General features: G+C 47.4%; 5 protein-coding genes and 1 long non-coding RNA gene across 8 annotated transcripts; 4 read left to right on the top strand and 2 right to left on the bottom strand.

Annotated features, from left to right (window-relative positions):
• The first annotated feature begins 11,876 nt into the window (after window positions 1-11,876).
• Window positions 11,877-16,029, top strand: LOC149342379 (domesticated amidase effector 2-like). Its single transcript, XM_089542157.1, has 4 exons — window positions 11,877-12,087; window positions 12,507-12,597; window positions 13,888-14,156; window positions 15,832-16,029. The coding sequence occupies exons 2-4, from the start codon at window positions 12,528-12,530 to the stop codon at window positions 15,934-15,936; spliced, it is 444 nt and encodes a 147-aa protein (XP_089398283.1). The 5' UTR covers window positions 11,877-12,087; window positions 12,507-12,527; the 3' UTR covers window positions 15,937-16,029.
• Window positions 16,030-20,661: 4,632 nt separating this feature from the next.
• Window positions 20,662-25,231, top strand: LOC149342378 (domesticated amidase effector 2-like). The gene is made up of 3 exons (XM_089544656.1): window positions 20,662-20,811; window positions 22,563-22,831; window positions 24,889-25,231. The coding sequence occupies exons 1-3, from the start codon at window positions 20,760-20,762 to the stop codon at window positions 24,991-24,993; spliced, it is 426 nt and encodes a 141-aa protein (XP_089400782.1). The 5' UTR covers window positions 20,662-20,759; the 3' UTR covers window positions 24,994-25,231.
• A 13,333-nt stretch (window positions 25,232-38,564) lies between these two features.
• On the bottom strand, window positions 38,565-75,917 carry LOC149342377 (solute carrier organic anion transporter family member 2A1-like). 3 transcript variants are annotated; one of them, XM_089544652.1, is made up of 9 exons: window positions 74,769-75,917; window positions 60,187-60,273; window positions 56,116-56,307; window positions 54,885-55,067; window positions 53,943-54,144; window positions 51,691-51,823; window positions 50,213-50,439; window positions 43,472-43,536; window positions 38,565-41,169 (listed from the first exon to the last, which is right to left on the bottom strand). In XM_089544652.1, the coding sequence occupies exons 1-9, from the start codon at window positions 75,400-75,402 to the stop codon at window positions 40,721-40,723; spliced, it is 2,172 nt and encodes a 723-aa protein (XP_089400778.1). In that variant the 5' UTR covers window positions 75,403-75,917; the 3' UTR covers window positions 38,565-40,720. The 3 variants fall into 3 exon arrangements, with proteins under 3 accessions (XP_089400778.1, XP_089400779.1, XP_089400780.1); XM_089544653.1 differs by lacking the exon at window positions 60,187-60,273; XM_089544654.1 differs by lacking the exon at window positions 43,472-43,536 and having other exon boundaries at window positions 40,864-41,169.
• A 6,667-nt stretch (window positions 75,918-82,584) lies between these two features.
• On the bottom strand, window positions 82,585-116,498 carry LOC149342376 (disintegrin and metalloproteinase domain-containing protein 10-like). The gene is made up of 15 exons (XM_089546789.1): window positions 116,426-116,498; window positions 115,190-115,334; window positions 113,202-113,323; window positions 111,570-111,835; window positions 109,945-110,430; window positions 107,948-108,140; window positions 106,868-106,870; window positions 98,924-99,111; window positions 93,249-93,429; window positions 92,058-92,214; window positions 89,234-89,332; window positions 88,610-88,800; window positions 86,431-86,642; window positions 85,521-85,682; window positions 82,585-82,641 (listed from the first exon to the last, which is right to left on the bottom strand). Exons 1-15 carry the CDS (start codon window positions 116,496-116,498, stop codon window positions 82,585-82,587), a joined length of 2,535 nt encoding a protein of 844 aa, XP_089402915.1.
• A 13,793-nt stretch (window positions 116,499-130,291) lies between these two features.
• LOC149342375 (uncharacterized) lies at window positions 130,292-131,282 on the top strand. Its single transcript, XR_016282669.1, has 2 exons — window positions 130,292-130,362; window positions 131,165-131,282. It is a non-coding gene; the product is annotated as an uncharacterized LOC149342375 (long non-coding RNA).
• A 1,191-nt stretch (window positions 131,283-132,473) lies between these two features.
• Window positions 132,474-133,565, top strand: LOC149342374 (sulfotransferase ssu-1-like). The gene is made up of 2 exons (XM_089546788.1): window positions 132,474-132,503; window positions 132,588-133,565. The coding sequence occupies exons 1-2, from the start codon at window positions 132,474-132,476 to the stop codon at window positions 133,563-133,565; spliced, it is 1,008 nt and encodes a 335-aa protein (XP_089402914.1).
• The last annotated feature ends 9,337 nt before the right edge of the window (window positions 133,566-142,902 follow it).

Here is a 142,902-nt window from a genome sequence, read left to right as displayed (position 1 = left end):
CCCCCCTGCACAGCAAGGCATTGTCAAACAAGCCCCAACCGGGTATGAGCCTCCCCAACCACGAGCGCAGGAACAACCACCACAACCAATGTCCCCAGTTCAGAAACGACTCGGCCCTCTCGATCCGGGACGCTGGCAGCCATCAACCAGGCCCCCTGCGCGTGGCCAGAACGAGTTGTTGCCCGCCGTGCACGGCGGTGTGCAAGGAGGAGGCAAGGGAACATCGGCTTGGTGGCATCCGATAAACATATTTCCTCGAAGTATTCGGTTGCCACCAGCACCCGCTACATCGCCTCTAGGAACCAGAGCATCGGCGAAGGCAAGGTCACCTCCAGTCATCCCGCCAGGAGCAGCAGCAACAAAAGTGACCCCAGAGGCCCAGTGGCAGCAGTGGACAAACACACAGTCTCACCACCTGGCAAGAGACAATGATATCCTGGAAGGACGGCAGATAGGGCATGGTCGTGGCCTTGGAGCACAAGGGCGAACGCTTCGGGAGGAGCCAAATGCTTTGAACCAGCAAGTACTCCAACATGGGCGCCTGGCTCAGGAAAGAAATGAACACGGTGCTCTTCAATTAAAGCCCACTTCCCACTGGCTGGTAAATCAAGCCACTCACGCTGGCTCACCCCCGCCGTTTAATCCGATTGCACATTCAAGGAGTCAAGTCTTCGCGGACAGTTCCTACCACCCACACCTATCTTCACCACCGGCAGCCGTGGCTATGCTTGGGCAAGAAGATCAGCAGGACTTTCAGCATCATCGTCTCATGGCAGGACCGATGGACGCGTGGGCAGACACCGACCATATACCTCCAGATGCGGTGGACACAGGCGTTGCTCGACGACTCTCGGACTCTCCGCCGCGAGTGTTGATCGACCATTTCTTGGGAAAGCAACGCAGCTCGTACCCCAGTTCGCTGCACACCTCAATGATCGCGTTCATGAATGTGGCCGAGACCGCCTGCGCCATGTTCGCCCTGCTGGTTGTAGTATTTTTGTGCCTGGCGATTTTCTACACGATCAGCGAATATCCCATCCAAGACAGCATCGTAACTGCGGCGAAAACTGAGATCCTTGCTATGCCCACTTTCGTTCTGCCTGAGACGATCGACACTGCTGACTCCACGGACAGCTTCCCGGAGATGAATTTAGTTAATGAGGGCTCGAATGCTGGACTCCACGCCGGACGCGCGCTTAACATGGTGAGCACCGACTTGCCGCCGAGGTCTGACGGCTGGTGTACCGCTTGTCGGACTGGCATAGAGGCCATCGGTCTACCGAATGACATTACGACGCTAGACAACGTTGACGAAAGCACGTTGCGCAGTACACTGGCAAGCGTGCAAACCAGGCGCCAATCTGGCCCTTATGAACGCAACGATAGCGGAGCCAACTGACAGAATGCTTGTCGTGGGAATTACCTGACGGTTCAAGTGTGGTTTCTACGGTACATACTGTGCGTAAGGTTTTATCTTTGAAGGAGCTTTCTTAACTGAAATGGAACCATGTCTGAGAGGCCAACGCATCCCGCGAAGGAAACAGTCCTCGGTTGCGGGGGATGATTTATGTTTTGTCAGTAGTGGCAAGCACTCCCTTCGATATTTTGCTAAATATGTCATAACATTCTAATTTTGCGTTTCAGATTAATATTGCATTATATTGCCGATGCGAAATACATCGACGGATACCGATACATAAAATATTTAAAGTGTGAATACTCTGATTTGTTAATTAAGTCTCAAGTCGCTTGAAAAGTATTAGTAACTTTCCTTAGTAGTAGTAGTAGTAAAAGACTTTTAATCGACCATAATTTACAGGCCGAGCATTTCGACCGCCTGGGCGACCAGAAGCCGCTTTTCTTCTTCCCCTTCAGCGCCAAGCCAGTCGAGCCAGGTGGTGATGGATAGAGAGGGTGGGGGGAAGGAACCCGACTGCTGAGCAGCCGGGCAATAGAATAGGCAATGGGCCAGGTCCGCATAGATACAGGGGCTAACTGTCCTTATACTTGTTGCTCTGTCGGATGATTGCGAAGTGGTGTATGTGCTGAAAAAAGAAACTCTGTTCTAATTTACCGGCGTTGTGTACATTTAACTGCCTCCTTGAAGCAGCCTAGCTTGTTGGGCCAGTCGGCGCATGGTTTCCAGCGCTGTCCTCTGTACTTCTCCTCCTTATGAACGCGTCCTTTCCGCTGGTTTTCTCCTTAACTGCCTCCTTCATTGCTTTCGAATGATTCTCGGGTTTGAACACGGTACACCTCAAATCAGCTTTAAGCTGTGTCCAAGAGGCTTCTGCTCAACAAATAACAATTGCTAGGACACTGGCAACTAAAGTGTTCACAGGCGAAAGCAGAGGACACTATGCCGTGACGACTTCCGGTGGATGTGACGTCACACCATTCCCGTGGCTACATCGATACCCAAATTATACATCTTACGGGGATCTGAGGTGTTAATTACGCTTAATTACACGTTTTTCCATCTAATTTGACACAAATGCAATGTTTTTCCCACCATTTGTGTGACAATTTTTACTATGCTGTGACGACTTCCAGTGGATGTGACGTCAAACCGTTCCCGTGGCTATATCGATGTCCGTGCTATTTCGACGCAATTTCGACATTTTTACCTATAATTAATTAACTATTTAATCTACAGTCATCAAACTTGGCCTCAAGGTTGATTTTTCCTCTTCTATTTGAAGCAGCCATTGGGTTTGTTCCATCTTTCTTAGTTCCCGAGTTAAACGCCTGTGACACGCTCTGTTAACGGACGACAGTATGAGCCATTAAAGGCTTTCGCCTTAATATTCATCCTTATTGTACGTAACGAAGCATCCTGCCAAAGCATATCACTATTTCATTAAACCATCGCACTCGGCACATACCCGGCGGCTAAGGATGGTTATCCATCAACAAATGCTGCTTGTGCGCGTGTGAGCTTTACCTACGCATGGCAGCAAATGTTTTTTTTAGCTGTGTCGCTTATACACGTTGCTTGTTCCGACCTACACAGGGGAAATAAGCAGCTATGTCTCTCTACACCGTGTTCCTTCAGCTGTTCACTTTCACCTGACATGTCCTTGTTCCAACAAGCGCCATTGGTTTCTCAACATATATATTTACGTTGGACAGCGTACTGGTCCAATTTCTGGGTCTATCAGGCATAACGTTGCTCGTTTTACCTAGCCCACGTGCATTAAATTTCGATTAATGGCCTTGATGTGCTTCACAAACAAATGCTACGTTTCAAAAACCTCTGTGTCGCCACAGTTACCGACATCCCTCATTGTCTTCCCAAAGAGGTGATTTGGAACAGCCGTAATTGCATTCATGGTGCATGAATAAAAAGCAAGCGAGGCATGATAGACGTTCGCGACCAGTTGAAGTAAATAAAATGGCCGTGAAGGTGATGATGTCATGTTCCGAGCGAGCATGTTAGTCGGCGCGTTGACGCCTTAGTTGCTCCTGCGCCGTATACTAGAAGTGTAAAAGTTCGCTAAATTTTGAAAACTCGTAAAAATAGCGTATTTTTTTCTGCATTTTTTTCAGTACATTATGAAACTGGGGAAAAACATGAGAACGCATAGTTTCACTGCGCACATTTATTTGTACTCCAAAAATAACCGAATAAATTATTTTCACGCAAATACTAAAAAGCTACAAGCCTTTTTTTTTTAGTAAAAGATGGTGTCATATTACATATAATACAATCGACGCAAGGTTTGCATCAGTCTGACACGTCACTGCTGGGTATGGAAATGTTTGTTTGTGCACCATTTCCCAAGTCAAGGTTCTAATGCAGGTAAACTAATTTTTGCACGTTCCTGTTACCAAAAGGCTGTTGCGCGGCTTCGTACGCGGCCGAACTTCAAGTTTCTTTGACACGACACAGACGATGGGGGTTTTCGAGTGGCCGACATCCGACAGACGTCAGCGGTAGATTGCTAAAAAAATTTGCCATGAAGTGGACGCCTCCATGTGCTTCGCAGACTCCCAACCAGCTCGTTTAAACGAAATTGTACAATGCGTAGTGAGCTGATGCAGTGCAACAAACTGCGCTTGCAAACCTTTGGTGCTTTTTTTCTTCTCTGACTAGCGACATTCATCGCTATGCCACGGCAATCATTGATAACATGTTATCGTTTTTTTTAACTGCCCGCTCGAGCAGTCTTCCTTTATCATCCTTCTGTTTACACACTCCTGCACTACTGAGAAACATGAGACTGCTATCCTGGTTCATATGAACATCAAAAGTTCCCAGCGTTCGCCCATACGGAATAATATGAACAGGAACGCCTGCTCAACCAAAAAGAGTGCGCGGTTAATGCTGTTGCCAGTAAAAGAGAGAGAAAAGAATTTTAGTGAGGGAAAGGTGGAGAGGACGGCCGGTGGTAGTCCCGTCAATCGTAGTGCCGATTGCGACGCTGTGAGGTGTTGCGCGGAAGTCATCAAACGTCTCGTTTTTTTCGCACCCACGTTTCTGTAACTCTTCATGCGTCCGCGCGCCTAAGCTCCCGTATCAGACACTGGCGCGCTGTCTCGCTGTCTGACACACTGTAGGATGACAAGCGGGATGACAGATGGGGCCACTATTCAGGGCTCCGAGCCGAGATGAGCGGAGAGGCAAGAGGAACGAGTGAATTAATGTCTGCAGTGGGGAGGGAAAGGGGGGAAGGCAGAGGGCACGGAGACTTGCTGAGAACGCGGCGACAGCTCGGCTTCGCGCCAACATGAGGGAGCAGAGAAAATTGACGAGTGGCACAGGCGGCGTTCCTGCCTATCTTAATCCGCTACGCGCCAAGAAATCCACTGGTATATAATGTTGCTTAATTTCCTCCGGACAGCTCGGCTTCGCGCCAACATGAGGGAGCAGAGAAAATTGACGAGTGGCACAGGCGGCGTTCCTGCCTATCTTAATCCGCTACGCGCCAAGAAATCCACTGGTATATAATGTTGCTTAATTTCCTCCGGACAGCTCGGCTTCGCGCCAACATGAGGGAGCAGAGAAAATTGACGAGTGGCACAGGCGGCGTTCCTGCCTATCTTAATCCGCTACGCGCCAAGAAATCCACTGGTATATAATGTTGCTTAATTTCCTCCGGACAGCTCGGCTTCGCGCCAACATGAGGGAGCAGAGAAAATTGACGAGTGGCACAGGCGGCGTTCCTGCCTATCTTAATCCGCTACGCGCCAAGAAATCCACTGGTATATAATGTTGCTTAATTTCCTCCGGACAGCTCGGCTTCGCGCCAACATGAGGGAGCAGAGAAAATTGACGAGTGGCACAGGCGGCGTTCCTGCCTATCTTAATCCGCTACGCGCCAAGAAATCCACTGGTATATAATGTTGCTTAATTTCCTCCGGACAGCTCGGCTTCGCGCCAACATGAGGGAGCAGAGAAAATTGACGAGTGGCACAGGCGGCGTTCCTGCCTATCTTAATCCGCTACGCGCCAAGAAATCCACTGGTATATAATGTTGCTTAATTTCCTCCGGACAGCTCGGCTTCGCGCCAACATGAGGGAGCAGAGAAAATTGACGAGTGGCACAGGCGGCGTTCCTGCCTATCTTAATCCGCTACGCGCCAAGAAATCCACTGGTATATAATGTTGCTTAATTTCCTCCGGACAGCTCGGCTTCGCGCCAACATGAGGGAGCAGAGAAAATTGACGAGTGGCACAGGCGGCGTTCCTGCCTATCTTAATCCGCTACGCGCCAAGAAATCCACTGGTATATAATGTTGCTTAATTTCCTCCGGACAGCTCGGCTTCGCGCCAACATGAGGGAGCAGAGAAAATTGACGAGTGGCACAGGCGGCGTTCCTGCCTATCTTAATCCGCTACGCGCCAAGAAATCCACTGGTATATAATGTTGCTTAATTTCCTCCGGACAGCTCGGCTTCGCGCCAACATGAGGGAGCAGAGAAAATTGACGAGTGGCACAGGCGGCGTTCCTGCCTATCTTAATCCGCTACGCGCCAAGAAATCCACTGGTATATAATGTTGCTTAATTTCCTCCGGACAGCTCGGCTTCGCGCCAACATGAGGGAGCAGAGAAAATTGACGAGTGGCACAGGCGGCGTTCCTGCCTATCTTAATCCGCTACGCGCCAAGAAATCCACTGGTATATAATGTTGCTTAATTTCCTCCGGACAGCTCGGCTTCGCGCCAACATGAGGGAGCAGAGAAAATTGACGAGTGGCACAGGCGGCGTTCCTGCCTATCTTAATCCGCTACGCGCCAAGAAATCCACTGGTGTATAATGTTGCTTAATTTCCTCCGGACAGCTCGGCTTCGCGCCAACATGAGGGAGCAGAGAAAATTGACGAGTGGCACAGGCGGCGTTCCTGCCTATCTTAATCCGCTACGCGCCAAGAAATCCACTGGTATATAATGTTGCTTAATTTCCTCCGGACAGCTCGGCTTCGCGCCAACATGAGGGAGCAGAGAAAATTGACGAGTGGCACAGGCGGCGTTCCTGCCTATCTTAATCCGCTACGCGCCAAGAAATCCACTGGTATATAATGTTGCTTAATTTCCTCCGGACAGCTCGGCTTCGCGCCAACATGAGGGAGCAGAGAAAATTGACGAGTGGCACAGGCGGCGTTCCTGCCTATCTTAATCCGCTACGCGCCAAGAAATCCACTGGTGTATAATGTTGCTTAATTTCCTCCGGACAGCTCGGCTTCGCGCCAACATGAGGGAGCAGAGAAAATTGACGAGTGGCACAGGCGGCGTTCCTGCCTATCTTAATCCGCTACGCGCCAAGAAATCCACTGGTATATAATGTTGCTTAATTTCCTCCGGACAGCTCGGCTTCGCGCCAACATGAGGGAGCAGAGAAAATTGACGAGTGGCACAGGCGGCGTTCCTGCCTATCTTAATCCGCTACGCGCCAAGAAATCCACTGGTATATAATGTTGCTTAATTTCCTCCGGACAGCTCGGCTTCGCGCCAACATGAGGGAGCAGAGAAAATTGACGAGTGGCACAGGCGGCGTTCCTGCCTATCTTAATCCGCTACGCGCCAAGAAATCCACTGGTGTATAATGTTGCTTAATTTCCTCCGGACAGCTCGGCTTCGCGCCAACATGAGGGAGCAGAGAAAATTGACGAGTGGCACAGGCGGCGTTCCTGCCTATCTTAATCCGCTACGCGCCAAGAAATCCACTGGTATATAATGTTGCTTAATTTCCTCCGGACAGCTCGGCTTCGCGCCAACATGAGGGAGCAGAGAAAATTGACGAGTGGCACAGGCGGCGTTCCTGCCTATCTTAATCCGCTACGCGCCAAGAAATCCACTGGTATATAATGTTGCTTAATTTCCTCCGGACAGCTCGGCTTCGCGCCAACATGAGGGAGCAGAGAAAATTGACGAGTGGCACAGGCGGCGTTCCTGCCTATCTTAATCCGCTACGCGCCAAGAAATCCACTGGTATATAATGTTGCTTAATTTCCTCCGGACAGCTCGGCTTCGCGCCAACATGAGGGAGCAGAGAAAATTGACGAGTGGCACAGGCGGCGTTCCTGCCTATCTTAATCCGCTACGCGCCAAGAAATCCACTGGTATATAATGTTGCTTAATTTCCTCCGGACAGCTCGGCTTCGCGCCAACATGAGGGAGCAGAGAAAATTGACGAGTGGCACAGGCGGCGTTCCTGCCTATCTTAATCCGCTACGCGCCAAGAAATCCACTGGTATATAATGTTGCTTAATTTCCTCCGGACAGCTCGGCTTCGCGCCAACATGAGGGAGCAGAGAAAATTGACGAGTGGCACAGGCGGCGTTCCTGCCTATCTTAATCCGCTACGCGCCAAGAAATCCACTGGTATATAATGTTGCTTAATTTCCTCCGGACAGCTCGGCTTCGCGCCAACATGAGGGAGCAGAGAAAATTGACGAGTGGCACAGGCGGCGTTCCTGCCTATCTTAATCCGCTACGCGCCAAGAAATCCACTGGTATATAATGTTGCTTAATTTCCTCCGGACAGCTCGGCTTCGCGCCAACATGAGGGAGCAGAGAAAATTGACGAGTGGCACAGGCGGCGTTCCTGCCTATCTTAATCCGCTACGCGCCAAGAAATCCACTGGTATATAATGTTGCTTAATTTCCTCCGGACAGCTCGGCTTCGCGCCAACATGAGGGAGCAGAGAAAATTGACGAGTGGCACAGGCGGCGTTCCTGCCTATCTTAATCCGCTACGCGCCAAGAAATCCACTGGTATATAATGTTGCTTAATTTCCTCCGGACAGCTCGGCTTCGCGCCAACATGAGGGAGCAGAGAAAATTGACGAGTGGCACAGGCGGCGTTCCTGCCTATCTTAATCCGCTACGCGCCAAGAAATCCACTGGTATATAATGTTGCTTAATTTCCTCCGGACAGCTCGGCTTCGCGCCAACATGAGGGAGCAGAGAAAATTGACGAGTGGCACAGGCGGCGTTCCTGCCTATCTTAATCCGCTACGCGCCAAGAAATCCACTGGTATATAATGTTGCTTAATTTCCTCCGGACAGCTCGGCTTCGCGCCAACATGAGGGAGCAGAGAAAATTGACGAGTGGCACAGGCGGCGTTCCTGCCTATCTTAATCCGCTACGCGCCAAGAAATCCACTGGTATATAATGTTGCTTAATTTCCTCCGGACAGCTCGGCTTCGCGCCAACATGAGGGAGCAGAGAAAATTGACGAGTGGCACAGGCGGCGTTCCTGCCTATCTTAATCCGCTACGCGCCAAGAAATCCACTGGTATATAATGTTGCTTAATTTCCTCCGGACAGCTCGGCTTCGCGCCAACATGAGGGAGCAGAGAAAATTGACGAGTGGCACAGGCGGCGTTCCTGCCTATCTTAATCCGCTACGCGCCAAGAAATCCACTGGTATATAATGTTGCTTAATTTCCTCCGGACAGCTCGGCTTCGCGCCAACATGAGGGAGCAGAGAAAATTGACGAGTGGCACAGGCGGCGTTCCTGCCTATCTTAATCCGCTACGCGCCAAGAAATCCACTGGTATATAATGTTGCTTAATTTCCTCCGGACAGCTCGGCTTCGCGCCAACATGAGGGAGCAGAGAAAATTGACGAGTGGCACAGGCGGCGTTCCTGCCTATCTTAATCCGCTACGCGCCAAGAAATCCACTGGTGTATAATGTTGCTTAATTTCCTCCGGACAGCTCGGCTTCGCGCCAACATGAGGGAGCAGAGAAAATTGACGAGTGGCACAGGCGGCGTTCCTGCCTATCTTAATCCGCTACGCGCCAAGAAATCCACTGGTATATAATGTTGCTTAATTTCCTCCGGACAGCTCGGCTTCGCGCCAACATGAGGGAGCAGAGAAAATTGACGAGTGGCACAGGCGGCGTTCCTGCCTATCTTAATCCGCTACGCGCCAAGAAATCCACTGGTATATAATGTTGCTTAATTTCCTCCGGACAGCTCGGCTTCGCGCCAACATGAGGGAGCAGAGAAAATTGACGAGTGGCACAGGCGGCGTTCCTGCCTATCTTAATCCGCTACGCGCCAAGAAATCCACTGGTGTATAATGTTGCTTAATTTCCTCCGGCTCCTCCACTATCCCCTACACACAAGCCGATCTGTTGCCTGCCGTCTGTAGTTCTATACTTCGCTTCGCCTCGAATTGCGTGGAATGCAGAGGAGGGATCCGCCTCAAAATACTCAACCTGCATAAGTATTCCAACTTATCTTAGCTTGGGATCAATGGATTTGAAACGAGGCACAGACACAGGCTATAATCGCTGTTCCACTTATCAGTATGAACCCCAGGTGGTCGAAATTTCCGGAGCCCTCCACTACGGCGTCTCTCATAGCCTTAGCCGCTTTGGGACGTTAAACCCCATAAACCAAACCAAACTTATCAGTATGCCTACTTTTGCAGCTACAATTACCAAATAGGCTTTTTTTTTCTTTGTAGAGCTGTCTAGTGAGACAGGTATGCAGTGGAATGCATGACAAGTGCTTTAGGTGGGGTGGACACCTAAATTCCGCAGTATTGAAGGGATGTAAGGCGTGAAAACAAAGAGAAACACGGGTACACACTTTTAACCCACCAATAACCTGATTTAACTTGCAACGTGCTAAAGAGTATAGAGTGAGAAGTGATGCTTCGCTACCTGACCATGGTAAAAATGCGTTCAGCAGAAGACCACCTACGTTCACAAGAATAATTTTCTACCGCAGTTCAGTCACTACATGTAATAAACAGTTGTTATGGAATAATAAAGTTAATGGTACTACCTACCTGCTGTTTTCCTGTCTAATTAAGTTACAATGATAAGCGACCAGTGGGTCGCATTCCCAAATCACATCTCGTGAATATTAATATAAAACGCATTTTACTTCTTTCTGTGTTTATCTATTATGAAAAAGAAACATTTCACATCTCTTTGTTTTCATCTTGTGACATTACTGCCCTTGCTAAGAAATCACAGAAAATGACAGGCTGTTTCAAGTTTTATGCGACCAAAACTAGAGCATCATTGTAGCCTATTGAATGCATCGTAACAATCGTGCAATTCGTTTTGTTTCTCCTAAAATAGCTTACTAAATCATCCGGTCTTGACTGAGGTTTCACTCATCACGTGACTTAAATACTGATTTCACAGACTCGCAAACCACTCCTATTTGTCTCGCAAGAAAACAATCATGGGCCTTTCGTTTTCATCCCTTCTCCCTGCCTCTCCGAAGGCAGTTAGATGTGACAGAAGTCTGCTCAGTACCAATCTCCCCGCCTTTTCCTATAGAAAGTTCTCTTTGCTTTTGCTCTTGCAAATGCAGGTTTTTGTTCAAAGCAAGTTCATTCATATTTAGCATAGAATGGTTGAATTCAGTCCGGAACCACGGGACTTCCCCTGTACATAATTTTGCAAAGCACTGCTACATACTGAAACAAGAGTGATTTTTAATTTTGAGAATTGCTGATGAAAAATTACTAGGCGGCTGTAAATTTTGTGAGCAGTAAGGCCACATGAACGCTGACACTGCAGCTTCCAAATAAAGTTAACAAGCACGTGAAAACTGCTTATATTGCTCCCATCACACCACATCAGTATTACCACGGACTTAAAATGTTTTCTTTTTTTTTTAGGCGGCGAAACGCGAGATCTTCTGTAGAAATGGGATGTTTTTACTGCAAATATTTTCTCGCTCAAGGAAGCAACCTTTTGCTGAATCGTTGCGCATCTTCCGTACATATAAAGCACGTACAGGATAGGAAAAGACCACGTATGCTTCACATCACTGTTGACTAAACACGGAACTCTTCCACACGTGCGCCAGCGTTGTAAATCGGTATGCAGGAGAACACTGTCTTAATATTTCCGGCATCGTGTCTCGCACGACCGCGCAGGGCGGCCCGTCCGGGTAAAACACAAGTATGGCCGGCGCACCATAGCGTGACAGACATCCGCTAACGTGACATGCAGCGAGGCCTTGAGAAACATGCGCGAGGCGTTTGCACAACTGCTTATACTCTGTATCAGCAGTCCCTGCTCGCCGTTCTAGAGAGCTGCTGGTCGCGCCCGCTGGTCAAACATAGGAGGAAAACATGCCAAGCGTTTCTGCCGGTCTGCGGCCTCTCTACTCAAGTTTGGTATCCGTGTGTCCTACTGCAAACGGGCGCTTCTTTTTCTTATCAGAGTGCAGCAGATTTTAAGATTATGTGGCTGGCATTGTGCGAACACAACTACACAACCGACTCACCACTTAAAGGTCGGCTTGCATGCGGCACAACTTCATTGCGCCCAGCACTAGTTGCGTCATTGGAAACGATTTTAACTCTACGTCGTACGTGAAATCAGCGAGGCAGCCTCTGCCATAAGTACGAAGCGGCAGTACACAAGTTTATTTCTACGTTCTCACTTAGGGCAAGGACGCGTGCTTTGTGCTACCACGTTGTCGATGTTCGTGTGAAGTCACTCGTGAAGTTTTGTTGTGAAGTTCGCCGTTTTCCTTCTTGCTCGCATAAATCTTCGACGTTCTGTCGAAAGAGGTGATTTATCGCGGAGACATTGCCTCAGCAGAGGAACATTCCAGCTTGGAGTCTGTTCTGCGCCACTACTGAGTCAACGGAACACGGTAAGAAGAAGAATATTATTTTATAAGAGCGAGGAATGGGAATTAGAGATATCTTCTTATGCCTATAATATTGCACAATCGAGTAGTCCATACACGAGTAGTCTTACAAGTCCCAAAGTGAACAACGAATTTCCTGACTACAGGTCTCTTGTGGAGCGTCTGCGTCCTAAACTTGCGGCAAGTGTATCCCGCAAGTGCATCAGCAGCGATTTTACCAACACAACGGCATTGGCTTCACTCGTCCTTCTCAAGACCATGGCTAGACTCAAATGACGAGAATGTGTCCAAGCGGTTTTTATTTCTTGCATGTATGATGCATATGTGCCCAGTCTCCACGCCAGGTGCGCTAAAAACTAACGAGCGAGATGCAGCACAGCAGTATGTAAGAACCTTTAGTGAAATGAATCTTCATTACGCAGGTACACACGACTCAAGAGGGAATGGCTGAAGAGACGGCGATGAAGAAATTCGTGGTTATCGCAGCCCTTCTGGTCGCCAGTTTGGCCGGCGGTAAGCGATGCAGTTCATCAACGTTTAGTGCAGTGTAATGGCATGTTTTAATGTATACTTATGTTCTAATGTTGTAATCTCGATTTTTTGTCATAGCTCTATCAGCAAAGCATCCTCGAATATATACTTATAAATTCGTCTGCATCTCCGATTTGACGCATATATACGGTATTTATTTATTTTTTTTTGCCGGTGGTAAGCGATGCAGTTCATCAACGTTTAGTGCAGTGTAATGGCATGTTTTAATGTATTTATGTTTTAATGTTGTAATCTAGATTTTTTGTCATAGCTCAATCAGCAAGGCTTCCTCGAATATATACTTATAAATTCGTCTGCATCTCCGATTTGACGCATATATACGGGATTTATTTTTTTCAACCTGAATTTGAAAATACTCACTCTATACTCACTACTCATAAATGTAGGTGACAAAACTATTTGATATTTTGCTGCAGTGTAACATCCGCAAGAAATAAGCGAAAGAAGGTACCTTCACAAAGTACGTTTTTCTGCAGATTTTTCTGCCTAGGAGTGATCACCTCTCCTCCTTTGAAAAAACAGCAGGCGTCGCTTAAGATGTACCGATACAAGAGAGCCAATCGTTATATTCTGCGCTATGGCAACATAATGCCTGGATGCAATCACACACGTGACATGGACTTGCCTTGTTAAAATTATGCAGTTCTGTCGTTAGACAGAACTGCATCATGAGCTTTCGTGCGACTAGTCTACATAGAAATAGAAGGATGAAAGCCTGTGGGAGTTCAGATAATAACAAGGAGAAAGCAAACCTCCCAGAACACAGAGTTTCTCCTGTGCTTTGGGTGGAGAGGATTGTATGTTCCCCGGTTACCTGTTTGTCACGTTTGATGAGGTTGCTGAACTAAGTACAGTTTGCCCGTAAGTGGTGCTTTCAAATGCCGAATTAGTTTTTGTATTTGACTTACGGCAGTTTTCAGACAGCCAGATCCAGCAACGTCACACGTCTCTCTCCTGTCATAGTAGCATAGAACTGAGTGGATTTGTTGTAAGAGAAGTTGAGACATCCACAAATCCTCGTTTCTCTCGTCTCGCAGCGTAACGCTATGAATCTCCACGTTATATAGCATTTGCCCAACCCATATTAGGCTTTGGCCATGTTCCATTAAATGTAAGCGGTAAAAATCCATACACCGCGGCACAGTGCACCTCTTCCGCCTTTTCTTCAGTACACAACTATTCGTGTCCGTCATTATTTTTTCTCTGCACCACGCTTGCATTGGTATGAAACTGGCCATTTGTTACGTGCAGTAACTGTCGCCATCGACTGCGAGGACCCGCAGCCCTTCAAGGGTAACTGGGTTACCAACGCTGAGAACCAGAAGCAGTGCGTGGCCCTGGTCAAGGAAAAGTGCATGGGCTTGCGCGAACTGTCCACTGACCGTTGGCGCCGCGGCAAGCAGGTGCGCACCAATTGCGACAGCATCCCCCGCTTGACGGCCATCGGCACTTTCCTCGGCGGCGACAAGTTCAAAGGGCACTCGGCCATCTTTGAGTCCTGTGCTCCCGACGGCTTCTGGGTAAGTAGAACACTCGTTACACCGTACCAATGTCTCCAAGAAGGTCAAGGGGAAAAAGCGGGGGATGCGATGACTAGTCCCTTGCTGGACGAGATTGCGACTGTCGTAGGGTACATCAGTACCTCCCCTGAGAGTATCCTCTTCCAGGTGTGCATGACTTAGGGCCATCTGGATAGCGTGGCTAACAAAAAGGATTCATTTGAAGATGAGGAAAATGTAGCAGCTATGGAAAGGAAAATTGCATGTGTATCGTTAAGGGACACCAAGAGGGCAGAGCGATTCAGAGGACAAACGCGGGTTAATGGCATCCTAAAGTCGAAATCAACAGAAGAAATAGGCTTGGACAGGGCATGTAATGCAAACGCAGGCTAATGGATAGCTGTTAAGAGGAACGGACTGAATACGAAGAGAAGGTAAGCATAGCAGGGGCCGGCAGAAAGTTAGGTTGCCGGATAAGATTAAGCAGTTTGTTGGGATAAGGTGGCCGCAGCTGGCACAGGACAGGGTTAGAGAGATATGGAAGATGCCTTTGTCCTGCAGTAGGCATAGTAAGGGTCGTGATGAGGAATAATGTTATTGTGACTGGCTAGAGGATGACCACGGCAGTTTTAGGTCATGAAATACTACATCAACAACGCCATGTATCCCAAAAGAAGGTGCCTCATTCATCTATTGCTGTAAAAAGAAGGATGTTTTTGCTTCTCCGCATCATAAGGCGGAGGGAATGACTAAACCGCTGGTACCAATACTCTTACGCAGAAGGGATGGACCTGGAAGTTCATACGTGCATTGCGATCAATGACGTTTCCTTTTTTTTTTAATTTTACGCTTCTGAGATTCGAGCTGATTATGCGGTGTTTAGTAGAACTTACTCGTGTGCCGCTGCCTAGCAACAGCGACATGTTAAGTTAAAAAGAAATGAAATAAATATCTACGACTGGGAGTCAAACCCGCGGCGGCGTGAACAAATCAGCTTTGCAGGCCGCTGCGCGAGAGCACTATGCTATCGCCGCAACCGAATGTCCCTCATGTTTAACTGCAACACACTCTCGCGCTGTGCATTGCACGTCGTCCTCTTCGTGAGCTTCCATCTGAATTTCCTGTACTGCCTTTCTCTCGTTTTTTTTATGTTAGTGTGTGGTTGAAGTGAACCACGCGATAACTGTGTTAAAGCAGATCTGGTTAAAAACATTTTGTGTATGTCAGGTACAGAGAAGAAGACAGTGCGTGTTTCATTCGCGGCTGGGAATTGCCTACATGAAATCTAATATGAAAAGAATGGTTTGGTTTGGTTTCGTTTCGTTTATGGGGTTTAACGTCCCAAAGCGACTCAAGCTATGAGAGACGCCATAGTGAAGAGCTCAGAAATTTCGACCACCTGGGGTTCTTTAACGTGCACTGACATCGCACAATACACGAGCCTCTAGTTTCAGAGCAGGAACTAATTTTGCTGTTACTTCTGCATTGAAATAAAAAAAATGTTTATTAGATATTATTCTTCCAGAGAAAAACAGTTTACGAAAAAACAAAAACTTGTGCTTGTCACTCAAACTTAATGAGAATTCTCAATGTTTCAATAATGTTCATAATATTTTCCCCTTTTTTATTGCCGCTATCTCTGTCATTTGTATTGTGCCTTAAGTCCAATACTTGCTCATGCTTCACGTCGTTTCAGGTATATGACCAGTGGGACGCTGCTCCTGTCGACCGTCGTAAAGTCCCTTACGGCGACTCCAGGCCCTACTACAACGGCGACAACTACTACATGATTGAGTTGTGATGTATCTTTCGCAACATAATATCCCATCTGCACACTCAATACAGTTTTACTTCCGAGAAAAAATGAAAGAAATAAACCCATTTTTTGCAAGTACTGTTCTACTTCTATGTTTACCAGTGATTCACAGATATAGAGCCATCGATTTCGTCTGTAACAACACTTAGGTAACTTGCTTGAAAAGTTCCGGGTGCTCGCATTGCAACACTAGATGGAGGCTCAGTGGAAAGATGAAGGCTAACTGACCTGTACCAGTTAACTGGTACACGTGTAACAGTTAATTGTTAACTGGTAGATTGCAATGTGTAACAGTTAAGGAGTAAATTGTATATTCATGATTGATTGTGAGCATTATTTTAATGGCAGCTCTAGCTAATATTTTCTTATTAGGTACTAAACAATTATTTGCTAATCTGTTACTGTCAATTAAAGTAGTCACTTGAATTTAAAGCTACTACCCGACTCAGTAGTAGTATTACTACTTGAATCAACTGTGTAATTCGTTCCCCTGTGACACATCACTACTGGTTACTTTCGTAGCGGCAGCCGAGGCGGATGTTGGCTAGACTGCCCGCACTCACTGTGGTACTTCTACTTTAACTACGTTGCCTTAGCTCAAAGTACACGTCGTCTTCGGAAATGAGGTGTCACCATTCGCGGCCGATGCGATCTAGCTCGGAACCTTTCTTCAAACATGCTACTGCGACGCTGAGAATGTCTCAACCCTCTAAACGACGTGGGCAACTGTCGCGGGCTTAAGGCTGTAGCGTCACATCATCTTACCGTGATCGTCCTTTAAGAACATGTCAGCCGCAGGGGGCACGGCAGAGTCATCGCAAAGCGTTGCACCAGCGTCTCCGACCTAATTATGCGTGTCCCTCGGTAATTGTTCCGGCAACGGCGGAATGTGGCTTATCACCTTGTTAAGGCGTTTCTACAACTATTCCTTGCAAGAAAAAAAGTAAATCATCCGTGGAGAGTAATATCCGCCGAAGGAAACCGAGGACTGCTTTCTGAAGTAAACACTGAAAAACGTCCGCCGAAATATACCATCGAAAAAAAAAATTGGAGAGGACACTTAAGCTACGAAGAATCGATTAAGTCGAGAGTGTGACGGAATCCCGTCCGGCCGGGAGGGAGTGTTTTGAGAAGAATCGATTGTTGGGCGACTTGGCGCATGACGCGATGATACAAAGCGCAAGAGTGGACAGGATGAAAGAACGAACACGGATAAAAGAGCTTACTGCAACTGTGGTTTATTGCACGAGCCCGACATTTATAGCAAGGCACGAGGAAAAAGCATTTAGGCACCCATACACGTATGACTCTGTGACGATAGCTTTGTCGCTTTCAGTTCACACACTCGGCCAAATATGCAAGTTCTTCTTCTGTCATAGATGCGGAGGGCGTGCTGACACATACCTCACCTGCTTTTCTGATCAGGAAAGCCTCAACGATTTCTCTGGTGTCCTTTTCTTTATGCTTACTGACGACACGTGCATCTGAAAATCGGGGGGTACAATCTCGGCACCCTCTGCAGTGCGCAGCAAGGTAGCCTTTTATGGCTACTTTTTGCACGTCGTTATGATGCTCATGCAAGCGTTCATTAAAACATCTTCCAATTTGTCCGATATATTCTTTTCTGCAAGACAAAGGAATACTGTAGACAACGCCTACCTCACGCGGTACATACGGTTCACTGTGTTTTATGGGGCAGCACTTAGGTGATCCCTCTTCAGAATTCACTTTTGCGCACAGTCTAGTGAGCTTTACAGGTGCAGAGAACAGAACCTCCACTCCTAATCCTAATTGCAATCTTCCTCATGTTGTGGCTAACACCATGCATGTAGGAAGGACGACTATCTTCTTATGACACGATGTCAGTTAATGCCTATATATGGAACTGGTCATTCTCAGCTTTACATTAATAGGTCCCTGGGAGTCCTCCCACCATTCCTTACGCAATGGTGCAGGAATTGGTGCAGCAGTTAAAGGATACATCACTGCCCTGCGATGGCAGGCGCTGCCACCGGCGAGGCTTTTGTGACCGAAGTTGTCTTCCCGAGCAATCTCTCGCGATCATTCATTAATTCAACAACCACATGCCACGGAGGTCAGTTTGCTCACAATCCGGTGGGCAGGTTGTGATGACGTCACAGAGTCATGTGACCTAGGTTGCTTCTCCAGCGGGTGGCCGTCTGGGCCACCCTACGCTGCCCTATTTTTCACTCGCAACGCTGACAACGCCGGCGCCGGACTCTCTGGGTAACTGGATATTTAACGCTATCGCGTTAAAACTCGATTTATCCGTGGGGTGTAATATCCGCCGACAGAAAGCGAGCATTGCTTTCTGAAGTAAACACCAAAAAAAGAGTTCGCCGAATTTAAAAACACATCAAGACCTTGAATCCGGTGCCTCCATATAGCCGCAGTTTCGCGCGCGACTTTGCCTGTCTGCGCAACAGGAATGCCTAATGTGAGGAGGCATTCCGTAACTTACTGTTTTAGCTGCTTCTGAAGGCATCCTAAAGTTTTAGCCCTAAAACTTCCAGTACCATATCTCGTGGCTAAAGAACTTGGGGCTAAAAAGTTTGGTGTGCATCTGTAAAGTCACATATAGGCATTGTAAATACCGAGAATTTATAGCATCCATGGCAGCTGCAACGTTCGTTCGACTTGGTTGAATGGAGGCCTTGTGTGTCATGTGGTAAATAAAATACGTATATAAAAAACAGTAAACAAAACGAAAAACAAAATACAGTAAAGAACAGTGCCCGTGTCTGCGAATTGTTACGCAAAGACGATCCCAGGACGTCGAAAAGACCCATAACGCTACCGTATCATACTTTGAGGCGGAGCTTAAGTGTCCGAATTTTGATATTATGCGTTCTGCCGAATGGGTGGTGGCGATATGTTTTACTTCTTTGGCCGGCAGGCAAAGGGCCTAGTATGAAAACTCTATCCCAAGTCGCGGCATTAGTATCGTTTCTGTATCGGGTTATTATTCGAAGGCCTCGACTGATTGTGCTGACTAAATCTTTAAGTTCATATTTTCGTGCTTCGTCACTTGGATAACATTTTATACTGTCAAAGCTTCATCCGGCATTACCAACTGCTAGCGCTAACACCGAAAATTTCGAGCTTTGAATACTGCCAGTCAAACATGTGTGGTGGAGTTTTTAAAAAACAAAACTGCAGGTCGTATGCTTTCAAAAATTATTTTCTATAGGTGAAAAAGCATGTATATTTTAACCATGTCCAAGGAATAAAACTTCATTCTTTGCAGAGTGCACTCATTGATACGCACTTGTATCGCTCTACTTCGCGAGTTCGTGATGGGTGCACGCTGATGTGCTTTTAGATTTACTTGTCGTGCGGAGGCCCCGAATTCGACATCACCTTTCAGCTGCAGTAAAGCTTCTGCCATGTATTATTGCCCGTTTCTTTGGTTACCATTCGTTAATTTTTTTTTTCTGGTGTGATTTTCATCGCTGAATTTTGTGTTTTTACGGTAATTAAGGTTAATAATTCTTAATGTCCTGGAATAATTTCACAGCTGTTATTGCTTCTGCTACTGATTGTCACTTGTTTATTTGGTCACTTTGCGTTTTTTTCTCGCGTGTGTGATTCTGATCACTGAATAGTGTACGCTTTCTTTCAGTTAAGGCTGATAATTCCTACTGTTATCGCCTTTTAATGATAAGACATTTCGGCTTATTGAAGCTTTTCCTTATTTAGATGTACATTTTTATCACACATTTATTCATGTGCTCGCCCTTCCAACTCAGTCTTACGAATGAACGCCCTGCCAATCCCGCACGTATACCCTTTTTTTTTTTTTAATGCCAACCATTCTCTTCAACAATGCTTCGCGGATTGAGGATACCAGTTATATATAGTTAAACGTGCACATTAGGACAATGCTGACGCGAATTATCGACGCAATTTATCGGCACCACCCACTTGCAAGTCGGTATCGGATCCCACGGCCGCAGCACACGCATGTCTAAGCACACAGCTTGCCAATTATTGCGCAAAGCTACAACGCAGGTACTGCCAGCCTTCACTCCGCAGAGGAGTTCGCCTACGCCCACAGTACGCAATACTTTCGCATCGAGCTGCGTCTGCGCTTTTTGTGCAAGCTTATCGCAACTTCCTTGTAAGGTACGTGCGCAAGCGTCCTACTTTCATTTGGTCGTATGGCACTGGCCATATAGTGCTAGCTAAAACAGGCGACCTTTGAAACGCACAGCTCTCCCCTTAGAGTCTCTTCTGACGGACTTGCTTGTCGTTGACAGCAAGATTAAAACAGGAGAGTGAGTTTCATGTGACTGGCAACTGAGATTAACTGGTGCTTTGAATGACAGGGTAAAAATGCGAAGTGTGGAAAATGAGACATGCTTGAGCGAAGGCGTCAGTGTAACGGGGATTTTGCATTTTTATCTTGCGCTGGCGATATAATGAGAAAGCAAGCGCTTCGTGCATCCGGCTTTCTCACAATACCACTCATCAAGCAAGGCCAGTGCGTGCTTGCAGTTTTTATCACCTGTAAGCACACGTGTCGCGGTTTTTTTGTAGTAGTAACAGGGCACAGAGTCGCATTGTGTTCCTGACATTTATCGAGGCCAGCCGCCAATGATAGAGGGTGAGAGATGTCTGGGTTGCGAAAAATATCCGCGCTATTGAGAAATAGGCCCCAGCGTGCGCACGTCAGTCATGATGGAAAACCCCGCATAGATAAGCCGGCCCTATAAACGCCTGCCCGGTAACACAGACAGCTTCATCTTCCAGACGAGCTCAGGTGCGGAGCACTTCAGACATCAACGATGAAGGGTTTTGTGATCTGCGCCGCTCTCTTGGTACTCGGCATGGCCGTGGGTAAGTTGAGCTAACCGTTTTCTGTATTTTTAGCAAATCACTTTATCGCGCTGTATTGACAGGACCAGGTGTAGTTTTTTAACTCTTTACGACCACTGAACATTTAAGTGAATGGTGACGGATAGATGGCGCGGTAAAAAGGAAAGCGAACAACTTACCGGTGAAAGCGTATTGGTAGGAATTGATGTTTTTCCTTTAAGCGTGTCAAATCGCGTGAAGTCAGTTGTACTTATTTTCTGCCACTCTTCGAATCTGTCGGAAAACATGCTATTACTTTGATCTGATTACCTCTTGCTTGTTACACATATACTTGAAATAATACGAGCTCGTTCAAAAGAACACACACTAGGGCGACGAAGACTAATTTCTGTGCCATGTTTTAAAGCTTCTCGCCAGTAACTCGCCAGTAATAAGGAAATGATTTCTCAGTGAATTTTGTCTGTGCAACAATGTAGATGTCACTGTTTAATAGAATTGACGTTCTCCTCAAGAACTCCTTCACGTTCTATATTCATATTATTTTGATATCCTTGCAACAGTAGCCTAGTTCCTGCATATGCGCTCCAACTATAATGCTGCATTTGGGCCGAAAGCCGATAAAAGTGCTGGAAAACGCTATAGGAACAGTTTTTTACTTCCCTCTTATTAAATAGTTTCAGCTTCCTACTCATCTAATATCACTTTACAGCCTTGGTGCAGTGAATTCGGAAGCAAACACGGTTATCTTTTTTCATAGAGCAGAAAAAAGGGAAGTGCCTATGCTGAGGCCCCACCGCGTTACAATGATTTTAAACGTGCACCAACATAACTCTTTAATCATCATCTGTAATTTTCGATTTCAGACATACGTTCATCGCAGCAATTACGAGTCACGTTCTAATGAACGAATTCGGGCGTTGTGTTCTTCCACCTACTGATCCTACGAGCTGAGCAGCTAGATGTTTTGGGTCAAAAAGGGGAGCGTCGCCTAGATCTGTACCGTTTTCAAGAAAATAGTTTTTACATGAGACTTTTTTTTTGCTGTATCGAAGTTGTAACACTTTCTGTTATGGCTCATCCCCCCACCCCCCTTGCAGCTCATTTTGTACGGCGTATAATCAACCGCGACAATAACGTGCTTCTTGAAACAAGCAGCATAAAACGACTACTGCAGCATTTACTTACGTTAACTTATACCCTTCTTCCCTTAGTTTCGCCGCTTATTGCAAGCGTCACAGAATCCTCCAGTTGACGTTGCACGACAGTAAAATCTGGCAAACTATGTTACTACACTCCGCACGCAGAGCAAGAAAGCATTTCTCCTGAACACGAGAGAAAGCAGCCTGCCCGATGGAGTTGACTTCGACAGGTTTTGGGCAAAGTGTTTTTGCAAGGCGATCGTACCGTTCATGAATTACAGGGTAGTTTCAAATTCCACAGGATGTCAGTAGTATAGCTAGGCGAAATTGAATTGTATATTGTCTTTTAACTTACCTGTCACATCGAACAGTTTCGGGACGCAAAACCCTGCATTCCATGCCCAACCACACACCGTATCTCGTCATAAATTCTGAACCAGAAGGGCTATAAAGTGGCAGAAAACGTAATGCTTATTGAGTAACTGTCCTCTAAAAGCTTAAGCACAAGCTCTCCCAGAGACTAGTGAAAAGCGATCAACAGCATAATTAGACTTCGTGCGTACTGACTACTTGCCACGAAGTTAGTCCCATATTACGCGCTTTTGGCTTAGCATGCGCCATCGTATATCGCAGGCAGCAGCGAGGCAATCAGCTGCTCGAACCCGGAGTCCCTGAAGGGCAACTGGGTGATCGGCGTTGACGGCAAGGAGTGCGTGGCCCTGGTCAAGGAGAAGTGCTCCGGCATGCGCCAGTACTCGACCCACAGCTGGCGTCGCGGCAAGCACGTGAAAAGCAACTGCGGCAGCATCCCGCGCTGGACGGCCATCGCCACCTTCCTGGACGGCAGCAAGTACCGGGGACACGCGGCCATCTTCGAGTCCTGCGCGCCCGACGGCATCTGGGTGAGTGCGGGGCTTGCCGCTGTAAGGGCATGCACGGATCGTTGCACCGAGATCATGCTGGTTGACCAGTGCCGCGAACTTATTCTATTAGAAAGTTTTAGTTGAGCGTTTTTACGGCCAGCGGAGAGGAGCATACGAGCACAGAAGCCACTGCGCATGCGCAAGTCGCTGAGCCGGCCAGCGTTTTTACGGAGCGTAGCTTACCCCCGCTGGGAAGCCCTCTCCAGCGGAGCGATAGGCAGCGCGCGAGCGTGCGTAAGAGCGCGTGCTCAGAATCGATCTTTACTAATTAGTTTCAGCGCATTATTAGCAGGCTTAATTGATATTCTTTTCACTTTAACTCGAATTGTGACTGACAGGTGGAGCAGCAGAGCCAGAGACTCTCCTCCACTCAAGAAGGCTGGTTATCCGCCCGGCTAGAACTTTTTTCTCGCGCGCCTTTCCGCTGGTGTATCCGCTCGCCCGCTCCCCCTCGCTGGCAGTAAAAACGCTCAGCTAAACTGTTTGTTATCGCTATTTGTTCCGATGTGAAGTGGGTGTGGAAGCTAGGCTTAGTCGTCAATCTTGACGCTAGTGCAGTCGCGCTCAGGCCATTTATAGATGCGTTTCAAACCAGTCGTAAAAACCCAGAGTCTGGGCTCAAACTAAGCGAAAAGGATGTGTCGTAACTACAGGTTTTTCGGCACTATTGTGTTTTTCTGTTGTAGCGTAGAATTTTAAAGCGAGAGCTTTAAGGGTCCCGTTCTGCAGAAAATCCGGCGTGGGTATTGCTGTGAGCGAAAAATCCGCATTGGTTGGAAAGGTGGCTACGCCACACGTGAAGCGGCGGATTTTAAAAGTACATAAGATAGTACAGAAAATCTTTTGGGACTACTTAAATTTTTTCCTGTGTTTTTTTTTAACAGGGCATTCACATCAGAACCAACCACTTAGCAGTCTACGCCTAGCTTCCACACTGTTCGGCGTAGCATGTTGCGCTAAGACGATTAGCTCAGCTGGGAACTGAAGCAGGATATCTAGCTACTTAGGAGCTTGTAATAAGGGAGTAATTACTCATTGGCATCCACCCGAGCGCAGGCATACGGCTACAAAAGACAAGGTATGCAGCTTTCTCAGAAACTTCGTAGTTAAAGAAAAATTCGTCCTGGTCCGGGGTTCGAACCCGGGATCACCGCTTCACCGGAGCAGTTGCTTTACCAGGACGAATTTTTCTTTAACTACGAAGTTTCTGAGAAAGCTGTATAGCTTTCCTTTGTAGCCGTATGACTGCGCTCGGGTGGATGCCAATGAGTAATTACTCCCTTATTAAAAATCTACTCCACCTCGGGGGATTCCCTTAAATATTTGACCAACACTTAGGAGCTTGGTTACGACTCGCATACATCGACGACTTTTGTACCTCTTACCACTTAGAGTTGTATGTTCCATGCTCGTTTTTTTGTGTCATCTAGCTTTAAGCTCAGTTTGATATCTGTTATCCGTTGGAGTTTTCTTCTCTAGTTTTTCTTTTGTCGCACATTTTATTAGAAGGCAAAATGCGGCGCATCCCCTTACTCATATCGCGGACAGCCTTGACAATGAATATCCACTATAAATCAAAATAAAAATGGAAGAGGAAGACAAAAGAACACAGCTCTGTATTTAAACCACCAATTACAAGGATTGAGCATTCCGATCTCTTCTTTTTCAGAGCCACTGCTCTTTGCGTAATACTAGCCCAAGGCAACGATAACGACGCACAGGTTTCTTCAGGCACGCCGCAAGAAACTGTTGTGATAACTTTATGCTGTAAACTTACGACCGAGAATAGACTGTTTACTCGGAATTATGAAAAATAATGAAGTTATACATAAGAGCTGGGACATAAACTACGTACTATTAAGCTTGAGCAAGCAGCGCTGTCCTTGATTTCCCATGCTGCTAATCACAGACTCTAATACATATCCCAACTTCCTCAGCTACGGGCCCTGTGTTGTGTTACTAAGGTATTTTTTGCGATGAAAATATCTTGCTGGTTGCATATGGCTTCTTTTATTCCACTAATTTCTTATATACAGGTGTACGACCAGTGGAACACTGCTAAGGTCGATCGCCGCAAGATCCGCTACGGAAACTCCAAGCCAAACTACAACGGTGACAACTTCTACGTGATTGAGCTGTGATGGAACTACAAGAAATATAGATCTCCTTCCTGCAGTTACGAAAACTTCAGCCCCTGGGCCACTGACGAAGATATGAGATAAATAACTCAGCAGAAAATTCATTTTTGTACACAAACGCAAAATGTATAAGACCAAATATCTATTTACGCCCAGCCTGTGTTTGCTGCTCTTGTATAAAGAATGAGCCATAAAGAAGAGGCAAAAGCGCAGTGCTAATAATAAAGGATGTTCAATGTTACTGTGAAATTATTATCAAAGTTGTCTCAAAGGCCATTTTTTGCGGGCTCACCTAAAGGTAACGCTCTCATGAAATTATACCGGCACACCGATACGACCGACAACCTTAAGATAACCTTAAGATAACCTTAATAGATAGCCTTAAGATAGCTAGCCTTAAGATAACCAAAGCACCCCCAAATATTCACTCGCATAAAGAAAGGGAAATGTCAAATAGCTCAAAAACTTGCTTTACATGCTACCTTTGGTTATCTGATTCCTCTACCCTCCAGCAAGTGCCGCTTCTGAGTGTGCAGCGGAAAATGTACAGAAATTTGGAAGCCAAGAAACTCTCCTATGAATGACAGTCTTAACCTGTCATTCTCTTCACTGTTTTTTGCTGTGGCTGGGTTGAAATGCCATATAGGAACCGGTCTGCCTCTCGACATGGCTCGTAGCTGCTAAGCGCGTGCCGCAGAGAACGCTTGCTTCATGTGGTTTCGGTCGAAATTACTTTCAGCAGGAGGGCACCAAGGCGCGCGCAGCTAATATCAACAACCGCGCAGCAACGCAATCGGAACGCAATTGTCGGGTGACAGTGAAGATCAAAAGCGATAAAACGACGTAACTGTGCCTTACACTCGCGTGCTGCCTGGCTGACTAAATGACAAACCGAATTGCGAACAGTCCGTTAGTTTGTTTTTTTTTTTTTTTACATTTGGCCACGCTGATAGATTTTAACAAAATCGGCCTGCGCTATCCACTTAGGACGCGTGTGCCACTACATGGATTTGCGAGTGTATCTCCTCTTGGATGTGCCTGGCAATCTACCATGCGTTCCATTCGAGGACCATCCTCTCCTGCGTAATGCTTATGTTGCGCGTCGACCATCACCTAAGAAAGGTGTCCTCGCTAAGAAAAGTTGAGTTTAGGAAGCACCACATTAAAGGGGCTCTGAAAGGGGCTCTAATAAAGTTGTGGTATGCTTGGGATGGTAAAGGACATCACTTCACGAATATTGTCCAGCAAGAATTTTTGAATGCGCTTTGCAGAAGCTCGGTTATCTGTAGTCAACATCTGAATTTCAGCGTCTTCGCGCCTTTCCCTCTCCTCTCGTCACTCTTTGCACTCTGGAAGATCGGCGTTCCTCCTTCAGCCCCACCTCCGGGGACGGAGCTTCCTGGCCCACCGGAGCTACGCGGATTACTCGCCGCGGCCATGACATCTGCCTGACGTCTGAAGGAATCTAATCAATAGCCATCTCTGAACTGGTATACGCCGATGCGAGCATGAAAAAGTGGCCGGAAAGGGTTTGAGAACTTTCGCGCGCGATTGTGGGTTTACCTGCTGCGAGTAGAAGTGTATTACCACGCTCAAGTATTCATGACACCACAATGCAGTGATTGAGATAATTGATGTGCTTTCTTCGGAATGTGTTTCAGATCCCCTCTAACACTGCTAGCTTGGTCACGAGGGGTTTCATGAAGCGAAGCGGTGTCTGCATCTCTGGGCTTCATTTCTATTCTCCCAGAGAACGAGCGCGATCGTAAACTTTAAGAGCCTCACAAATGCGCCCCCTGGTGCGGTTACTCGCGACACGGGAACAGAGAACGCCCGCACAGCCAAGAGGTGGAGCGTGCGCACCACTACGCATTCTTCCAGCACATATGTGTTCGTCCCAAGCTGCCCACAGTGAACACCTATGGCATCCCGCAATGGCCACCATCTACTCAGGCGATTTTTTTATGGGAAGGACTCCCCACGCGATGCGCCAGCGCAGGTCTTTTACCGAAATGGGCAGGGGGGGACTGTGTACTTTCCATGCTGTGCTGAGGAACAGCCGGGCGAGGCTCATGTGGGAACGCATTCTGGAAGAGTGCCTCGCACAATCGCGACGCAGTCACATCTTTTCATTCCTCTTCCGGGAAGGCCTCCTCCAACGGATTGGACATTCGTACGGCCTCAACACAGAATGGCATATGAGAGCCTCCGCAGCGGGTATGCCGAGGCCACGAGGCACAAGCGCGCGTCAATGACTGCCGAGCCAGTGCAAGACAAGGGGTCGCCGGCGTAGTCCATCTGGCTCACGAGCTTGTGCACCCATTTTGAACACAACAGACGACAAAACATTACGAGGAACGGTATACTCCAACCGCCCTGGTCTCGCGCAAAGTGGATATGGGCGCGAGATACGAGCTCAGCCTTGGGCTCCTAAAACCAACCAAATATAACCGTGTTAAGTGTACGAACCAACGAAGAGGGCGGCAGACCAGTACGGGCCACGAACCATAGTAGCTTACTGCGAGACACATTGTTAACAAAGTAAGCCCGATCACGCAATGGAAGGGGACGCGCTCTGAGTGCGGCTACCTGTTATTGTATAGTGATGACAATGTATTGCGAGAAGCGTGGTGAAACAACGCCTGCTGAGAACGTGTCAACATAATCAATGCAGGCAAGTTGGTGCGGCACCTAGCTGGGGCGTTCCCCAAGCATAACACTACTTTTTGCCCCGTTGTGGTGGACCTCGGATATACAGTCGGGCGTACACGGCATATACCTGCCCAAAGCCAGCAAGCTATATGAGTCAGGTAGTAGAAGCGTGACGTCATCCGGCATCGCGGAGCGTGGAATCGGCATCGAAAGACCGCTCACAGAACTCGCGCCTTCCATGTGTTGCAGCAGCGGATCAAGGGCAAACCCATAGAGTGCTTCAACTGAGTAGTCCAGTGAAGGTAAGTGGAAAGTTGTAATGTTGCTGAACTGGCATCATGCACTGGTGCTCCAGCCGGTCTAAGGCTTTCTCCTGGTGGAGGCTAACTATGAAGCCTGTAGCCTCGGTGTATGCTACGAGGTCACGAGCAAGTGTCAGAGGGGTGAAAATATTGCGGCCAGGAACGGACGACGATTGGAATGGGCGCATAAGCTGCCGAAAAAGGGGTGATACGCTGTACGTGCAATGCTATCAGGATCTATCAGGAAAGAAAGTAATAGCACTCTTGATATTATGTTTATTAGCGATATAGTTCAATTTGCAAACTATTCAAGCGAGGTAGTAGATGGTCTATCAGATCACAAGGCTACATTATGTGTCCTCCCGTTAAGCATATCGACTTCTTTTGAAAGGCAAAAAACATGGATTCTTGACTGGTCAGCCGCGGATGATGTCAGCATTCTTGATCAATTGGAACTGTCATACTCAAATTTCTGCGTTAGTTCCCAAGATCCCTCAATGTCTGTCAACCAGTTATGGCTGACTTTCGTAACTATTGTACAAGATTGCGTATCTAAGTATATCCCACAGAAAGCCAAGCCAGTGTACCGAACAAACCCATGGATAACCAGAGGGATCATACATCTGAAGCGCAAAATTGCACGCCTAAGAAAGCTGAAACGCAGACTGTACTTGTCAAGTTACGCTACAAAATCGGCATCCATTCACGAGCACTCAAACAAGCTGTGAAAGCGGCCAAGCAGAAGTATATGAACGTCACTCTTTCTAACTTTATTAAGACGGCTCCTCATAAATTCTGGCGGTACTTGAACTCAAAGACTAGAAAGAGTATACCTGATCCGAATGTAGCACCAATCACAGCCACTTCCTTTAACAATTACTTTAAATCCTTGTTTACGCTGGATGATGGCACCACCCATACGATAGAATCCCATATTAACGACAGCAGAAATACACTAGAGGAAATAACACTAACTGAAGAAGGAATATTTGCCCTACTTCTCAGTCTTGACACGAAAAAATCGGCAGGCCCAGACAATATACCGAACGCATTTCTGAAACGTTACGCTGAATGGATTTCCAAGTATTTGCTTATTTTATACAAAAAATCAATAGAAAATGCAGAACTCCCAGAAATGTGGAAAACAGCCAAGGTAATTCCGGTACATAAATCAGGAGACCCAGCAAATGTTTCCAACTATCGCCCTATTTCTCTTACATGTACGGCTTGTAAAATCTTAGAACATTTAATTTTGAAGCACATTACAACGTTTGTAGAAAACCACAATTTACTTATTCCCAATCAACATGGCTTCCGAAGAGGTTTGTCCACGACAACGCAATTAGTAGAAACTGTCCACGACCTAGCTATGACAATAGACAAAGGGGGGCAAATAGATATGGTATTCCTTGATTTCTCAAAAGCATTCGACCGGGTATCTCATTCTAAACTTCACTACAAGCTAGTTCACTTTCTTGGACACGGATCAATAACTAATTGGATAAAAGCCTACTTAACTGATCGACATCAGTTTGTCTGTTTTGAAAACAGCCAGTCGGATTTAGCAGCAGTATTATCTGGCGTGCCACAAGGGTCAGTGCTCGCCCCAATTCTTTTCCTTCTCTTTATTAATGATCTGTGCAAGAATATTGATGCAACAGTACGTATGTTTGCGGATGATTGTGTGATGTACAAAGAAATCAATAGCTCTGCCGACCAAATGCTGCTAAACAAATCCCTGCTGTACATATCGGAATGGTGCGACAACGGGCAGATGGCCCTCAACCTGGAGAAAACTGTCTGCATGACCGTCACAAGAAAGAAACAACCATTAAACTTCACTTATGGAATTGAACAGAAGTCCCTTACAAAAGTAGAGCAATTCAAGCATCTTGGTGTGATTATTAGCTCCGATCTACGATGGAACAAGCACGTGACACACATTGCCACAAAGGCACATTCCGCGCTTTATACCATAAGACGTTCCCTTCGACTTGCTTCACCTGAAACAAAACTGTTAGCCTACATTTCACTTGTCCGCTCAGTTATAGAATACGGTATTATTGCCTGGTTGCCCTACACTAAACAATATATTGATAGATTAGAAAGTGTTCAGCGAAAAGCTGTCCGCTTCATTTATAACAAATACAGTCGCCATGACTCTCCCTCACTGCTTTTACAAAAAGCCGGCCTATCTACAATTCACACACGAGCTAGACTGTTGCGGCTTAAGTTCTTGTTCCTCCTCTTGAATAACGACACAAAGACACAACGAAGACGACAACACATGCGCTAACTTTCAACTGAATCTTTATTTAATGCACAAACAGTTTTTAAATACTGCGCAAGCATCAAAATATCTTCCCACTAGTTTAAAAACTGTTTGTGCATTAAATAAAGATTCAGTTGAAAGTCAGCGCATGTGTTGTCGTCTTCGTTGTGTCCTCGTCTCAAGCGCTGCAGTTTTTCATCATGAGCAACCAACTCGCCCAAACATCCACCCTGAACGACACAAAACTTGATAAAACGAGATACCTGCTTACGCCTAATACACGTGTCACAAGAACAAAACATGAAAAACATCTATCTGAATATAGATACCACAGTGATGCATTCAAATTTTCATACTTCCCGCATGTAATCCGTGAGTGGAATATGTTGCCTTCTGAAATTGTAAGCCAGCTCACTCCTGAAGCATTCGTGTCGAAGGTAGCAAACCACTTTCAAAACGGTTAACATTTTCACCATGTGTCATTTACCATGTTTCTTTCTATGAGAGTGAAAAGTTCCTTCTCTGCAGTCTTTTATTGTGTACTTTTTCATGCATATGTGCACCCAATCCTGTTACGGCCTCAAAGAGAGGCCAACAGTATGTAATAAATAAAAATAAATAAATTATATTCTTTTTGAGAACGGTGATTGCACGCAAATTCTATGGGTATCGCCCGTATGCACCTGCTTTGGGCAGCAACGTGATGGGGCCTTTACCAAAAGAAAGCGGGACAAAATTCCGTCTAGTACAGAATTTGTCAAGTCTAGGATAGGCTTGAACAGATTAGTGTTGCGCATGCTTTCGATGTTGCAGTGCCCAGTGACTGCGAAGCCGGCGCGAGGCCCATTTATAGCTTGATTGCAGTGTCACTACCTGGAATCCCGGTGCATAGTACTGTGCGCATGTTGACGTAGAATAATGATGCAGGCATTGTAAAGGGTCGGACGCTGGCGGGCGAAAATCTTGATCCACGTGTCCAATCAATGCACGGTGGTTATGCGCAGATGCGTTGACCACGATGACACAGCACCGAAATTCGCACCGAAATGAAATTTGGTGCCGCGTCAAATGATTGTGGAGTCCGGCATTTGTGCTAACGAGGCATGTAATGATTTAGCATTAAAAACCGTCAGCGCAATGGCAGCACTGCACATGAGATGAAGTTATGACATTCTTGGCAATAACAGGCCTTCCTTCTAGCTGCAGGAACTGAATGTCACTATCTCCGCGTGAGAGTGGAAGAGGCAAGCTTTCTTCCGCCTAGCACTTTTTTTGCTCTCATTAAAAGCTTGTCAATACTGCCACCGCTCTTCCAGTTCTCAAGCTTGAAAGCTATGGATTTTTCGTTCCTCCATAGCGAATCTTAGTCACGGTTAGGTAAGTGATTTCAGGTATGAATTGAACGCAAACGTTCCAAATCAGAAGCTTTAGAACGCGTCAAAAACGCGAACTCGAATACGGGCTGTAAAAAAAAAAAGTAGGCCAGCATGGCGACCTGTTTATGCCGTGTGAGCGTTGGTGTGATACGTGATCCCCCTCCCCATGACCGAAGCATGCTCTAGGCTTCTAATGACAAACGAGTTACAGGGCGTTGACGCAGGTGGTAACATCGATGCGTACGATCGGTCGCGCGTAAGCTACATATTGCGTAGTGTCGCAGTGAGATAAGGAAACCAAGAAAACATGTGAGGTCGCTTTATTTTGGAACAGGTGAAACCTTTCGTGTGGCGAAAACACTGAAACAAGCGACAAGCGCACATAGAGAATAGGCGAAAATGGAAACGAAAATCCATAACAAGATGACTGATAACACTCGTAACTAAAACGCAGGAATGCACGCAATGCACTAAAGACTATGTACAAGAAAGCGCAGTTTATGATTACTGCGATGGGTGACAACAAAATGTAAAGGAAATATATGTGTTTTGCAACTCCATCTACGCTGTGAAGAGTGCGGCAGCGCAACGAGTCTTGTCGCTTCGTGGTACAGAAGACATACCATGTCACCCCCCCCCCCCCCCCCCTACTACCTAGAAATGAACCAGACAGCAACGCAAACCCTAATGGAGCCAACTCTAAACGAAGCAAGACAGTGCCACGAACAACGACTCTTCTGGCTGAAATGATATAGCAGTGACGCGAGTTTTGCCGTATTCACTCCTCAATGGCGCCGGGCAAAAGGGGAGATGTTTCGCCGTAGTTTCGCCGCAAGACATTGCTGAAAATTCGAAAACTTCCCGCACCCGTTGACGAGATGCCGGAGGAGCCATTTACACAGAACTGCATATTTGTGGGCTCCTCCTGACTAGAGTCGTGCTTCAAGTACGTACGTGTCTAAAAGAGCGAAGCAGTGCTCAGGAAGGCAAACAGCGGAATCGGCGGAGTGTCGGTCATCCGTAGTAGATACATAAATCCTAATTACACAACACGAATCGGGAAGACAAGCACTGTCCTTTCATGACTTGAACAGCTGTCATAAAAAGAAAACACCGGAACGGACACGGGTCTTACCCCTGGAGAGCGTATTGCAGGCTCAGTGCACACAGCGAGTCCCAAGCCGTCGCAATCTTCCTGCTCATTGTAGCCTGTGAGTACGGGCCGTCTCTTGTCCTGAACGCGTCCTCAGGGAATGATGAAAAACGTGAGCGTGACCGGCGAGGAGTTGAGTGTGTGGATGAAGGAAGTGGTACCGCGGGTTATCGGTCGACGTGCTCCTTGTGCACAATGTCTGCTATAATGCCCTCCAGGAAGGCAATCTTCTGTCCTAGCTGGTCCAAGGCAAGCTCCTGATTGGCCTGCAACACGTCCAGAGCCATCTGAATATCCTGAAGCGCTCGGAGCACGATGAGCAGACGGAACTCGTGGCTCACATCGTTGACACTACTGACGTCGCTGGGAGGTTGGTAGCCTCGTAGGTCCCGAAGCACTTCCGCGAGGAGATCTGGCGGGGCCGAGAAGCTTAAAGCCTCACCATGCGGAATTGGCACCATGTTGCGTTGCAGCGAACGGACTTAGCTTTCTGGCGCGACTCGGTCGAGTGTTTCACGACGCCTTGTGCGGGTTGTACTTATACAGGGGATGTCAGCTCATGCGCACTTAGAACCGATGCCATGCGACATCATGGAACGTTTAATCACGATTAGGTATGCAGTTCCGTGCGTGATGCAAAATCCTGTTTGGTCAGTAGCCGTATTAACTCGTTATCATTCGGTGGGGACCATAATCTTGCATCTCTATTATGTGTGTGAATGGAAAGTTACGTGGCTGCAAACCTTCGATCTAACGCTGCCACTGGCTTAACAGCTCGCAAGGGATGGAAGACGTGCAGTGCTAGTAAAGAACAAAATTATTTATCTGCTTGATTGGGGCAGATCACAGGTTTTTAGTTTTTTCCATGCGAAGCTCAGATATATGACTGGCCTTAGCAAGCAAGACGACCTGTCTGTGCATGTTTGCCCTCAGCCTATTCGCGCCATTTCACTAAGGAATAATTAATCACCTCATAATACATGCTGCAAAACAATACCTTGTTGCAGCAGTGAAGTGTACACATGCAGCTGAAGAAATCTTCCTTTCGAGTAAACAGCGCGAAAAACGTAAACGGAAAGCAAATGGAACATAGGAGAAGCGCTGGCTTTCACATGAAGGTTTAATCACAGGAACCAAGACAATATACTCCACCAAGGCTTTGCTTTGCGTTCATGGCTTTCGCGTTGTTTATCCTTAGGAACGCATCATCAACTCGTCAGTTTCCACCGTAGCCAAGAAATCTTCGTCCCAAAATTAAGTTGTAATGTGCACGCCACTGAAAAAGTGCCGTTTTAAAACGCATCCACGTTGACGAATCTGCGGCTGCGGACACTTGAGTTTTTTCTTGTTTATCGTTTATAACTTTTCCGCAGAATGAGTGGGCAAGGGAGCAACTAAAGGATGCGGACGCGGCTAACCCATGTTTTCGCTGCAGCCAGTGAGCGGGTCACCTTCCAAGAATTCAACAACGGCTAGGCATCGTCCATCTGCAAGCTTCATCCATAAGTTCAAGTCATGTCGCTGGCCGAAAGTGATATCGCGTGGAATGAAAGAAGTTCCCTGCATTTCGGACATTTTTCTGTCCCGCAAAGGCACATCGGAGCAACGTCGTCATTACTCGAGCGGACCCACACTGCCCCTTCATCTTTTTTCATCGGTTGGCAAGGGAGCAAGTAAAAGATGCGGACGCGGCTGACCTGACTCGTCTTTTTTGTCTCGAAGTAGTCTCGAATTAAGAGAGATGCTCTGGGTCTGACTGCGATCCCTTGCCCACACCAAGCAGAAAGGAGAAAAGAGGGAGTAAGATGTCCTCGAGCTTACTCCTTTCCATAAAAGAATGCGTTAGAGGACAGCTTGCTTCCCGTTTACTCCCATATAGGCGTATTTGTGTTTAAGGTACAGGGATACTGCCTGAGTGTGTCGCGAGTTTGTCTTCTTTCACTAGTGGTGCTTTATGGTTATTTAGTTGTGACAAAAAAAAAATGAAGCCTGGTACTGTCCCCTTGGTTTCTGGGCAACTGGTAGCTATTCTTGATAAAACGAAGGTGTCCTCAAAGGAGCTTTGTCTACGCTGGAAAACGTAGAATGTCGCGTTGCTGAACTAACCAGAAGGCTGGTGTCAACTGAGCAGAAACTGCTGTCGGTCTCAGATGCAGTACAGAGTGTAGGAGAGTGTAAACGTCCTGTTTCAATATCGAATGGCCAGACGGAATTTATCCTATAAAAAATAGATGACCTTAAAAATAGAAGTCGACGGAATAATTTGTTTATTTATGGAGTTAATGAATGTGAAACTGAAACGGTGGATTGGCTCAGGGATGCTGCTTTGACCGAAACATTACAAAACAAACTAGGAATAAAAGCATGCGGTCTTGAGCTCGTAATTGCGTGAGCAGAAAGGGAACAAACAAAATGCGTCTAATGTTTGTGGGCTTTTTTTTTCTTATTTCACTGAAAATATGCAGCGTCTGAGATATGCAAAGAAACTAGAGAACACTGATTATTCGTTGCCGGAGGACTATTCATTTAGAAATCAGAAAATAACAAAGCAGCCTTGGTGATAGTCAAAGGTGGTCGTACACCTGAAGATAAACTGTATCTGAACTACTAAAATTCACTTTTCGACCATGTGACGTACAGTCGTCCACACACCTGCCTATAGACAAGCGTCAGGCCGTGTCGTCACGGAGATGCGGCGGCGCTGGAGTCAGCAGTGACTTTCGTTGTGTAGGTTAAAGCCGGTACCGTGTGCCTTGGGTATGCCATGCTTGAGCGTTTTTGAATGCATTTTGCAATATTCCGGTGAGCTGTTGTGCGGGTGGTTGAACCGCAATGCTGAAGAAAGGCAGCGGCACAAGTTTCCTCAAGTTTATCGCATTTAGATATGGGCCAAAGCGATGTGCAGCGGCCGTGGAGCGGGAAAAGTTCGGCGACGGATCGGCTGCGCGGCTGGTATTGCATTTCTGCATCGAAATATGATAGTTTGCGTCTCTTAATCCGCATGTGTGCTCTTCAGTCGCGCGGCGAACAGTGCAAGAATCAACGTCATCTGCAGCTTGTTCGCGTTCTATCGTGCTCTCATTATGGGAGGTCTGGACTCAACATTCCGTCGGTGTGACGTAAATTGAACGCAGGGAACCGTTTTCAGGCGATAATCACCCGGACTACGTCCCGGGCATCTCTTTGCACTAAAAAAAAAGAAAAAAAAAACAGCTGCTGTCAGTCGCCTTCAGCATTCATCGGGCTACTAAGCGCGACGTTTGAAGCAGCACTGTAGTCCGACAATAGGAATATACGACGCGTGTTTTTTTCTCTATTTTCGCTTCCACGAACTTCAACTGGTGAGTTTTTTCACCACCTATCCTAGAAAACGATTAAACGTCGCTAAGATATCGGCAAAATCATGCAGTGTTATTTCCCATTTTACCTGAATTTTACAATTACTGGTCAATCAGAACCTGGCGAAAACAGCAAATACCAGGCCAAAAACCAGTTATCAAGCAGAATAAGGACTACAATCAGAATTACTTCAAATATTTAGCTCTGCAGAGCAAACGTAACTTCGTTGTAGCTCGAGGTAAACTTCTATTCATTCGCCTGTGCACCTCTCTTAAACCCAAGCGAATAAAAAAAGCATTTTTTCAGACATTACCAGTGAAGATCGCATTTGCATGACTCATTCAAAGTAACTGCATGGCTTCAGTGTCCAGTAGTGTTCGGCGTTCTCCGCACTGAAGTGGCTGGACGAGAGCAGGCACATCACAAAGGTTCGTCATGGGAAAAAGCTGCCTCCCGTCGTCCTTTTTCTTGCACTTAGCGATCGGGTATGCTGTATCGCCCCAAATGTTGACACTGCAGACCTGTATACCTCGTGCTTTCTCGGTTTCATTTAATAAGTCAACCTAGTCGACCGCCGTAACCGCGCCGTTGCTGCCAAACCTAGGAGCGCAGAAGGAAGCCTATGCAGCGCTTCACCAGATAATTCCGTCTGGCGAACACGTTGAAAAAGTGCTGAACTGCTCTCCGGTCACCAACAGAAACGTTTCTAACCACAAGCGACGCGCACGCGAGTTGGTATCGAAGGGAGCATCGCTTGGCGCGGGGTACGCATGCTACGTTTTTGACTACACCCTGCGTCGCTGCCGACTGCAGCGCCACCTTTGTTTACAAACATGACGCTTGTCTATAGCATTCAAGCGGCGCGCCGAAGAGCATGCTTGTGCATTAACGAGTGGTCTGTGGATCGTAATCTGCCCTTATCGTGCATGAGCATTCCCATAGGTGATGTTTAACGCATCGTGTTTTTAAAAACTGTATCGGGAACGCTACGCACCGGGAGATTGTTATAAATGGACAACAGAACAGGCCGTTTGAGCGCTGTAAACAATTGTGTGGACGACTGTGCACCCGACAAAACCTTTAACTGGCTCGGGTGTTGTATCGCTAAATGAGCCTTGTAAAAGGTTCTTTTCGGCAACGCCTCTGGCCTATTCATGCTGTAATTCGACGCTTGAGATGGCATTTCGTAGTTCTTTTTTGTTCATATAATGTTTGAGTGCAGTACATGCATGTTTAGATCAAAGTTATCAGAAATATTCATCGTCTGCAACTACGAATAGCAGAAACATGCGGAATACGCGGCAATGGTTCTGGTGGCGTATTTGCGCTTACTCTGGATAAACGACTTGTCCGCCATGAAAGGAGTGGTAGTTTACCCAGAGGAGGAGGCCCTGCGGATCAGAACCATTGCTGCGTATGCTGCTTGTTTTAGCTCCTAGTAGTGTGGACAATTCGTATTTATAATAATTTTATCCAAGCAGGGAAGTACTCCACTCGAATATTGCGTGAGAAAAAAAAAACCTCCAAATGCCACCCTACGCGTCAAATTACAGCATGAATATGCTAGCGGTTTAGCAAACAGCAACCTTTTACACGGTGCTTTTATCAACGCCACCCTCTATCCAGTGAAGATTTGGCCGGGTGTTCGTGCGGGATGCGGATAAGAACGAAAGACACAAGTGGGCCCAGCTACGGATTCAGACTGTGGCACAGCGCGCCTACTGAGACAAAACAGAGATAGACAGAAAGCATTTATTCAGCTAAACAAAATTGCAGGAGGTGAGTGGTCGGCACTCCTAATCCAGGGTTTCGCTGGCGGCTGCGGATTTGCGGACTATCTGGATGATCCCGGCTGGCTGATCCAGGCTGTCGCTGGTCAGGGCCGCTTCCAACTGCTCGTGTGTCGGGTATGGCGCTGTTAACTTTTTGGTCTGATTTATACTGGCATTCCCAAGAGGTGTGAAGAGTGTGGTGCTTGCTCCACACCAGGGACAGTAGCCTGTGTGTTTTTTGGGACTACTCTCACTTAAAATGCGAAGCTTAATGTGTTAGCTTCTATTCTCCTAAAATCTATGGCGCCCGAGAAGGATCTATAGTTGTTTGTGTGGTGGCAAGAAATGTCTTCTTTTAGCCTAATGTATTCTAGCCTGTCTTCGAGACAAGAAGAACAATTGAAAATAAAAACCTAAAAGTGACAAAGAAAAGCAGTCCAAAAGCAAGAGGCGCATTGTGGACAACTGCCTGCCTCTTCAAATGCACTGATACATGAAAGATACCGAAAATTCTACGTCCACGCTAAACTTGCCCAGTAATTAACCAACGCTTAGGGAAGATAATGATTTGTGGAAACTTAGTTACTCAGTTTACTGTATGGAAAAGAAAAGGTCCATGAAATGAATAAAGACAAACATTGAGAGATGAAGGAACGCGATCTGCTTCTTGAAATATCGTCATGCAAAGATTTCAGACAGCTACAAGGATGCATCACAAGAAAGCCAACCTGTGGCATTTATTATAACAACAGGCACGTGAAAACATATCACAACGCGACGGTGTTAAAAAAATAGTTGGAACAGCATTGTTCACTTTTTAGAAAACATAATTTGCACTACCTTTAGAATGAATATACAGAGCCTGCAATAACGCGCCACTCACTCGAAGAAATGTATCCAGTAGATGCATTCCATTCAATATTTTTTTACTAAATGCAGCAAAGCTTTTTGAATTCGAATATGCCATAAGCCCAACAGTCCATTAGTGAAATTCTACTCGTCCACTAGCACTGAAGTCTTACCTCTGCGACGGGCAGCATGTAGGCGCAGTTTTCTGCCCCGAACCAATGAACGCGAGTATTTTAAAGAGGGGTGGGGAATGACTTGCCAAAGGCGAACATTTCTGCCAAGTTGCAAATAAGATGTTTAGAAAGAAATTTTCTTCTTTTCTTTCCGTTTGACACCGTTCCCGCTATAAGCCGGTGTTCTCATTGGGCATGTCAGCAGAGGGTAGCAGAGCCTAATGCATTTCACTCGGATGTATAAAAACAAAGCTTCAGGTACTGCGTTCTTGCCTTGGTCGTCTCATCTTTTTGGAAAAAGAATAGCAAGGTGAAATGAAAGCTTTTTGTTTTTAATTTTGCAGCATTCACATGTCCTTAATTTCTCATCGTTCGAACAGTTTAGGATGCCTAAACTTGTGAACTGAAGGCAACGATGCGCCCACTCAAGTGCGCGAACACGCAAAGCCAGTGCGTTTCAAAGTGCTGAAGCACTCCAGGGACAGACCTGTTTACTGGGCAAGCCGTACTTTATTCTGATAAAGGGAACTTCGTGTTTGACGCTGGCAGAGCCTCTGTGGGTATACAGTGGTTACGAGAAAGAAAGTAGCTTTTGCCACAGAAGTAGTGGAATGAACCATTTCATAGTTTGAACACTTCGCTGCAGACATTACACTCCTGATCATTGATTTTTATGTCAGCCTGGTGAGCGTGCTTGATGTGCTAATCTTCCTATAGTACAGTACAAAACGACCTGTCAGCCGGAAGTCTACATTTTTTGCGGTCCGTTCATCCTGTCTCGCAGGCCATTTAATCGATAAGGCAGATTGCATTAAGGCAGCGCAACCGACTGTAACAAAACAACCCCTGTAAAATGTGCCAGCGCTATCTTCATGTCACCTATAGGTAGAACAGGCGCAGAGCAACAGCGACCGCGATGTGCTCTGCTTCACGGTCACTTTCTTCTTCCATAATTATATTTCAATCTGTGACGCAGAATATTTTAAGGACACAAACACGAACAGCAATTTGTACACGAGATCTACAAGCTCTTGCTTTAAGGCACAAAACATATAACTACTCCGTCCGTGTTTTAAGTTGCGCTGTGTTGTATGCCTAACTGCCAACTAATTGCAAGAAGGCTGTTTTTGGCACTGAAATAGCAATTTTCGCAATTTGCATCACGTGCTAGTGCGGACGCATACTCAGCGTTGGAATAACAGATACAATGAAGTGTCTTAGGGCGATCATCATCACAGATTCCCTCATCAAGCTCATCAAGCGAAGTTATGCACAGTGGCTTGCAGTTGAGTTTTTCAGCCGCTAGTCACAGGATGTTGTACATAGTGCAATGACAACGCGCCAAAGCATGGTGCCTCTAAGCGGCAGCATGTCCTCGTGGTAGACTGACACCGCTGACACTGCGTCAGGATGACTGAACCGGAATACTCCCCTGCAGTTCACCAAGCGAAGTCGACACCTGCTGCCGCGATAACACAGTACAGCTCAATCAACTTGTTTGATCGCCTAGGTATGACAGCAGCACTAGGAGTCACAGCACAAAAGCTAATCATCAAGAAGGCCTATCGCATGCGGCCTTCAGGCCCAAACGCCAGCGTTGTGGCCAGCCGAGCAAATGAATACAGCACTTTTTGTTGATGTATGCAAATAAACAGGCACATGCTCAAACACAAACGGTGATGGGCGATCTGGTAGCATAGTGTTCTTGACCATAACACACTCGTGCGTGCCGAGTCATTGTCCATCCTTTCGATGACAGTTTAAGCACAAAGAGGCTCCAAAATTCTCAAACATACAAGCAAACAGAGCACTCGCATTGTTAGCACGTCGACGTTCACGTTGCTAGCATATCGACGTTTGCTCTTTAGAATCCCGGACACAGCACCCACACATGGCATGATGGTCTTCACCATTGAGCAGGTCTTCCTCTTCCTGTCCTCCTTCAGCTTCTGTTTTCTCGCATCTCGCAGGCCTCTCAGCCGCGCTTCCGTCAACCAGGCAAATAGCCTCCGAGTCATTCGCTGCCGCTTCTGGTGTGATTAGCTTGTCTTTCTGCGCAGCCGTAGCCGTCGTGTCGGAGTAGAAGTCGGCCATGCGGCCGCTGTGGTAGACGAGCCCCACCTCAAAGAGTATTGCGCACAGCAAAATGGCGACAGACAAGCCATGGTAGGTGTAGCGCAGGCGGTCCGCGTCGTAAATCCAGCAAACGCCCGGCCGGCCACACTTGTCCTCCCAGACGAGGCAAGACGAGTCGAAGATGGCGCCGTAGAGTATCGGGTACGGAATGTACGCTGCGGGCAAGAAGAGAAAAAAAAATGGGGAAGCTGTAAAGTGTTGCCCAACAGAAGTGTGTTAAACCAGTAAATATTAACCAAGCAAGTTACTGGGTACAATAGCGAGATACTTTCTTTAGAGTCGCCGCCGCGGTGGCTCAGTGCCTATATGGCACTCGGCTGCTGACCCGAAAGACGCGGGTTCGATCCCGGCCGCGGCGATCGAATTTCGATGGAGGCGAAAATCTAGAATACCGTGTACTGTCCGATGAAAGTGCACGTTAAAGAACCTCAGGTGGTGGAACTTTCCGGGGCCTTTCACTACGGCGTCCTTCATAGACAGTCGTTTTGGGTCGTTAAACCACCATAAACCATAAAACTTCTTTAGTTAATCCAAGCTAAAATTTGCGCGAGACAATCTGGAAGTTTTCAGATCTCTGACAGCAGCGAGAGCTCGTGGGCTTGTATAATTATTCTTTCAGCGTTCTATGATAAGAAAAAATAACGAAGATGACAGATACGGCTGTCTTTGAACATCGTGCTGGACCAGCGTTCTGCGTATCACCGCAAAGTCGCGTCCTTGCACGCGCTGATAGCCGATATGATAACCCCGTCAGCAGTGAATGTCTTATTTCCTTAGCATATTTCGTACCTGATCTTATTATTAGGCAGAACTTGTTACACTGACAGAAACTGCAGCCCCACGTGTTCTATACTTCCACCTGATAAACTCCGACGGACAGTTTCAATAAGGAATTTCCATGCATCGTAAGATGAATCTTGTGTTCTACAAGATCTGTGCAGGCGCCACAAAGCTTGGTTCATGGGCCAAGGAACAGCACACGTGAGCGAAGGATATAGAGGGGCAGGGAAGGAGAGGGGCCGCAGAGAGTGGTAAGAGGGCCAGCATTTTTTTCCAACATCTCAAATGAAAACTACGCTGTAAAGAAGCCGCATCCGCACTCCATTCCTCTCGTGACCCAAGTCGTTTGTTAGTGACTGCATGTTTTACGGTCACAGCTCGGCTTCACCGTGTAGTGCATGATCATGAAATTTACCTCAATGCACCATAGCGCGTATCCCTCTCGTTTCTCGTGGTCATCATCGTGGAAGGATCATTGACGGAATTACAACTTAGGAATGCAATAAGTTTGGGCGAAAAACACAGCGCAGTCATAGAACAACCACGAGTTCACATGATAAAGTGCAACAGTAATCGAAGCGAGCTGCTGCATGCTTTGTTCTCGCACCTCGGGATCGCCATTGTGGAAAAGCCGTAAGTGACACGTTGGGCGTGACAGCGCCTGTCTCGTCTTCGCTCCTTGTGATAATGTTAATGCATACGCCCCGAACGGCGCCATGGGCAATTTTTTAAGTCTTTGATTTAAAGGATAGAAGCTTCCTTTCACGCCCACAAGCTTCATTATTAAAATAACTAAAGTTTCCTTCCAGGAACGAAAATAAGGTTACGGTTATCTGTTTAAATATGTTGTGAACGTAATGTTTCGTAGAACGACAGTTTTCCGTGCGTCGACATCGAGCACCAATTCCCTGCTTTTGCGGAAACATTTGGACTTATTTACGACCGTCCACGCCCTTCGAGGAGGGTGCCCCCCGTCCCCCTGCGCCACGTCAGCCGCCTTTCCTGGAGAGCGTCGCTCAACACCGGAGCCCTCGATTAGCGCGAGGGGAGGCGTCTGGCGGCTGAAACCGGGGGAGCGGAGACAACCACGAAAGCGTCAGTCGAAAAACGAACCTTGTACTCATCGAAACTTTTTGTAAGCTGTCTTTTACCCAGTATAAAATTCAGTTATTGTTTGTTCACCGGTTGCTTATTCTTCGCCGAACGTCAGCATATTAACGAAAAAATATAAGTGGCAACTTGCCTCAGTGCAGCCAATCTTCTGCATTCTAAATGCCAGAGCAAGTGCTGGACGCTTCGGACGGCGTAAAATGAGAGCTGAGTCATGTTTCAGGACATTACAAACGTGCAGCGGTCCGCCGCGGTGGTTCAGTGGTTATGGTGCTGGGCTGCTGACCCGGAATACGCGGGTTCGATTCCGGCCTCGGCGGTCGAATTTCGATAGAAGCGAAATTCTAGAGGCCCGTGTTCTGTGCGATGTTAGTGCAAATGAAAGAACCCCAGGTGATCGAAATTTCCGGAGTACTTCACTACGGAGTCTTTCAAAGCCCAAGTCGCTTCGGGACGTTAAACCCCATAAACCAATCAACCAAAAAACGTACAGCGGCCTGAGGTATGTAGCGGAACAATGTAATGTATCTTTTACTGAACGGTGCAAGAACAACAATGCCAACTCACTGAAAATGCTGCTCAGTCCTTCCTGGACGCCAAGTGCCATGGCCTTCTCCTCGCGGGACACGCATCTGCGGCGAAAACAGACACCATTCTGGGCGGCAATTCTCGTCAACAACATGCAGTTCCCTTAAGTAACAGGTACGAAACACTAGTTTCAACCGACGGTCTGTATGATAGAGTAATTAAAGGAAGTTTGGCACTAATTTCTATCGATACTCCGTAGGTGACGGGAGACCATTGTATCCTCAGACGGGACCCTTGTGAAAGCGTCATGCTTGCCAGACAGGTTAAACAGTGAAGCACGCTTCCTGCTTAAACGGGTTAAACAGTGGCACACACATGCTTGCCCTAGTGCATACCATGCGCAAAGTTCACACGATGCGAAGAATTTTTATGGGCAACAAGTACAAATATCTGCACATATGCATGAACAACAAAATGAAAGAAAAAATTGCAGACGATTACGTTATTCCCTAATGCGAAATATGAGTGCACCTCATCAGCTGTTTCAGCTTTTCGATAGATTGAGGCAAAGAATTCGAGCAAGACATGTATGTACATTTACAGACAACTTGTTATTTTTCACACATGTTCCTTCTTCAAGAAACACTCCACTAACAGTTCTTGATTGTCATGAAGGAAGCTTTGTGGAGATATAGATGGATATATGCTCGACTTGCTGCACCAATGTCTGGTTCTCAAAGACGAGGTCTGCGCAAGTTACCGAGCCAGAGTACCCGGGTTCGAACCCGACCGCGGCGGCCGCGTTGTTAAAGATCCCCAGGTGGTCGAAATTATTCCAGAGACCTCCACTACGGCACCTCTTTCTCTCTTTCTTCTTTCACTCCTACTTTCCTCCCTTCCCTTATGCGGTTCAGGATATATCATATATGTGAGACAGATACTGCGCCATTTCCTTTCCTCAAAAAGCAATTTACCAAGAATTTAGCGAGGTTGTCACAGCTGTGGGAGCCATTAGGAGCGAGAAAAACGGGATAAGTGGTAAGAAATTCCCGCTGGTCTTTATATCTGCATTGAAGTCCCCACCCAGCCTGCCACCCTGGCAGGTGGCAGGGTTCCTGGCACAACACTGCCAAAGCATGCAGATACTGCGCCATTTCCTTTCCTCAAAAAATTCTGCCTCTCCCGTAAACGAGAGTAGAGTAAGCATGAAATGTTTACGGGCCTAATGTCATCTCGGTGGACACCCGAACCGCACCGTACAGGAAGGGAGGAACGCCACCACCCTTTCGGCGCGATGCCTTGCCATTTGACCGCAAGGTTTTTTGAGGAAAGGAAATGGCGCAGTAATTCTCTGCCATCTCGGTGGACACCCGAACCGCACCGTAAAGGAAGGGAGGAACGCCACCACCCGTTCGGCGCGATGCCTTGCCCTTTGAACGCAGCGCTTCTCCCCCGGGCCCCTGTGCGCCTGCGCGGCTTTGCTTCGATGCGCGAAGCCCCTAAGAGATCACGTATGAGTGTAACGTGGCATTTATGTGCTTTTTGCACGCGTTATTAGAAATCGGAAATTATAATTCCGTGCATTATCAAACCCACAGCTCCACTGATATCTTGATAAACATTGAGAAGGCACTGGCAGCAGTTATTTTTTGTCTCGTTTGGAGACCAACCGGCGCTTGCATGCCGGTCGCGTAGGAGGGCTTAGAGAGTCTCGTTAAATCTCGTTAAGTCTCGTACGGTGCCCGGATGTTCTCGTTTCAGAGCCCGGATGACTGGATTTCAGTGCCCGGATGACTGGATTTCAGTACCCGGATGACTGGATTTCAGTGCCCGGATGACTGGATTTCAGTGCCCGGATGAGTGGATTTCAGTGCCCGGATGAGTGGATTTCAGTGCCCGGATGATGGCTCTCGGTCTCGGCGTGACGTCACCACACTGCCGACAACGGGGGCTAAAAGCATTTCATGCTTAAAACCAATTTACCAAGTATTTAGCGAGGTTGTCACAGCTGTGGGAGCCGTTAGAAGCGAGAAAAACGTGCTCCTGCATAAGAAATTACAAGTGGTAATTCCTGCTGGTCTTTATTCTACATTGAAGTCCCCACGCACCCTGCCACCCTGGCAGGTGGCAGGGTTCCTGGCACAACACTGCCAAAGCATGCAGTGCACATCTGTCACTACCACCACATAGCTTAAAGCACAATTGAGGTGTCCACACTTTCAAGAGGGCAGTTATGCGCATTCCTTCTGGTTCAGGTGTCCACCGAGATGTGTGAGACAGATACTGCGCATTCCCTTTCCTCAAAAACCAATTTACAAATTTTACCTTCTGCTTTCCAAGCCCCCCCCCCCCCCCCCGCTCTATTGGTTTGCTAAGGTAAAAGCTTGAGCGAGTTGGTGGTTGTTCACACTAAAACACCGGCAAAGGAAGAGGCCGTACAAACAGGCGCTGAAACAGGGAGGGCCTGTTTGTACGTCTATTCCTTTGTCCCTGTTTCAGAATGTCTATTCTTTCTCAGCTGTGGGAGGCAGATACTGCACTTCCTTTCCTAAAAAAAAAAATTCAGGGGGCACTTTGGCTGTCTAAAGTGCGTAGAGGCGAAAGCGTTTTCCGCACCACTTTGACTGCTTCTGTGCCACTGGTGGCGTCACATGTAATTGAGTACTAATTACTAAGTGATGACAAATCACTAATTAATGGTTAATTACTGATTAATGCCTGAACACTAATTAACTGCTAATTAATTGCGCTTAAGCTTCGCCTTTAGGAGTGGAACGCGACAGCGTGTTGTAACGCTGGCAGGGAGTCCACGGAACGCTACCAGCCATTCGGCGCGATGCCTTGCCGTTTGAACGCAACGCTTTTTGAGGAAAGGAAATGGCGCAGTAATTCTCTGTCATCTCGGTGGACACCTGAACCGCACCGTAGAGTAAGGGAGGAAGTGGAAGTGAAAGAAGAAAGACAAAGATGGCCCGTAATGAAGAAAATGAAAATTGTATTTGAGGAAAGGAAATTACGCAGTAACTGCCTCACATATATCGGTGGAAACCGGTCAAAATTCAGGGGGGGTGCACTTTTTTCACCTAAAGTGCGGTCACTGATGTGTGGTTATGATGTTAAGCTTCGCCTCTGAGAGTGGAACGCGACAGCGTCTTGCAACGCTGCCAGGGAGTCCATAGAACGCCATCGCCCATTCGGTTCTGCGCCTCGATCGTCGGTAAATTGGTTTTTGAGGAAAGGAAATGTATCTGTCTCTCATATCTCGGTGGACACCTAAACCTCTCCGGAAGGGAAGGAAGGAGGATGGCAGTGAGCGAAGACACGTATTCACTAGACGCGCCTTTGTTCCTTCCAAACCATCGAGCTGGCATGGCGGAGTGGATAGCAAGCTCGTCTCGCACTCCGAAGACCGGGGTTCGATTGCCGAGCTCGACCAATTTTCTATTCGGTTTTATTTATTTATATGGCCAGACTAAGAAAGTTAATTGGGCTACTTGGGTAATTAAGCAATTAACTAAGCTCAGTCCCACTTACTTGGAGCATCACTATATGATCCCTTCAATTGGTTGCATGGTTACTAGCCAAAGTACAATTGGCCCCGTTTGAAATTGGCGCACTGTGATGTCACGACCGTTTCGACCAACTGAAAAGCGTGCCATTTCTGTCGACAACTACTGCTTACAACGATGAGACATTAAAGGCTTTCGCCTTAAAATTGCCGCCGATTACGTTACTTCCTAATGCGAATTGCCGACTATTACGTTACTTCCTAATGCGAAATTTGAGCGCAGCTCATCAGCTTTTCGATAGATTGAGGCAAAGAATTCGAGCAAGACGTATGTACAATTGCAGAAAACTTATTTCTCACACATATTTCTTCTTAAAGAAACACTCCACTAACAGTTCTTGACTGTCATGAAGGAAGCTTTGTGGACGGAGAAATAGATGGACATATGCTCGACTTGCTGCGCCAATGCCTGGTTCTCAAAGACGAGGTCTGCGCAAGTATTTCGCGAGGTTGTTACAGCTGTGGGAGCCGTTACGAGCGAGAGGAACGGGCTCCCGCATAAGTGGTAAGAAATTCTCGCTTGTCTTTATACCTACATTAAAGTCCCCATCCACTCTGCCACCCTGGCAGGTAGCAGCGTTTCTGGCACAACGTTGTCAATGCCAAAACATGCAGCAGACATCTGTCACCACCGCTACCTAGCTTAAAGCACGATTGAGGTGTCCACGGTTACAAGGGGCAGTTATGCGCTTTCTCTCTGGTTCAGGTGCCCACCGAGATGTATGACAGATACTGCGCATTTCCTTCCCTCAAAAACCAATTCTTGTGGTCAACCCACTGCCGCTTCCCCGAACCGCTTGGCACGGAATCACTGGGCGGCTTTCGAGCCATGCGTTTCACTCACTCGTCTGCAACGAGACGTCTGGCGAAGGAGCGCGCGCGCACGCTCGTTCTACCGCTACTGTGTGACATCACGGTTGCTATGCACAGCTGCCCCCCCCCCCCCCCCCCTGGCGCGCCGGTTGCTAAGGAGGGGAGGAGATTGCACTTTTACCCTCTTTTTTTCCAAGCTCCTACTCCATTGCTTTCGCAGCTTAAAAGAGTGTCCACTGCTGGTTACAACGGACAACGGCGACGGCGACGCCGCGAAACGCAGAAACGGGCGCCTAGGAGCTGCGCTCTAAAATAGAGAAGCAATTACCAAATGAGGCGCTTTGAGCTAGTAAATATCACACGAAATCACAGCCCAGACTAATCAAACTACATCGAATACACGTCCTCTCGCTCGAATTTTCGCTGAGCAAAGCTAGGGACTGCCTAAACTGGCGAAAAACCACGTCAACTTGAACGAGTTCAATGGGCAGTATGCAGACCACAGAGCAGATATTCAGATAGCAAAACGACCATGAGCGCTTTGAAGGTAGCAAATATCAACCCACAACCCATTAAAAATTCACAGTCAGCATCATTGCTAACTGGTACATGTAACCGCAATTCATGGTACGGTACGTCGATGATTCAGTGTTTTCACACCGCATTTCGGCGGGGTACACCGGGTTCATTTATCTGGCGTTATAGAAGATGCACAGAAACGTGTTTCGATGTGGGTTTTACGATCTGACCAAAAGCGAACGAACAGATTACCAAGCCACACATTTCCCGTACGTCAAAATACGCTACCGCCGGTGCCAGAAGGAACTTCATCTCAAAAATGAAAAAAAAAATTCTACACTCGGCGCGATAAATTTTGACAGCGTCGGCTGGCTGGTTTACTGCCAGAGCTGTAAGAGTGGCGGAAATGCTGGCGTTATCTGCGTTGAAGAACGGAAAATTTATTTGCATGAAGCCTGGGCGAGTGGAGCCTCGACCCTCCAGAAGCACCACCCATCACCAACTCACCTATCTCCACCTTCCACAAGGCCTAAACCCATTACAAGCCGATGCAGATGTGGAACGAAAGAACTGGAGGGGGCAATGGAGCTCCGCCTTAAGGGTATGACGCGATAATTTTTATGAGTTAATGTAAATAGATGCAGAATTGGTAATTCTCGACTTCGCACTCATAGATCCCTGGAAGTCGTCCTACCACTCCTGGTGCCTTGCGATGCCAAGTGCTGTGCCACCAGTGGGGCTTCTGCGAGCCAGCTTGCTCTTCCCTAGTAAACTCTCACGGCCACTCATTCATTTCACTCTCAATGTCACTGTGGACAGTTTTCTCACAATCCGGCGGGCAGGTTGTGATGACGTCACAAGGTCATGTGACCTAGGCGGCCCACCTAGGTTGCTTCTCGTGGGATTTTTCGCCCACAAAGCCGAAGCCGGCGACACGGGATTTCCTGCGGAACGGGAGCCTTAACGTCATCACAATAAAAGTGATGGTGAAATCCAATTCAAGGACACAGAGGGAATACCAGCTGCCCACCAGAAGAACCACCCACCAGCCACCTCCCCCATCTAGCCCCTCCCCCCTAGCTAGGGAGCTGTCTAATCATCTTCTGTGCCCACCCTCAAACAACCTAATCACCCCCCCCCCTCCACCCGCTTTCACCCTCTAGAAGAATTCTGTCGCGTGCTTGAAGAATTTGCTGGTGAAGTATAAAAAAATGACAGTGAATTTTCGCTTTAATTGTATAAATGTGCAAAAGCAGAATTTCATGAACGTTGGCTCTTTTTTTTTTTACTGTACAGTTGGTTTTCGAACGTTGGCTTGCCATGTTGTTTATCATGCCATAAATCGCAGGGCTTTAACGTAGTCAAACCGAGCAGGACGGGCGAAAGCATTTGAGGCAACACCGCCTCAAAGGCAACCGCATGAAAAGACACGGCACAAGCAGCGGGCGTACATCGCCGCCGCGAGGTTGCCCGCGTGATTCCGATGCCGATGGCTCTCACCTTCCGCAGCGGGGACGGCGGAAGACGCCGATGAAGCGTGGGTGGGAGCGTGGAGCGTGGTCGGGAGTATCGGCCAAGCGGGGGCGCTAGGAGTGTAAACGATGTTGTGGGATGGCGCCACCGTCGGCGGAGATGTCACAAATCCATAAATATCGCTAGATCTTGGTCGGTGTTTACCCTTTGGAATAGTGCTCTCGCACTAACAATTCTATTCACCTAAAGCATCAAAGTAACCAAGAGGAAACCCAATTCATATCCAACTTTCTAGCATTAAGCTTCATGATCATCCTGTCAATTTTTTTACTTTCTCCTCTGCTTGTGAGTCATTTTGGTTCGTAACAAGGCTCTAAAGCCCTCGGGTATGACTTTAAAGTTTTCACCTGAGCCCGACGATAGTGTGTCCCACAGTTGTGGTTCGTGCTATGAAGCCGACCAGCGACGACAGCGCAATGAATGTCAGCACGTTGCTGCACGTATCCCCGCTGCAGAGCCCCAAGTACGGAGCCTCTTGGCTGGCTTGCACAAGCTGCTCCTGCTGCTGGCCCTGCAGTTGGGTGCGCAGGTTGGACAAGCACGAGCACTCGTCGAAGGACACTTCCCCTGAATCCTGCGGGGTAAACAAAAGGAACGGTATTTTCGTTGGAAGCATTTGCTGACTTCTTTCCGTAAAGCACAACTCGTGTGTCGCGGGTTTAATGGGGTCACAGTAGTCGAAAGGTGCATGCAGCGGTAACACACTAAGCTTGGTAACCCTTATTATAGGTCTGTAATATCAAGGTTTTGTGCGCCAACATCCTAGGAGTTACAAGTAACCTCCTGCGATGTAATTAACTTTTAAGATAATCTTCGCTGAGAGAGGTGGCTGGTTACGCATGCAGCTTTTTTTTTAGTCTTTGCAGCGTTATTAAAAATTTTATAAAACCGACTATGATGGACAGGTGCATGATGTCTTCACTGGCCATTCGTTCACTGTGCCTCAGACAAATACGCCACCGACATCGCAATATGTTGTGCTCAACAGACACGAAGAGACAGTGGGAACGTTTATCCGACTAGTTACTTAAAATGCCCTAATTTTATTCGCGCATTCAACCTCGAAATAACATCATTCTCGAAACAACAATCCAATCTTGTAGCTGTATTGACCGGAGGCTCACGCAGGCGTTGTGCATAACTTTCCAGAGACCTACTGCACTTTGAAATCCCTTGTGATCTGATTTGTCTCTGCTCCAGCATGTGTAGCTCAGTTGCCATGGCAACGGTTGCTGAGCCCAACGACGCGGGATTGAATCCGAACAGCGGATGTAGCGTCGTGATGGAGGCGAGACATAGAAGGGTGCTCCGCGATGTCAGTGCACGCTAAGGAACCAATTCGGAGCCCTCCACTGCGGCGTCTCTCATGGCACCCAACCCACCCTCATGCGTAGCATAGGACGTTAAACCTCTCATACCATACCCCGACTGGTCTCTGCGGATCGATGCGGACAAGCGCTCAGATTTTGCAAACAGACAATGAACAGGCAGAGAAGCCGTCGATGCAGCTCTGTATAAGGCACACATGCCATAAAAGTCTGGCAGCAGCGCTCGCATCGCCACAAGGTTGAGATTCGCTGAGCTATGACGCACTTTGTCTTGGCCAGTTCTCGGAATAATCTGCAGCGCTAATGCCTCTCAGTTGCAGCCGCACTTTCTTTTATTCGGCAGGGAGCAATCCAATTGGACATAAATAGCGAAGCCGAGAACTGAACATTTCAGTATGCTGTTCCTCCAGCTTAAAAGACAGCAAGCAGTCTGCGCGAAAGATATGGCGTGGTCAGAACGGCAGCGCACGAGTCACGTGCACATATGAAATGCTTACTGTAGCGGACAACTTGGTGCAGCCCGCATAGCACGGCGAGAAGAAAACAGTGCGGTTGACTGGGTCGCAAACTGGCTGGAAGTGCCTGGTGGTGCAGTTGCAGCTATCACTGCAAGGTAGCTGTATTGAAGACCTGTAAGTAGAATAACGAGGGAGGGAGGGAGGGAGGGAGGGAGGGAGGGAGGGAGGGAATTATTGATACAGCGAGCCTTCTAGTGAGCTAGTGCTGCATTACGTCGCGCGGATTATCCTACATCCTTATTACATAAGCCAGGTAGGAACGGTTCAAGTCAGGCGTCGCGCTATGAAAGGCAACCTCAACCGCACGACCTTTAGTTTACATCAACACAATCTTAGCGACTGGAGGCCAGCAGTGATTCCCAGCCCTCAGCAGGGCAGGGCGAGAGCGCAAACGCGGAGTCCAAGATCGCAGCAGCACGTTGTGCTGCCTCAGAAGTGTGGTGGTGCCGATACAAAATGGGTTTCTATATACATACATACATATATATATATATATATATATATATATATATATATATATATATATATATATATAAGGCTCTGTCCGAAACGTCGACTCCCAATAAACGAAGCGTTTCTCAATTTCGCATCTTATTTTAAACTAGCAACCAAGTACGTTTACCTTATTGTGCTATATATATATATATATATATATATATATATATATATATATATATATATATATATATATATATATATATATATATATATATATATATATATAGCCGCTCTTCGTACGCGAAGCCGCTCTTCGTACGCGAACCTCATGCAATTTACAAGGCCACTACTTCATTCCTACGGTTCATTATGTGGAATCGGTGATCGGGAGGTACGTTTTCTTCCTCAGCGAACTAAAAAACGTGTTTCAATGAGCAGTTAGCACTAAGGTCATATGTTCGAATCGGCAGTCCGGTGCAACCCGCTCTGTCGCATATCGCCCCTCCTTTCGCAGGCCGGACCACATTTTGTGTTTCAGCTGTCTATTTGGACTTAACTGCTTTTTCGCGGATTCAGAGCGATCCTCCAGACCTCCGCCAGGAATTTAATATTAGACTCCCGCTCCGTGACAAATCCTTTTATGCCATCCCCTAACGCTGCGTCCATAGCGTGCTGTACAGTTCAGAACAACGGGAGATAACGCATTCAATTTGTTTGATTTATGAAATTAGAACTCCGAATTCGCAACGTGCCGCCGAATACAGAGGCGCTCGATGAAAGTATAAAAGCTTACTGATTATCATAAACAATCCGCTTATGTTTCATCAATATCTGTGGTCAGTATCATTGAGTCATGTTACGCAATAAAGAAGGTAACCACGTAATGATACGGAAGCAATGAATTTTTGGCTCACAGCGGCCGCGAAAACATTACGCGCCATGCAAGACAGACAGTCCAATGCAAATAAATGGAACAGAACGTCTTCTTGCTTCACCTTCATGACCTCTTCACTCAAGACGTGATGTCAGTTCTTACAGCATTCCAGCTCGACCCAAGCTATTATCTTTCAAGCCATATTTATTTCCAGCGGTTCATCTTCATCTTCAACATCAGTTACTTCCATTTCAGGACGAATTTGTCTCACACTGACCTCCGATTAAACCTGCAGATGTCCTGCATCAGCTACGGCCACCTTATCGCCACAGACTTTCTAAGCCGCCGCGGTGGCACAGTGGTTATGGTGCTCGGCTGCTGACCCGAAAGGCGCGGGTTCGATCCCGGCCGCGGCGGTTGAATTTCTTTGGAGGAGAAATTCTAGAGGCCCGTGTACTGTGCGATGTCAGTGCACGTAAAAGAACCCCAGGTGGTCGAAATTTCCGGAGCCCTCCACTACGGCGTCTCTCATAGCCTTAGTCGCTTTGGGACGTTAAACCCCATAAACAAACATAAACCGGTCTAACCATCTTTACTCACTGGTGTCCCCAGCTACAATTGTCTTAACTCTTTCGGAATTCATTCTCTCACCCCAAAGGACAACCGGTTAATTTCGCATTACACTGTACATGTGGACACCTGCTCCCACCAAACAGAGCATAAAAATAAATTGAATCCCTACAAGCGATATTGGTTCGGACTAATCGCCACAGTGCGCGAAAATGTTGACGCCACAGATTAAGCCGACGTTGGCATAACAAGCATATGAGTCATGCCAACGCATTTTGACAACGCATGGCATGAAAAACGTCGACGCGGCGTTTATCGCGACGGAGCTCAGTTTACCGTTTGCATTTACCCGTGGCCAGCGGCGGTGGTGACGGTGCCAGCTAGTCGTATGGCTTCGCAACCGATGAAGGCGCAGGCCACGAGGCAGGCCAGCCTGAGCACGTCGCACAGCGTTGTGTACAAGGTGACCAGCCGTGGCCGGGGCTTGAAAGCGTGCAACGCCAGGCCGCCCATACCCAGGCCAAGCACGTTGGTGATCATAAGCACTGGACCTGCGAGAAAAATGGATTGATTATACGAATTGATTATATAGATTGATTATACGAACTGATTATACAGGCTCATTATAAGGATTGATTATAAAGATTGATTGTACGGATTGATTATACGGATTACTTATACGTATTGGTTATACGGATTGATTATACGGATTGGTTATACTGATTAGTTATACGGATTGGTTATACGAATTGTTTATACGGATTGATTATACGGATTGATTATACGGACTGGTTATATGATTGATTATACGGATTGGTTATACGAATTGATTATATGCGCTGCGTTAAATTGATGCCAGTTGCCTTACGGATGGGATTCGCCAGAGAAGGGCATGACAGCAGGAGCTCTTTTGAGTGACACGCGTTCCTGGGATCAATTACTGTACCTTGCTACTCATTACATCGGATGAAAGCGTTGTCTCGTCATCACTTGGTGTCGCCTTTGGTAATATATAGTGCGGACCTTCTACCTCTCGATTTTTCAGCGAATCCTTAAGCTCCCTGAAAAGGTCATCGCAATTATCAAGGATACTGTAGCACGCTACGTCAAATCAGCAGATAAATTCTCACTTCACAGTGCAGCGTCGTACAGGCATGAAGCATTCTACGTGAAGCCAAATGAACAAATAAAGCAGTTTCAAGAACTATCCCTTAGTTGTCGGCAGTTTTGAAAGGTGCAAGAGCTTCACAGCTCCACGGGCAAGTAAAACCCGTGGTGCCCACTGACGCACCTATGAGGAAGCTGGCCTGGGATGCGGACGTCCTGAACTGGACCTCGACGTACTTGGAGCTCATCATGGCGTGCCCAAGGTTGGCGTTGCTGACCAGCAGCCAGTACACGAGTCGGAACACGTACGCCGGGTTCCGGAAGAGAGAACGCACGGAGCGCCAGAAGCCAGCCTTTGTTTCAGCCTCTGCGAAAAAAACAGAAAATAACTAATTCCTGGGAATGTTCTCACGAAGCACAAACCATCGCAAAACACACGCGTATTTTTTTTTAAATTTAATGTAAAGAGAATATTAGAGAGGATTTAATGGCGTTTATGGTGAGCAAGCCTACATAACCAGATAATCTGAACATGCAAGCACATTTTTTTTCGACGGCAACATGTTTATGAACTCAATTTTTTTTTGCATACCGTAAGACTGCACCATAACAATCAGTATTTCTGCAGATCCCTCCTTGGGACGCATGCTATTTTCTTCTATTTATTGTTTAAAATTCTCCCCATTCGTTTTCTATGGGAGTCTTAATTTTCGGTGTGAGCGCACGATAAACTTTACAAGCAAGATTTATCTAGGCGCCGAACGATTAGACTATTGCCATTAATATGTTCGCAACAGTGTCTTACAATTCCACAGTTGCCTCGCAACTGAGTTACATCCAAGAAAGCTGGACTTGAGTATATACCGTTGCCAAATTTGTGGCAACACGCTAATGGTGACGACAGACCAGAGCTTACTAACTTTGGTCCCGTTAGACATGCAGCCGCTGGTTCAACAAATTTTGGATGTTCCAAGACTGGCGCTCTATTGTCAGGGGCCAGTAGTACTGTTGACTACTACCGACGTTAGGCTGCATGTGCGGTGCACACAGAAATCCGAAGAAAAGTGCACGTTAGGACAGTTATTATACTATATATACTGCGCCGCATGATGCATGCAGAGGTCTTGAAAGTGTACCCCCGGTGGGGGCTTTTCTTCTTCTTCACGGCATCTCTTTGTGCAACATTTCAGGACAAGATATTTCCTCTCTTCCTCAGTTTATATGCGAAACTGCGCCTGTTTCACCTGTTTGATCTGCTCACTCAACGTTGCTTAATTTCCTAGATTCGAGCAGTCCCCTGTAGCTCTATCGAGGATACATAGACCATCATCAGACAAAATGGTCCCCAACATACATAATGTATTTGTAGGACAGCCAGGCTGCTTGTGTAAAGCTTGTATAGTTTTGCTACTGACCATCGGCCTTCTTGGCGGGAACCTTGGTGGTGCTGTCCGCGCCGGAGCGCTGAGCAGTGGGCGGCGACGACAGGTGGCGTGGAAACAAGAGTATGGGAAGGGCCGTGACCGCCAGACACGCTCCCAGCACCACGTAGCCCAGCCACCAGGCGCCCACCCAGCGGGGGTCGGTCCGCTCCAGCACAGGGGCCACTGTCAGCGGGCGCGGTGTGGGAGAAAAGTGCGGCTGAACAAACAGTCGATGACAACAAGCCCCCACAAATGCAAGAAGATTTGCCTTCTGGAAATTTATTAACAGGAACCACGTTGCAATGAGCCATTCTATTTTTTCTGACCGTGAGTTAAGCCGCCGAGCAGCATTAGCAAGAAACTTTTTCACTATTTCGCCTTATAAACAATATTACAATGAACATAGAACAGCAAAAGTAAATTGCACAAATTCGCTAGATAAGCGCAGCTGAGTTCGGGGAGAAAGAACTGGCTTGCTCCTTTGTATGTGTACTTTAGCAATGCTCTAAAAATGGCTGCGCTTAAAGATTAAACCTGCAAGGGCATAGCTCACTTCAAAAGGGGTGTCAGGGACACAAGCTTCAAACCCGTGCTTCCTAACGACGGCATTAAAACGTTCAAGCATTGCGTTTTTCATGATGCTTTAAAGAGGCACTGGCGACATCTTCACCCATTGTTTCAGTAAAAATATATATACTTTTTTTTCTGGGTCGTGGGGGGGGGGGTCTCTGTGGCTCTGTTGATGTTTTTTCAGCAGGAAAATAGGCATTTATTCATTACAATAACATTTTAATTAAAATTACAACAATATTCCCTCCGTTCAGTTCGAACTCTTGACGTCGTAACAAAACGAAGTCAAACGAAGCCCACAATGGGGATGAAGCCTGGCTTCAGCAATCCGTATCTACAAATGCACCGACATCATACCATCTCCTTTGCGAAAATGGCTGATGGCGTCGAAGATGCTCCTGCATTTCATTTCTTGTCCTTTTCTGCCTAATAAAAGGTCCCATTTAAGTAGAAGAAACCTCCTTGTCATTAGAGCGAGGTAACTTGTCGACGCAGGTTAAATTCAATTTGTCTTGAGTGCTCCTTTGCTTAAGTCTGCCTCCATAGCCTGCCTGTTGTGGTCACGCACACTTCCGGTGTACATTGGACTTCGCAGCGAATCGTGAGCCACACCCCAGGCCGCAAGAAGGCTGTTTTTAACGGCTGAGCCGTTAATTAGTATACAGAGGTTAGGTTTGCGCAAGGCTACGCCGGAATACAAGTGCAATGCTCGCTCGCCATACATGCATGTTTGATAATGCATCGCGATCCGAACAGCTGTCTGTGAACGCACAGTTTATTTCGTCCCTTGAGTGTGATGGCCCTTGTGCAGAACAAGGCTAATTAACACAGCGCAGACAGACATTCCACGCATGGAAGAGAATAGCAGGCAGACATCACGCTGATTAATCATCCTCATCTATTTTCCTCCTTATAAGCCCCGTCCAAGTCCATTCCTTCTATTGCATTTCCAGTCAGATATAATTAATTCGGTTTTGTGTAGCAGTGTACGCTGTTCGCTTTCCGTTTCTTTGCATATACTTCATCTTTTGATAACACAGATTTGTAAACAATCTGAGCTTTTCTTTGCAGCGCGAATCTCGCAAGCATCGCAGTTCGCTGAAATAACACCATATACTTCCTGAATCGAAAACTGTTCCTCCCTATCTCCCCCTTTCCCGTCTCCTACTTTTCTCTCACGGCATCTGGAACTTCCTCATCATCGCAGCTCGTAAACAAATCAGGGCGAAAGCCGCTCTGAATGCGGCTGCTTATTCTGACAGATGGCCAGGCTCCGTTGCAGGAAGTGGTGAAAGCGAAAGAAGAACACGTGGGGATGAGGGGGTGCGGAAAACAATTCCAGTCACGAGAGACGGCAACGCGCACGCCTGACGGCATCCGATGAGTCGCATAAGAGGGCGTCCTCTGTGTCACGAGAAGGGAGCCGAAAGAGGACACGACCACGGCGAGATTGCCCGCGCATTACATGCCGCAACGCCACAGTGGCGCAATTCCCGACGTGCATTGTAAGCAGCCTATACGGAAGTAAACAGATTAAGCTGTCCTCTAGCACACTCCCATTTATAACAGGGAGTGCACTAGAACACCGTGCACTAGAAGACAGCTTACTTCCTTATCACTCCTTTCTGTGTAGAGTGCATACGCTTATAGGAGGGGTACTGGTTTGGTTTGGTTTGGTTTATGGGGTTTGATGTCCCAAAGCGACTCAGGCTATGAGAGACGCCGTAGTGAAGGGCTCCGGAAATTTCGATCACCTGGGGTTCTTTAACGTGGACTGACATCGCACAGTGCACGGGCCTCTAGAATGTCTCCTCCAAAGGAATTCTGCCGCCGCGACTGGGATCGAACCCGCGTCTTTTGGGTCAGCAGCCGAGCACCATAACCACTGAGCCACCGCGGCGGCATAGGAGGGGTACAGAGGAGAAATTTAATTTGCCCTGTGTCGACAGATTACCGCTTTCGACTGACAAAGAAACTACTTTAAAAGACGGCGCTTTTAAAACTTAGAAAAACACTAAAACTTGAATATCTCCTGCACCGGCCGTTTCCAAAAGCAAACCACGATTACGTCAACACAGTTTTTCGACGCGCAGCCCCAGCGACATTGTCATACAAAATGGCGGTTAAGATTTTTTACGTTTGGCACTTGAGGAGGGTCTTTTTTAAAGTAAGCAAATTCACAAACTGAAACAATTGAAATTAAGCTGTAACAGTCACCTATCCTGAGGTCTCGCTTTTGGAAACACTCTCAAAACTAAATGGCCCAAATAGCTAGCACATTAAAGCAAATCCCGAGAGTTTGAAATGCCCTACAGTTGCTGCAGATAACAAACTTTCGCGTTCAATGTGTGTTTGGTTCATTTTGAAAAAAAAAAAAAAAACTCCTAACATAGTTGGCACGGTTGGCATCACCGTGGTTGGCGTCTTGGAGATGTAGGGGCCTTCTGCGCAAACCGCTGCGTAAAATTCGACCTTTCCTTTGTTTCTTTTTTTTTTAAATCAGCACGCGAAATTGCACGCCCAAGCCAAGGCTAGCACGCTGTCAATATCTTCGTGTGGGCTAGTCGGTTAAGCATCACTGTAAGAGGCAGCGCAAAGGAAACCAGGACGAAAGAGAAGACACATATAACACAGGACGAGCGCTCGTCCTGTGGTATATGTCTTCGCTTTCGTCGTGGTTTCCTTTGCGCTGCCTCTTACAGCTAGCACGCGTTCCGTGCGTGCCGATGTTCGTTCCCGCCACGATTGACGCAGTTCCGTGTCTCAGAAAATTTTCCGTAAATTCTTATAGAAATCGGTTCCACAAACGAATATTGCAACCATGCGCCTCTTAGCTGGCACGATTCCGCTTGCGGTCGCTTTCAGAGACGAGCGGAAAGTAGCCGGAGACAAAACGTTCGGTCACTAAATTTACATAACCCCCGGAGCGTTCGTCGCTCCGGAATCCGAAACTATAGGATCGGGTGCCTCGTTCGAGCTAGTTGGCGAGCGTCCAAGTTGACTGCGCGCAGCGAAACAGCACAACAAGCGCCCCTCCCGTCGTTCCGTGTCTGACAATTGCGTCTGTTTCGTGCCGCGCAGGCAACACAAACTAGAGAACCGTTGGCAGTTTGGTTTGCAGTTTAACTTTGATCTCCGTCATGCCTCCGAATACCGGTCTTGTTATATCGTTTTCACTGTTCTGTTACTTTCAGGTGCAAACCCCACAATGACAGTGAGGATAGACTTAAAACAGCTACGAAGAGTAACTGAAAGTAGATATGAACATCGCTCATACTGAGCTTTTTCCATTTTCACGAACAAGTAAATTATTAGAATCGGGAAAATGAGCGACTTACAGACGCTCCCTTTCCGTCCACGTAATATAAGCGTGATTCCTAAAAGACACTCGGCTTCGTTTCACGTAATGTAACTGTCATTCGTAACACCCGGGCTGCGTGGAGAAGAAAGCCTGTTGCGCATAATGAGCGAAATCCACGTACATGGACTCACTTCGAGGGTCCTCGTAGTATCGTAGGCATAGCGAGCCCAGCGTGTAGCCCAGCGTCGGTCCGGCCAGCTTCAGTATGGCGAAGGTGGCTGGAGAAAGAAAGAGAAAAACAAAATGAAAGCACAATAAATGTTATGCACTGCAGCTCTGTTTCTACGTGACAGGCAAACCGCTCTCAACATGCACCCTCGAAGTATGCAACGCGAGCGGAAGCTGCTTTTATCGAAAGCAGCACACAGACAAGTATTAAAAAAAAACAATAATGAGCATCATCTTTGTTTTTGCAGCGTGTTGTTTGCGATACGCAACACCGAATTATCAGTGAAACCGAGCGGTATACGGCACCTCCTCTATTCTGGCAATTTTTGGGAAACGGAAATCAAGTTCGAGATGGCATATCATTTCTAGCCAAGCATACGTCGAATTGCGCGCGTACTCGCAATGTATCTGTTTGCACAGGTTATTCAAAAGAAATCCGAGAGTATTGAATAAATCCTATCCGTACCCGTAATTTGCTGGGAATAGATCAAAATGCTGTCCGAGTCGAACTAATATAGGTTCCCATCTTAAAAGAACAGGCGCTCGAATATAGCCGTTATAGTTTCGATAGGCTTGCGGACCGATCTCCCGCATAACCCTGAGAAGCAATGCAGAAACCAAATGAACTAAAAACACCAGGAAAAATTAAGGGTTTGAGGAATGCATGTCTGAAACGCCATAACAGATGCCTTTTGCGGAGACTCTGGTGATAATTGCACAAGAGATGCCAACAGAAGGAAAGCATGCAAAACAGCAGCGGATTGCGTTGTGCAACGCAACGCAGCGTTTTCTTGAATGTCTCAGCCGAGATCAGCCACGAGCGAATGAGTAAGCTTGTTGTTAAGAAGGTAGATTGCTTTGGCTTGCAAGCCCAGGCTAGCTGCGCTCTACCACGGCCGCTCGGGTCAAGGGTGTTTAGAGGCTGCCCGCAAATAAAAATAAAGAAAGGACTTGGGCCATATGAGGGAGACATGGGAGGAGGGAAGCGAATTCACGCGCTCGAGTCTATAGTTAGGGCACAAGGAACGTGGTGTGTTTATATGTGATGATAAGGAAGTATTAAGGTTTTTTCGGTACGTAGATGACAACAAATACGTTGATTCTAGATTTCTTGCGTTGCATTCAGTGTCAATAAAAGAACTTAGCCAGCAGCAGTTTTTCTTATACCGAGAGCAGCGTCATAGAGAGTAGGTTATTCTCTTGATGTAAGTTGTCGTATCATCCTCCCACTTTCCATGATCATTTGCTTTCCACCATGTTGACGGTGTCATAGGACACCGTTCCCTCTTAATGTACTCGGCGTGGTGAGGTTGCTTGCAACATGGTCCGATTACACCAACTAGTCTGCAACGGCTTGCCAAGATCACACTAAAAAGCGCTTTTCTTTACTTGGAAAATAAAGAAAATATGATCTTTAGTGATAATCAAAATCATTATACGCCTTGCTGAATATGCGTCTCGTATTATTTACACTGGCCATTTCACCTGGCCAGGCAACACCATTCAAGTGTTGCCTTTTACGGCAGCTTCTCTACGTGCAGTTGCGCGTCAGCGATAGTACTTGAAACGAATTTGCTTAAATCATGCGGCAAGAACATAAGGAATACGCCCATTACTCTCCCGATGTAATGGCTAGGTACTGATTTGCCAGAAATTCTGGCTCCCTTGCTCGCATCTGTTCTTCCAGTGCCGTTAAATAAAATGGCCAAAATGGCCATTTTGTTAACAGCGTCCCCGTTCAGGAGGTTAATGACCTACTGAGCGCCTTACGACGCTTGGTGCCGTGTATGCACCCTGCCAGCATACATATCAACGCAGGTGCGACGAAACTACGGAAATGCCGCAGCAGTGAAAAAAAGCTCCGCCTCATGTGGACGGTCTTTCTCAATCCCTATCACTTCAATTGATGCGCCAGAAGTGGTATACAAACGCCCCGCAATACGCTCTCCCGCGCAAACTGAGATCGATGGCACAAGTGCGTTTCAGTTTCGCGAGATTATGTATGCCTATCCGGCCGCTTTCGAGAGAAAGTTCTAAAGCATGAAATTGTCGATGGAGTCAGGTAGGTGTCAGACAAGCTTTGCGCTCGCCGACGGTTGTCATTAAGTCGCAGACGGCGCCGTGCGTTGAACTACTGTCGGTTCAGAGACCTGTAAGCTAAAAATGCAGGCCTGAGTTCTTTTCGTTTTTTTTATAATTGTAGGATAGAGTTTATGACTCGCCGTACTCCTTACATTCGTCTATTACTTCCGCTCTACAAAACAATTGCCCACTGACGTCAGGTTCCGAATTCGTGTGTTCACTCAATTTGGCGAAGGACTGGTAGCACCCAGACGCAGCCACCTGAAGACGAAGGGCAGTTGACACTCGCAGAAAAGGTGAAATTGACTTTATGCAAGCACTTAAACGGCGGTACAGACAACCCGCGCACATAATGAATATTGAGCACTGAACGATTCACAGCCTGCAAAGCTGATCGCGAACGAAGGCTTCTCAATGCCGGGTCTCCTCTTCCTTCGTCCGGCGAAGCCTGACCGAGAACCGCCTGTAACACAAGACACCACACCTTTTTTTCGTCGCACTCGAATAAACATTAGCTTTCTCCGTGCTGGCTGCCCCGACCGCCGCGCCGCCAGCCCAGGAGTGAGGAATGAGTGAGTCACCAAACACTGTAGGCAGAAGCTAGGATTTCAGCGACGACGTTGATAGAGAGAATCGCGTACACAAAGCTGCGCAACTCTCCGCGTACCATCTGAATGATGCTCGAGCGTCCCCGCGAGATTCTGCAGCCGCTCACCGCGCCGTTCAGGAGGACCAAAGTCATAATTTTATGAAAAGCAAGGGCTCATACACCGTTCAAGAAGTCCCAATATATCGCCACGTAGCCGCAAGCAGAATAATGAGACATGATGACGGATGCTGATGAGATTACTTAATCGGGAGAGCTTTCTGTGGCTATGTAGTGGAATCTACGAGCGAGCGCCCCTAGATTACAGGCCTGTGTCTTTGACTCGTGAGTGCGTGTTTACGCGCTTGTGGAAGCCAGCACACCGCGCTCGTAGCTTCCAATGCATACCCACACAAGGTTGTCTCCGAGTTGATGATGATGATGATGATGTCCTCAGGCTGAATGGCACGTACCCACGGCGGGGGATTGGCCAGGGTCCGCGCTACTGCCCGCTTCATCATCTTCTACTCTGTGACAATATGATTTCTAATGTTATAAGTGTCCTGGGTCTACCCTAAACGTTTCTTGATTCATGGCCGTACACTTGGTCGGGTAGAGTCATGGCGTCCTCTGTGTTACAAGCAATACAATACATTAGCAAACGCTGTGTTTCTATGGGTGAGAAAGACGACGCCCCTGACGCGGTTTTGTGCAAATGCTGAAGAAGCGATCGCATCGAAGCATATTTCCTCTTTGTCAGTGGTACTGTACTACAACATCCGGTTTTGGCTCCCAGCTCGTTCTTTAAACTGAAATTTTTGCTGAAAAGAACCTCTAATTGCAACCTAAAAGGTAACGCACATCTTGAAAAGCAGGTAAATTTTTGGCTGGTGTTAATTCCGCTCAATCAGCGGTACCGTATTCGAACATCCTGTGTTGCCTCCCGGCTCTTCTCTCACTTTTTTAAACAACGATTTCAACTCAAAAGAATCAAAGAATGAAACAAAAAGTAACGCACATCCAGGGAAAGTGGTAAATAATTTTCAAGCTGCTAATTTTTCCCATAAAAAAAATTAAAGAATCATTCCACACGAGGGGATTTAAACTGCTATCTTTCGCCTTCAAAAATGCATTTTTGAAGTAGCGCTTATCCACTGCGTCACAGAAGCGATCAAATGATCACCTTCATGGCACTCATACCAGTTTTCATTAAATTCTTCTACTTCCCAAACGGTGGTGCTCGTTAAACGGAAGCTGTTAAATAAGAGACCTGTTGCAAGATCAGCACTTGGTACCCACGGCAAAATCACAAACGAGGAGTATGGGCTGGCCATCGTTCGAAACACAGAAAGCTCAGAGTAAAATATTATGTGAAGAACGCCTGAGGAAATTGGACGATAACAGATGGGCAGCTAAGGTACTTGAATACTTATACAAGACAACGTTGACTCACACTGGCAGAAAAGGACTAGGAAACTAGCCAATGAGCATGCAGGACGCAAGAGCTGGAAGATAAAAAGCTCTAAACGATAGGTAAACAACACAGAAGGTAACAACTAGACTAGTTCAGTGGAAAGGAAGCAGTGTGTATAACTATATCAAAACTGGAAAACGCAGGCCAGGAAGGAATCGTTCTTTGATAACTCGCGGCAGCGCCCTAGAACGTGGAGCTGCAAAAAGAAATTTAACTAATATGACAAATGTGAAGTGTGTAGCAATCTGTAGAAACAAATGAACACCGTATACTAGAATGTGACATTATCCATTCGGATTTTGAACCATGCTCAGTCACTCTCCCTGAAGCACGAAGAGTTAAGGATAACAAAGGTAATATGAATGAATATGCGGTAGAAGTCAGCAAAAAGCGATTGGAAGACTGCTGGGTCAAAAGCAGGCCAGTGACTTAAGGTTATAAATTCAAGAATATAAAATTGTATTTTAAAAAATAGCGAATTTATAGACAATACTGCTAAGCTTGACGGATTGCTTGAGAAATATAAGGGGAAAAAAAGCCGAGAATGATGGCAACTGACACCACCCCGTTTAAAAGGGCACGCTCCGAATTTCTATCCTTCCAGCCATCCATCCTGTAGGACTGCACTGCTGAGAGAACAAAATCATGCCGCATCAAAAGGCTATTCTCGGGGAGGAAACAGCATCAAGAAGTCCGGCGTTTACCTTCAAAATATGTTTACATACTTCCCTTCAAAGACAAGATTGTTACAACATGGGCATGTTCATGTGCGTGCGCTCTTAGTATTGCCTTGTGTCACAAGTCTCTTCTGTTTTTACCTTGTTCTTGCGTAATGGCTGTGCCGGAGATTTCTGATAATCAGCAAGTCAATTATGGTACGGCATAAACAAGAGTGCAATTATTCAGGTACAAGCCAGCACTCTTAGCGATGCTACTTGCTGCGCCTAATAAGGATCGGGAAGCCACATCGTCATCATCATCAGGAACCGCAGCCGACTTAAGTCCACCGCCTCCAATTAACCCTGTCCTGCACAAACTGCAACATTCGCATACTTCCTAATCTCATCTATCCTTTACATTGCATTTCCTGCCACCTCCTCTCGCTTGAATTCTCTTATAACCCATTCCGCAACACTGTGAGACCATTGGTTATCTGCTCTCCGCATTACATGACTTGCCCATGTACGTTTAGCTTTCTTCTTTCAGCTTACGTATCACTATATCACGAATATAAAATGCGGATCAAAAGTTCTTAAAGCAAGTGCCTGAAGGATAAGTAGAGGCCTACGAAAAGGGGCAGAAATGCAGGAGGCACAGATAAGGTGTGTTTGCAAGGAACTGCAATGTGCAGCCAGAGACTTCTGGGATAAGAGTGTTTACACGTGTAAAGAGCCCTGAAACACTCCGGTTGGCCCTTTGCTGCATTTCTGTCGAAGCTACACCAGGACCGATTCTGTTGCATCATTCAAGTTGGAATGTCGCCATTTGCTGATTACTATATGGGAGAGGACAGTATGTACACAAGTGAATCTGTGATAAAAGCTCGAATGCTCAGCGAGACTGCGAGTGCTCTCCACCATGTGTACGAGCATGCTAGCAGCGCTAGGACGTGAGGAGAGTATGTCAGGGGGGCGAGAAGCAGCAACTGTGACAAAAGCTGTTTCGGGTTGTCTTGAAGCTCGACTTACGCTGTTAATTTTTGATCTAGTGCTAAGACTGTTTAATAGTGTTGTGACTATACCGTAGCGATGGACTAGTGGCTTGAGCATGCGGGAGCTGCGGGGTTCGATTCCCAGTGCCGCCGGGTACCCACCGGTAATACAATGGGTACAAGCTTTCCCCTGCCTGGTGCTCGGCTTCTTTAGGGTGAAATGCTTGGGAGATGGGTTCGTGACCCCACCTTGCGTAAATATGAAAAAATAAACGTGTCATGGCACTCTTTGGCCACAATTGCCCTTTCGCCATAAACATCCGTCATCATCAAAATCAAGCTGCGGTCTCGGCCTGCAATTAGAGACCACTTATTTCGCTGAGCTCTTCACGGTGCTCAGCGATTTCAAACTAGTGTAACCTTATCGGCAATTGTGCTGACGAATTCCTCAAACATTTGACTTCTGTGAACTCCACAGCAAGCTTCTGCATATTGTCGACAGAGGTGAGAATACCTGGTATGAGAACAGGTTACAAGGGTTGAAGGTTTACATAACGAAAATAATAAAAATAAATGTACACACGCTCTCCTCACACTTCAAGTGTCACCTCTGCTTATCTATACGCGACGACTGGCGAAATAGTGATGCCGACGTCGACTTCCGACGGAAACCCTCCTTGAGAGATAAACAAGCAGCGCAAGGAACAAGGACGCTCATGAGCGCAGGTTAGCGATATCAACGTGTGGCTGACGCGATACGGAGGTACGCACGTCAGCAAGAGAAATCTGTCTGTGGTGATGCGACGCCCCAATGCCAGGGCCATGGTCACGCTAAAATACTGAGCTGAATTTAAGCCGACAACCGAAATGGACGACGCAGTAGGTCTCCGAAACCAGCAAGCAAACCTGAATACTAGTGGGCGGACGTGCAATAGTGGACCGTTCCCGATGAGACAGATAGAGCGATTAGAGAGCTCTGTGTTGCATGTGATCTAAGCATGCAGGGAGGACATGTCATTTCAATTATATATATCGTAACTCTCACGCTGAAAGACGGGTCTAAAATAGTTAAAATAGATCTGGAAAAAAAATTTAAATTTTCTCTACATTTTTTTTCTTATCCAGGGCTTTGGAAGTGATCGCCAAGCGGTGGTGGCCGCAATGACGACAGAGAATACAACAGACGTATGCAACATAGTTGCTTAATTTTACTGAACGTAAGCTTACACTGCACTAAACAACAAACATTACAGCAAACAGAAAGGAAGATATGAATACTCCAAAGCGCACAGTGCAGTCGAACATCAGGACCTAAGAAAAAATTAATACAAAAAGCCTGAGCTGGGACCGTTTGGAGGGCCAGACAGTCTAAGGATGTTTTTCAATAAAATACACTTACGGTTCACACATGCATATTAGTGATCGCGAAAAAAACGGCCAAATTATGAAACAATTGCCACAAGCATCGTGCTGTGAGAAACCGACATGTAACAACCTGTACCATCCGAATGGTCGCACTGAATGCTTGCTGATGGACTGAATTTCACGTGTGCACTAAAAATGAGTAAGGAAGTTATGTCCCGTCGTACCTCACTCTGCGTGGAGTATTCCCATTCATTACCTTTTCTTTCATTGCAACTTTAAAAAACTCGACTCATTACGCGAGTCCGGGACTTGAGTGTTCGGCGCTCTTTTGCCGCAGGTGCCCTTGCGCAATAGAAATCCGTTATCGCCATCATATGGTTAATCTTTATTTTTAGTCAAGTGAGCTTGGTCCTGGACTTGCCATTATTTGTGAACTGTCAAGTGCAGACGCAAAAGTGTGGTAGCGGAAATATGTCCAGCAAGCCCCTGAATGCAAGTTTTTGCATTCAGAGGCAGCTTGGCCGCCAGGCTAAGGTTGGCACCTGGCGCCCTGGCTCTTGACACACGGACGCTTGTTATCTCTGTTCTTGGAGGCGCGCACAAGGCCGCGCGATAAAAACGAAAAGAAAAGGGAATGAGGTAAGCGAACGGTATGACGAAATTTCCTATGCCCCTTGTTGCTAACGGATTGGACTCTCTTAGACTCCATTCGAGGGATTGTTGCTAAGGACGTCGACTTGCGATCATTTATGAAGCTTTCCCATGCTCTTGAAACAGGATGATTGATACAGAAAGCTGTTGCGATGACAGTTAACGACCGTTTCATCAGCAGAATGAATCACAAAGTATCCAAAACAGAACCATGAGATTTTTTCTTTTTCGCCTCTGTGAAAAAAGCTGGCTCACGGCACAAAGTTATTTACTGTATCGCTCAGAATAATGTCTCAGCCGTAGACGTGGACAACGACGATGACGAAGTGCGTGTTCCAGCGCTGGGCCACTCGCCCCTTCCTTGTTCGGGTCTTCGGCTGTTTCTCCTGATACATGCCTTCGTTTACATTTTGTAAACATATTTTATCTTATTATAATAATGGTGGAGGTGCGACCTCCCGATATTTCTTCTCGTTACAATATCATGGACCGTAACTCTCATGGTCACTTAACGACATCTCAATAAGTCTTAACAGGATGCTTGTCAGTTTTGACTCTGAGGACATACTGGCGTCAGCTAGGTAAACTCATCATGACAGAGGTCTGGCCAGTCGAAGATGCCAAAATAAACGACTGCCCAGCTGTTATATCCTGAGGTTAGTTTTAAGAATTACAGCAGGTAAATATTTTCCCCCTCACTTGTTTTAGTTTAATTCACAGTTCTGACAAGCAAGAACTATGCTAATGAATGCCATGCAGACACCTTACTTGCATCACAGCTCATATAAGATTTTATCTTTTGTTCACTCATCCCTTCCTTCGTTTTTTGTTCTTTCGTATCACTCTCTGCCGAACACTTTTGGTTACTATTAAAGTGCCCACATAAAACCAAGAACCTTTCGTTTCCGTGTGTATTCAAGTGCCACATAAAACCAAGAACTTTTCGGTATCTATTCAAGTGTCAGAAGGTTCTCGGTTTTATATGGGCACTTGAATAGACACCAGAATGTTCTTGGTTTTATGAGGCATCTGAATAGACACCAGAAGGTTCTTCGTTTTATGTGGGAATCTCAATTAAGATGTGGTAACACAAAGAGCCGCTTCTGTCATATGCACCTTCTGCGACTCACACTCCACGTGGCTCTCAGTCAATCATACACGTACGGAACGATGAACCTAGCGACACCGGCGAGTCTACGCCTCTCTCCAAGGGGAGTGACGCCATTCTGAGAGCCCAGACGGCGTCACGCTGCGAGTGTGACAGAACTAGTCTGGCGAAAGGCGAACGCACCGTTGGCACGGTCGAGGATGCAATTACCTCGCCACCCTGTGCTTCCTATTATAAGCTCGCTTGCCTAATGAAGGAGTGGGAGCCGGTTTGGCTCCCTGCGAGCAGCAGTAAGTACGTGTGGCGTATACTGAACGCTGATATCGGCGGCCAACGAAAACGCTGTCCATGCTACAAAAATGGCGACGGATCTCACTTGACCTTTGCTCAAAGCGTCACTATACGGCAGTGCAACTACCAGCTGCAAAACTCCGTGTATTATCTCACCTGTGGCTATCGGCAACCTCAACCTCGAGGCGCTCTGTTTCTGCAAATGGGACATCAACGATAAAGAATATACAACAGTTGTTCCACAAGGACAAGCAGAACAAGATAAGTAGGCGCACAGCACCGCACTATTATCGTCGCGTTTTCATTGTGCATTGCGGCTTTAAAGCCTCTGTTTTTGTGAGCTATTCGGAGTGTAGCTACTATCGGCTGAGGCCAGCGTGTCTACGTCGGCGAATATATTTGAAGAAGGTCATAAACGAAGCCTGAATAAGCCAAGCAATCTAATAACGACACATGACGTGGGAAACAGTATGAATTGCAAGCCAGAGCGATCAATCACCCACGTAGGACTCCTGTAGTAAACTGGAATTAAACATCTAACTCACGTGGCTTATTTTTCTATATTTAGTTTCCATGGCAGCAACCAATCTAATCGATGCCAGTGCTGACTTGGCAGGACCAAAAAATATGCAAGCCTTTAATGCTCGAAAGCAAATTTCTCTTAACCCGGCACAGTTTACTTTCCCCTTCTCGCTTTGGGCTGGTCTGTGCATTCGACAGCGGGTGCGTCGCCTCGGCACAGGCTCTGCAACACTCATGAACCACCATTTCAGCGCATCGCAATGCGAACGTCAACACTTCAGTTGTTGTCTCGAAATACCGTGAAGGAAAACGGAAAGATAGCGTCGACCTTGCAAGCCATTGTTTGAGGCCTCCTCATGAACTTTTAATCTCCTACCTGCGATGGTGGCACCCCAACAATCGCCTTTACAGCAATGGCATAAAGATTGCAGCGCTGTGGCAGGCAAAGAAACTCTGCCTCCAGTCAGCACTATAAAGAAGAATCAGCGCGGATGCGCCGTGCTCATAGGTTTTGCTGGGATGAATTGCAAAAGCTTTAGTTCGACGCTGCTAACAACTAAAAAAACTCATAAATAAATGAACCTAAGTGCTATATTTAGAGACTGAAGTATAAGGTCTATAGAAGAAGACTTCGCCAGTACTGCTAGACCTCCTACAGACAAAACCTTCACTGCACTCCCTCAAAGCACTCAGTCGCAGGTCCGCAGATTCACTCAGAAACTAGCAATCCATGTTATCGCTGTCGCTCGGTCCACTCACTGAATGTCCGCTTCAGCCTCGCACACATTCACGTCGAAAACACACAAACACACACATGAAACTCATGTCCGCGTGCTCGATGGTTTCCTCAAACGTCGCGAACGACGACGGCCCAACTTACTCGGGCCGTTCTATTGGGATTGGGAAATCAGCCTTCATGCAGAATGCGCACCCTACCGAAAGCTTCGCATTCCCGGCTTCCAAGGGAAACGCGCCCGCGTCTCGGGTCATAAAATTGGGGGACCCCTCACTGCGAAAGAACAGCAGAGAAAGGATAGAAAAGAACGCTCGCTTACACAACCAAGGTCGAGAAACCACGAACGGGGACCCATAAACTGTCCTTTTACTGTCGGTACAGAAAAAGGTAAAAGTTACAGCTGAAGGCAACGTTCTTACGAACGTAGCCAGCCATGCGAGTCACGCTCGTCTGCCTGTGACGCTTCCCTCTCGGTTTTGGCACGGAAGGGCTCCGCGAGGCAGCACGGGGCTCTGAGCTCGCCTGAACGGCCTAGAAAAAAGAATACTGGCTGTAGCGGAAAACAACCGGAGTCCCATGCCAAAATGTCCGCGACATGCGATGGCACTGCTTGGAAGCGTGAAACGCAGCTTACTTTGATCAAATAAACTCTTTATTTACGACATCTATATCAAGCATTCAACATGTAGGATGCGTATCCTACGTCATCTATGAGGTCCAAGCACGATCAGGTGAGGTGCTGTTCTGGGCACTCAGTTATCGAACTGTGTCAAGATCGCTGACAGCTCGTACATTTGCGTGCACTGTCGGGCATCAGGATAGCGTGTTCAGCGAATGGGTGTTATCGACAAGTAAATATGGTTTCCTGAGTACGCCTGGATAAAAAAACCAGACGTAACTCGCCGACTGCCCGCTTATTCGCTGCAGGTGAAGGTAATGGAAGAATCCCAGAGGAGCTCGGCGAGACGATAAAACATATGGGAGCGCCACACCCGGAACACTCCGCAAAATATAGCTGAACATATTACACACCTCCTCCCGGTCCTACCTACACCGTCTCCCAGCTAACCCTAACTGCCCTGAACCTTCGCCAACCTAGAGCATTGCCTCTGCATATGCCAAGTCGCCATTCAATTCCCCAACTTTCCTTACCCACCCCTACCATCCAGAATTCCCTGGTTAGCCTTGGACCAGTTTGAAGATCGACTGGCACTGCTGGAACCAGTTCGTTACATCCTCGGCGACTAAACCGAAATTGCCAAATAAAGTACTTTCTCTCTCTCTCTCCCAGACGTTTTCAAGCGATCAAAACAGCACATGATCATCATGATTAGACAAGTGGCAGCAGAACGAAGACCTTTTCCATTGACCTCCAGTTATTCCTATCTTGTGTCCACTGCTCCTATCCCATCTCCACCCAATTCACTGAGGCCACCAATCAAATCTTTTTCCTTAGTGTTGACTCTGTCGCAGTAATGAGCCGCCGTTTTATGTTCTGTGCACTACATCGATCACCCAGTTTACTATTCTCTATTTTAATATCAGGAAGGCTGTCACCTCGACTTTGTTCACTGAACAGTATATTTCCAAAATCGCAGTCTCATCCCTTCATCTGATCTTCAGCTGGTTGCCGCCGGCTGCGCTTAGCACTGCTTGCTGTCCACTCTATTACTCTATTCCCACCACTGACAAATATCTGTTGCACTTCTCGGACGGCCTGCCCATTTACCTCGTAACTTAGCAAAGACGTATCTCTGGTCTGTGCATTCTGTCCTCTCGTTCTTTTTGCTGACTCCCTTTCCACTCGTCTTCGTGAACACTAACAAGCTGTTCTGTGACCCAGCTAATGGCTGCGCTAGAGAATAACGACGAAATATATAGTGGTATTTTTCTCTATAAACGTTAACAGTAAGATCATTTCTGTCTTAAGTGAATACATAGGACGATATTTTTGAAGAGTAAGCAAAAAATGACAGGCATCTTTCAATAAGAGTCGGTTTGGGACGGATCTTGAACGCTAGCGGAAAAGCATGAAATAAATGAAGGGTAGCAATATTGTTTACAAACGGGCATTTTTCTGTAGTGAACTGAATTCAACGACCATGACAGATGCCATATACGTCCGACAGGCGCGCGCGCGCGCGCGTGTGTGTGTGCGTGTGTGCGTGCGTGCGTGCGTGTGTGTGTGTGTGTGTGTGTGTGTGTGTGTGTGTGTGTGCGTGCGTGCGTGCGTGCGTGCGTGCGTGCGTGCGTGTGTGTGTGTGACAGATACAAATTGTTAAAATCTGAGTTGTCAATATACCTACAACAAACTGTGAGTAGCACACAAAAGATATTTTGAGAGTGAGGGGATTCAGGTTGACCTCGGTATCTTAATCAATTAAATGACATCAATTAAATGAAATAATTAAATCAAGTAATGAACTCTTTGCCACCGCATTAATGTGAATATTTTCAATGGAAAGTTAGAAGCCATCACATTCATAAGCTGTTCCATTTAGTGGAATGCCCTTAGCACGCCAATGTTGCGAGATATCAACCTCCACATTTCCAACACAACCAGGATAAAACTCAATTTCGAGAATCCGAATTTCCAACTGAATACAAGACGGTGGTTATCGGGGCAAAATTACACCTGGCGAGATGTAGCGGTGGCGCCGCCAAGGCGCACATCGTGAGGCGAAACTGATAATTATTTTCCTTGCACTTTTGGTAGGTCATGTCGGGAAGGGAGCCACGTGCAGCAGATGCGTACATCCGGCTGTATTGAGCGCCGATCATCGCCATCTTGCATGCGTAATCACGCTGGTGGAGAAATTTGGAGGCAGATGTCGCGGAATAAAGTAGTAGCTTGAAAATGTCATCATACTGAATAGCTTAAGAATAAGACAGCCTATAAACTTCCAATATAAGCGCGCACGTGAACTGCAGTAACTGATGAGTCCATTTAATTATTTTGGTCCATGAGGAGACTGAAGAGTGCAGTTACTCTCTCAATTAGTGCCATGGCCGGAAGAGGCACGTCCAAAACTGCTTTCGTAACTACTCGACAATTGTCTTTCAAAAAATAAGTCAGTTTTCAACGCCCCAATAGGGCTTCTGCAACGAGTACCTGTTTTAGTAGGATTGCGCATAGGTATTGTTTCGGATTGCCAAGACAGCGGCAACCGAAATATAGAGCTTCGTGGAGAAGGGAACAGCAGACTGCTTCTGGCAATGGCCCTTCATGGTGCCATCATTATACGGGCTCGACACCTTTCATCGACCGACTGCTGCTAAAAACAGAACTTTGTAACCTGCGTATGTGCCGAAATGTGCCCCGCCCATTTCCATACCGACCTCCCTCTGTGGACGCTTGTGTGTGTGAAAGCACGAAACGGTCGTGCCATGAGAAGCCGCGCTGAGTCCTTCGCTGGCAAGTGCCAGGTCTTGGTATGGTAATAAAGTAAGATGATACAAAGAAGCGATTTTCAATCAAGAATAATATTTTCAATGGAGCGTCACTGTACACTCCATCGAATGCAGTGACAGAATTAAGCGCTTCCTCCTACATAAAAACCAGTAACACTATGGTCAGACCGCCAGGCAGGTGCATTGAATATTCTTGATGACACCAAATCTGGCCTTCCTTTAACCCTTCTAGGCATGTGGGGAAGATAGTCGAGGGCGTCCCCATGACTGCTACCGAACCGAAAATGAGCGCCCACAGGTGCCTGCATGGTTATACCACGTACGAGCATGCGTTTAAAAACCAAGATTGGCGCCAAGCGTCTGTGCAAACCGGGCTATAAAGCAGATGTTACACTCTAGCGCGAGGTTTATAGCATGCGGTGCAAATTCCACAGTGCGCCGAGAGCACGCGGAGCTCCTATTCGGAAGGTTCTTACACCAGTCCGTGCTATTTGTCCTTCTGTTTTCACCTGGAAGGCTCGTCCACTTCCCCATGACGTCACTTGTACCGCACAAAAAATCACGATGCGATATAGATTTCATATCCTTTATTTCATTTCCTTCCTCGCTAAGTGAGTATTGTGCCCTCGACATTGTCGAAAAGCAGATCTCACCGGCTGGACACTCACCAAAGTGCAGCGGCGAATTCTTCTTCTTGACGCTGTCGTCCACGTACGTGCTCCCGGCTATGAACAGCACGCTGTACGCGGAACCGTAGAAGCAGTTGGCCACGAACAGCACTGCGGTCACCACCACCGACTCCGGCAAACCGCGGCCGCTGCAGCCGTGGTCGGTCAGCAGACGCCCCGAGTCCTGCTGGCAGCTGTCCAGCGCATCCGGCCCGGGCGCCGAGTCGTCGACGGCCAGGGCGAGCCCGGGTCCATACAGGAAGAAAGGCAACGCGCTCACTCCGCAGCTCACCACTAGAGCCAAGATGGCGGCGAAGATGAGCAGTGGCTTGGACACCGAGCGAGAGTAGTGGCCCACCAGGAAGCTCACGAAGAAGGGGCTCGCGCTGTCGGCGAACAGCACCACGGTGATGGACCAGCTGGACAGCCCGTAGCGACGTTGCAGAGTCGACATGATGGCGAAGAAGTAGTAGAAATGCGCGTTCTGGAGAATGCCGACGGCGCTGTACAGGAGCGTGAACAACTGCGGCCGCGCGAACACTTGAAGCGCGCGCGGCCTGAACCGACCCACGCCGCACATCCGGTTTGCGTCGTCGTCGTTGCTGTCGTTGTCGCCCGGTCGCGCGGAACACATGGTGCCTACAGCGCAGCGACCGCCGATCACAACAAAGCGATGTCGTCTTTCCCGCCGCTGACGGCTCGACGTTATGTTCGTTCCACGCAGAGAAGGAAGCGCGGCAGATTCACAAACGTCCGGCCGCAACCGTTGCCGCCGCTAAGAACCGCCGAGCGACTCCGCCACAACGTCGCAACTCCACCGCCGCTGTAGCCACGCTGCCGCCGCACAAGCGAAGCCCCCGCCCGATGCGAATACCTCCAAGGCGGCGGAGTTGGCCGAGTGCCCGCGCGGGGGTCTGTCCTGTGCGCTGCTCTCCCTTTCTGCTCCTCTCTTCCAAGGCGATAGCTAAGCGGCGATCGAGACGACGGCCCTTCGCGGAGCTGCCCTCCTCGGGCTGTTATCCCGTTATCACAGGGCCACCGGGCTGCGTCCAATCTACGCTAAGTGTTACTGTCGTTCAGAACGCGAGCGCTGCAACGCGCGGGTGTGTGCGCGATGTCGTCGGCGGTCTCAGCGACCGCCCGCTTGGTCTCGTGATCGCATGCGAAAGAGACGGTGCGGAAGGCGGGGAAGGTGCACCGGCGCAACAGCTGTTTCCCAACTCGCGCTCGAGTTTTCTCTCTCTCTGTTCTCTTTCGTTCTGTTTTGTGTACTTTATTTCTCTTCGCGGCGCCGCGCTGCGATTGTTTTTATTTTGATGATTCATGGGCACCGGTTAGCGAGTCGCGTACGACGGCCCCTCGCTGTCGCACGCGCTTCCCCCGTGCTGTGACGCAATCAGCGCGGCCTTCGCCCCGCTACGCCGTGCCGCGCGCGAAGGGCTTCGCGCCATTCGTGCAGTCCAGTATTTTTTTTGTTATTTGTCTCCACGACAACATTGTCGTGGTTTTATAGGCCATCCGGCATTAGTCACCTTGTTTTCGTCTGCAGTCAGGAGAAGCGGTCAGCTCTAGTGGGCTTGGCCGGAGAGCGGACGCCCTCGGAATAGTTGACGCGCTGCAGGGGCTGTTACGTGGAGCCGAGCGGCGACCCAGTGCGAACTCAAGGGCGACAGGACCGCACTACACATGAACACCCCGCGACAGTCAGGTGCGCTTAGTTCGCTTCTAGAGGGCAAAACTGTTTGTTGAATTTCGAGCGGAATCAGCTTACGCTATAATAAGGGAGTAATTACTCATTACTCAAGGCACTACACAAGGCAGTAATTACTCAGCTTACGCTAATTGGGGTATTCAAGTGAGCTCCATAACGACCTGCCCCCCCCCCCCCCCCCCCCCCCCATAAAAAAAAACGATTTAACATAGATGGGCCACCCTTGGGGACAGGTGGGCAACCTATGACACGTGATCTTATGATATCATCTCACCCTGCCACCAGGTTGAGAACAAACTCCCCACACTGGCAGGTGGCATTTTAATGACTCGTAGCGACAGCTTGCTCGGAAAAAGCAGTCTGGGTCTCACAGGCCCACTGGCGTCTGTGTTTTGAACAGCCACCTTCCGGGGCAGTGGCGCATCGCTTAACCGATGCACCATTGTGCCAGAAGTGGTATGACGACTCCCAGAGATCTATGAATGTGAAGTAGAGAATGACCAATTCTGACCAATTCAGCATATGTGAGCATGAACCCATTAATGTTTCTGCTTCATACCCTTAAAAGTTAAGGCGGAGCCACCGGTGTCCCCACCAGTTTTAATACGCGAGCCTCCACTATGCGATTTCATCGATGTTCGTCTGAAGCATGCTTGACCTTGAAAACTAAGCCTCGAACCGAATTGAAATTGAAGCAAAAACCGGTGAACAGATTAATTTGCATTTCTGCTAACCACGCTGAACCGTCCGTCATTTTTTCCCTCACGGCGCGTTTGAGGTGTCCATGGGCAAAGTAAGCCATGCAGTTATGCGTGTTTCCTCAAACCTAGCGCAGGGTCTAGACCACTTCTAGCACCGTGGTCTTAACCGCGAGTAATGCGAGACTGGGAACTAGCTTCTCTAATTTTCTTCGTGCAAGCGGGCCTTGGAATGTGCCAGGAAGAAAGGATTGAAATGGGCATTCCACAATGCAGAACAACGCTATGGATCAGGTGTACGTCTTTCGTCGTGCACAGCGCTTTCTAGTCGCGTCCTGCGCTCCAACCGCAAACCATGGCCCTGCATAAACACTACTACCCCTTGCCGGAAACGGTCCTAGTGGGAGCGGCAGAATACGCCGACGAGAAAGAATTTGTACTCGCGGTCGCAGACAACCACTGCAAACCTCTGGTGACGGCCACGTCCCCAATACTGAACTATCGAGAGAGGCTGGCTGCGCAGGCGGTCATAGCCGGAACCAGGGCAGGGTACCTCAGTGATTCGAAGCAAGCAGTCAGCAACTTGGCTAAGAGAAGGCTCCATGGCCCAGCTGTCTCCATCCTGGCAAGAGCCAAATTATTCACAGAACGATTCCAGCTCATATGGATGCCAGCAGATACCTACCACCCAGGGAACACTGAAGCTCATGAATGTGCCCGAAGATTCGTCAACCGGGCATAATGCGACCGGTGCCCTTGGTTCATAAGGGAGCGCCTGGTAACCTCTCATGAAATCACCCTTCACTACCAAAACGATCGGCTCAAATACCCTGCCCCGCACAAACCCCTCACCAAAGCAGAGCAGGTTGCCTGGCGGTAACTTCAGACGGGTACATTTCCAAATCCTTATATCCACTCCCTGATGTATCCGCCCGAATACAATTCCAGCTGCAATCTCTGCAATCATTCTAAAGCAAACCTCAATCACATCCTATTCGTGCATCCAGAGGCCCATCCCCATCTTAGCCTCCAAATCTCAAACCAAATTCAATGGGAGACTGCATTGCCCAGCACTGACCAGGAGGCACAACACCGGATAGCGGGTTGGGCCCTGGAGGTCGCCAAGAAGCATGGACTTCAAGCCACCTAGCGCCGTCGAGAGGGTCCACGCACTGTCTAAACCTTATCCCTAACCCCTACCCCTACTCTCTTTGTCATATGACCAATAAATGTTTGTTACCCCTCCTCCGCACGCAACGCTAGGCTAGTACAGGGCGCGACAGCTGCGTTTTCAAGCGAAATGGGATGAAACGACCTGCTTCAGTTTTGTGCTGCCAGCCGTGCTTTCGCGCCTTGTCCGTGTTCGTTCTTCGTTCGTCCTGTCCACTCTTACGCCTTGTATCATCGAGCCATGTACCAACTCGCCCAACAGTCGATTCTTCTGAAAGCACAGAGCGCAGCTTTTAAGCGTCCGTTCCTGGCTTGCACGTCGTCGTCGTTGTAGTCGTAACCGGCAAGAACTTTAGAAAAGCGAATAGCACGGGAGCTCTTGCAAAGCGAGGAGTACGGCGAACCGCCAAGAACCATAACTTATGCAGAGCTATCTGACGAGAACTGTAGCAGAGCGAAGAGCACGGCGAACGATAACGAATGGAGGGCGAGAGTGAAAAGGCGAAGGAAGGGATAGCAGTGGAAGAGGGAAAGGCGGAAGCGCAGGGTGAAAAGGCAAGGAGGAGGATACGGCGGAAGCAGGCGAGAGAGGTCAGGCTCAGTCTCCGCCGGCAGTTGCGTAATGACTTTCTAACCTCGTTTTCAGATAGACGGCATGCTTAGAACGCCCGCCGCAACCGCCTGGCACCCTCCACTTCAGGCGGCACATATTGGAGGCTTTTTGAAAAACCATCCACTACCTTGCCCAAGTGAGGCTATTCAGTGCGCAGACTGTGGGCTGCTTAATTGTCGCACGGGAGCGTGGATGATTATGTTGGAATCAGCCTAAGATCACAAAACTGCTGTTCGCAACGTGAGTTAGCCAAGAATCGGCAGTCGAACCTTCATCCAGCATGGGTGCCTATGGAGGCCGTTTGTGGAGTCCACGCCATAAACTATGGGAACGGGCATGCGCTCCTGTGAATATGCAACCCACTGGTCTTTTGCCCGCTCCAAAGAACATCATGGGTGCATATTGGTTGGTTTATGGGGTTTAACGTCCCAAAGCGACTCAGGCTATGAGAGACGCCGGTGGCAAACAATGATAGCAAGATGATACTGCCGAAGCTATAAAGCCAAGCTGCCGCAAGGGCCCATCTTTGAGTTCATCGCGCATCGCGTGAGCTTTTTTGTGCGTGTCTGTGTCGTATAGTTGCGTCCCTCCGAACCGCGTTGCCAAGGCGGGTGCGTTCCCATGAAAGGCGGGGGGGGGGGGTGGAAGGGGGGGGGGCTCACGCACCGCACCCGTCTTAATATATGTTTGTTTGCTTGAGTGAGCTCCTACTTCGCGTAAAGTGTGCACTCCTGACTTCAATGTTTGTTTTCTTTTCTCCGTGCATTAACACTTGGGGGGGGGGGGGGGGGGGGGCTGAGTCTGCGTAGATAGTGTTCCATTCCAGACGCTTTCGGTGAATCACCCCGCGCTTCCATTAGGCGTCCATGGTTTTGCTTCTCTTTTCTTTAACGGACTTCGGAGCCACTTATCGTAAATTGTGCGAGTCTCCGCGAGTTTGGGTTATTAATACTGCGGGTCAGGACCCATAAGTTCGGCATCCGAGGTGCGCCTGCTGTATGTATACCCTGGAACCGTGGGAACGTTTCCTTTCAGAATGTTGGAGCATTGCTCTAGTATTTTTTTAATGATTATTTTCTTACAGAGAAATTGTGTGGTGACTGCGAGCAGTGGCTGGGCGTGCAGTTGAGGTTGGAGCAAGAAAAGGAGACGGGACGTCCTTCCGCATGCTTGATTAGGACAAAATGTCAATTCTAAGGGTGGCTCAGCTCAGTTGCTCTCTGATATGCTGCTGTTATTCTTTTAATTGCATTGTACTGTTTTCCACCTGTAATGAAGTCACTAAATTAAATCAGTTTCTAGCTTTAATCCGATCCAAGTGAAACATTTATTTTGCGAAACAGGGGGACAGTACCGGTCAAGAAGATGAAAGAAGACCCAGCGATTACCGGCAACAATTATCAGGAAGAGTTGAGGCGATAAAAAACTTCTGCTCCCTCCAACATGCTTCTTCTTAAAGAGAAGAAGAATCGCTTGAAAAACAGCCAAAATAGTCTGCTGATTCCTGTTCACGACGAAATGCGCATGGGGGAAATATGGCTAAACCAGACATGTACGGGCAAAAATTCTGCGCCGGAACACAGCAGCGCAATCACCTAATTCAAACTTCAGTCTTACGTTTTCGACAATTTCCTGCTACAGAAATACTGGAGGCGTTGATAATCTGAAGATGTTAAATAGCGGCGGGTCTAAGTTCAGTTACGTCAACACCTGCTACACAGCTATTGCCTGGCAAAGCATCGAATCTAACGCGGCCCTTTGACTAGCGGTCAGGCGGGATAAAATGCTAACTTCTGCGATAGCCTTTCGAAGCGAACAGCGCTTTCTCCTGCTACACGGGCGTTTCGAATGCCTTCTAACCGAATGTCATCCGACTCGACTGCCAAACCAACGCTGCTACACGAAGTTTTTCAACGGCATTCGGTTCAGATGACATTCGAGTCGACGGAGCTATGCGGAGACATTCAAGATTTTGGAATGCCTTCGAGCCCAAACCGACCAATAGCCGTCGCCGCTGCCGTCGCTTCGCCCCGCCCACAGCCGAGCGACTGCTTTCGGCTCTGGCTATTCACCCGCTGCTCGCTTTTTTCTGCTGTTTGTTTAGGAAATACCTCGTGTTCTGTCTGAGGGAATGCTTCAAGATCATATTACACCAACGAACATTAACCGCGTCAGCATGAAATTTCCACAGGAGTGCGCCGATGAGGACGACTGTCTCATACTGTTGTTTACATTTCTGAGTACGAACAGCTAGTGGTCTTTTCTTGACATAAAACGTAATCTGTGTTTTAGTTCTATTAAACAACCTGTTTTCTTTTTTATCGGTTGTACCCGTGCTTGTTTACGTAGTGCGACAATGTGTGGGAAGCGATGATGCGATCGCATGCTTGAGAAACATGACAGCCGGGTTGTTGACATCGAGCAGGACCGGCGCTTCTCTCTTCTTGTCCCAGCTTCCTCCGACGTGACCAGTACTTTATTTCAAACTACTTCATGCAGAAGTATGTTTGGCGACCATTCGCTTTAACTGGAACGGCCTAACTTGTCATCCGCAAGCTAGCGACGGCGACGACTGCTGCTGGCCGTAAAGCAAGGCTCGGCAGTCTGGGTCTTACCGGCGTTTGCCGTTCATCGTATACGTACCCTGCGATGTAAGCAATAGTTGATTTCAGGTCACTGTTGCCAAAACTACATTCGGTGACCATTTGCATTCGCCAAAGCTTATGATTCGCTCTTCACAACCGCCGCAATCACAGATCCAACCCTGCGGACTCGCTAGGCCTAGTCGTCGCGGAAGGGAAGGGAGCCGTCGTCGACTGAAATTAATTTGGCAAGCGCTTATCGCTGGTGAGTGTTCAGGTGTGCACATGTGAAATGTAGCCGTTCGTATCACTCATTTAAAAGCGCGAACATATTCACACGGCCGCCTCATCGTGCTTTCGCTCAGCCGCCGACAAGGCTGACCGTCCGCCGATCGGATTCGTCGGTGTCGTTGGCCTGACAAATTTGTCGCATTACAATGATATTATAGTAAACTAGATATTTCACTCTAATCACATGCTGCTGTTGAGCGTGATATACAGTGTCGTTGTCGGACTAGTGTGACCCACGCCGTCGTTATCGTTGTACACTGAAAACGAGCTGAGGCTTTCGAATGCGTTTGGAAAGTGTCGTGTAGCACCGCGGAAGTCCGTCGAGTCCGAATGTCATTCCGATTCTCGAATGTCATTCGAATATGGGATTCCTGCTCTCTTGAGGGACAATTTGAGCAGTTCGCTGTGTGGACCCCACCGCAAAGGCAGCCACTGTCGAGCAGTTCGCTGTGTGGACCCCACCGCAAAGGCAGCCAATGTCGTTCTGTTCTGCTTGTGTTCGTTGAATGACCGTCCCCACAACTGCAGCAACGCAAGCTGCACTTGTAACTACCTGCACTGTGGTCATAGCGCCAGCAGTTATTGCACTGCAGTGGCTGGGAGTTAGCGGGCCCACACGAAAGGCTAGAGGCCACGTCTTGATACCCGACGGGCAAGTGCCCACAGAAGTGGCAATTGTAGACTCAGTTGGCGTCCGCACATTGTTAAATTACCGGCTACTGCAATGCGCACCAGTAACACTTGCTGGTGGCTAGAGTCCAAGCGTCTCAGATGGAGTTGAAGAGGAATCAATGCCTCGAACAAGTCCCTGCAGGCGAGATGTGAAGAGACAAAAAAAGTCAAAGAGGACGACCCCCTCCATGGGAAGGGACAGAATATAGAGTACGTTTAAAAGGAGGAAACTCATCCTCTTCACTAATGTACATGGTAAGGGACAGAATGTAGTTCGGGGTTAAAGGGAGAAACCTTTCCCGCTCCACTAGGGAACCGACAAACGTACTTACCGGAAGCAACGTAAAGTAGTTGCAGCAACCGATATTTTCACACAGCCGAGATCTGCCGATCAGCAAAGAATCCCTCTGTGTCTAAACTGACGCACCTCATAGATGAACTATCAGAGACAAGCGGATGTCGGGGGCATGTGCAGCGCGAACAGCCCCATCTTTGTTCATCTTGACCACATCACCATTCTTGAGTACCAGCCAAGGTTTGTACCAACGAACAGGAATGCTGCTGAAGCCGCTGCACCAAAAAGCCTCCAAAGGCATTTGGTGACGGGAAAGGGAAGCCTACCAAGAACAGCTACCCTGTCGCGGTGAGTTCGTGGACATCAGTCAGGCCGGAATTTCGACCTCACCGAGTGAGTTTACACTTTATGGGAAACTACACGCTGATAAGGAAAACATTGGTGCTGAAAATCATCTAAGTGAGTGTTGACAATCTGGCACAGTTTTATGGTTCTTCCTTTTTTTATTGCTGTCATTCTGAAAACAATCGTTTGAAACACGATTTTGTCTTCACATGAGCAACAGTTCCGTAATTTCACAAGTCCGTTCAGCGCTATCACGAGCCAGTAGCACTCTCGGCGATTCTCTCAAACATCTCTTTTTCCCCCTGCAACAATTCTTGAGCCTCTCATTGTTAAAAAGATATCTTGGAACAGTACGCACGAGTATTTTTCACGCAGTAAGGTTCAAAAATTTGTTTAATATACGCTTCATTTTCTTCACTAACGGCATAGTTGCTGTAACAGCACAGCTCGCTATTCAGGTTCGATATAAAACACCCAAATAGAACACGTTCCACCTCCGCCATGATCCCACGTTCCCTAACTGCTCCCCACCTTAACGCCAACCTTGAGCATTATCAGTACTCTTTATTCTACAGCCGCCTGGGCTCCTTTTCTATACCCTTCTCCATCTGCCTGGCTGACCGGACTCGTGTCCGACCTTTCCGTCAGACCAAATGGGCCTCGTATTCCAGGCCGAGGACCTTGCAGACGATACAATGTCTCTCACACACGCACTCTGCATGCTGATATAGATGCAACATTGTTGCTTTTTTTAATGCTGTCGACTCTTAAGGGAGAAGGAAGGCAAACTTACAAGATTGTATCTATTCACAGATAAATTGTTGACGACAATTCGGATTAAAGTACAGAAGTACAGACAGCGCAATGGTAGGAGAGTTCATTTTTTTAATACGCTTTGTAAATATACCTCCTCCGGTTTAACGCGTTGTAACTGGTATCATTTTGGTGCCACGTTTAGTTCAGCGGCTATTTTGAACAGTACTTTTTAATGACCATTACATGTATACAGGTAATTATTGGCAAAAGTAGCTTGGTGAAAAAAAAATGAAAATGTCCACAGTCTCTTGGACTCTTTCACATCAGTTAAAGCAAGCATTTCACGTCAACGATACGTTTTGGCGAATGATGATCTTGCAAGATGGCCGCCGATCTTCCATTAGTTCTGTAGGGGAAAAAAAAGAAAGATGAGTTAACTACATTAACCACAGAACGCCCGTGAGACCACTATGCATCCAAGCACCAATTCTCTCTTTGGAGTTTTGCGCTCAAAGTTATAGCCGAATTATGATTCAAAGGCTGCAACTGTTTTCATACAGTACAGTCCATTCCTACGTCATGCTCCCAGAGCGACAAGGTATACACTGCAGGCAGTGCCGCAAGACAGTTCTAATAAGCGAAGCCACCTTCTAACTTATTTTTAATTGTTATTCACTTTTTAAAGGTAAAACTAATGGCAGTTCCAGCCATTTTTTGTTCTTAGTAAACATTGATTCCATGGCTCATTTTTGCAATTAATATGCTTGTCCTAGTTGATAACCGTATTCATCGATAAGAATATTGGATTTATTAAATAAATATTGTTCCCGCCACTCATACTCGTGACCTGAAAAGAAGACCTCAATGATCCATTTTGGCAGTGCATCACTGTGTAGCCTACCCTCAGGGATCCATGCACCAAAGAAAACTGTGTTGACGTCATTGCTGTTTTCTTGCAGAAATCACCCGGAGGTGGCGACACCTTTACTGCGTTCTTAACGTCTGCTCACTTATAAAAGTAGTAGAAAGCGATGACGCATCCTTATCAGAAAGTTCAATTCGTTCTGATTGTCAGTATCAATTGAGACGGAACGATTGGCAATAGATTGTGTAGTAACGTAAAATACTTCTAAACCTGTCCCTTCATTGACAGAACTAGTTGTAGTTCATAATAATTCGAGGAAGAAAGCTCGCGCATTTTCCTTCCTCTGCAGGGGGCAAGAAGCGATAGCGGTGCTTACGCTCCCTTACGGCTAAGCCTGTATAAACAACTTCCCCACGGATGGCCCCTCATCGACTTCATGTCCGTTGCAGCTAAGCATATTGCTAAGGCCAACACTGATGACGTTTTCTTGGTGCAGCAGTCTACCATGGTAGATCTCGGTTTAGGCATTCTGTGTAAATGGCAACGATGGCGCCGTTAACGTCAGAGAAAGGTACTAATGTAGATATCACCGTTACGCTGGACAAACAGTGTCACTTAAAAGCATTGCTTTTGCATAAGCCAATGCACAATGCTCAATAACTACCGAGACTAAGCAGAGTAAAGCGAATACGGATGTTACAAGAGTTCCCAAATTGGACACGCTTGTTCGTGCATTGGTCGCAGGTATCCTTACATTCACTATGGCTTTCATTGGGCTTTGGAGCGTCTCCTTGAGCTTGAGGGCCGGCTTCTTCGTCGGGTTGTTGCTGGGCGTATGAAGAGCGAAGCAGCGGATGACGAACAGAGTCAGCCACGATGAACCCAAGATCACTAAGGCAGCCACGAAGGGATGGTTCTGCGAGCGCGCGTGCACATACACGTGTCTATTAAATAAACAAGTGTTCGGCAACTAATTGGGAAACATTGATTCAATGTCATCCCGCTACACTTCGAACGGCGTAGAGGGCTTCACTTTGCTCAAGGTGCAATGCGAAGTGTGTAGTGGGCAAAATTTGTAAATCTGTTTCTTTCAGAAATCCGGGATGCTTGGTCGGAATAGCCAAATGATTCTCATTTCGCAGCTTCAGTGTGCTTACGTAAAAATGCGCTGTCTGTAGCGATAATTCATCCTTAGAGGTCAGGACAAGCTGTCTATAATTAAGGGAACTACAGAGTTTCGCTCCAACTGGACATCACGTCTAGTAACGACATTGCTTCACCGTTTCGGACTAATTTCGACAGATGAACTGGACAGCTCAGAACTTTCCCTTTGCTCCCCGTCGTAAGCTGTCTTGAGGTACGGTTACGTTGGCAAAGGCGTGTATACCGCAATGATGTTGGGCATACGGTCAATATGTTTACTGAAAATAAAAGTTGTCATTTTTTTGAGACATTTGGGGAAGCATACAGTGCGCGTTCTCGAGGCGAGGTCACACTAACTTCAACGTCTTTTTTCAAGCACTACTCAGTAACAATTTATCCGCGAAATGATACAAACAGATAGAACGGAACAGTATGACAACTTTCGAATATTTTTTTCCATCGTTTATGGTGAAATATATCGGACGCTACAAATACCAGCTAGCCCAGCAGCCGGTTCTTACCGCGATGAACTCGTAGAGGATGGTGAACGGCTCTCCGCCAAAGAAGAAGCCGCTCGGGCTGGTTAGGAAAGGGCGCGGGTTAACGTCACGGCATATTCTGAACACGTCACAGTATCCGCGCATGGCGTTGCAGGGAGAGCCCGGCGGCAGTTTGGCACCGCAGTGACTCTTCATTTCCGGGAAATCGCACGCCAACTTGCACTGCGACGAACCTGCGAGCAGGGTAGCCGAGTGGGGTAGCTTTCTCAAAAGTTTAATTCTACTCAATTACTGCCTTGGAACGAACACTTTAACAATACTGATTTAGGGGCTGTAGAAACCCCGATACATTCCGCCGTCTTTTCTAGCGAATATACGTCCATCACGTGATCCTAGATGACCGTACACATTCTCGGGGAAGTGTCCATTTCCTGTCCGTGTTATTATCTGTCAGACCCCTCTGTATAACATTGTATGATTCAGTCGGTAAATGCAAGAGGTTCTGATTATGACATAATACGACGGCGATTACAAGGATCTTAAGTTCAGCAATATCATAAATACAGCTATCACCGCACAACTTTCGACGATGCCATTTGGCGGGAGAGTTTCATCCAGATGTGTAAAGCTCCTGTTCGCTTCTTCGCACAACTAGAAGTTATCGAAGCTGAACAGGAAAAATCAAGGGCTAGTTCGTGGTTCGGGAAAAATGAAGCCACACATCTCTCATTGTGTAGGTGTTAGCAGCGCACACGAAACAAGGACGGACAGCATGAAAAACCAACTAGCCCAAGAAAAGACGATCTCTCATCGAGCGCGTTGTTTGGTGGTGTTCTTCACAAGCTACACGTGCGCGTCATGCCAATTACGTTCACACGTTCCGTGTCAGATCAACTTGTTGCAGCGCCTAAAAGGCGAAAACGACTAACATATTCTGACCGTGTAGGGCTATAAATACTGCCGTGAAATTGCTGGCCAGTTAGTTGGTAAAATATATCATAAATGGCTGTTGTGGAGGTAATTCGACTCAAAGATCACACTAACGTAGATTACGTTTAAAATATTCAGTATAAAGAAATCATAAGAGGCGCATAGAGCTAAAATATGCTGTTGCATTGCGCCCATAAATTGCGGACTAATTCAAAGTATATATTCTCTTTTCTCCTCTCTTTCTTCTCTTCTTTGCACCATATAGCAGGCATCCAACCTGAAAGTTGTGCTACAAATAAATAACGTCATGAACTTCTATAAATAACTATAGCTATTAATAATTGTAACTAAAGCGTCATGAGCTATAAATAACGTCATGAACTTCAAAGCATGCAAGTCAGCGCCTGTCATGTGCCTGACTTCCGAACCAATCATACCGCACACACGCCACAAAGGCTTGATCGGAGGAGGGTGGATGTCCAAATAAATTATTTCCTGTTGAAAAAAGAGGCCTTAATATTAGTAAATATGTAATGCGGTATTAGTGGTCAACAAGACAGGCCTTTTTAAGCGAAAGCACTGTTTCAATGGGCAAATACCGAGCAAGATCTTGCGATTTCTTTATTTGCGTCATCAGTGCCGACGGCGGCGCCATCCCACAACATGGTTTGTACTCCTAGAGCTCCCTCTTGGCCGATACTCGCGCCTACACCGCGTCGCCGGCGCGCTCAGCCGTCGCCACTCCCGTCGCCACTCCCGACGCTCGACAGCCACCGGCGTCGGATTCACGCGAGCAACCACGCGGTGGCGGTGGACGCGCGCAGCTCGTGCCGTGTCTTTTCATGCGGTTACCTTTGAGGCGGTGTTGCCTCAATTGTTTTCGCTCGTCCTGCTTCGTTTAAATACGTTAAAACCCTACCATTTATGACAAGAAAAACAGCGTGACAAGCCAGCATTAGAAAGCCAGCTGTAAAGTAACAAGGCCAGCCAACGTTCGTGCAATTCAGCTTTCGCACGTTTATAAAATTTAGACAAAATTCTCTGTCATTTACTTCCTGTAGTGCACTAAGCTAGGATGCTGCCGATAATGATGGTGATAGTCACAAAGAACAACAAATGAAGTGTAGATCCCACCCCCGCCACAACATTCGCTTGTCTCCTGCGTACTCTAGAGTATTCATTGCAGACAAGCCTGCTCCCTCCAAACCACAAGTGCTTACCCGCAGTACTGGTCGCGGGACATATGCAAGCGCCCGAATTTCGAACATACCTCGTTCCTGGCAGGTGAGCAAGCATTGGTCTTCTTCGCTTAGCCGTCCAGCGCTGCGGAAGCACTCCACCAGGCCGTACTTATAGCATATGGAGCCCACACACTCGCCAGAGACGCACACCTGCGTGTCCTTGTTGCAAGAAGTCATGTTTGGCTTGGGCGCTGCCTTGGGACACTTCACTCTCTGGCCGGTGCACGGACGACTATGAGTCAAGGCTCCATGGCTTCAGTACTCGGGGTAAAATATGTGTTGGCCTTGTCCATCGAGGTTGTTTTTGGCCCTGTGTACCTTTATGCCCTAACAATCGTAGAGTAATCCACATTACTATAATAAGAAAATACTAGTAGAAATGCGGCAATAGATTTCCGAAACAATGCGGGTTGGGCTGTTTTTAATTTTGAAGAGAGACACTTAGGCCACCAGCAATTCTGGCTGCTTACAACAACTATGGGCTACTGTCCCCAATATACCTCTCCACCCAGTACTGGTTCTGTGCATGCAATGACCGTCAACCCTCCAAAAAGACTCAGGCATGGCATTCCAGTGGGGTCAGGAATATGTTGCGACCGACCAAAGTGTGTACGGAAACGAAAGGATCGCTTGCGCCTAATATGGAAGGATATTCGCAGTATGAGTTATCGGCGCAATCTGTCTTTCCGCTACAGAGGGTCCCTGAAGCGACGATCTTGCAGTCGTCAGTGCAGCAACTTCCGGCTGTAGGACTGCACAAGGAAAACACGGGAAGGTATATGTTTCAATCTCTTGTGTAATCGGAGCAGTTGCTCGAATAGTACTTGGCGTGTACTAAGACAGTAAGTACTTATTGCTCCCTTATTACTCATTGAGAAAGGGTGGGGGGAGGTACGTGTGTGACTGTGTGTGCGTGCTTGTGCGTGTGCGTATTAAGATAAGCGCTTTGCATGCATCGCGGCCGTGCTCATCCGAGCAATAATAATGTTGGAATTAGTCTTCAAAAAGCTTGCATTTACGTGCCCGGATGTGCTTTCACACGCTTGATCACACCTTATGCGTTTGTGGGGTGCTCTAAATAAAACAGTAGGCAGAAAATTGCTCTTACTATAGAGCAAATCATGTCAACACACTCTTATTATTTGGAGGCATTCCACTGTGCAAAGTGTAACATTGTTATTACTTTGGAAATTTGCAATGGAATTGATGCCGTGTTGAATCGTAGTCCAGTAAACTCGTGCAGCGCCAGGCAGGCGCAGCGGTTGTCCTGAGTTTTCCCCATCTTACAGAAGAGAAATTTATTTATTATTTATTTATTGGGAAGCGAGAATCAGTCTACATCTCTTTTAGCAGTTCCGGTTGCTTGAGTTTGGCCTTTATTAGCTAGTCTACCTCTGAATTGCTTCAGATTCCATTGGGCGCATTTGGATAACCTAAAGAGATCGTTTGAACAGCGACTAATGCTTTATAAAAAAAGATGACGAACGATTTAGCATGTTTAGACCAAATTCGAAGTAGGTGCGCTAGTACTGCGGTATTTACTCCGGTTTCGGTTTTGGCTCGAGGCTCGGTTTTCAAGGTCCAGCAGGTTTCAGACAAATATCGGCGAATCGTTGAGGGGGGCCTTAGTGCTGGCGCAGTTAAGCTCCACCTTAAGGGCATGACACGATAGCGGTAAGGTGTTAATGACAATATATGCGGAATTCGCGATTCTCTGCCCTACATGCATTGATCGCTGGGAGACCTAATACCCCACCTGGAACAGTGATGCAGCGGTTAAGCTATGTGCCGCTGATTTGTGATGGCAGGTGCTGCCATCAGTGGGGCTTGTGAGACGCAGGTGGCTCTTCCTGGGCAACCTCTCACGACTAATCAGTAATTGAACTTTCAACTTCTACAGTTGTCAGCTTGTTCACAATACTGTGGGCAGGTTGTGGTGAAGCCACAAGGTCACATGACCTAAGTGGTTAACTAGGTGGCCAACTGCGAAAACGTGTTACGCACCGGCCAGACAGACAGTGGTGAAATCGGTGAGTGGGGGCCTTAGTGCACCTAGCGCACTACACTCTGAGCGTGAGATTTGCGCGCTCAAATTATTCTAGCCAAACATTCACTTGATTCATCCAACCTATATGCCTCAGCTATAAAAGATAAAATGTATGTTGAACGCACCTGTTTATATTGCGATATAAGTTTTCTTTGTAAACACTAAACCTCGTTCAGATACAATTTATACTACTAGCGGAAAATGGATGAAATGTTCTGACTTGGGCCCGAGCGTTCGGGCAGTACTAAGAACAGCTTTCAGTTGTATTGACTGGAAGTGCTTTCAATGAATGTACGCATGAGGACACTTTGGTACACAGCATAAGTTCTTGATGGTAAGTTGGGACAATGATAATACGGGCTGGTTCAGCGAATACCTTTGAAATTTGATAAAGATAGGGACTTCGGGAAATAAAGAAAATCTTCTCTGGAACAAACCGTCACCTGCAGCGGAAGTTAGCTACTCAGAAAATGATTAGAATCACATGGTTGCTTAACTAAAGCTTTGTAATCAACTTGTTAATTAACATAGTCTCGTGGTTAGTGCGAAGAAAAAGTCATTCCCCACTAGCCCTGCGGCGCGAGGAAATAAGGAAATTTTTTCCGCACAACATCGAAACTGAGCGCATGACGAGGGCAAAACCTCGGTGCAAACGCACACTCCGCTGATGACGTGCAGCAGTGCTTACGGCACCAAATTCGAACTCCTGGTGGTATTGTACCTCGTCATCCGCACCTTTGATTCGCCGCTTTGAGCAAGGAAAATGACACTCATAGCCAACTGCATGGTGTTTACGCTTTGGGACAGCGAAGAAAATAAGAGCATGCTATGGTATAATGCAGCAGGCAGTTCGAATATGGCATCGTAGTCATTTTAATACGGTATCAGCGGACGTTGGGTTCGCACCGAGCTTCCGACGCGTCTCGTGCGCTAAATTTCGGTTACGTGGTAGAAATTATGCTCGCATATGTCAATACAACTTTAACAAGCTCGAAACGTCGTTATGGCTTGCATATAGAGGAACATAAATAAATGTCACAGCCAGTAGTCACAGGTAGCACATTGTTTAAAATAACTGAAGTGTTAATGGCCGCCGCAGACTTTGGCATCCTCTTCGTCCTCTCAAATCACACCCTACTCCGCGACGTCAGGTGCGTTGGATATGGAGCATATATTTCAATCTCCGCTGAGCGTAGTCAGATGTCACTCTCTCCCAGGCAACCCTTAACGAAGTTAGCATCGGCCTAAAGCTTAGAGACTTGGGAATCTGAGGGAAACTTGCTTTACCGGGCGTTCTTTTCCATAGTAATCTTAAGTCGACCTTTTTTGCTAATGCTTGAAATTTGACCTCCTTAGCATCAGGACAGTATTTCTGGAGCAGCACTGGCCGACCTAGTCAATAAATAAATTCGTAAAGCAATAGTACTAGCCTGCATTCTGCAGATTCCTTGAGCTGGCAGGCGAGCGAACTGTCCGTGACGCGTCGCGGATGGCAGCACTTGTCCGAGCACTCATCCTCGTCTACGCCGCAGTCGCACTGCTCATCGCCCTCCACGATATGGTTGCCGCAAATCGGTCCGGTGTGCCCTGCGTCAATGAAAAAAAAAGTGCTACTCACCAATCGCGCGTTTACCACTGTGCTCTGCACGCAGGCGTTTACCGGCGTTGCCGATAGCCAGTAGCAACGCTGTTTTCTGAAGCAAAACATGGTTGCAGATATGTGTGACAAAAATCACCATAGTTATTTCCTCGATAATTTCTTTAAGTTAGTTTTAAGAAAACCTATGTAATTGGTTAATTTCGCATTTTTTATCTCCTAAGCGGCGTGCAGTTGACGTCCTGTCTCTAGTATCAGGGTTTGGGACGACGATGCATTACGGAATGGGGGCAAGCGGCATTTTCATGTTAAAAAACTAACCCTCGAAATTGTTCTGCCGCGTTTCTCACTCCACTCCTCACAACCGGCTAAATGTTTATTTGGCCAAGGTACTTTCAAATGTTATATAGTTGGTTAAATTTATTAAATTGCCTTTTCAACCTTCTGCAGGTTGTTTAGGATTGTTCCGACACATCGAAAAGCACAAGGGCACTGAGAAAAGACCCCAGACAAATGCTGTTCATGTTCTTGGCGTTGTGTTGTCACAATGGAGGAACAACTACCTGCAAGCTCACTGTTGTCTCAAGAGCGCAGGTAAGAGTTGCTGCATGGTTGGTCAAGAGTTTTCAGGACTAGTAAACGGGTACAGTTACTAACTTTATGAAACCTTTTTTTTTAGTCTAATACCATTGCTGCCACAGGCCGATCCCATCATCTGACTGTTTAGAAATGACCGACGGTCTCCCTTACAGTCTATAGACTGTCCATAGACATCTGTCTATAAAGTCTATAGACTCTCCATAGACAAATCTTAGAAAACAGTCTATATGCAATTCAAATGGTATAGACAGTCTATAGACAATCTATAGATTCATGGCCATACACTTTTAGTAGACTTTTGTCTATAGTCAGTCTACAGACTATGAATAGACAAAAATAAATATCTATAGAAAGGCAAAAGAGTCTATAAGAAGTCTATGAACTGTCTATAGACCATTTTTATGAGGGCGAGCTATATACTCACGCAAGAAGCAGTTCTCGCGGTCCGTCTTGCCTGCCAGAAAAGGCACAAGGATGTCGCTGATGTTGCGAATACTACACGGCGAGAAGCGGTCGTTGTTCGGTGCGGTTCCCGTGGTCGCCGACTCGTACATCAGGTACTTGCCTTCGAGACTCACCGGGTCGCACATGGCCCCGTTGTCGTGCTACAGCAAGCAGAAGGAAGCAGCCTTCGTTAAAAAAACAGCGAAATCATCGCATTTGTCAACGTACGACGACAGATTCTCAGAAAACACAGGCTAACCCTCAAGTCTAACCGCAAACGGAGGAGGGGAAGGGACGGAAAAGATGTAGAAGACCAACTACGAATATAAGGTGCATTAAAAATCAGCATATCTCGAAGTCATGGGCCTGCATACGCGTAACGACCGGTGTGAGCAGAAGTAATCGCTGTAAATACTTCCGTGTCTGGCTAAGAAAAACGACAGCAGCTAGACGCTCATTCATTGAAGATTTTGTCATGGGTGTGAACCACAGTAGATTAACAAATGTCCTCGAAGAATGTGCTTGCAGTGGTTACGCGTGATTTTTCAGCCTCTTTGACGTTCCGAATCTGCAGCAACAAAGGAGAAAACTGCTTGTGACACAGGACAGCAGTGATTCTCTATTCGTTTAATATTCCCTTCTTCAGGGATTCCGAGTGCTAAAACTTGCAAAAAGCGAACTTTTGGAGCGTTGCAGGGAACTCTAAGAGAAAAAAAACTGACTCACGTTTTCAAATTCACGGAGTTTTCAACCTGCTACAACGAAAAAGGGCCAGAGATAGGGATGTTGGTGTGTAATTGAGAGATTTCGCGCTTATTCCATGGAACATCTCTGTAAGTCGTTTGAGTAAGCCTAGGTGTGTTCTGCCCATGTGCCGCACATGGGCAGAACTTGCCTATGCTTATGTGCGTGTTTTCTGTAGTCAAGGTGGCTGACAATGCTAATGCAGGAAGGCGAATAGCGTTCCTGCAATCTCTGGTAAAAAAGGTAGTTCTCGAGAGCTTGGCATCGAATATTGTTTGCCGACCGTTCATTGTAGAAAAATCTACGACTGCGGAGTGACAGGTGATGTGTGATGCTTTTCAATAGTATACATTTCATGCGGCCCGCGGCAATGTTTTAGGAATTATGGTTCATCGCAGCTATGATATCCTTAATAGGGTGTGTGGTGCCCTCTATGGCATGTACTCTGTACTACAGGTTATAGAGCTACTATACAAACTCCAGGTACGTTCCTATGTCATAGTTAGGTGACGCTGCCATCGTGAATTCTCGCATTGTGCTTTCATGGTGCTTACGCTGCTAAATCCGAATGATAAGCCGTGCGGCAGAGCCTACGGGTGTGCCACGTTCCCTTCCGACAGCAACTATTGTGCACGAAACGATAACCGTCATGAGACCCCCGCTGATGGCGTCCCCAGCGAGGCGGCTATGCAAGTAACCTAGTCGCGCAATGGCCTTCATTGCCGGGAAGACAGAGGTAGAACAGCAAGCACGTCAGTTGTCGCAAGATCTGTTCCGCAGTCTAGCAACGATACCTAGGCTGCGTTAACTTACGTAAAAGCAAAGTAGCGCGAAAGCACCCAAGAAGAGTCTGATCGGCCGGAGTAAAGGGAAGAGCGAAGGGCATACTAACAGCAGATATGGAGTCAATGACGCGGCAAGTACCAACTCTAAAATGAGGAGCTTTTTTTTCTTCAGAATTAGCCAAAGCCATCTAAACAGGAAGAAGAAAACCGCGAAAGTTTTTTATCCGCATAAACCCTACAGCTATTCAAACTGTTGCATGATGTGCTTTACGTGTTAGGTACAGCGCTTACTAAACCACCAGGTGTTGAAAAATTATCTAAACTTCAGATGCGGCTCTTTTTGCTGTGAAAAATGTAGGTTTAGCCCACTTTTGGTTCAGAAACATCGTCTGTACGGCATTAATTGAAGCTCTGTTAATGAAAAAACTGCTTTAAAAGGTTATGCTTTGAAATGAACAGAAAAAATATAGAGCGTTCATTGCGAGCAGTCGGGTACACTGCAGTGATTCACTAACACAAGCAAGTACATGTGAACCGCTGGTTTATTTCACAAGCGCTGACGTGTTTTTCTTCAGTTCTCAATTCGGCAGCGGAAAAAGTAAAGTAGCTAGAATGTATGGGGTCTTGAATTTATACTACTTCACTGCAGCATTCTAAATTGATTATAAGTAGCGAAATGACAGAAACAGACAGGACGCAAAACGACAGGACGACCGCTAGCCCTGTCTATTCCAGTCTGCGTCTGCGATTTCGCTAGCAATAATTAATTTAGGGAGCCAATACCAACTTGCCTAACAAACATTTTAATGTTCAAAATAGCAGAAGCCCAACTTTGCTTTCTTGGCGACAGTGCTAATGATCCCTTCTTTATCGTCGTCTTCTGGGTTCAGATATTCTGCCGATCTCCTCCTGTCCTATGCTGTCTATCGTGAAGTAGCACTCGAGAAGTAATCACTGAAACCACGCTCGAAACCATCCGCGCTATCTGGCTTAAGGTGACAATGGAGCCTCACGAATGGATTCGGCTAATTTTTATCCTTACATCAACAGGATCCGGTTGATCATTTATTTGAAATAGTAATGGCGCGGAGATTTTCTTCGCGTTACCTGGATCATAGCTTTTCCAAACGAAAAATATATGGAGTTGCTTGCCATTACAGTACAATTTCACTTAGTTTCGGTTGGGCCACTTAAAAAAAAAAAACGACTCCTCTAATGCATACTTGCATCATGCATGGGAACAGACGGAACGCTAATAATAGCAAAGGGAACTTTTTTTTCTTTGATTTTTCGTTTTCAAAGAGCTGCTCACGGATTGCCGAGGGCAGTCGGCGAATCGCTAAGGGCATCGAGGGGGGGGGGGGGGGTAAGCAATACTAATTCCTCCTGTAGATCTCAATTACCAATCGGATAAGACAAAGAAACCGCATTTCATTCCCATAGTGACCAAGCTGGCGGCTACCAGTCACTGCCGGTCTTTTTCACACAAGCAGCGGAAGCCCTTGTGCCATAGTTCCATTTGCTGGAGCAGTCTATGCGCAAGAAAAGTTTTTTGCACTGCTTTGTCGTTCCAATCCTCGGCACATATACGACACCGGAGGGCACGCTAAGAAACAGAAGGACTGCCATACCCCTAGAGAAATCCTTCATGTATGAGAGTATATTTTCCCCTGCTTTACCTTGTCTTCAGTCAACATACAGAACCATCTGTTTCTTCTTTAGGAACCTGTCCAACTCCAATGATCTCGCCGCCCGTCTTCAGACATGGATCAAACAACACAAGCATTCAACACACCATCATTTGGGTCCCTGACACTGGGGTTGAGGGAAATCTCATGGCAGACACCGTTGTCCGAGGGTTCACGAACCGGAGGGCGGGTTTGCCGGTCGAACCCTTCAGCACGCCAGAATCTTACGGGGATCGAGGCAATGAAGGCATTGTTGGGAGCGCGCAAGAAGTACTCGGCTCCGGCGGATATCCTCGACAGAGAGCAGGCCACTACGCTCAGACGACTACAAACAGACACCTACCCAAGCAGAGCCATGTATCACAAAATGTGGCCGAACAGATACGCGAAAGAGTGCGTGTGGTGTGGGGGCTACGCCACAACGTACCACGCCACCTGGGGCTACGAAAAAAGCCCTTTACTACCAAAGGTATTTATAGCCCTAGTCTAGAGCAGTGGGAGGCCCTCCTGGCTGACTCCGACCCGAGCACACAGCTTATGCTGGTGACGAGGGCCAAGGCAGCGGCGGAGGCCAACGGGATCCTGGACTAGGGAAGACCGACCACTGAAGCTCCACATCTATCTATCCCCATCCCCCTACTCCCTAACTCTTCCTTTTGAAAAAAAAAATAAATGTTTTCACTACTACTACTACTACCTTGTCTTCTATTGTGATGTTATCACTTTTCGGTTGATATCCACACAGCTGTTTCTTCGACGGCTCCTCAGTATATGCTGCTCTAGCAGCACAGGGTTTGACGCGAGTGGGAAGTCGTACTTCTAGAGTTATTTGTTCTCTTCAGACAGTTCCAACGTCTGTTTACGTATGCAGGCCATGCATAAAAGCTGCACGCAGAGAGGAATTCCACTTCTATTGATCAGGTTGGTGCAAGGAATGAAGCACCGACTGCATGCTCAACGAATCACCAAGGCAGCACCCTTCAACGTTTGCCACGTCGTAATCGGTGCCGAAAATTGCCTCTACATTTCGCGTCGTCCTGAAACGAGGATTCCTGATATAGATCAAGGGATTAAATATTGCACATTGTGCCGTTCTCACTGGGTGTGGAGGCATTGCCATCTCTCTCGGTATAGGAATAATAAACAAGCTTCTTAAGTATTATCCATTCGTTTAACTAGATCGGCCAGAGGAGCACACTAACAGTGATAATTTGGTGCGCCTGCACCTTCTGTCAAGTCACGCACTTCTACAACGCATTTACAAAGCTCATAAGAGCGGCGGTGAACCGCCTTACTGATAACATGGCGACCGTCGATCACCATCGCCCTTGGCAAATGCTTTTTTTTCTATAATGGTTCTTTATTTTCTCCTCAAAACGCATTTAAGGGATGCCCCTCGAGGTTTGCTGTCGCCACATTTGGAAGTAAAAATTTTCAGACTGTTCCAAATTTAAAGCCTTTTACAAGAAATGAGAAAAATGCATGTGTGAAGACATAATCAGTACCGCCGTAAAATTGCATTGCAGCACTATATAACTGCACAATTTTAAGTCACTGATTACACTGGGATGACTTGCACTGGCATCAAAACGTGATAGGAATAGCGAACTTAAACGGAGCACTTCCCAGGTGGCGGCGTTAAGGCGCCGGCCGGCAAGCGTCGCGACGCTCCGATGTTGGCGACATCAATCCCGTACCATATGCTCCATTGGAAGAGGTGAAAGAAACTAGGCGTGGATGAGAGAGAGCATAAACGGGATATCAATGGCGATATTCTGCTACAAGGTTGCTGCTACAAGAGTTATTCCTTCTTTAAGGCGAAGGCGTAAAAGCCCCGCGAATAAGAAAAGCCGGTGCTGGCGTTGCCTTCGGCTTGACGGGAAAATACGGAGTGGTCGAAAAGGTGGCTGTAAGAGGCGCCCATAGATGGCGCTAGCCACACCAGGGGCGCATCGCAAACCCAGTGACCCTCGGGTTGCGCGTCAGACAGGCTACCGCGGCACGAAAGCACGTTTGTACGGCTTTGTATGTATGTCGTGTGGTGTTTCACATCATGATTGTCATGCCCTTATGGGCAGAGCTGAAATGTCCTGCCACCCCTTAGTTATATTTTTCATGGGCTTCATAGTGCGCGTTAAGTGAATATGCGACTGTGACTCCGCGTTAACTGAACATCACTAAAAAAATTGCAATGAAGACGATTCCCATGGAGTTACATTATCAATGTTCATGACACCGAAACCGACCATGGAACGAATTACATCTTGATGAGTCACGTCGGTAGACTGTCCTGAAATACATTCCGTAGTGGACAAATTCAGCAAAAGCGAATCAGATTACAAGTTGTTTGAAGGCACATAAAGGCGTCTGCAGTTTTATTCTGCATTTCTGGCATGTTGAAAACAGGCACATCTGTGCGCAACGTTTCCTCTACTCACGGGCGCCCCGAAGCTGTGTCCGATCTCGTGGGCGAGTGTGAGCGCGGCCACGTGCATTCCCACGTATTGGTTGTAGTTGAAGACGGTGGTGACGCCCGTGTTGAGGCTCAGCTTGGCCTGTTTGTAGCTATCGGAGGCGGGGTCCTTCTCTACGGCTTCGCGGTACCGCTCGCACAGACCGCCGGAGCCTGCACAGTAATGAAACTACCGTCGCTTTGTCAACCCTCATCATAAGCACTATTTGACTATTTGACCAGCAACGCCCAGTAACGCTTCACAAAAGCTCACATGGGTGACGGCTCAGCCGTGTGGTACGGCATTCGACATAACACTTTAGTGTAATGGCAACGCTGCCGACCACGTACGAAACTAAGCCGAATTGGTAGGGAATTCCACTGTATCCGGTCCACATATTCTGGCGCGTAAGATTTGCACCTCCTCCTCAGTAACTACCGTGCATGCGCTTTGATTAAACGAATCGCTGCAATTGTGAGCATCCCAATACCCGACTGTCGCCGCCCTGTCGCTCATTCGGATGGCAGTTTTTTTCTTTTTTTTTTGTCTATATCTCGACTTTTCTCTCCTGCAAATCATTGTGAGACTATTGCTCTTATGCTAGAGGGTCCACAAACCCCGGTGAGAGGGCGTGGCGCAAGTTTTTCCGTGTAGGCCAGTGACTTAATGCCTATCTCTTTCCGCTCATTTCCTCCATTTTTTTCTTTCCTCCTTGCTGTCCTTCTCCTGCCCTCTTTTGTTATGTTGTTTACTGTGGTGGCACTAATAAGAATAAGATTGAAAATTGGCTTTCTAGGAAAGGAAGTGGCGCAGTAATTGTCTCACATCTCGGTGCACGTCCGAACCGCGCCTTAAGGGAAGGGAGGAAGGTGGGAGTGAAAGAAGAAAGAAAGAGGTGCTGTAGTGGAGGTCTCCGGAATAATTTCGACCACCTGAGGATATTCCATGTACACTGACCGCACAGCACACAGGCGCCTTTTGCGTTTTTCCTCTATCGAAATGCGGCCGCCCACTACTAGGTGCATTTTTTTCCGATTTCAGGGATACGTATACGTTCCCGAAGCCTGCTATATGCAGGCGGCCCACTTGCACACTGGGTTGAGGGCAACCTCCCACAACCCAGATGTGTACACCAGGTGGCAGGTGGGCAGCCTGCCAAGTGTGTACACGTGGTAGTCCTTCACCTTGGTTTTGGCCTTCACGATAAATGCCTTAAGAGTAAAGGCCTTCACGGTAAATTCCTTAGCAGTAAAGGCCTTCATGGCCAAGACCTTTGGGGTAAAAGACTTCAGGTCAAATTCCTTGAGGTTTGTCGTGTCCGGTCGCTGTGTTGAATGCAGCGAAAGACGCACACGGTACTTTTAGACTTCGTTTATTTAAAGCCGATGAGGGTGCGACCAGCGTCGACCGAGGCAGGAGCCGAACTGGCCGCCCGAAGAAAGGGGGGAGCGGAGAAGCGTCCACGGGAGGGAGTGGCTTCCCAGAACAGGAGGAGGGTGCGGGGGCGCACCATGGGGGGGCATCTGGCGACAGCGTGCGACCGAGGGGCAAGTGGTCGTTAGGAGGAGGATTGAGTGGTCGTTAGGAGGAGGATGCGAGTGGTCGTTACACACACAAAAGCAATAAGGGGACACAACACTTCCTTCCCCCTTAGAAAGTTGCCTGGTATCGTGCAGGGGGTCGGCGCTCACGCGTGGAGGCGCGCTGGCTTTGTGCGCTCGGGGGAGAAACACTTGTAGGCTGGCTGTTGTTCGCTGTGTCTCCTAGGTCTGTCCTGGGCGAAGTCTCTTCTTCCGGGAAGAGGTGCCAGGCTATGTGGGAAGATGGTGCACGTGTTCTCTCCGCTGGCGGACAGCTCTCAGACGGCGTCGTAAATCTACGCAGCTGGTTGAGATGTCGGCGTGCTACTGTGCCATGTATGTTGACGAGCCAAGAGCGCAGGCCTATGCGTCTGACAATTGTAGCTTCCTCCCAGCGTGGCTTTTTCAGAAACTGTCGGGCGAGGACGCGCTGCCCCTCATTAAGCGTGCCGCAGCGCGGAATTGCTTTTTCTTCCCGGAACGTCTCTGCCTTTGGCTCGGGGAGGATGGCTGTGAGCTGGGTTCGCATTTCACGCTCGAACATCATTTTCGAGGGGGTCTCGCCTGTTGTGCTCTGAACCGTCGTGTGCTGCTTGAAGAGAAAGCGCGCAAGGCGGCGCTGCAGCGAGCCTGTCTGATCTCTTTCAAGGGCGCGTTTTAGCTCGGCTACGTAGCGCTCGGCTTGTCCGTTTGTCGCTGGGTGGTAGGGGGCCGATGTAACTGATGAGATCCCGTTGTCGCGATAAAACTTGAGGATCTCCGCAGACACAAACGGTGTTCCGTTGTCCGACACTACCTTGCGCGGCAGGCCGAACGTTGCAAATAGTGATCGGAGGTTGTCAATGACTGCTGCCGAAGTCGTCTGTCCCATTTGCCTTATCTCAAGCCACTTTGTGTAGGCATCTACGACCACAAGGAAAGTGCAGCCCTCAATTGGTCCTGCAAAATCAATGTGCAGTGTGTGCCATGGTGTGTCTGGCTTTTCCCATTCTGGGACAGGAGCTTTCGGCGGGGCGCTCCGGCTGCTCTGGCAAGGCTTGCATTCTCGCACCACTGTTTCGATGTCGTTGTCAATGCCAGGCCACCACATGTAGCTTCTGGCACACTTTTTCATTGCAACGATGCCCCGATGTCCGGCGTGGATGAGAGACATAGCTTGTGCGCGTAGTTCTCTCGGCATCACAACTCGGGACCCAAATATGATGCAGCCGCGATGGGTGCTCAACTCTGTAGCTCGCCTGCGGTAAGCGTCGAAGTTGTCCCCTTTGAGTTTATGCACGTCGCCTTGTTGAACAGCTGTGTAAACTAGCCGGAGAGCTGCGCACTTCTGCGTAGATGCTGCAACTGTGCCTGCTGTAAGCGGAGGTTCTGGCAGTGCTTCGAACATCAGAACGTCTCCTGGTGGAAATGGTTCGTCAACAGTTGCGTCTAGTGGCAGACGGCTTAGCGCATCGGCGTTTTGATGTTTGCCGCATATCATCACGCCTAGTGGAGAAAACCAGTTTCTCCCTAGAAGGCTTGATCCTGTGCCCTTCACAACAAGCAGAGGTAGCGTATGGGTCTGGCCGTTGTAGTTAACCTGCACGTTGGCAGAGCCCAATAGTGGCAGATTCTGTCCTGACCACGTTCGCAGGTGCGTGTCGTCTTGTTGCAGGGCGGGTGCGTCAGATGGCCATGAAGTTCGGAACGTGTCCTCACTGATCAGAGTACAGGCTGCGCCGGAGTCCACCTCGAACTTAATCAGCTGGTGATGTACGCTTACTTCTGTAAAAATCTTCGGTCGCGTGCCGAGATTCATGGTGTTCAGGTCGTACAACACAGATGGTGTTGCTGATGTTGTTCCATGGAGATCAGATAGCGGCGTATTCTCTGAGGCGTTGACGCTGTGATTAGGCTGGGAAGGTGACTTTATCTTGGCAAGTCTCCGTTTCGTAATGCATGCTCTTTCGATATGCCCTCGCTTGTGGCAAAAATTACACGTGGCTGACTGGAATCGACATCCCTGGGGGTTGTGTTGGTCGTCACACCGCCAGCAGCGTTGTGCCTTTTTGACCGATTTTACAACAACAGAAGGCTTGCGCACCTGGTTGCTTGTCTGGTGTACCGGCTCGGTGTTCCGGCGAATCCCTCTCTGCTGGTGACCGGCGCTCTCCGCTCGAACGGCGATGTCGTAAGCTTTGCTGAATGTGAGGTCCTTCTCAGCGAACAGGCGCTGCTGCAGTGACTCGTCACTCAGTCCGCACACAAATCTGTCGCGTAACATCACGTCCAAGGGTAGCATGGTGGTGTTAGCAGAAGAAGCTGCGTCTCCCTCCTGCCCGGTAGCTGTTGTCGACAGCGTTCCAAAATTGCAGTCGGCAGCGAGCTTCTTGAGCGCGGCTACGTAGGCGCTCACAGTTTCTCCTCCCAGTTGATCTCGTCGTTGGAAGCGAGCCCGGCTGTAGACCTCGGATGGCCTTGGGTCGTAGTGCTTTTGCAGCGCTTTTACGATGTCGTCGTAAGACACTGCCGCTGGTGTGCTTGGCTGAATAAGGGCGCAGACAGTATCGTAGGTCTGCTCCCCGCACAGCGTCAGCAGGTTGGCCCTCTTCAAGGCTGGGTCTGTGATGTTGTTAGCTTCAAAGTAGAACTGAAGGCGTCCAACCCACGATGACCACGATGAGCCGTTGAATTCTGGTATCTGATTGGGAAACCCTCGCGTAGCCATGGCTTGTCAATAGCGTTGCGTAGCGCGGGTCGAATCCACTTTCTCGTCGCCACTGTCGTGTCCGGTCGCTGTGTTGAATGCAGCGAAAGACGCACACGGTACTTTTAGACTTCGTTTATTTAAAGCTGAAGAGGGTGCGACCAGCGTCGACCGAGGCAGGAGCCGAACTGGCCGCCCGAAGAAAGGGGGGAGCGGAGAAGCGTCCACGGGAGGGAGTGGCTTCCCAGAACAGGAGGAGGGTGCGGAGGCGCACCATGGGGGGGCATCTGGCGACAGCGTGCGACCGAGGGGCAAGTGGTCGTTAGGAGGAGGATTGAGTGGTCGTTAGGAGGAGGATGCGAGTGGTCGTTACACGCACAAAAGCAATAAGGGGACACAACAAGGTTATACCCCTGCTACACGGGCGTTTCGAATGCCTTCCAACCGAACGTCATTCGACTCGAATGCCAAACGTGCGCTGCTACACGACGTTTTTGAACGGCATTCGGTTGGAATGACTTTCCAGTCGAAGGAGCTCCGCGGAGACATTCCAGATTTTGGAATGCCTTCGAAACGCGAACACAGCCCGAACCAACCAATAGCCGTCGCCGCCGCCGTCTCTTCGCCCCGCCCACCGCCGCGCGACTGCTTTCGGCTCTGCGGCTGTTCATTTCGATACCCGCTACTCGCTTTTTTCTGCTGTTTGTTTAGCAAATAGTTCGTGTTCCGTCTAGGTGAGTGCTTGCAGATAATATTACACCAATGAACATTTACCGCGTGAGCATGAAATTTCCCCAGGAGTGCGCCGATGAGGACGACTGCAGTCATACTGCTGTTTACATTGGTTTACATCGCTTCGTATGAACAGCTTGTGCTCGTTTGCAAGACACAAAACGAAATATGCGCTTTAGTTCTATTAAATAATCTCTTCTCTTCTGTACCGGTTGAACGCGTGCTTGTTTACGGAGTGCGACAATCTGTGGGAAGCGCCGACACGATCGCTCGCCTGAGAAACACTTGACAGCCGGGTTGTTGACATCGGATGATCGGCGCTTCTCGCTAATTTTCCCGGCTTCCTCCAACATGCCCAGTACTTTATTTTAAGCTACTTTATCCAGAAGTATGTTTGGTGACCGTTCGCGTTAACTGAAATGGCCTAACTTGTTAGTTACAAGCTAGCGACGGCGACGACTGCTGCTGGCCGTAAAGCACTGCTCGGCAGCTCGTGTCACACCGCCGCTTCCCGTTCATCGTATGCGCGTCCTGCGATGTAAGCAATAGTTGATTTCATGTCCCTGTTGTCAAAACTACACTCGTTGACCATTTGCATTCGCTAAAACTTGTGAATTCATTCTTCACAACCACCGCAATCACCGATCCAACCCTGCGGATTCGCTAGGCCTAGTCGTCGCTGAAGGGAACGGAGTCGTCGTCGACTGAAATTAATTTGGCAAGTGGTTATCGCTATCGAGTGTCCAAGTGTGCACATGTGAAATATAGCCGTTCGTTTCGCTTATTTCCAATACGGATAATGTATAAGCGCGCATGTATTCGCACTGTCCCCTCATCAGCGTGTTTTCGCTCAGCCGCCGAACTCCCGAGGGCATATGAAGGCTGACCGTCCGCCGATCGGATTCGTCGGTGTCGTTTAGCCAAAAAGCTTGTCCCACTACAATATTAAAGTGAACTGGATAGTTCACTATAATCACATGATGCTGTTCACCGTGATAGTGCCGTTGTCGGACTAGTGTGACCGTCGTCGTCGTTGTACACTGAAAACGAGCCGAGAATTTCGAATGCGTTTGGAAAGTGCCGTGTAGCACCGCGGGAGTCCGTCGAGTTCGAATGCCATTCCAAGTCTCGAATGCCATTCGACTCAGATGTCATTCGAAAGTACCCGTGTAGCACAGGTATTAAAGGCCTTTATTGTTAAGAATTTCAGTGTAAAGGCCTTTAAGTCAGAGGTTGCTTTCGCATTCACAGCGCGTAAGAAACGTAAGTGCTTACTGTAATTAGTGCTACTGCACGGTATTGCACGCTTAGCCATACTAAAGCACCTGGAAATATTTTTCGTGTGGTTTGAACTGGTATTACATTTTTACCTAACTTCACATCTCACTTTGTTGGTTCATGTCACTTTTTTTTTTCTTTTTTTTGTGCCCGGCATCTGCCACCTGGCTTTCATTTTTCTCATCGGCCGACATCTTGTGCACGTCTTCCAGCCCTCGCTTTGTTTTTCCACCGAAGGCTTACCCTGCCTCTTTTCTTTTCCTAATTTATTAATTTTTTTATTTCAAGATACCCCTAAAGGCCCTATTCACGAGGGTATTACAGAGGGGGCGGTAAAAATTACAACTTGAATACATAGAAGGAGCATCTAACATGAGCAACAGGGCAAAAAAAAGAAGTAAGAAAAGAGCAAGAACTGGTAGTCAGCAAGAATCGAAACGTGGCGGAACAACAAGACTCAAAATAAATAAAATGAAAAAGAAACAAGAAACGAAAAAAAAGTTATCTACTTTCAAAATCCATCTTGGTTTGCTTTTTTTTCTTTAACCCTTGTTCATTTATTTTGGATAGTTTAAGCCTGTGATAGCTATACTGGGACAGGCATTCGTGGACTTTTTTATTCGTTTCCGTGCCTTTTAGTTTCCTCTCAGAGAGGGACTCCAAAATGAGGAAATGAGAAGTACAGCCAGTCTAATGGCATGTAATGTAATATAAGCCTGTTCTGTGAGCAGCATACGGTTACGTGAAGTCAGTGCTGGTGCTGCTTGGCTTTACTCAGAAAAAGAATGGCCATTCAGCCACTGTCTTCGATACCATTCGGCTCTCAAGGGACTGTTAATGCGGGCGGCATGTGTAAACTCCATGTCGATCGACGACAGCTGGCCAGATGTCATGTGATCTGAAGCCTAGCCTTGTCCCAACAAGGTCAGTCGCAAGCCGATATTGCTTTACCTTACTCCATTCTTTTCAAGAAACGTCTCCAATCTCGAACTTCGCGGTTTAGGGTCAGTCATCTGGCCTTAATGCTGTCTTTGCGAATCGTTTTGAAAGAAAGAAGGCTTTCTCAGAAAGTTAGAAACAATTCTGAGCAAAGCATATAGCTCTCCTTGTCCAGTTCGGAAAAATAAGTGTGATGCAAGAACTGCCTATAAATAGAAAGAAAAATAAACACCTGAACAAAATGAAAAGCTTCACTACTTCAAAGGAGCCGATTACGGTATGCCTTAGGTGATAAGAGCCTGGAAACAGTAGAGAGTTTTAGAATAGCGTCGGGGCGAATAGGGTGACCCTATCCGCATGCGCTTAGCGTCAGGGGAACGGGTTCACGTTTTCTGTCTATAGAATAGGGCCGCGGATGGTCGCTTTGCGTTGTTTGAAGGCAGCGCCATAACGGCGGGAAAGAGAAGCTTCGAGAACAAATAAGTTAATATATAGGCTGTATTTTTTCACGATGTAAATAAAACGACATGCAAACTGTTGCAGTTACCAATTTCCACTTAGGAAATGGGAAAAATGATGCAAATATTTTTTTATAATGTGGATAGGTTCAATCCGAGCCAAGACTATCCACACAGGAAGATCAAAATTGCAAACCTGTTTGTGGAGATCAGTAGTTTGAACCTCCCGCGCTTTCTGACGTCAATCGACGAGTACTCGCTAAGCCTAGCAGCTCTGTAAACACGGAAGCAATCTGAAAATTAGGCGTGTTTTATCGCTAAAATTTTGTGGTTCAGGCAAGTTCAGCCAAAGCGAAAGCCTCGCGCGCCTTTAGTTTCCCGTGAGCGTGAGCCACAGAGCAGCGGCAACGACAAATCGGTGTTGAAGCGAGAGGCCCCGCTTCGACGGGCGCCGCCATGTTGACCCAACGTAAAGCGGCTTTGGGGTGCCATGGGGGTGCACGCTATTTCGCCGATTTAGCGTTAGCGTCGCCCGCTCACCCAAACACCCAAGGGGCGTTAGCGTTCTGCGCATGCACAGTAGCATCCCGCTATTCCCCTATGACCCAAAGCGATAGGGTGACGCTATACTAAAATTCTCTAGTATTGCCAAAGGAGCTAGCGAGTCGTAATGCCAAGACTTGTTTTTCATTAGTTGGTTGTTCAAAACATCTATAAATTAAACTGTTCTTGCATTTTCAAAATTTCCAGGCCAGGGTTGATTGTCAGCAAAATTAAAGCAACTATCTCATAAATGTTGCTATTATGATTAAGTCTTTTCTCTGTTCGGAAGAAGCCAATTTCGCCGAATACGTTCACTTTGCCAATACATTCCAAACATTTAACAGCACTGTTCATCAATACGCGCCGCATACTTTAAAAGCAGTCAAGCACGGACAAGTACATGCTTTCAGTGAGTGGCAAGATAGTCGTTAAGCCACAGTGTTCTATTCGAATATATCAGCAAAGGCACCTTTTTTGAGTAAGAAAAAAAACTCAGGAACTCATGATATGGGCGTTCGGTACCGTGCGCTGACGTCACCCGTGCAATGTCACTGCACTTTAAAGATCCCAATGTTTCGAAATTATTACGGAGCCCTCCACAACGGGGCCGTTTTCTTTCTTCTTCCACTCTCTCCTTCATCCCTTCTCTCGCGGCGCGCATCGAGTCTCCTCCGAGAAGTGAGAGAGTTATACCTCGTCCTCTGCTTTCCTGAAAACAAATTTTCAGTACAGTTCCAGCGTAATGAGTCCTTGCTCATTAAGCGCCGCTAAAAGGGTGAAGAAAGACGGTCACCGTCATTTGACGCAATCCAGGCCAGCCCGAGGGTGCCGTCCATGAAGTCCCTGTAGTTGATCCGGTAGGAGAGGCAGTATTCGTCGCGGGGTACTAGCGACACGAGGTAAAGCGCATGCGCAGCGTCCAGCGCCTGGCTGCAGAAAGGGTTCCTGCTGCGCTTGGAGCCCACGCAGTCGCTCGGTTCGTTTATCTGCGTGGAAGCCGTAGACCGCTTCAGAGGGGCACTCCTACGGATGGGCCTGACATTGAAAACCATAAAAAATTTCAGCTCATAGGCCATTCTTCACATTGAAACAAGGGATCTCACTGCAATATATACAAAGTTGGCCAACCTTTAAGACTCGAGCTGCGCTTACTTGCTTCGGCTAATCGAATTAGACATTCCTACTTCTCAGTGTGTCGTTCTCGTGAGGTTCTTGTGAGGTTCTCGGCAATGTTTTCAGTATCTTCTTCCAGAAGCTAGCTTCTGGAAGATTGACCAACTAAACTATGCTAGCGGTTCATATTGAGATTGTGAAAAAAACAGCCTTAACGAAGTTTGGTGCAGCAGTCGCAACGTACCAGCTAACGAAACGTTGTGGCTGCTGGAGCAAACTTCGTAACAGCTAACGAAAAAAATCACCGCTGCGGTGGCCTAGTTGTTTGATCATCCGCCATGTATGCGGGAGGTGCGGGGTTCGATCTCCAGCGCCGCCGGGTACCCACCGGTAACACAATGTGCACATGCTTTCCCCTGCGTGGTCTTCGGCTTCTTTAGGGTGAAATGCTTGGGAAATGGGTCTTTGACCCCACCTTGAGTAGATACAAACACCTTGTGCCATAAACGCTAGTTGTAAGTTCAGTGCTGTGTCTGCGTCTCATCTCGTCCTCGTCGTATGCACTGCACCGATAATGTCTAACCAACATGCCCAAGCGTATACCTTGTATGGTACAGCTGGTTTACAATAACCTGGCAGGGACACTGTCTGTTGGTCAGACCTAGTACTGATATGGTCACTGTCATCCAGTTCGCGCTTTATCTTTCGAAGAAGGGCCGCTACGGCAGAAAGAATAATGAAGCAAGCCGCTGCAAATGATCGTTTTTTTTTTCTGTCATCTAATACATGATATTTGAATGTTTTCTTGTAAAGTCTATAGTTCCACATGCTATTCAAAACAGGGTTAATGATGAAGAGACAACCATGGTCAAGAGCGTTGTTTTGGTATGCAAGATACATTAATGTTACTTAAGCTAAGCCCTAATTTTGTTGCTCACTCGACAGCAGGACGACGAAGCAACCACTGGAGCAAATCAAGAGAAGACGTCTTCAAATTCTACGCTGCAAGTGTATCAGTACACGCCATATCAGTATAACTAACACAATTTGTAGCAAAAAATAATCATCCTCTCTTTTAAGGCTCGTCGTACTATTTCAACCGAAAGACGTGCCCGATGCCGGAATGGCAGACACAAATAAACTGTTGCTTTGCCGCTGTCATCATTTCGGGGCGAGCACAGATGTCGGCAGTTGATTACACTGAATCTCCTAATGCGCTGTCTGCGAAGAAAAATGAAGCGATTCCTTCCTCCTGTGAGCCCAAATAAACTGTGACATACAAACACCAAAGAATTGTAGCTAACACAACAAACCTACTTTCTAGCAGTCCATATCGCGGGGAGATTCGACGAGGGCTGTTCAGTGTGCTCTGCTTCCATGGGGCTTGAACTGTTTTATTAAGTAATAAAAAAGATGTTGCATTCGAATAACATGTTTTTTTTTTCCCCCATAACTCCACCGTGTTTAAATACAGTTTTTTGAGCGGCAATGTAAATCCTGCCATTGGTGTGGTAGAAAAACACTGGGAGCGGCTGTTGGCGACGCGACCAGCGCACAGTACGGCTGATTCCTTCTGCCTGTCTCCTAGATTCAGTAAAGGACCCTAGAGACACTCTACTGACAGGCACGGAACAACAATATATTGTGCCGTCTATTCAACGCGTAAGGTATACTCACAACGATGTGCTGAATGACGAAGTGGATGTCCTCAATGCCGCCGAAGCTCGTGTTGCCGTAGATTTGGTTGACCTTGTGCACCATGGTTGCAACGAAGTCCACGACCTTCTGTCGCGCAATGGGCAAAGATTGCTCCCTGTTGAACATTATCTGGAAGAACGTGTAGTCTATGGCGACCTCCAGGCTGCACACGCGACGCGAGATCGATGTCCCGCGACGCTTTGTTTGCTGTTCCTTCGGCTCTTCTCTGTCGTAGGAGAACCCGTACTCGCTGTGCTCCGGCTTGCCGTGTTCGTTGTCTTTGTACTTACGTTCGTCAATGTTGTTCTCGGCGCCTGGCGCCCGGTCATCATCGCCCTTGTCAGGATCTTTGTTGTCCTCCCCTTCTCGTGACACCACGTCTTTGTCGTCTTCGGCACTCTCCTCTGGCAAGGCCTGCAGCCTCCGTCCGACACGGCTCTGCAAGACAAGACACTTCCGTGAAGGCTGGTTGTCAGAAGGATAGCGGATAACCTAGCTGTGTGACGTTTGAATTGCGGCTAATCAGCCAGCGTGTTGAATGCGAAATGTCACGAAAATGCAGGGCTTGCCACGGTTGAGCAGCAGGGGAAAAAAATGAAAGAAAACAGTGAGCATGTCAAGGATCCCGCAGTAAGGACCTACTAGTCAGTCTGATTCTAGCACCTTCCGCTCTCCTTTCGTGCATGGAGACAATGAGTATGCTGCTTTTTTTCCTCTGCAAATATATAAAACAAAGTTTCTGGCTAGAGCAATTTCTAGAACCACGCTATACGTGGTTAACTGGAAGCTTTACAACCTTGTAGTAAAGTACAATTGTTTTAAATGGAGAATGGGGAAGGAAACGTGATGCCTACGCCGTTAAACACGACAGCTATGGGTCAAGTCGCAATGCCATCTTGCCCTTTCTTGCCCTTTGCATGGAAGTGCATGTTGCTCTGAGACGATTTTATGCCAAAACCTTTTCCTTTTAAAAGTTTAACAGATCTAGAACTTTCAGTACGTCTTTTTACTTTTAACTATTCCTGATATCAGCAAACTTTCAGTTTCTTCATAGGACTCCCTACGGTAACGTTGTTGGGGTCCGCTTCGTACCGACAACATGCTCTTGTTTTTTTTTTAAATATTTGTAGTTGTATGCGCGGTTTGGTGGGATAGCAAAGATTCACGATGAACGCACAGAGTGAACAAACAACGACGATGTCAAAAGAAGAAGCACGGGACCAGCGCTAATCCATTGATAATATGCCTGTGTCCTTGTCGGTTTTTGCAGTTGTTCAGTTTTCGTCAGTTACTGTTTGGTCTCACTTATAGTGCCGACTTTTCGCAGGGTCGTCGAGAGCTTCTGTCAATTACTGAGGGTTAACAAGATCCCTTCTGATGCTTCCCAGACAATAAAGGGCTCAATTTCAAAACAGCTCATGAACCCGTGCACACTCCACGGCGTCGGGCTCTATCTGCAACTTGTCGCCGCCTTCAGTTTCGTTTTCTCTCGTGAAATCCCGTACGGCTACCCAGCTAACGTCGTCATGCCCTAGTCCATCTTAGTGCGAAGGAGGAAAGTAGAAGAATGAACAAAGGATGAAATGTTTTGGAAATCCCTGCACCTTTGAATGTGGCTTGCGGCGAAACCTCCGGAGCACGTCGTTCATCCACTGCTCAGTTTCACCGTGTAGGCCACACCGCCCAGTGCTGCCACCTTCAGAGGGAAACTCGAAATCGGCGCTTGAATAGAGCACCGAATGAAAGGGCCGACTGTTGTTGAAGAACCTCTCCGCGCGCTCCACGTAGAGGGTGTCGCCCGAGCCGGTCTCGATGCTGCCCTCGAAGACACCGTCGCGCAGTGAGCCGAACACGCGGCTGCCAGGATCCCCTGGAACATGCCAAAGTTCCAAACGCGGCATTATTTTATTTTTTATTTACGAGGATACTTTTAGAACGTTATTTGCCGCCAGTCATAATACCTAATTAATTTTTACGGCATACTGAGAACGTGTCTTGAGAGGAGCCCATTCTAAGAGGAGACCATTTTGTAGGACGACTACTACCGAGTAAACTATTTCAGAACTTCCGGTCTATGAAACTTGTTGCTAGAAAATAGAGGCACCGGTCTGAATCAAGCTGCTCAACTCTAAAAACTAGATCGGCAGCCCATATTTTGCAGCCCATACTCGCCCTGGTCAGGCCCACTTATTCGCAGTTTCTTTAACTCTTCACATAGCTGAAAAATTGTGAGTGCTAAAATTAACCACTGAAAGTAAATTATAGCAACAAACAAGGCTTCTTGTCCTAGACGCTTCTTGTCACCAGTAACACAGTGAGCGGAGGGAATTATTACTTATCAATTTAGCGTGCACGTTTGACTTGTGGTATTTTAATTAAGCCCGTTACGCACCTTCACCATGCACAATTTTTCAGATGGGGCTGTATTTAGAATGCCTCATAATTTTCAGTGATACCACCAGTGGCTCAGCTCCAGTGTTAGCGTCACTGTCTTGCTCTTGGTCCTCGCACCACCCATCGCGAATGCTAGTTCGCAATATTGGTTGCAGCGAAACAGCCGTCTCGCTCACTGAATTCGCATGCTGGTACAATTTAACTTAATTTCACCATTTTTGGTTCGAAACATTGGCCTGTCGTTGTTCGAAGACCTGAGCTTCTCAGCGTCACTTTTTTGCTGACATTACGCGCTTACTTAGGGAACACATATTAGCTGCAAGGAGGCGTGCCCAATAGCTGCCTCTGTGTGTACGGCTTTCGCTCCTAATAGCTTCGAAGTGGGCCTTTCCCCCAAAAAATTGTTGCTAAAAAAGCGTGCCTAGATTAAGCGAAATGTATCACCAAAAGTGACACAGGTAAAACTTATTGCTGACTGAAGAGTTTAACGAGTCGTATAAGCGGACGTTGTATAGATTCTGGGACAGCATTGATCGAAAAAAAAAACACAGAAGAAGGGAACGATCATGCAGCTCTGTATCGTTAGAGAGATGTGCGGTTATCATCATAGCCATGCGCGCAGGGCTTTCCCGAAAGGGAAGAGGCAACCATCCGGCTGCACCTCTCCTTCACATTTTCCCTACACTTGCGAATGAGGAAAGAGGGAGAGGAGGGTGCCGAAGGTGGCTGTAGCAGAACGCGTAGGTTATTTTCTCTTTTACATATCTCGTGGAAGCTTATGGCTGCGCAAGATAGCTACGAAAACAGGTGAGAATGACTGGCGTGTTGTTAGTCCCACGTACCGACGAGAGATCCATGGTAAATTTGACTTGTGTTGACGCGTATAATTCCTTCGGCTGAGGACTCCACGACCAAGTCCTTGTGGAAGACGGATGCGTCCGCAGAAAGGCGGAGGTTCAGCAACCTGCACCGATTGGACAGGCACACAGACAGACAATGAACTTTAGTAGTTGAGTGGGAGGGGCGGAGCCCTGATAACGCAGCAAGGCAACCCTGCCGAATGGCTATGAGCTTATGCACCTCAGCGACACAGCCAGCCCTTTGTACAAGCCGAGCCTGAAGACCCGGCTCTGAGCTGCACAGCGCGGTCTCCCGCGGCTCCTCGGTACTGATTAAAGAAAAGGCAGCGATAGGACAGGCCCACATGGCATTGTATATGGAAGCGGGCTTGCAGCAGAATCTACGGCTGGGAAATTAGAGGGTGGTGTAGATATGGCAGGGAACTGCGCGGATTTGGGTAGGCGTGCGCTTGAAGCTGGCGCCAGGAGATTTCGTGCGTGCGAGATAGGGACCTCTCAGCTGGTGGGTAAAGTCGGCAGTCAAATCGGTATTATTGGGTGACCTCGTGATAGGTGTTCAATCGGTCCCTTGCCGAATACTCTCCGTGATAGGGATTGGAAATGGGCCCCGCACGAATAGTAATGTCTCGGGCGTGTGAGTGGGCCACCTCGTTCCTTGGCAGGGAGGAGTGTGCGGGGTCCTGATAGGCTGGATGGTATGGCAGAGGGGTTTTTACTTTAGGAGGCGGAGGAAACTGATGGGAGAGATCCGGCCTTTAGAGAAGCTGATAGCAGTTTAGGGGTCGCTGGTAAGGATTTTATGGGCTGAGTTGGAGGATGTGATGGATAGCACGACGGCGTCCTCCTCGGTGATGTCGACTAAGGCGGTCATGACGGAAGCGAAGAAAGTGGGCGGCCAGTTTCTTCCGGAACCGCGAACGCAAAGGCCTCCGGGGGGCCATACTAGGCGGCATCCACATAGGCCACCTCCTGGGTATTGCCCTAGTGTTTGTGTAATGCTTTTCGCCCTCGATTCGTTTGGAAAGCAGGATACATGTTACGGGGAAGGAGGCGAATGTGTAAGTATAGGAGGATTGAAGACAGGCGGAACTTTTGTAGTAAAAGTGGTACTTGCTGTGGATGTCTACAAGGCTGAGGGTGTGGCGGCCCGTCTTCCGGCGCGAGAGGCGCTCATATTATCCCGCTAAGTGGGCTCCTATGAGTACCGCCACCGTGTTGTAGAAGCCTAGTGCCTGAAGCCGGGCAGTGGAGGTACCGGGGAACAGGCAAGAATGACCATTGAGGGCTGTCGCCGCATTCGCTATTATTCCATCGGCCTTTGCTGTCACTCGTATACACGCTTTCTCATTCTATTCTCGTTACATAAGCTATATGCCGTCCATGTTCTCAGTGGTTCGGCTGTCGTAATCTCGTCGCTTGTGCGACTCTGCTGATTCCCCGGCCATGGAATAAGCATTTAGATGGTGGAGGCAGGCAAAACCGTTCGCGCTTGGATAGTTTGGTACTTATATAGGGGATAAAGGCTCAAATTTGTACAATTTTTTATGTGTCCATTCAACTTTAGATAAAACTAGTAGCACTGGGAAAGCTATCAGCTTCATGAATTAACGGACCACTAAGTCAAGCAGCTGTGCTCGTGTCAGCGTGATTCATCGTTAGCCGGGAGCTGTACTGAACCATCACTATAACCAGCACTGCGAATGGCAAGAAACCACACAGTCACCAATATTTCTTCATTAGTAGCGGCCTTGCGAATGTCTCCCCTATTTGTTGAGGTAGGTCTCGTTTGCACTTCGTGGCATAGGTTTATTGAGGTGGTACATAATACGACTGAGCTACTGCGCGGCAGTTCCTGAAACCGCAGTTAAAGTTTAAGTAAAAGATGAACTCTTATTTGGTGCTATGTGCAAATAAAGGCAATTAGATGCTTGGATGTGGCGATCCCAAGTGAAACCGTTTCGTGCACTCACCGCTTGCTATTTCGGAGCAGCACATTGACGTCGCCTCTTTCTGCATCCTCGATGGAACGCCTTGGCCGGCCATGGCGCCGGTTTACGGCCTCGGCGCGGTGGTACAGCGGCTCGTACCGGCGAATGTACATGTTCAGCCGCTCGGCTGAGCATAACGAATTTAGGTCAATAGATCGCCCTTCCTTTAAAACATCAAATAGTCTAGTACGCGCTTCGTTTACATATTCCCATCATTAATGACGTATGTAGTAGCACCGTGATCAAATTGTTTTAATACACTTTTCAATTATTCGGAGCACGGCTCAACAAAGGGCTAATTGAACTCGTACGAAAAAACTTTTTGATGGAATTCAAAAAGCAGTGCTTTACAATACTTTGTGTCACTCAAGAACAAGAGCATTAATTTAAGTGTTTCTAACATTTTAATTCGTCTGTGCTGAGTGCCGTTATGTTCTATGCCTTATGACTTTTTGCACGTGTTCTGCTGGCCATTTATGGGTCAATAGAGTCTCCTTTATCTAGTTTATTATGCTCTCGGAAATTTCTACGTTACGTACTGCAATAAAGTTCTCCATGCTGGAACTACATAGCAGATCGTGTTTAATAATTAATTGACAGTCCGTGCATAACCAGTTTTTCTAACAAAAGCACAGTTCAACTGTTCCAGGAAAACTCACTGATATATCTGTAGAATAGTGCTGCGTCAGTTTAGCGAACATTCAATACTCACTTCAATGTTGCTGGTCTTATCTCAATGGGTCTTTACTGTCATGCTATCTGCAGCAGCCGTGTATCGACAAAGGAGAAGTAGAACGCTCCCCCACCACCCTCCCCCCTGTGCTGAGAATTCAATGCACGTTTGCGAAAGCTACGTGGTAAAAATTATTCTAGAGCATTGCGCTATGGCGTGCTTGAAAGCTAACGGAATGCGAAACTCAATAGCTTATCTTATTCTCAATAAGATTGCGTAATGCTAATCGGAGCCAGTTATAGGCTTTTACAAAAGCAACCATTTAACGGGCTATGTGCAGAATACATTTGAATAGTACTTGCCATTACCAGTACACACCTACACAGGTTGAAATATATTGCGTATTGATGTTGTCCGGCACGGAAAACAACGGCTACCTGAGCGCAACGCGTTGATCATTGTTCGGTCCAAGTATTCACGCGAGTATTAACCAATCTAGACAGAGGCTTTCTGTGAAGCTTTTCGCGTACTGTTTCAATGCTTACCCTTGTCCACTGCGGCAGCACAAGCCAGGTAAAACGAGAGAGCCCAAATCCACATGCTCAGGTCCCTTCCCATCGACGACTTTGTTCTTCTTCTTCCTTCACCTCTAGCGGAGCACGTCGTCTTTGTTCACTGTGACCATTCTTTTTCTTACTGTTCTTTCACAGCGTTAGTTGGGTACGCCAGTTTCTTTACATCGAACTTCTTAATGGCTTAATGGCTTAATGACTTGATGGCTTAATGAAACTTCACTTAATGACCTATGAAAACATCTTGCAGGTCTGGCATGAGTCTTCAGGGCCAAGTGTAGTGGATAAAGGCTGCTCATGACAACGGGCCATATGGCTCTGTGTGAGGCCAGTAACAAACGTGTGTGCGTGTATGTTTACATGTGAATGTGTCTGTGCGGATGCGTGTGCGTATAAGTTTTCTATCTTTAGGCATTATGTTAACATGACCAGTATATACTCACAGAAGGCCCACCATATACAAAAGCTGAGGCCAGACGATCCAATCCAATCAAATCAATGTGATTCACGTGAACTTGCAATTGGACGCTCACGTAGGTGGTGTGGCATAGACATCGCTTTTCAGTCCAGGATGCCGCAGTATGTGAGTGTTTTTTTTTTCCTTCATTATTTGCTTTTTGGAGAAGGCTTAGCTCGCATCCATGGCGCGTTCAAGCAATTCTTCGTATTATCTGTGCCCGCACAACAAGGAGAAAACAGCTGCGATGAGTCAGGTAGATTTTTCTTCGGATGGGCCACCCAACACCTGACGAACTGAATAAAGGCACGCCCTGCCAGCATCCGATTAATATGGACGAACTGTGAAGTGGAAATTCATGTACCACCAAAAACCCACTATTTTTGAAATAGGCATTAACGTCCCTGTGTAGACAGAGACTGAGCTTTCGGAGTGCGTGAGGGCGCAGATAAGGTGTCGCAGGTCCTCAAACGTCACAACAGCTGCTCTCACTATTCCAAATGACTAAAAATGTAACAGACACTTTGGAAAGAATTTTTTGGCGGTTCCTTTAGTGTAGTGTAGTGTAGTGTAGTGTAGTGTAGTGTAGTGTAGTGTAGTGTAGTGTAGTGTAGTGTAGTGTAGTGTAGTGTAGTGTAGTGTAGTGTAGTGTAGTGTAGTGTAGTGTAGTGTAGTGTAGTTAGTGTAGTGTAGTGTAAAGTGCAGCTCATGGGAGCAGTTGGGGTTTGAGCCGGAAGTGAGTGCTCTGAGCGGCAGCGTTGTGGAACTGCTCAACAGTGCCATTTCTGGACGACGAGCAAGACAGTTTCGTAATATGCGATCCATGTAAGATATGAGTCCGAATGCGCAAGACGCCGCACAGCTTCGGCACTGCAAAATAACCACTGCAGAGCTAAGCACACAATAAACCTACCTGCCATCAATCCACTTCACCATCGGAAGATCATCTGGCGTAGCACGGTGTTTTGAAATCACGGACGCTGGCAACGATAGCCCCGAAATGAGCCAATAAATGTCATGTTATTTCGGTGAACATCGCCGCTGTGACTAAGTCCGTATTTGTTCCTTAATGCGCAGAATATTGGCGAACCCTACTGCTTTTTCTATTGTGCCGCATCGTGTAATATAATGTAGCCCTCTGCGTACCTTGACGGCATTGTGGGAAGTCAATGCCATCCGAAAATAGCCGTTATGTGGTTTGAAACAATAATTATGTCTGACACATCGAACAGTGCTTCGTAGCTAAGACTTCATAGACTTATACTTCATACTGGGCGCCCACCGAGGAACCGTGCAGGTTGTGGAGGACCTCGGAAAGGTGCGACATAGCGATCAGAGGACGGTAAGCTCCCGAATTAGCCTAGACTCGAATAAAGAAACTAGTAAGAAAGAAGCCGATCACTGAGCTTACGGTAAGAGGGAAAGTTAAAGAGTTCAGGATTTCGCTCCAGTAGAGACATTTTATTTATTTATTTATTTACTTATTTCAAATACACTTATGATCCTGCGGCCATTCTTGAGGGGGTCGGAACAACGCGTACAATAACACAGATGACAAGAAATGGGAATCGGTTCACGGATTACAACTCTACGTATGGCTCACTGCACTGAGTATTACACATTTCAGCAATTGTGCATCTGCATGGTAAACTAGAAGAAGAAAAAAGAAGAAAAACAAAAACTAACAAAAAAAGTTAAAAATAACCAGACAGAGCATTTATGTGCCGCTAGTACTAAACCTGTGAATGGTGTTGTGTGGTGAATAAGCTAAACCGGCGAATTTTTCGAGCTCAAATTTCGCGAAGAAATGGGATTTTTAGGCAGAATTCTTTAATACTACATTTTTGGGGGGTACTTGCCTGAAACGATAAGAAGTCGGATATTAGCATCTTATGCGTCGGCGAAGAAACAAAACAATCCGCTCTAGCGATTGCATCGGTGACAGCATCACGTTTGTCGGCCGCGGAAATTAGGCAAAGAAGGGGGAGTTTTGCGGGAGGCTAGAAAACGCTTCAACTGCTTCACCAATGATCAAACAAAAATTCTAGTTTGGTCAAAACTGCAATAAATGTGAACTTTCGTGAAAACGTGTCTTCAAACAACCTGCTACAACCCCTAATATGCCGAAGATATAGGTGTCCGAAGTAAGACTAACCATCCTTACTTTGGTCGGGTGCTTTTCAGGATCATAGATTAGGAAACATTGAATAATGGCCGGTAATCAGCAGAAGATTCCTTACAAAAACAATCACAAATATCATTCGCTGAAAGTCTCTCCAACGCCGGTTTTCAGCGTTTTTCAGGTAACGTTAAGAAATATTTCAGTTTTCCTCTTTTTTAAACCACTTTGTCGACACCGCCGTGGAAAGTTTGAAAATAAAAGCCAAGCAATACGTTGGGATGCAGTCCAGTACACAATGACAGTAAACGATACTGTAGTCATTTCCAGAGCATAGAACTTTACTCTTATCGAATGGACCGGCAACGTCCGCGATTGGCCAGTGAGAAAGGGCCGCAACACTTGGAAGTTCCAAATCATACATGACCTAAATTAAATGGGCTTTAAGAAATCAGGACCCACGGACACTGAATACTTTATGGGTGTCATGAATGAACACGATATCGGCAATTCGCGGCAATGTTCGCCTGGAACACGAACATGCAAAGTTATCGCCGCATATGCAGCAAATAACACACAGAAATGCGCAACTGCAAAAATACGAAGTATCAGCTGCAACTGGTCACGGATTGCTTCGCGAGACAGGAAGTGGAGAAGACTGATTATAAGCAGTGCCACTTCTGGAACGCACTCGATCAAAAATCAATCATCGCGCGCAGTCCACACCTTAAAAAACGCACTTGCACCATTAGATGATGCTCACGACGTACAAACGGTCAGTTTATTGTGCTGTCTTCCATTCATGGAGTCAGATGTCCATCTTTGTTTGTGCGCTGGTTTCCATAATGGGCTCAGAATCTTCGTCAGCGCTGCTAAGCGTAATGACATCATCGCTTTCGCTCGGTAGCTCGATGGTCTCTACATCAGCCGCACACGAGGTGCACCCGCCGACAAACCTTGGCGGTACGTGGTTGCTCACTACGTTGCGCGCACGTTCGGGATAGAAAACAGTGGTCGAGCGCTCAGCCGCCAATTTCCTCTCCAGGAAGCTACCCGTGTCGTCCGCAGTGTTGACTGTTTCAGCCAAAACGACCGTGGGCATTTTGAAGGGATCTGTTTTCACCGAAAAGGCGCGGCTAGTTTCGATGGGATATTCGCCGATCGTGTAAAAAATGGCCAGACACAGCAATACAACAGCGAGTATAATGAACACGATGCAGGCAGACTCTATCGTCCGGAAGCAGGCGACGAAAAGTGAGCCTTGGGGCGAACCGCCGCCCTTCCTTCCCAGGTAGTGGTCGATCAACACTCGTGGTGGAGCGTCCGACAGTCTTCGAGCCGCGTCGGCGTCCACCGCATGTTGAGATATAAAGTCGGTGTCTGCCCACGCGTCCATCGGTCCTGCTGAGTGCATATGACGGTGCATGTAGTCTCGCTGATCTTCACCATGCGGAGCAGGAAGGTGGTGCTGGTGGTGGAGACCTTCTGCGGGATGGCCTGAAGACGCTGTCGGATGCAGCTGCTGTGGTGGGTGCGCATGAGATGCTTGGTGTGCTTGGTGTGCCACCCATTCATGGCCACCGTGTGCAATACCTTCTGCTGGCGGATGACCATGGTGCAAATGCTTGTGCGGATCCCTCGGATCTTCCATAAGGGGATGCCCCGGCGCTTGATGAATAGGACCGTGCTCCAGTGGTCGCACCTCCAAGACATTATTGTGTCTTGGCAGGTGGTGGGATTTTGTTGCTGTCCCGTGCTGCCTTTGATGAGCCTCTGGGACCACGTTAGCTGTAGGCGCTGCTGGTAGCATGCTCGGTGGTGGCTTTGGCTTCGGCAAGGCTGCGGTCTCTGGGGGCGATGTGACGACGGGAGTTTGTAGCCCAATATTTTGAGAGATGAGGTTGATTGGATGCCACCAGGAAGATGCCGCTTTGGTTCCTCCCTTTGTACCAGCGTGCACAGCAGGCAAGATCTCATCGTGGCCATGCGGGGCGTGTGGTTGTATCTCTGCTGGATCTAGAGCGCCATGGTGCTTGTGAACCATGGGCTTGTGTTGCGGTGGTTGTTCTTGCGCTCGGTGGTGCAGGGGCTCATGCCTCGTTGGCCCTCGTTTAGCATCGCTTGGGTGAGCCGGGTGGTGATCTCTGGGTAATCTGTGGCCCTCGCCATGCAAGGTCTTCGGATGTTGCGGCGCTGCAGCTTCGTCAAGGGGCAAAAGGTTTTCCGAGTAGTCGCTGTGCCTGCGTTCGTCATCCATGGCTTCTTCGTCTTCTCTTTCTACATCTCGTGCATGCCTGTCCAAAGCGGCGCATTCACGAGGCAGCATGCAGATACGTATCTCAGAAGCTGGCCCAAAAGGAATGCCGCACCGAGGAGAGAAAGAAAATTAATTCGACACCAACAACGATAATTTTGAGCTGGGAGCCAAAAATTAATGATAAAATGTTTCTCCAATTTTTATTAAAAGGCTACGGAATAGCTTCCAATGAACTTTGTAAACCATTAAACATCTCGATATCTAGCCCGGACTGTAAAAATGTCTAGGTGAGATTATAAGAAACAGGAAAATGTGAAAAAAGTTTATGGCAGAATGTGGACTTCTTCTTATTATTCGAAAAGCGCAACATAATGCCTAGTAAGAAAGAAGTAGAGAATGACGGTGAAAGTCAGAAGAAAGAGTGAAGATCAGTTTTGCTTAGATATTCGCTAAGGTTGCCCGTGGAGCGAACATCCATGGCTCAATTTTTGTTGTCACATTCCCGATTATACCGCTATCAAACATTTTTAAGGAAGCTTTTTTGCACAAAAGCTGGGCCGGGGAACTTCCACAATAAGTGTAGCCCATGACACTGGTCCGGGGAGGAGCCACAGTGAGAACGCTTGACAGAGAAAAAGGATTCAAGCTCAGTGTATTGTTGTAGCTGCGGCCCACCGCATGGTGGCGATCACAGTGCTGATTCTTGCCATCAGTCTATGTCCACAGCATCACCATCGTTACAAAAAGCGCGACCATTGTATCTTCATCATCACTATCAGCATCATCACCATACCGGTTTTATTTTGCAGACAGGCGTCCCGTGAGTGCTAGCAGTAGTGGCTGTGGCTTAAATTTCATCGTAACAGTCTGTACGATGCTCCCGACACACTGGAATTCAGCAATTAAAAAGTTTAAGAACCGAATTCAACCTCCTGCAAAGAGCACACTTCGGCTGTGCTGAGAAAAAGCAGTGTTAGCATAGCAAGCTAATTTCCCTAGGTATCCGTGGAATAGCTACGTGAAGGTTTTCAGTCTTAGCTGTGGCTTAAAATATCTTCAGACTGCTCACCGCAATCAAGATGTACTCGGGGTATACTTTTCAAATATTCAGTCAGTATCAGAATCTAACGATAGTTCTAATGTATGCAATGTCGAGCAGAATTCAAACATAATTCAGCCTCTTTCAAAGGCCTAAAAAAAGAAAGCAGCTGTGCTAAATACGCCTCAGTTCGCTGGCTTCACTCCTTGCTTGCTGTCAAAGCAAACATTCAGATACAAACGCTAGTTTAACCAACTCACTCTCTTCGTATAGCGCCCTCGTCTTTTGTTTAGCTTAAATGATGCCTTACGATTATCCATCTTCCACAGCACCAAAGCAGTAAACAAGATTGCATATTTTTCTTGGTGGCTTGGATCACAGCTTTTAAAGGTTCACAAAAACGCTACGCGAAAAAACAGCGCGAACGAAGACGAGCACAAAAGACAAGAAAACGGACGACACAGCGCTGTGTCGTCCGTTTTCTTGTCTTTTGTGCTCGTCTTCGTTCGCGCTGTTTCTTCAAGATGCTTAACCAACTAGCCCGCCAAAACGTATTAACGCTACGCGAAAAAAAAAGCAATATTCTTATTCTGCGTTCCCCAACTTTTATAAGTTCAATAGTGTCATGTGTTTATTCGGTGACATGATCTACCACATATCCATTAGATTTTATCTCAAGAATGAGAAAATTTCAAATTATAAGCTGAGAAAAGAATTGCGGGGGTGAGCCTAGGCAAAGGAGAGAATGTTCGAAAAGCGCGGAATTCTGTGCGCCACATTTTTCAAATCCGTGCAGCTCGACCGGCCAAGCATCTTACATTAGCGTAAGTATTTATCTGATACAATTGGTAATTGGTTTTATTTCGTCCAAATTTGAAGAATGTTTCCACACATTTTTTTTACGAGGGAATCATTTTAGCAGCAATCTAGACATTTCGCAGAGCTCCCCAATCGGGTGTTCTTTGGGGCCGAATTTACAGATAATGATATTACTTCTTGCTCCAGAGCTCTTTCTTTACTTTCACACTGTTCAGGAGGTTAAAAAAATATTAAAGAAAAACGCTGACGGCCGCGTGCCAAGACGAAAACTTGAGAAGCCTGAAGCCTTGTCAGACTCACAAAGCTTTCCGTTCTCTCTAAAGACGGCTACCAAAGAACAGTGAAGAAATTGAGGGCATAAAACGGGAAGAAAATGCACAAACTTCGTTTAGAACCTATGCGCCACAACTTTTCTTGCCAGCAAGGACGGCTATACTTGTGCTATGGGGGACAAATGTAGCTGACCCCCCTTCAAGTTCTAAACCTTGCCGCACTGCATGAGGGCGCCACCTGCCAATGCACCCATGATGTCGAGATCGTCGCATTGTGCCGCTCTCCACACCTGGAGTGCATCTTCAAGTGGCGCCCGCATTCATTGCGAGATCCTTAATGCTACTGCATTAAAATACCTCTACCGATGTCACCGAAACTCGAGCTGCACAGTGGTGACCGTTCTGTGAGATATTTTTAACGCCTCACCAATGATCATTTGTAATCGCACCCGTCTCGTTATCACAGTCAAGATGTTTTCGTAATTTCTGGTAACTTTAGGTATTTGGAGTTGTATAGGAACACGTAGACTTAATTTCACCGAACGCCATTCAATGCTGCCTTTGTTCTGTCTGTACTCAGTCACCCGATTAAGGACGATATGTCACTTCAGCTAAGCAATATGGCCATTGATTGCTCAGTTTCGCGTAACAGTAAGAGTTAATTATGGGCTTAATAAAATATGAGATATAACAAGGAACTAGCGCTATTGAACTTATCTAAATCAGCTCCCGGTGGAAAGGTATTTCTTGCTTTGTGGCCAAATTTGTGAAAGCGATGCCTACCCTTGTTAGAGAAATAATCACGTTCCTTTCGCAGTGATTCAGCAGAACACAATACATATTGCTTTTGTGATAGAAAGCAAAACGTTACGCCGATTTCACTTCGGTTCAGCGGATTGAATGGTATCCATCTGATATCACGATAATACAGGCTCCAGGCATCTCTGTTGAGTACTTAGGGAGTGAACAGGTGAGGTCGGGAGTTTTAGTATTTTATACGACATGCCAAGTGCCTGCTGATACACGTATGTGCTGAAAGTGCAACAACCAATTTCTCCTCTTAAAATTGTATTTCTCAAGGCTGAAATCTAGAAAAAGCTAATGGCAGCTTCTTTTTCAACGGCAAGTGTTTTCATCAGGGTGTTTGTGTGTGTATTCGTGAGAGAAAGATACTTAGAAGCGACCTTAAAGATGCACTGAGCAAAATAGAAGTTTACCTGTATGGGTATATTACCTTCTTCTAATCACAAAGGCTGCGCTCTCATAGAAAAGGGTGCTTTTATAAGCCCGAAAAGACTGACAAATGAAATTAAGGTTTTGCCATCTGCAGCCGATTTCGCGAGTAAAATGCGCGCGTCGAGGACAAAATTTTTAACCACGAATCTCAGAGGCCACCCTACACCGTCGTCAATTTGAAAACTGTAGCAACTAGTCGTTTTCCGTACGCGTCCATTAGTTTTTTTAGACTGCCAGGAAGTTTCTCAAGCAAATTTTTTCTCCAATAAATCCGCCTTTTGCTGCCGGATGAACGCCAACTTAGTCGGGAATTAAGAACCCTGATAATAAGCTTCTCCTGACAGAAAAAAAAATTATTCGATAGAATTTTCGTCGGTGTCCTTCTAAATGTGCTGCGTATTTGTCGCCATTTTGCTAGGAGACCTCGAATAGGCAGTTACCTGTTGCATTGAAGACTTCTATCGCTTCAGTCAGATTGAAAGTGAGAGCGTTCTTAGATAAGACCTCGTGTACATTGTACATGTGCGCCTCCACTTCAACTTATATGCTACAGTGCACCACTGCCCTGCGATGGCCGGTGCTCCCAGCAGTGGGTCTTGTGCTGCCCAGTTTGCTCTTTTCGAACGGCCAATCATTAATTTAACAGCCACCTGCCACGACGGGCGGTTTGCTCACAATCCGTTGGGCAAATTGTGATGACGCTGCAAAGTCACGTGACCTAGGGGACCCACCTGACTACTATAGGATTCTCTCTGGGCACCACCTGTCACAGTCATGATCGTGATTTTTCCCTCACAACGCCGACAACGCCGACGCCGGATTTTCTTCTCATAATGTAAGTATAAAACACTTTCGTTTGTTCTCAATAGTTTCAAATGTATCACAAAATTATTTGCCGAATCTGGGAAGACCCCTCTACTAACATTGTTTTATTTGCATAGTTGGCTGCATAATGTCGCGGGAAAGGAAAATGTAAAAGGCGTTGGCGACGCGCCCACAAATGTTTAAGAGAGTTGATTAATTAAGTAATCAATAATTAAGTAATTGATCAATAATTAAATGTTTAATAATTTATTAACTGATATAATTAATTAATTACCCCCTGTTTGGCTCTTCAACAAACCCTGGCCAATGCCCCACAGTGGGTATGTGCCATCACTTCAGAGGCAACAACAACAACTACCAACACCAATGCATTGTCCCCTGTGATGCCGACTTCTACCTGCCAAAGTACATGCAATTTTGGGAGGAGAGAAGTCACACTAGCCGTCAGCTCAAACAAATGGCCGCGCCCATAGCTGATCCACTTCCTGAAACCATCCGGCAGGCAGTACTGAAAGCCCCGCCTCCTGCTAAGAAGATAAAAGTCGGTGCTGAAGCGGCCCCTAAGGCGGTATCGCAGCAACAGGCTCCGACGTCTCCAGTATACCGGCCAAGCCAACAGCTCCTAGGCTAAAGGTCACTGCTGCCTGCAAGACACCGAAACCAAAAGCAAGGCCTCCGCAGACTAAAGAGCAAAGGGCGGCGGCAACAGAGGCCTTAAATACGGATGGGGTAGACGTCACGGTTCCAGTACCTGAAGAGGTGCAGCGCTGAACCGACCGTTCACTCCGGACACGTTCCGGAACACCACGTTCCGGACACGCTCCGGACACGCATCGGAAGAAAACGTCAGGGTCCTCAACTACCGTTGCTTCAGCCCCTTCCGTCACCGGCGCTACTACTCGCGAGGAGCGTCAGGCTTGGATCCGCACCGCGGCGGCGCATCTCTATAGGGCCAGGAGGACCACGTATACGACAAGGCCAAGCAGCAGAGCGAAGTCGAGGCCCCCACAAGTACTCAGCAAGCGCAGTATATCAGCGAGAATTATATGCTGCCTCCCGACGGTCCGCTAGAGCCAAAAATGGCGTCCATGAAGGGGACCTGCATCGGTGCCGGGCTAGTCGTGATCACCTAAACGATCGCGATGTGGGTCGTGGTTGTTGTGCTACGCATCGATGGACACACGACGCCGTCCGAAGAATACGAGAATGGATTAGTCGCTGTATTGAACGCTGCTCACCGTGGTTCTGCTAACCGCAGAAACGCACTACTCTCAGCCAACGTTACGGTTAGTGATGTCAGCGCTTCTGCGGAGATTAACGAACGAGCAGCAACTATTACAACAACTATGACAACTATGACAGCAACCTGACCAGAAACCATCACGATCAGCGACATTTAAGGATGAGTACATACGGCACGCTGAGATTTATCGATGCTTTCCGAAAACGAATATACGTTCATGCCTTCGCTGAAACACAGGTGCTTACGAAGTGTTTACATTGTATGTACATTGTATTAGGCAGGACTGAATAGAGACATCTCTTGTTATGAAGCTTGCAATGTTAATAGCAGATGTCTAGTTCAAACACCTGCCCGATAATACACGGCATGGTGTGCCACGCGCTTCATAAATAAAAACGTACATAATGCGGCAAACGAACCGACAGCAGTATCGCTAGTCATTGCAATAGCACCCACACTTGATTCATGACATAGTTAGTTAGGAAACAAACGTCTCTTAACCCTTTGAGGGTCAAATTATTTTGAAGAAAACTTTCCCAGGTGGTCAAATTACTTTATTGCGGATCTTGAATCTACAAAATGTATATAATCCAGAATAAATAGTAAAAAAAAAATTAGGAACAGTACTTTGGTGACAGCATCACTCACAACTGGAAAATGTTCAATAGAATAGAATAGCAACGGTGATAAGCAAGCTAAGAGCAGCACCAATAAAGATAGAAATCAACTTTCGCTGCCTCTGCAAAACAGTGCCCACAAAGAGAAAACACGTTTCGCGCGACTCCGTTGCGATCCCGCGGCGGAATCGAAACCGCGTAGGCGCGTTGCCACAGAGGGCGAGAGTACCTCGCGAGCAACGGTGATAAGCAAGCTAAGAGCAGCGCCAATAAAGATAGAAATCAACTTTGGCAGCCCCTGCAAGATAGTGCTGACAAAAAGAAAACTCAAATTTCGCGCGACTCCGTTGCGATCACGCGCTGAAACCAAAACTACAAAAGGGGTGTTGCCGCAGTCTGTGCCGCAGCCACCATAGCAGCGCTAAAGCTAGACATAAGTTCTGCTTATCTCCGTAAGAAGGCAGCACAAAATTCAAACACTTCTTGGAAGTCCTAAGAGGTGGCAGCACCCCCCAGTGAGCACGCATTGTTCTTTTGGCGCAAAATTTCAAACGGAAGATCGAAACCTACCCGTACGGCAAAGACCTTGCGGGACAGAAAACCGCCGCCGTACATATACGGCAAAAACCTTCAAAGGGTTAATAATATGCGAGCAGACATCAAAAAGAGGGAATGGATGGGCACGGTTTATGATGTGGATAGCAGATATGCGGTGGCCGCCAAGAGAACGGAGTGGATTCGAATCTATGGCGAAGAGTTCAGGGAGCGGCAGAATGACCTGTGAGCAGATGATTAATGCAGATGGTTAATTACAGATAATTGGGAGACGCATTTGTCCATGCAATGGACGTGTTAGCCTGATGCTGATGATGAATAAGGAGAAAAACATTGACGGGTGATGAAACAATCTGATGCGATAAACCTGCGGCAGCAGGGTGTCAACTGTCTGACCTCCGCTTGCAATTGCGTTTTCTACGCATTGTTTATAATTCGCGGCTCCGCTGCATCATCGAGTCTTTTCTGTTTCGCTTCAGCAGCGGCCTCTTGTAACGATGAGTGCTGGCATCTTGCATTTCCCTCTGACGCCATCGACTTAGCCACCGTCACGCCGAATCCGCCGGGCTTTTGCCACGTCTTCACCATTCGAGGGGTCTGGAGCATTCATCGCAAACACAAGCTCGAACGCGACTGCGAAGCAGGTCGGGCCACCAAACACTGATCTGGTACATGACGTCGATGGTGTGATTCAAAAAACCAAATCGGTTCACTCTCCCCGCGTGCCTTCTTTCGAAGGATTACGTCCTTGTATTGCATCCTAGTATCTTGAATCGTTTCAAGGTTTCATGGCAGATGTCTCAGGAAGTTAGCTTTGTATGAATATTATTAGTAGTGGCCAACATGCAGATATATCGCGCAGCTTCGAAACGGCCTAAAAAAAGATTTGGTTTGAAGAAAAAGGTAGTGCCTAGCCGACGCGTTGCTAGTGCAGGCATTTTAGAGGATGTGTTTTCAAACATGTACCTCACGTATTTCATGCAGCGTTCATACACCACAGCTGCGGCTTCCTCAAGTGTTTCAGGAAACAGTCCACCTGCGCTGAAACGAACTTCAAAATAAGCTACATGGCACTCGGCCCATATTGTGCTAAACCAAAATAAAAACCCGTAGAGGACACAGCCAGCCGGGAGTTATTCCTGGCTTTTCTTTCGTATCTGAGCGTTTGCCTGTTTGAAACTGCCGCCTGCCAGTACAGATCCGTACAGCTGTACTCCCGTACCAAACGACGCGTCTCTCAACTTCTCGAACGGCCTCGGCACAAAGGTATTCGCAGTGCTCGTTCGGAGACCGTTAATATGTCGAACGAAGCCAACTCCGATCCATACACACGACCACCGTCAAAAGAACTAGAGACTGAAAGGAATGGAGCAGCCCGTGCTGCCGTGAGTAATGAATCCTCTTTTTCATAGGAATATTGCGAAGTCAACCATGCCCAGACAACACCAAACATCCTGAGGACGTCCTGAAATGGTCCAAATGTCCTCAAGGCTTCTAAAACATCCTCAATAAGTCCTCATAATGTCCTAGGTTGGATTGTCCTGGAAACGTCCTCAGAACGATGTCCTCAGGTCATACGGGTAGGTTCGTGGTCCTCAAAATGTCCTCTCGAGGACTTATCTGCGAACACGCATGCATGAAAATCGCCAGCAAAATAATGCATGTAATTTGCATTCTAATATATAGCTCTATGCTGCCCTAGTTTTCCAGATGCATTACTGCGCGGCGCTAGTCTTTAGTCTGAACAGTTTCTCTCCCTTTGACAACCTCATGTAGAAAAGGTTTGTTTGGTTAACGACAGCAAGCCTAGTCTGCAAATTTCTGCGAGCGGGAACGAGAGTAACCGCATTCAGAATTCTGCGCATTCGCGCAGGCTTTTTAATGTAAATACGTTCTACTTGAACAAAGAGCATGCTTGCAGCGCACGAAGTGCAAACGACACAGACAAAAAAGATTGGGCCGCTCCAATTCGGGCACGGGTAATACAACGTCGTACAACCCGCATCGCTGCTGGTTGATGCCCTGTGAAAATCGATGAGTTCTGATGCCTCGCAGTTACGAATGCCGTTCTTTTATGCGATGATGTTATCGTGCTTATCATTTCGGCTAATCGTTTCCAGCCCTCCATAATGTAAACAGTGCCGCTAGCCATGCCGCTAGCTTTTCCTTTGGCGAAAGAGCCCGAGCCACAGGCTTGAATTCTGGTGTGCCTGGGGCCCATCTGTGTGTTGCTTGTAGACAAATTTCGATAAATAGTTTGCATTTTCGCAATAAAAAACTGTTTTTCATAGAATCAATCGTTCCGTACCTCATAAAAACCGCAAAGTCATCATCATCATTATTGTGTGCGGCCAGTTTGAATTCAAGCTAAGCCTAAGCCTGCATCCACAACATCGACTACTCACGCAAGACGCAAGTGACTCGCACGTGCGCGTTGTGGTGCGCAAATCATGGATACACGCAAAGAAAAAGTGAGTGATGCCTTTGTATATTTTCGCGATGTGTGCCGATAGTCATGCGCGGCAATTTCGCCGCACAAGGAAACGAAGCGTTGACGCTAGCCTGTGCTCGCTGCGTGTGCCGAAGCTGATCCTGATCAATTGACAAAACAGTGCAACCAGTTTGAGGGTGAATTCTGTGTGTAAGCAAACATTCTTTGCCAGACAGAACGTGTCGAGGCCTCGTTTCAGAAGCGAAGGCATTGAACCTGGGGCAGTATTGATTTTGTAGATGCAAGCGCTGATTGCAGTCAAGACCATTTTTCTCAGGTTGATGGCTGTTGGTTCTGAAGCGGATCACGAACGCGATGATGAGGGCGTCGCGACTTTTCGACGTTAGCTTCAAACGTGGCAGCTGTTAGAATCTGGGTCGTCGCATGCCGCTGCCACGTCGCTTTTGAAAGTGCTCCGCAGCCACAGGTGTTTTTCTTCACTTCCTTCATCGGCGAGCTCTCCGACTCTAAATTCCGAACTCTCTCCGAGCTCTCTAAACTCCGAAAAAGTCGAGTGACCTTTCCGAAATGTCGGGAGAACAGTACCGTCGTTTAGGTGTAGAAGCAGGGATACATATTGCAGTGATTAACTTTTATGGCAGTTGCTCATGCTGAAGGGCAGTGTTGCACTCTAAGTTGTAACTTGTATGTTCAAATATTAAAAGTCATATTTGCAGCACATTACTGTACTAGTAGCATTAAAAACTTTTTGCTTCCGTGCTTGTATGCTTGAACTGAATTACACATAATCAACTGCTGACTTTCCATTTATATTTCTTTAGGCAGCACAGAAGACAGCAGCTCAGAAGAGACGTAAAGAGACCGGCACAGCGCACAGGGATGGCGGCAAACAGCAGTGAAGCAACTGAAGAGCTCAGCAAATAAATGATTTTCATGAATTTTTCGCATTTTTTTCATGCAGCTTGACCAGCTATAACCTCCTCAGAATGTACTCAAAATGTCATATAATACCCTTCTGAGGCTGTTCTGAGGATGTCCTGAGGCCGGACACGAGGACCATTTCAGTACATTTTGAGGATCATTTGAGGACGTCCTGAGGATAAAGAATGTCCTCAGAAAAATATCCTCAGTATGTCCTCAGGATATTTCAGTGTTGTCTGGGTGGTGTAGAGGTACAGTATAAGTCCGCGGTCCGCTTGCCGGTGCATCTCAGTTTTCCACCAGATGAAAAGAAATCTGAGTGTCGACCGGACTGAATAACCAGGCCTGGGTCATGGCTTGATCCCTACGACCCAAACCAAGCACTCAACCTCTCGGCAGAAAGGAATTTGGCTATCCTTGTGTAGAATTTGACCACCAACTCCTATATGAATGCAACTAACTCCCGGCCCACAGTTCCAGTGGCAACGGAGCAGCTCAACAGGCGATGGAATAATACCTGTGACGCAGCGGAGGGTGCTAAGAATCTGGCTCCGCACAGACCGCCGTTGAGAACTGAATCAGACAGTGTTCAACCATAGAACCGTATCCATTCATCGACCTAACCTAGCATTGCTGTGCGAAGAACTAACGGTTATTAAATTGGATGTATTAGGGTTTAGTGTGCATTATTCCAAAGCTGACCCATAATGTGTACAGAAAACTACAGTAACTACAGTCGGCCTCGAAAACTTTGCTACATGTCAGCATTTAAAAATAGGCAACCACTTATCAGATGTTCGTTAACGGTGCACCAATCATAGATTCCACAATGCACACGCACTGTACGCACATCATGCGATTTGCTTACAGCGCATGCATTGCAATGGCATTTCATTTCTCTCAGCTACAAAAAGGACAAAAATTGATATTGGTGGTCACTTTTGAAAGCTATCAATTCAAACTTCGATGCACAAGTGAGACATTTACCTACCAATAGCAAATTAATAGCTCAAAATTACTTCAACAGGCACTTTCTACTTCCCTTTAAAATCTTGAAGCAGGTAGTGCCACGCAGATTTAAGCACTCAAATATCACCTTGATTACTTTTTTCTCTGAAAGAAACGTTTTTTCTTTAAATCAATACCTACAAAAGATAAAATGAAAAGAAGACGCAGGGACTGTTAGATTGTAAGCAAAAAGAAAACCAAATGCCAAAGTCAGCCCACCAAACACCAAAGGTCAGGTGTTCTGAGCGATAATCCACTGAACCATCTGTGCAGCCCTTCTGTAGCAATACAGATGCTTTTATTTTCCATGCACAGGTCTCGAAGGCTCGAGCTGCTTTTGAAAACGTCCACCATGTAGTTGAAGGGCTCTACGTCAACAAGATCATGCCAGTTGAGACACTGCGTTCGGCTCTTTCCTACGAACAGGAGGACGGCGAAGTTCTAATTGCCAGTTATCCGAAGTGCGGTACAACATGGCTTCAGCACATTGTCCTGAACATCATCTCTACCGGAGAATCGACGCCAGAAGAGCTGGAAGATGTGAGAAAGTCCAGCTATCTGGAGTTCATAGGCGCGGAAGGTGCCCGCAAACTGCGGCGGCCGGCGGCTATCAAGACCCACCTGCCTCTTTTCAAGCTATCTTACTCGGCCAAAGTAAAGTACATATACGTGACCAGGAACCCTTACGATTGCTGTGTGTCCTACTACCACCACTTCAGGACTCGACCCTGGCACCATTTCGGGGAAGGCACTTTCGAAGAGTATTTAGACATGTTCATTGAAGGCAAGGTAGACTACGGCGACTATTTCGATCACCTCCTCCCGTGGTACGAACTGCGCCATGCTCCGAACGTGCTGTTTCTCACATACGAGGCATTGAAGAAGCACACACTAACCTGGGTCCTGAGTATAGCGGATTTTCTCGGAAAACAGGAATACGGAGACCGCCTAAGAGCACATCCAAGATACCTTGAAAGGGTACTAAATTCCATTAGCTTTGAATCGATGAAAAAGCTGACCTTTAGTCTTAAATCTCCTACTGATCAATCCCACAGAAAGGAAGATGTCGGAATAGAAGAATCGTCGCAGGGATTACCTAGCCCGCAGGTGAAAATGTCTTCACAAAAGCTTGATGGCGGCCCGCAGTTGGGAGACCTACTCCGAAAGGGCGTAGTAGGAGACTGGAAGAGCCACTTCTCTGTAGAACATATAGCAAGAATGAAGGCTTGGATTGCGTACAAGACGCGTGGCAGCGATGTTATGGACTTGTGGAAGGACGTCCACCTTCCCTAAGCATATAAATTTACCTTACACCGACAGGCTCTCTGAATGATAGCTGCAGCAAGAAGCGTTGTCTAACTCTAGAGTTTGCGGTCAATTTTTTTGAGTGCCGTAATGAGCTCAACGTTCAAGAATAAAATACATTCTGTTATAAACATATTGTACTTGTTTTCCTTGTAGCCTGGCGCTCGCCTAATTCCAGGAAGGAGTGCAAATGCAGTTTCGGCCTCAAAGAACTTTTTCCAGCTGTCAAGGCGTGAGGTCCCTAAATATATGTGATGTCTAAGAACTGTTATTCGCTCGCAGCGAAACAACTTTTCCTGCAAAATGTTTTTACGAGATGTAACCAGTATACGCCGCTTTCCCAATCTATAAAATTCCATGCGATGATTTCGAAGCTGCGTGCATCGGTGAACCAGGCAACTTCATCAAGCGCGTGGTTAAATGAACATCAGAATGATGTCGCCAATCGACAACCCGGTCGGTGTTCACTGCGCGATAATACAAATTCTTGAACGGGGCATAGTGTTTCACGTTCAAGATGTGCGTACCTCCAACGTAAAACTTTTTTTGTCTGCATTATTGTTGCTTACGCGCATGTGCGCAAAGCTCTGTTATGACTATTTTCATCAAGTAATATTCAGTTGTTTCCAGCGTCATCCTGTCCACTCCTCCTCCTTGTGAACGCTCCCTTTCTGCTCTTTTTTTTTTCCGTAACCATGCACCAACTGACCCAACAAGCTAGGCGCTTCTTCAAAACTCGGCTCTTAATTGAAGATATCGCCTAAAAGAAAAGGGAGATTCGCACGCACACCCATTTCCCCCAGAGGTGTGTATGTGATCATTCTTTTATTGTTCTTTGTGGTCATCCCGCTGGTTTCGCATCATTGCATACTTTGCTTCTGGCAACTTTGTATATATTGCAACGGAACACGGTGCCTCCCTGATTCTGGCGTTCGGCTGCTGATTCCAAGATCGCGGGTTTGATCCCAGCCACGCCAGCCTCTATTTGGATGGAGGATAAATAACAAAAATCTTCGTGTGGTGTCCGTGCCAGCGCGACTTAAAAAAACCAGGTCAGAACCAAAGCTGGCCTAACTTATCCGATGTCCTCCATATATGTCCTCTCATAGGCCATGTGTCCCTTCGAGGCGTTAAACAGCAATTTAGCGCTTCCAATGCACAAAATAGCTACATACAAAACACAGCAAATAATTTGTCTGGTATACCCGCCGCTGAATGTGGTTTTGTCGACTGGACCATGCTCAAAGACTGAGAGGCCCGTAAACTTTACCCATTTCCTGGTATTGAAGCCTTTAATATTTACCTAGCAAGTATACATTAAAACACGCGGCCTGTTCGCACATGTTGTTAGCCAGGTTTTGAAAGTTCTGAAGCAAGCACGCTTGAAAATCTACTCTGTATCAAATTATGCATCCCAGGTTACCTAAACTGGCACATTGCATATGAAGTCACGAAACATCCCATTATAAAAGGTGCAGCAAATAAGGAAAGTCTGTCTTCCTTTTTCTAATAAACGCAGACAGATGCTATTCGGTATGATCATACACGCTAAGAGTCGAGTCTGCAGAAATTGCATCGTCGTCGAAGGTCTGAGGCTCGGCTGCAGGTGTCGTAACGGGTGCGATAGTGGACGTGCGCCGTCGGCTCCTGGAAGATGCTCTCAACTTTGTCCAGCGACTGCTGTTCATCTGGCGAATCGAAGGCCTTGCAGTTGTCGCCGTTACCGTCGTTACCAACTGTACCTTGACACGGCCGCGTCCTGCCGTCGTCGATTGCGTTGGCTTTGGCTTCGAGTAGTGGTGCATCATGTTATAGATGATCACGAAAAGGGTCACCAGTACCAGGAACAAATAGAGGAGCATCCAGAAAATGTTTGCCGGTTCTAAGTTGCTCCAACGACGTTCGACATGTGGTGACGTACTTGCCGCCGCTGCGCCGCCGGCTAGCGCGAACTGCGGCTGCGGCAGTGGCTCGGGACGAGCCTCCTGTGTAGCCTGCGGGAAAACAGAAAACAGACGGTGCAACGGCTAAACACGATGCTATACCCGCTCTCGCTCCCTGTCTCGAAGAAAACGCATGCACAGATGGAATCTATTATGGAATTTAGTACGTTTCCTTGTATTCTTAACCCTTATACGAATGGTCTATGGAAAGTCGATAGACTTCTTACACACCCTATTGCCTTCATAGCCGCATATAACCAGTTTGCTGAACACTACAAATCATAAAGAAGGAGATTTTCTCCCTCGGATCGGTCTCTCACCAATAATGAGGCGCGTATCTGGAAGGAAGTTACAAGCTGGACATTACATCTGCCCGGTTTGGGTCTACTTGATACAGCAGGGGATGCAAAAGACGCGAAATGTAAGAATTGCGGAAAAAAGGGCACATTTGATCACATAATTTGGGAATGTGCCGATTCCCCGGGCACCTGAACAGTATAAACATGAACAGTAGAGAAGCCTGGGAAGTTTTGCTGCTGAGCGAGGACCCCGCCATCCAGCAGCAAGTCACTCGCCTGGCGGCTGAGGCCGTGAAGCAACAATGTAACTTCACTAGTCCTTATCCTGCGGAGCATCCTTACTCGCGTCCCTGGCCTGCGTGCCGGAACCGGAAATCTGGGGGCTTTTTCTCGGTGAATCAATAAAAGTTTCATTCATTCATTCATTCATTCATTCATTCATTCATTCATTCATTCATTCATTCATTCATTCATTCATTCATTCATTCATTTCCATAGATATTTATTTTTTGTCTATTCATAGTCTATAGACATTTCATAGTCATTTCATAGACATTTCATAGACATTCATAGTCTGAAGCATTTGTATTGACCTTAGACAGTTCTCCAGTCCTGTGTCAGTCTTTCTTGTGTACGTCTTTTTGCAGCGCTATTTTCCTTTTCTGTCTATACAGAGTCTATGGACAGCCTATAGAATGTCTAAAAATTTTTGTAAGGGAAGTGCGCATTTCCTCTTCCCAATGGCTGAAATTTTACAAACTTATCTAGACTCTCCTGGTTGTACTAAAGCAAAAGAAATTTTCCACAAGCGCACCCTACAGGCACATGAGAGGCATTTCCAGTGACCTCGCTGTCCACATGAGAGGAGCACAGTGGCAGAAAAAAAGAAAGAATCGCCAGCGCGTAGGACTTAGCTTGCAACTCACCTCCGTATTTTCAAGAACAACAAAAAAAAAATAATCCCAAGCAGCTCCCCTCCGTATTTTCAGCAAAAACAAAAAAAATAATCACAGGAAATGCATTGAGTGTCCGGGACCAGCCTTTTGCCGTCCCCTAAAAGAGGGTTCATCACGTCGGCTTCCCGCCAACAACTACCTACCGGACAGGGTTCCGGGTTTGTAATCCGAGAAAGCATTATCCCAAGAAGCAAAGGTAATCGACCCAGTATTGGAAAGGTATTGTTAAAAACCGGTCCTACAAAGGGCCAGATTGAAACTATCTATTTGCAATATAGGGCAGATTACATGTGGTGCTTGGGATATGGCCCATCGGCAGTGAAAAACGGCATTGACTAGAAGCAGTGTCAGAAAAACCCCCAGTAACGTCACCATGGTAGCATGGCGTAAGCAGCAGACCATGAGATACTGACGTCTACACCGAAGAGCAATGAAATTTATTTCGAAGGTGCGGTGAATTGAACCAAGGACCTTCGGTTTGGTTTGGTTTATTGGGGTTTAACGTCCCGAAGCAACTCAGGCTATGAGGGACGCCGTAGTGAAGGGCTCCGGAAATTTCGACCACCTGGGGTCGAAATTTCCGGAGCCCTTTACTACGGCGTCCCTCATGGACCTTCAGTCTGGGAAGCAAGCACACCACCAAAGGACACAAAACCGCTTTGAATATTGGCGAATAAAGATGAACCTAGCTCATGCGTTTCCTTACGACTGTATGCTAATGAGTAGGCGTGTCATTAGAAGGGAAGGAATCTTTCATGAACCTCGCAACAGAGCTCACGATGAGGAAATGATTTCGCATCCGAAGCACCTCTAATTCTTTTGCGTCAGAAGATGAGTGTGTCTTTTAAGAAATTCCAATCTTCCGTTGTGGCTCTATGGCGCTCGGCTGCTGACCCGAAATACGGAGGCTCGATCCACGACGCTGCGGTCGAATTTCAGTGGAGGCGAAATTCTAAAGGTCCGTGTACAGTGCGATGTCAGTGCACATTAAAGAACCCCCTTTACAAAAATGGTCTATAGACAGTCTATAGACTTCCTATTCACTCTGTTGACTTCGTAAAGATATTGCTTTTTGTCTATTCGTATAGTCTATAGATTGTATAAAGACAAAAGTCTACTAAGAGTGTATGGCCATAAATCTATAGATTGTCTATAGCCTGTCTATGGCATTTGTATTGACTATAGACTTTATAGACAGAAGTCTAATTGTCTATAGCCTGTCTATGGCATTTGTATTGACTATAGACTTTATAGACAGAAGTCTAAAGACACTCTATAGACTGTCTAAAACTTTTTTGTAAGGGCCAGGCGGTCGAAATTTCCTGAACTTTTCGCTACGGCGTCCCTCACAGCCTGAGCAGCTTTAGGACTAAAAACACTCATATAAAAAAAAGGAAAAATCCCACTTAGGTGGCATCGTGATTCAATCTAGACCCTGAAGGTAATTTAGGTACCGTTTCTGAAACTTTACATTCTATTCAGTATTATTAGAGTAGAAGTCCCACCAATTGTCTGCACCCATGGCTTCAAGCAAATACGTAGAATGGAGGCTTTCCGGCCGCCCGCAGACGCACGTGCACGGCGCCTGTTGATAAGCGCTTATTATCTACAGCAAGTCGTCTCCTATACAAGGTCATCTCACCCCTGCAGTTGGCGCAGGCACCAGTGGGTCTTGGCTACCTGCTTTCTGGGGGGTCTCCCGTCCAGCAGCCGCTCCGACCTGCTGGTCACTGCCGCTCTTGGGTCCCGCCGGGGCAGCCGGCTGTTCCTTTTCACCCTTTGATTTGAGCGGTTGCGTCGTCGTTGGCGAGGTGAAGTAAGCGCTGGCGTTAGACGCTCTTCTGCCGGCATTCACAGCACTTCGCTTCTCCATGGCTGCTGCTTCATCGGCTTCTTCTTTGCCGCAGTAGCTGCCACGGAACGAAGCTGGGGCGTTTATTCCGAGGCATTACATTCGTGAAAGAAATCCGGTTCAGCTAGTGAACGGTAGCTCAAAACTGCAAAGGCAGACCCGTGAAGCAGCCTTAAAGAGAAACAACTGGGGGAAATCGCTGTTTGTGCTTAACTGGTTGGTTAACCATCTGGTTAAAATCAGTGGCTTTGGGACTAAACCTCCATAAACCTCAAAATGAATGTTGCGCTTAATGGAATCTTAAACTAAAGCTGTGTCTTAAACATTTTGTTTGCATTTACAACACAGCATTTATTATATTACGTTTTGAGAAATTTTATTTTATTTATAATACAATATAAAATACTATAATTAAAAACTCAACTACAACTTCCTTTTTATACAATTTTGGGGTGGTTTAGGTCAACGTTTTTAGATCTAAAAACGTTGGGTTTAGGTTTGGTTCTCTTCGTTGAACAAATTACAAGTAAAAAGTTAAACAATTATAAAACACTTTACCACTGACTACCTTTATTTCTCAGTGGTGCTTATTGTCTTAGGGAAAGGAAATGGCTCTATGAGTGAAAGATTGGGTGGTTTTATAAGTGAAAAGAGGTTTGCTGATTAGCCACAGCTCCGTGGTATCGGAACCTAAAATCGAATAACCTCCACGACCTTCTATAGCTTATCGACAGTCCCATTTTACGCCACAAAAAAAAATTGGGCGGGGCACTTAAGCTCCGCCTTCGATAGCGTTAATGGGCTAATTCCCATATATGCAAAATTGGTCATTCTCTACTTAACATTCATAGATTCCTGGGAGTCTTCATGCCACTCCTGGCGCAGTGGTGCATCGGTTAAGCGATAAGCGCCAGTGCCCTACGATGATCGCAGGTGCTGCCATCCGTGGGGCCTGCGCGTTGCCCGCGTTGCTCTGCTTGAGCATGCTCCTGGGGCCAGTCATCGAATTGCCGCATTGCCACGCTTGGCAGTTTGCTCATAAACCGCTGGACAAGCTGTGATGACTCAACAAGATCTCATGACCTAGGTGGCCCACCTACACCCTATGTTGTGTCTCCGCGGATTTTTCGTGGATTTTAAGCTCACGCTCAACGCCCACTTTTCTATGGCATGAGTTCCTCAACGCTGCCGCGTTGAATAACGATAAACTTGCAAGCGGCTGCTCTCAAGGTGGCGCGAAGTGTCGCCGAAGAGGAAAAAAAAGCGGTATTGGCCACGTGTTTCTCGTGCTGAATGTAGAAGAAGTAAGAGTTGGGAGACTGCCATTATAAAGAGGTGAAGAAGAAGAAGAAGAGACTGTCCGCCTTTCTGTCTACCCGCGTCCTTCTTGCTTCCCCTGAGTACTGATAGTTGTGGGATCCGAAAAGGTACATTAGCGGCCGTGGGAACAAATGGCACCGCCAAAACCTAATCCACTGCCGGAAACCGCCCAGCCGGCAGCACAGAAGCCCACGCTCCCGGCGAAGAAGGCGAAACCCGGAGCTGAAGAGGCCGCTCAAGCACCGCCCCAGAAACAGGCTCCGGCGCCTGCACCACCGCCGTCGAAGCCAGCTGCTGAGGCGCCCAAGGAAGCCGCTGCTGCCGGTTACAGGTCACCAAAGTCAAAAGGTAAAACTCCGCAGCTCAGGGAGCAGAAGGCGCGTCCAGCAGGCGAAGAGGCAGGTGTGGCCGACATCGTCATTCCCATACCCGAAGAAGCGCAGACGGCGTCTCGAGTGTCCGCTTTGGCCACGACTGAGTTGAACACTGCCACGGAAGACGACAAGGTGCTCAACTACAAGCGCCTGAGCCACTTCCGTCACCGGCGCTTCTACCCACGAGGCGCGTACGGATGCGAGCCGCAGAAAGGCGGCGCGTCACTTTGGGGCCCGGACGCCGAAGTATCCACCAAGGCGAAGCAGCAGGGTGAAGAGGCGGCCCCCGCTGGCCAGTCGGGGGACTACATCCTCAAGCATTACATGCAGACACCACCAGACACCCCCGTCGAGCCGGAGGTGACGTCCATTAAGATGTTGTGCATCGGTGCCGGAGTGGTATTCGTCATTGTAACGTTTTCAGCATGGGCGCTGATGAAGATTCGACACCCCAGTGAACACACAACGCGGGCCGACCAGTACCAGGCCGAATCTAGCACTGTGTGGAAGGGTGCCGTCGCAGGCCAACGCCGTGCCTCCCTTAGCAACAGAAGCACCGCTTTCCTCTCGGCAAACATTACGTTTGCAGATGACAACTCTACAGCCGAGGACTGTGACTCATCAACAGTGGCTATCTGAAACAATAACTATTGCCTCCTGTGTATTTAGTGCTGGAAAGAAGTCAGTACGCTGACAAACTGTTAGCAGTGTTTATAAACGACAAATATATTTCTTTCTTGAGGCAGAGATAAGGGTCTCGGGTTAATTGCAAGGTCTCTCAGAGGTCGCTCCCAGAGTCGGGGAAACATAAACTCAGAAAAACTAGCAGCATGGCTAACACTGAGTGTCGTGAGACTCAGCTAGAGCTGATGCGCGACACACTGGGATAATGAGTTTCAGAGCCTGCGCGCGTGCGCGTGCGTGCGCGCGCGTGTGTGTGTGTGTGTGTGTGTGTGTGTGCGTGCGTGCGTGCGTGCGCGTGCGTGTGCGTGTGCGTGTGCGTGTGCGTGTGTGCGTGCGTGCGTGCGTGTGCGCGTGTGTGTGTGTGTGTGTGTGTGTGTGTGTGTGTGTGTGTGTGTGTGTGTGTGTGTGTGTGTGTGTGTGTGTGTGTGTGTGTGTGTGTGTGTGTGTGTGTGTGTGTGTGTGTGTGTGTGTGTGTGTTTTCCGGCAGTAACTGTCTTTCGGTACAGTGCAATTTTCAGCTCTCATCATACACTTCTTCTATAGTAAGCCTCCCGTTCCTTTTTTTGCAAGCTGTGCAAAAACTTGCGCTTTCCTCCACCGCCATTGTCTTCAAAATTTCGCGAGTGAAATGAAAACAAAGACCTCGCCACACATGATTATCGCTCCAGTGTGGACCGGGACATCGGGCAACCGGACACTGCCCTATGCAGAGGGTGTGGGATACCGGGCCAGAAAAAGCGTTTTATTTTATAACTACTCGAAATAAAGAGGAAGAAATGGACTTGGGTAGCGCATGTAATGCGAAGGAAAGATAATCGCTGGCCCTTGAAGGGTAACGGAGTGGATTCCGAGAGAAGGCAAGCGGGCGGCAGAAAGTTAGATGGGCGGAGGCGGATGAGATTAAAGGCCCGACTCCAATTGGAGAGGCAGGCTCCATCAAGAGAGGCGGCCTGGGGTTCTTCTATTTGTCAAGTCAGCACAATGCGCAGTGATCACTGAATGGCCGTCTGTATACGTACGGGCGGAGTTTCTATGTCGCCCAGGTTATGGCGAAACACTCCTCGGCCGTAGAATAGATAGCCTCGACCTTTGACCTAGCATACGCCCTTACCTTTGCTGCGAAAGCAGTAGTGCTGTAACGCCCCAGAATCTGGTGTCTGTTGAAGTACAGGCGCCAGCCACCACACTCCAGAAGCAGCACCCACCAGCCACCTCCTCACCGCCCACGTTCACCCAGTAGCCCCATCCGTCAACCCCCGTCCCCCCAACTTTACCCGCAGAAGTTCGGCGGTGAGTGAGAATTTCTTGACAAACTGCCTGTAATACGCACGCAATCTCGAAAGGTGCCCAGTTCCAGTTCCATGGCCCTACGTGGTCTGGACCTATGGGCGTAATGTGATGGCTGTGCGGTGTCCCTGAGGACTTGAACGGTCCAAACTCGCTTGCTTAATAATGTTTTCCATCCATCCATCCATCCATCCATCCATCCATCCATCCATCCATCCATCCATCCATCCATCCATCCATCCATCCATCCATCCATCCATCCATCCATCCATCCATCCATCCATCCATCCATCCATCCATCCATCCATCCATCCATCCATCCATCCATCCATCCATCCATCCATCCATCCATCCATCCTTCCATCCGTCCATCCGTCCATCCGTCCATCCGTCCGTCCGTCCGTCCGTCCGTCCGTCCGTCCGTCCGTCCGTCCGTCCGTCCGTCCGTCCGTCCTCAGGCGAGAGGATTATTGGTTATACCAACAAGGTTTTTTAATCATATTAAAAAGGATGCAGTTTGGTAATTTATTTCTCGCAATGTGTCAAACTGCTTCAAGATTTTCAAGTATCTTTGTATTGATAGGAGTATATACAAAGAATGAAGTTTTTA

Source organism: Amblyomma mixtum, chromosome 5 (assembly GCF_055824585.1).
Source record: "Amblyomma mixtum isolate Tamu chromosome 5, ASM5582458v1, whole genome shotgun sequence".
NCBI lineage: Eukaryota > Metazoa > Arthropoda > Arachnida > Ixodida > Ixodidae > Amblyomma > Amblyomma mixtum.
This window is presented reverse-complemented; position numbering and strand designations above follow the sequence as displayed.

Coding starts and splice junctions, on each gene's coding strand:
- LOC149342379 (XM_089542157.1), top strand. CDS start 12,528: ATGGCTGAAGAGACGGCGATGAAGAAATTCGTGGTTATCGCAGCCCTT. Junction 12,598..13,887: donor GGTCGCCAGTTTGGCCGGCG/GTAAGCGATGCA, acceptor TGTTACGTGCAG/TAACTGTCGCCATCGACTGC. Junction 14,157..15,831: donor GTGCTCCCGACGGCTTCTGG/GTAAGTAGAACA, acceptor ACGTCGTTTCAG/GTATATGACCAGTGGGACGC.
- LOC149342378 (XM_089544656.1), top strand. CDS start 20,760: ATGAAGGGTTTTGTGATCTGCGCCGCTCTCTTGGTACTCGGCATGGCC. Junction 20,812..22,562: donor GGTACTCGGCATGGCCGTGG/GTAAGTTGAGCT, acceptor CGTATATCGCAG/GCAGCAGCGAGGCAATCAGC. Junction 22,832..24,888: donor GCGCGCCCGACGGCATCTGG/GTGAGTGCGGGG, acceptor TCTTATATACAG/GTGTACGACCAGTGGAACAC.
- LOC149342377 (XM_089544652.1), bottom strand. CDS start 75,402: ATGTGTTCCGCGCGACCGGGCGACAACGACAGCAACGACGACGACGCA. Junction 43,537..50,212: donor CACACTATCGTCGGGCTCAG/GTGAAAACTTTA, acceptor TTTTCGCCGCAG/ATGCGTGTCCCGCGAGGAGA. Junction 41,170..43,471: donor AGGACTGAGCAGCATTTTCA/GTGAGTTGGCAT, acceptor TCTTGCCCGCAG/CGTACATTCCGTACCCGATA.
- LOC149342376 (XM_089546789.1), bottom strand. CDS start 116,498: ATGGGAAGGGACCTGAGCATGTGGATTTGGGCTCTCTCGTTTTACCTG. Junction 89,333..92,057: donor AAGGAATCTGCAGAATGCAG/GCTAGTACTATT, acceptor TTCCTTGTGCAG/TCCTACAGCCGGAAGTTGCT. Junction 85,683..86,430: donor TCCTCTACGAGTTCATCGCG/GTAAGAACCGGC, acceptor GCGCGCTCGCAG/AACCATCCCTTCGTGGCTGC.
- LOC149342374 (XM_089546788.1), top strand. CDS start 132,474: ATGCCAAAGTCAGCCCACCAAACACCAAAG. Junction 132,504..132,587: donor CAGCCCACCAAACACCAAAG/GTCAGGTGTTCT, acceptor TTCCATGCACAG/GTCTCGAAGGCTCGAGCTGC.